This window comes from Panthera leo, chromosome B3 (assembly GCF_018350215.1).
Source record: "Panthera leo isolate Ple1 chromosome B3, P.leo_Ple1_pat1.1, whole genome shotgun sequence".
Lineage (NCBI taxonomy): Eukaryota > Metazoa > Chordata > Mammalia > Carnivora > Felidae > Panthera > Panthera leo.
This window is the reverse complement of record NC_056684.1, coordinates 145,873,448-145,998,008: the sequence shown is the minus strand read 5'-3', so window position 1 is coordinate 145,998,008 and position 124,561 is coordinate 145,873,448. Positions and strand designations below refer to the sequence as shown.

The window sequence follows — 124,561 nt, the reverse complement described above, 5'->3', positions numbered from 1 at the left end:
ATTTTCAGCAGCTTGTCCCCCGGGACCCCCCAGTCTGCTCTGAGGTTCTGCCCCAGAGTGGGCCTGCTGGGCCTTCGAGGGACCTTCCTTGCCCCGAGGCAAGAGAAGGGATCAGACACTGCACTTTCCCAGGACTTGGCTCCTGTCCACCCAGGACCCCCCAGACCAGGTGAGAGGGCAGCTCCTGTCCTCCTCTCCTGGAAGCAGAGGCGGCATGCAGAGAGGATGGGGGGCACACGTGGCCTTGAGCTCCCTCAGTCAGCCCTACCTCGACTGGAGTCGACAGTCTGGACAGATAGGGTGACCCTCCCTTCCCCCGAAGGCTGAGCCTTGTTCCAAGAATCTATGTCCGGGAGCCAAAGACCATGCAGAACCGCCTCAAATTCCAGCCTCTCAGGTCCGGCAGCCGGCCGAGCCCCTCCTCCCCACTGCCAGAGGGCAGCCAAGCCCTGGGAAAATGTGCTGTCCACACCTGGCTGCCCTGGTCCCCCGCCAGTCTTCACCTGGCCCAGCCCCCAGCAGCCCAGAGCCAGGGTCATCGGCCCTTGCTGATTTCTTGACACTCAGCCCCTGGAGCCACAGCTGGTGGTCAGTGAGCTGCTGCTTGGACCCAGGGATGGGAGGGAGTCAGTCCCCCCTCCGCCAGTCCTAAGAAATTCAGGGAGGCTGGCCTGGGCTGGGTGGGGTTCTCAGGGAGCCTCTAGCAGGGGAAGGGCTGCCTAGGGCTGATGCTGGGGGTCACTGACCCAGGGGGGAAGCTGGGCGGGGCCTGGAGGGAGAGGTGCTGGGCATCCAGGACATGGGAACCTAGGGTCTGGACCTCAGCGAAGTGGGGACAGAGGGAGGTGCAGGCAGAGCAGCCCCCCGCCCCTGGCCCCACCCCGGGATGCCTGCCTGGTGACAGCAGCCAGGGCCACACTGGCCCACGTAGGGGGTGGAAGGCATGCGACCTTGCAGGGGCCTAGCCTTCCCAAGCCGGGGAAGACTGGACTGGCAGGAGGTGGGGTGCAGCTGGGGAGGAGGATGGTGGAGGCCCCTGCGCCATGTGCAGCCCTGGGCTCTGGACGGGGAAGGAGGCTGTTAGATGGCATCTCAGGGCCGCCTCCCTGGCCGGCACCGAATGGAGGGCGGGGCGGCGGCGGTGGAGGTCAGGCAAGGGGAAGTGGAGAAGGCGGCACACCCCGGCACACAGGCCCATTGCCGCCTCTCCCGCATCTTGCGGGAGCGTCCGGGGCCGTGGACGACGGAGAAGGCACCTGACTTGCTGCGGGGGCTTCCTGGAGCCGGTGCCATCGAGAAGGCCGCGGCCGCGCGGGGGCACCGCTGTCACACCGTTGTCACAACGACGCGCCTAGCGACGCGCGCGGAGACCAGTGGTAGCGGCACCGCCCGGTTTCCATGGCAACCCCTTGGAAACAAACAAGGCGGCGAGTCCTGCTCCGCCCGCAGGAAATGGGACGCGCTTTCCCGGCCGGCCCCGGGAGCTGGGGGCCGCTGCGTCCCAAGGCGGGCCGCAGTCGACCTTCCCCGAGGCGGTCCCGGCACCCTCGCCCCCGCGCTGCCAGGCGGGCTTTCACCCACCCAGAGCCCCCTCCGCCCCGGGTTTGGGGAAACGGCGCGCCGCCCACCCCCTCTCCTCCCCACATAGTTTCCACTGGAGGCTCCCGAGGGAGGGCCCAAGTTGCGCCCTTAGCAGCTCCCCGCCCGGCAGAGGGCAGGAATTTCCCATCCGACACCGCAGCCAGGGCGAGCGTGTGCTGCTCAGAAAGTCTGGATTCTCCCCCAAAGGTCCCCCCAACCATGGAGCCACAGCCTGGGGCAGGTGGGGGCCTTCCGCCCAGTTTGCACCAGTGCCCCGGTGGTACTTGCTCTGCCCTGGGGGGGCGGGGGGGGGGGGACACTGGCTGCCCCTGGGGTGCCTGCTCCAGCGGCCCCTCCCCCCACCCCAGGCCACCTGCCCTGCACACTCTGGCTGCATTCCAGGGCTAGCCAGGTGAGAGGAGACACTGCTGCCCACAGTGCCATGGGACGGCCTGGCATCGCCGGACACCCGAGCCGGCCGATCCACCCCCAGGGACACGCATGGCCGCTCCAAGGACAATGGCTATGGCATGCACGCAGGCTCAGCTGTGTCTGAGCTGGTGGACTGGAGGGAGAGCCGGGGAGGGGCCCTGTGCCAAGGGTTGAGGCACAGAGAGCTGGTCCTGGGGTGCAGGGCACATGGGCCCAGATGCCCTGGCTTTGAGGAGGGCAAAGCTTCTGGGGCTGCGGTGCTAGGGGCAGGTCAGGGTAGATCGGCCTAGTTTCCGCCGGAGCCTGGAGTGGAACAGAAGGTGCGCCCTCTGCTGGGCTGTCCAGAAGCGGCGGAAAAAGGAAGACCGGAGGGAGGGCTCCTGACAGGTTCAAAGGGCAGAGACTGGGCTGCCTGGGGAGGCCAGGAGTGACTCCACTCTCACTGCAAACCCGGACACAGGGACACTGGCTGGGAAGGAGCACCCAAACAGGGGGACTCAAGCCCTCAAGCCTGGCCTTCAGACTGCCCCCGTTCTGTCCCTTGGCCCCCACTGATGCTGACCACACCCCTTCCCCATCCAAGCCACCGCACTTCCAGGCTGGGTCCTGAAGGCCCACCTTGCCTCTGCCTACTCCCCAGCTCCTGCACTCCTAGAGAGGACCGTCCTCCCATCACCTGCCCCCTTTCCCCCATGTGCCATGCCCTTGGCTCTCTGTCCCAAGGCAGACCCCGCCCTGATGGATGGAGGCATCTCCTGGCTCTAGTGCCCACTGCTGACATTTCTGGGGACCAGGACCCCAAACCCAGGATGCTTCCCATGCTCCCACCTCCGCCTGCTCTGGTCCCTGTCTCAGCCGCCTTTTCCACCTCGGTGCTGGCACCACGGTCCACAATGGAGCTGCCTGCCTCCCCACCCGCCCCTACCAGCCTTGGGACTAGGACCCCACTCCCACCAGAAGCCAGCCCGCGGGTGTGGGGACCGTCTGTGGATGGGACAAGGGGTTACAGTCCCAACGTACATCCATCCCCCAACAGAGGCACGGCAGGGTCCCCCAATCCTCAAACCTTTATTGACGGCAATCTCAGCAGTTACATGTGAGCCGCGTGAGGGTGTCAGGCAAGCACTGCAAGGCGGTGGGGGCGATGGGCAGAGGGCTCCTGGCAGGGACGCCCTGGGTCCGCCCTGGGAACACCGTGAAGAGCGTGGCAGCGTCACCGGCGAGGGGAGCAGAAATAACACTGTGAGGCAGGCCTGGGGCAGTAGGAGGGGGAGAGCGGGACGCCCACCTCAGACAGACCCACGGAGGGCCAGGAGACACGCGGGGCCGTGTGGGACCACGGGCAGGGGAGAGAAACGGGGATAGGCAGGCGGGCCTCCTCCCGCACAACACCCGGGCCCTGGACGTGCAGGGGGAGGACCGGACGGGTGGCCGCTCTCCCCCATAGGGCCAAGCAGTAGGCTCTGGAGCAGGGCCGGCAGAGGAGAAGGCCCCGGCTCCTTGGACGGGCTGCGTCCCTAGGGCTGAGCTTTGCCCTCTGGGTCTCTGTCATAGATGTAGCTGCCCACGGCTCCGGTATTCACTCCTGCAGAAAAGGGCACAAAGGCGGTAGGGAGGAGTGGGGAGGAGGGCACCAGAATCCCAGCCCTCCTGGCGGCTCTCACCTTTCGGTCCAAAGAGTATTCCGTAGCAGGGCTTGTGGCAGTAGGGCTGGCCATCATGCTGGGTGCAGAACAGGGACAGAGCTGAGATTTCTGGGCTCCTCTCCCCACACCCCCACCTGGCTTCCTCGTTGTCCACACACCCCGCCCTCCCTTACAGCCTTCAAGGACCCCAAAGCCATGCCAGGTTCCACTCACCTGATGGATGGGGGGGACGGCAGTGCACCCGTAGGCCTCCACTCTGGCCACCGGGGGATAGCACCCACCGCTGGCTCACCCCCAACCCCACCCCCAGGCCACCCCGGGGGGCGTCACCTCCATGTGCCGCCCACCTCCGCAAACACGCCCCCCCACCTCCGCAGGCCCGCCCCCCACCACCGCAGGCTCGCCCCCTCTTCTCCGCAGGCCCGCCCCCCCTCCGCAAACCCGTCCCCTCTCCTCCGCAGGCCCGCCCCCCTCCTCCGCAAACCCGCCCCCCCACCTCCGCAGGCCCGCCCCCCACCACCTCAGGCTCGCCCCCTCTTCTCCGCAAACCCGCCCCCCCTCCGCAAACCCGCCCCCCTCCTCCGCAAACCCGCCCCCCCCACCTCCGCAGGCCCGCCCCCCACCACCTCAGGCTCGCCCCCTCTTCTCCGCAGGCCCGCCCCCCCTCCGCAAACCCGCCCCCTCTCCTCCGCAGGCCCGCCCCCCTCCTCCGCAAACCCGCCCCCCCACCTCCGCAGGCCCGCCCCCCACCACCTCAGGCTCGCCCCCTCTTCTCCGCAAACCCGCCCCCCCTCCGCAAACCCGCCCCCTCTCCTCCGCAGGCCCGCCCCCCTCCTCCGCAAACCCGCCCCCCCATCTCCGCAGGCCCGCCCCCCACCACCGCAGGCTCGCCCCCTCTTCTCCGCAGGCCCGCCCCCCCTCCGCAAACCTGCCCCCCCACCTCCGCAGGCCCGCCCCCCACCACCGCAGGCTCGCCCCCTCTTCTCCGCAGGCCCGCCCCCCTCCTCCGCAAACCCGCCCCCCCACCTCCGCAGGCCCGCCCCCCACCACCGCAGGCTCGCCCCCTCTTCTCCGCAGGCCCGCCCCCCCTCCGCAAACCCGCCCCCTCTCCTCCGCAGGCCCGCCCCCCACCACCCCAGGCTCGCCCCCTCACCTCCGCGTGCCCGCCTGGAGTTAGCGTCTTCCCACAGCGCTCACAGCGCAGGCACGGGCGGTGCCAGTCCTTGCCCAGAGAGGTCACCTTCTCGGCTGGGAGGGGAGACAGACGGTGATGCTGAGGGGCCCTCCTCGGGCACCCCCCAGAGGCTGCTGCCAGCGCTCTCACTCACCAAAGTAGACCCTCTTGTTGCAGCGAGGACACACGTTGGGCTCCCCCGTGAACGTGGTGACACTGGAGGCTGAGGGAAGGAGGAGTCAGGGCAGGGCACGGCCTGGCCGCTGGGACACCCCTCCACCCGGACACGGAGCCCGGCCCACCTTTGCTGGGCCCCCTGGGGGGGCCGCCGGCCTTGCGCTCCTCAGCCCGGACCACGGGCACCTCGATGGGGCCGGTGACCTGGGGGCCCTCGGCGGAGGGTTTCTCGTAGATGTAGGAGCCGGCCCCTCCGATATTCACCCCTGCGGAGTGGCAGACACTGTAGGGTGAGCGGCCTCGCCCACCCCCAGCCCCCACACCCCACTGCACTTCTCTCCACAGCCCACTCTGGGGGGTCGGGACCCCCCCCCCCCCTCCCAGAGGGTGCCAGCCGGCTGGGGCAGACTTCTGGGAGGGGCGTGGGGGACGCTAGAATCACCAGGACGGAAGAGACTGTCGGGGGAGGGTCCAGAATGGGCAAGGGGAGAAGGGGGCCAGGGGACCCCGGGGCTGCTGGTGTCTTCCGGGCCCAAGTCTGTGCCGGGTCCAGGAGGCACACCGGACGCCCCTTCCGGGGCCAGAACGGTTCCCAGGCTGGGGGCGGGGACCCAAGCTCACCTTTGGGTCCGAACAGCGTGGCATAGCAGGGCTTGTGGCAGAACGGCCTCCCGTCATGCTAGGCAGAGGGGTGTGGCGTGAGGGCTGGCACCCGCCCAGGGCCCAGGCTTGCCTCCCACCCCCGCCCTGCCCCGGGAAAGGGGGCTCACCTCAGCGTGGCCCCCGGGGGTCAGTGTCTTGCTGCAGCGCTCACACTTGAGACAGAACTTGTGCCAGTCCTTGCCCAGAGAGCTCACCTTCTCAGCTGGGGGCAGGACAGGAGGTCAGGGCCAGCGCCCAGGGACCTGGCGTGGGCAGACTCCTCAGCCCTCCCTCCAGCCCCACAAGGAACCTCCAAGCCCCCACCACACGCCGGAACCACCTCCTGCCCCTCAGAGCCCCTGCTGGGTCTCTCTCGGTCACCCTCACACCCCTGTGAACCCTCTCAACGACGCACCTGCCCCTCCCTCAAACACTGGCCTCACACTCATACACCTTTCCATCCCTCACAGACTCCTGAACGCTCCCAATTGGGCCCTGAAGGGGTGGGCAGAGCCCCCTGCGGAGGGGACAGCCCCAGCCTCCGGACCCTCCACGGCTGTGGACCCTCCATGGCTGTGCCGTGCCCCCTGCACCCCATGGGACAGAATGCCTACCTGTCTATATTTGGTTTCCCCATGATAAGGCACTGCCTCCAGCTGCTGCTTCCACACTCAAGGTCAGAGACCAGCTGCTAAGGGCCCAGTCACCCCCACCCCACCCCCTGCCCACTGGGCCACCTCCTAAAGGCCGGAAGTGTGGGGGGCCTCCCCAGGAGAGCGCGGCAGGAAAAGGGTGGTGGAGGAGAGGGCAGGAAGAAAGGCTGGAGCCAAGCCGGAATTCCGAAGGGAAGGGAAGGGAAGGGGTCTGAGCAGAAGCATGGGGGGGAGGCGGGGGCGGAGGTCAGGCGGACTGGGCCCCTGCCACACTGGCCAAGCCCCAGGACCAGCGGATCTTTTGGCCCCCTCGCAGCGAGGTTGCTGTGCAGGCCAGGCCTCCCCCAGGGCCCTGGCAGAGTGGAGAGAGAGGGCCCGGCCGGGTCACTCCCCACACCCAGAGGCCCATGGGTGCTGCTGCTGGTGGCCCAGGTTTGGGGCCCTGGGTGCTGGCTCCCCATAGCCCTGGCAGGACCTGCTGGACCGCCACCCACACCCACCTCTTCCTGGAGGCAGCTGGGGCTTTGATCCCTACGGCCACTCTACCCGAGGATGCTGGGACAGGCTGGCCAGCCACCCCTCCCGTGTCCATGCTGGGGCAGTCGGGTGCCACGCCAGCCCGGCACCCTCTCCCAGTCCTCCCGCTGGCCAGCAGCGGCCGTGGCAGCTGCACTCAGGGCTGCCAAAGCCACGCCGCACGGGCCAGCACTAGCATATGGCTATGCGGGGGCAGGGGAATGACCCTCAGACCCCACTGGGCGGGGAGATGGCCACATACTGCCAACCCCGTTGGGAAGACAGAATTGATCGGGTCTCTTGGCATGGAAGGGACCGGGCTCCCCACGGGCGGCACCATTGTTAAAGACACAAAGGCAAAGCATTCTGAGGCCACTCTGGGGTGTCCTGGCCCAGGTTTCGCTCTGCTCAAGGGTGTGGGCTGCTGGGGCAGGGGTGGGGTGGGGTGCCTGACTGGGGGATGGGCAGGATCCCAGGCCAAAGGCCCCCCTCCTTCCACCAGCGCCTCCCGCCCAGGACAGAAGCCAGGCGGGTCTGAGCAGCCTTTGTTTTCTGCTGGGAGCCAGTGACCGCCCAGGCAGGCAGGCAGAGACGCTTCCGCGGCTGTCCACAGAACTGTCTGCCCCAGCCCTGGAGAGCCCTGAGCTGGCCTGGTCGGGGCCAAGTAGTGGGCAGCGGGCCTGGCAGGAGGACCCCAGGGCTGTCCCCCACCGTGAGCCTTACGGGGATGAGCCCCCCCTCTGGGATGGGGATGGAGGACTGGGCCAGCTACTGGGGAGTCGGCCGGAAGCCCCTGGGCTCCCAGCCAGGCCAGAAGCACTCCAGGCCAAATCCGGTCCCTCCCCTCTGGGAAGAGCAAACAACCATCCACCTCCCTCAGCAGGGAAGCCAAGTGGCTTCCTTCACCTTGGCCTGTCCACATTCCAGACCCCGACCACTGTCCCCACAATGACCAGGGAAGGGCCCCCTGTCTGTGGCTCCAGGAGGGTGTTAGTGGAAGGATCCGGGGGCAGGGACTTTGCCACCCTGGCAAAGTCGGGACAGGATCAGCCAAGAGAAGAGAGAGTGGCTGAGTAAGCCAGACAGGCGGGTGTGATCGCCAGAGAGTGGGTGAGCGCCAGGGGCTGCCGCATACCCTGGGGGGCCATCCTGGCAGAGACCCGCCACACCCTCCCGTCTAGGGCTCTTCTGACCTTGAGGAGGCAGGGGCACTTGGCCACCTGGGCTCCAGTGTCCTCTCATGCTTGCGGGGACCCGTTTGTCATCCCACCTCACCCGCAGCAAAGTCCTGAGGGAACTCGCGCCAAGGGAGGGAGCACGTTGGGACACGCAGGAGTTGGGAGGCCGAGGTCGCCCCCGCGTGGACCGAGTCCAGACAGAGCCCATATCTGACCCGGGCCCGCTGTGGTCAGAGGTCGAGGTGGAGGTTGGGGGGTGGTCACTGCTGGGGGCCAGCCACGTGTCCACGGGAAGGGCCGTGAAAGGCAGGAGCGCACGGGAGGCTCCCAGAGCGTGCGCCCCGCCGACCCCGACCCCGCCCCACTCGGCGCCCGCGAACCCCGAACGTCCCCCCACAGCCCGGCCTCATCCTGGGAGGCTCACGCACTCCCGCGGGGCCCACCGGCCGCTGCGGGGTTCGGGCGTGGCTGCCCCCACCTCGTCCAGCTCCACCCTCCGGCCGCACCCGCGTGGGCAGCGCGCCTAGCCGGCCTCGGGGCCGCGCATCCCGGGGCCGCGCAGCCCGAGGCGGGGCGCGCAGCCCGGGGCTGACCGCGAAGTGCGGCGGGCGCTGGTCCGGCCCAGCACTCACCGAAGTACACCGTCTTGTCGCACTTGGGACACTTGGAGGCCATGGTCCGTGCGCCCGTCGGCCCTCAGCCCGCGCCCTCTCCGCGCCGCCGCCACCGCGCCGCCGCCCCGCCCCGCCCGCCGGCTGCCCGCGCACCCATTGGCTCCGCGGCCGGGGCGGGGCCTCGGGAGCCCGCTCCCCGGGTCGGCGGGGGGCGCCGCGGGGGCGGGGGCGCACCTGCCGGGGCCGCGAGGGCGGCCAGACCCGCCCGGCGGCGCCCCGACGCCGGTGCCTCGCTCGTGTCCATGGCAACGCCGGGGCAGGGGCGGGGCGGGCGGGGGTCCGTAGCCCCCTCGGCTCGGGGGCATTCCTGGCTGTTTAGGGCCTCGGCCCGGAAGGCCGGCCCCCGGACACGCAGACGGACGGCGGCCCTCGGCGCCGGGTGCTCCCCCCGTCCCGCCCCCGGAGGACCCCACCCACCCCGCCGCGCGCCCCCCGCCCCGAGTCCCTTTGTTGCTCGGTTTCTATAGCGATGGCCGCGCGGCGGGATCGGAGCCGGCTCCCCCGCGGGGCGCGGCCACCTGGCCGGGCCCTGGTCCTGCCCCGCCGCCCGCCCCCGCCTGACACCGTCGACGGTGCTGAAGCTCAGTGGGTGGAAGGCAGGGCGCCCGACGCTTCCAAAAACAGCGGGAGAGAAACTGCTGGAAGCGAAAGAGGGGGAGGGCGCCGGGCAGCAGGGGACCTGGGCGTGCTGCCGGCTTGGGAGGCACTCTCCCCATGCTCTCCACCCAGGGGCAGTAGAAATGGGAGAGAAGAGGGGTGACCCCCCCCCCCCCCCCCCCCGCCCCGGCGTGCTCTCCGTGCAGGTGTCCAGCGGGCTGGCACTGCCATCCGCCTGCGCCCCCACCACCGCTGCAGGATGCCTCCCGCATCCCTCCTCTGGGGCCACTAGCTCCGTGCCCAGGGGCCTCTGACCTCCAGCCTCCTGGCCCCAAACCCGGCGAGCTAGGGATCCCCTGAAGGTCCCCCTCCCAACAGGGGCCTGCCTGATCCCTCCCAACCCTCCCTGCCCCCATCGTGGAGTCTGAAAAACCGGGTCCTACCCGTCCGGGTCCTACCCGTCCCGTGGGGCCCAGGAGGACCCCCTGGTCTCCTCCCTTGGGGCTCTACCTCCCAATAAGCCCTTCCCTGGGCCTCCAGCCTGGCAAATGGACAGAACCCCAAGCCCAAATGACCCCGTCCAGTCTGGGCAGCTCCCTCCAGGCCCCTGGGCCCCCCACCGTGTATCTTGGAGGTTCTGTGCTGGACACCAAGGTCTGCCTCCCCACCCCCACCCCCTTTCCTCTGCCGGATGCACCCGCCGGGCCCCTGGTGCCAGGCATATTTGCACACTAGAGGAGTGAGCAAGCCAGTGTCCCATGGCCCTTAGAACCAGGCCCTCCAGAACCTGGACTTTCATGGCAGTCCTGCCTTGGCCAGCTCCTGCACCCCACTCCCACCCCGCCATGCCCTGCACTCACACTCTATCCACTGCTGTTACCGTGAGGACAGCAGCCTAGAAACATGTGGTCCCAAGCCTGACTGACCAGCCTGACCAGCCCCCTTCCCGTCTGCACCCTGACTCTGGCCTCTTGCCAGGCAAGGCAGGCAAGGGGGGTGGGGAGGCCTCCTCGGTCCTCCTCCTGATAGGGTGGCCCGCGATGGGGCTCCCCACAGGTCAGGCATTCACCGCCCCCTGCTTGCTGAGGCTCAGCATCAGGTATCAGGTGTCTTCTGTAAGGAGGCTGTGTGGGAGGGGCCCAGGGCCCAGCCCTGCCTGGAGAGTGAGGAGGCATAGCAAAGGAAACTATGTTGGAACTGGCCAGACACCCCAGGGACCGAGGGGGGTGGGGGGCAGGTTGGGGGACAGGTGCCCCGCACCCAACTACAGTCCTGGGCCCGACTGGAGGCTCCCTGATGTGACGGGGTTATTCTGGATGGATGGACACTGAACAGCAGTGTCCACCTCTGAGACCACAGAAGGCTACAGATGGGGGCAGGGACCGGGCAGTGGGATGGATGAGGACAGCGGGTGTCCAGGAAAGCAGCTAGCCAGCCAGGCGTGAGCGCAGGTCCCTCCCCCGGGGCCACAGTGGCACGGCGTCCTGGCGACGTTGGCAAATAGCACCCGGGGGACATCTTGGCTCTGCTGTGGGGACCCCGGGGCTGGGCTCGGTGGTAGGTGGCAGGAAGCCCGGGAAGGACAGGGGGCTTGGAGGTGTGCAGGCCGGGGCCCCCATGGGGACGACTCCTGCTCGCCTGAAATGCCCCCCCCGCCCCCCGTCTGAGGAGGAGGGAAGGGGGCCTCAGGAAGCTCTCTGCCCCTTCCTCAGACCCCCAGGTTGGGAAGAGGCTCCCAGGAAGCTCAGTTTTGTCAGCTTGGCGCCCGCCAGAGATGCCACACCTCAGTCTCGGAGCGGGCAGGGCAGGGGCGCCAGGCCGCGGATTGAAGTGGCTGGGTGGGGCCACTTCTTCGACACCCCGGCCTGTCACCTTACGGGGCCCCATCACGGGCTCGAGGTGGGCAGCCAGGACTCCCTTATCTGTCTCCCGCGGGGGAGCACAAGCAGTTTCTATTTGAATTCCTGGCTGAGATGTGCACCCTGTCACAGCAGGGCTGGGAGAGCAGGAGGCGGGGCTCCGGGAGGAAGGAGGTGGGAGCCCCGCCCCGGGAGGGCCCAACTCACCCTTCTCCGGGCCAGCTGGGGTGGCAGAGAGGTGTCCCCCACCCCGCCCCAGACCCCTCTCCTCAGTGGTTAGACGGCTTGCACCTGTCTTGCTGGCCTGCAAAGGTGGGTGCCGAGGAATGGCCAGAGGTAGAATTTCTGAAAACAACGTACTTGCTGAAATCTGAGCAAATTCTCACTCTGGAAAACTCCACACCTGCTGGGGGCTGACCCTGCAGGTCTGGGCAGAAATCCTCAGACAGCTGGGGCAGGGCTCTGCCAGGAGAGGGCGGTGGGCTGGCCTGACCCAGCTGTGCTGGCTTGCCCTGCTGGGAGGGGAGCCATTCGGCCACGGGAGCCAGGCACCTGCCAGTCTGGGTCCAAGGCCAGGTCCAGGCCACTCCCTGCCTCAGCCAGACATGGTTGTGGCAGGGGGGGAGGTGGGGGGGGGGGTGTCTCAGCTCCTCCATGGGAAACAGGGGGTCACTGGGCCAGGCCCTGCAGGAGACAGGTGTGGGGGTAGAGGTGAGGGAAGGACAAAACCCCAGCCCAGCCTGGAGGCCAGGAAGGCCAAGGGTCACATGCTGCTCACTGGGGCTTTTTCTCAAGGGTCCTCCTGCCTATGGACGGTATCTCTGGCCTTGAGGTGCCCACCTGCCTGGCACACTGCCAGGCCACCCTTGACCCAACCCTGGTAAGTGAGCTCTGCCCTGGGGTGCTGGGGGGGGGAACAGGACAGCCCCAAGGCTCAAGGCAAGGAGAGGGACAGGAGACAAAAGACACGGGAAGGGCCAGTTGGTTTTTTCTTTTTATAACTTTTTTTTCTTTGTTTTTTTTTAATATGAAAATTACTTGAAAAGACCAGGGGCCAACCCCACCAGGCAGCTCGGCGGCCGCTGGCCATGCCGATCCTAACATTCCAGATGTAAGTTTACAGAGCTTAAGTTCATCTACAAAAAAAGTAATAAAAATAAAATTTAAAATGGCACCTTCAACAGAACACAACAAAACTTGCGGCCGCACGCGAGGCCCACAGGGTGGTGCGGGCTCCCGGGCGGCTCCTCAGCTCCGCTCCGGCCAAAAAGTAAACACAAAGCTAAAAACGACTCCCGGGCTTTCTGGGAGTAAGTGAAAGGGCACTTGCCCCCGAGGTGCCCAGAGGAGCAGTTTCTCTGCAGGGGAGGGGGCGGGAGGGGAGCACTACCAAAACCGGGCAGGGGTGGGCGGGCGGGGGCGCGGGCTGTGGTCGGAGTGGCCTCGCCGGGCAGCGGGACACCTAGTCCTCGATGACGATGGGCTCGTCATTGACGGGGGCCGGTGGGGGCGGCCGCAGGGGCAGGGCCTGGCTCTGGCGCAGGGCGATGGGCTTGTAGGGCCTACGGGCGGCACGCTTGGTCTCCGAGGACGATAGCAGCTTGCGGATCTTCCTGTGAACGCAGCGACGCCAGCAGGTGACCAGGGAGCGGAGGCCCCCTGCCCCCCTAGCCTCCAGGGAGGCCCCCCTGGATGCCCCACTCCGCCACCCTCGGGGAGGCAACCCGGCCCCCTCCCAGCCTCAGGGAGGCCCCCTGGACCCCCCCACGCCGCCAGCCTCGGGGAGGCCCCCACCTGGTTTCCTCGGTGGCCATGTAGAACACATCGTCAGGAGCATCGATCCAGTTCATCCTCCGCCGCTTGACAGGGGGCAGGGAGCCCCCCCGGATCAGGCGCACTTTGGTGGGGTAGGACTTCCCATTGAGCAGGAGGTTCCGGCTTGGTCCCTGTGGCAAGGGGAGGCCTGAGGACGACGCCCTGGGGGCCTCCACGCTGCACCGCGAAACCCCCCAGGCAGCAGTCCCAGCAGGAGGCATGTAGGCCTGGCCCTCTGGGCAGGCAGGGGACCCACTGAGGGCCAGGGGCACCCTGGAGCCGGCCCCCTCCCGGTCCCGCTGAGCCTCCCTGATGCTCCTGACACAGGGCCCGACAGGGCCACCCAGGCCTCCCGGCCACCAGCCCAGGGAGCCGTGCGCGGACACACGTTGTGCTTGCGCACTGGGGCGGGGGGTCCTGCCAGGGCGGGGACGGGGGCGGGGGCGGGGGCAGGGGCAGGGGCAGGGGTCCCGCTGGGGCCCGGCCTTGCTCTTACCATGTGCCTGGTCTGCCCGTGGTTCGCCAGACCTGACAACGGGGAGAAGAGAACGTGAGCCCCCTCAGCCAAAGGGCGGGAAACCTGGGGCCACGTCCTCCCGTGGTCCCAGCCTAGCCCAAGCAGCCCCCACACGATCCCACAGCTCTTGGGGGCTCTGAGGGCCACCTCTGGCCCAGCCAGTGAGGGCGGCACTGGCTTGGGCTCTAGGCGGAAGGCCAGGAGTCTCGGTTCTGACGGCACAGTCCCTGACACGCGGGCTGCCTGCCCTGGATGGGGCCAAGACGGTGGGAGCCTGGTTTACACGGCAGCCGGGCAACGCCTAGCACAGCGATAAACACAGCGGCACCGGGACCCCCTCTCCAAGGCGGCCTCTCCTCGGGCCCCACTGGGCTTCTTCCCCAGGGGCTCCAAGCATCCCTCGCCGACCCTGGGGCTGGCTGCCCTGGAGGAGCAGATGGGAGCTTCTAGCAGTGGCCAGGACACAGGCGCTTCCACCCCACGGGCTGAGGGTCTGGGGCTGCAGGCCTCGGCCCGTGACTTGGAGAAGTCACCGTCTTAGGTCACGGTCCCCCAGACCCCTGCCACGGGCACGCGAGGCTCCCGACTTGCGAATGCATGCCGGTGAAGACCTGGGCAGAGAAGCCGGGTGAGCCCAGGCCTGCCGCTGTCTCCCCTGCTCCGCCTGCGCCAGCGAGCGTGCACACGGACGTGAGCGTGCCCGTGCGTGAGCGAGTCCTGCCAGAGGCCCCCCCAGAACCAGCTCTTCCCAGATACGCTTCTTGGCCGAGGTCCATTTCCCGAGCGGCTGCCCGGCCCGCCCCCCTGCAAGCCCCCTCCTCGCTGGGGGAGCCCTAGGCAGGGCAGAGGGAGGGGCTCCGGCACGTGGCCTGCAGCCCGAGACCCAGCACTACTTACCCAGGTAAGTGCCTATCAGAGCGACGGGTGCGGAGGAAAGAGAACACACGGTTAGCGTTAGTTAGACAATGAGCGTGGGCGCTGCCGGGGGCCGCGGGCGGTGGGTGCAGAGCGCGTGCGCCTGGTGGGCTGGGTTAGTGAGTTAAGGCCCCAAGGGCACCCGAGTCCAGGCCCTGGCCCGGAGCTCAGCTCACGCCTGCCCGACAGTCTGGCAATGCCCCTGGGCCTAGGCTGCCCGGCGGTGCCTCAGGTGGCCAGCCTGTGGTCTCCCGGGCAGGGGGCACCCCCGACCACACCGCCACACGCTAAGACTGAGGGAGACACAGAAGCACACCGATTTGGATAAACCGGTAGAAGTAATTAACTTTATCCACCCTGCTCGTGAAGCGCTTTTTAAAAAGGGAGCCCCAGAGACGCCCGCTGACTTCTGTGGAATGAGCTCATTCACGGGGTATCTAGCAGAGAGCAAGCCGGCCAGCCCCCACTGCGGAGACGGGCACGGGGTGGGGGCCGGCCGCCGAGAGAAGGGTGGGCGGGCCAGGAGTGACGGCAGGGGCACCGGGGACCCAGGGCAGAACACAGGGAGTGCAAGGGCAGGAGCTGGCACCAGAGCCACCGGCTGACCCCACAGGACGCGCCTGCCGGGGCTCCTGACGCGGCCGAGAGGCAAGGACAAGGCCGGGCTGGATGGGCGCCGCCTGCTGCCACCCACAGGTCCCCATGCCTGGCCCAGCACCGTGGCCGGCACCCCGAGAAGCAGCTCGTCGGTCCTGAGCCTGTGCAAGGGCTCCGGGCATGACCACGCTTGCCGGCCCACAGTGTGGAGCGCCCACGCCGAGACCCCAATCCTCCCGAGATCGCCCCTCCTGGCCCCCCTCTGCCTCCCTCCCACACGGATCCTGCTGAGGGCCAACCCTCCAGGGCCCAGCGGCCCCTCCCTGCCACCGTGGCCACCCCTCTCCTAGCACCTTCTTTGGGAGCAGCCGAAGAGACCGTGGGTGCCCCCTGCCCAGCTAAGGGAGCAAAGCAAGGCCCCGAGTCACTGGGGGAGCGACCACAGACGGGCCCGGACAACCCAGAGTCCTGCTCCCCCAGGCACTGCCAACCTGGGTGCTTGTGGTGGCAGGGTCTCAAATCACCTGCCCCTCCCGCCCCGCACCCCCCCCCCCCCCCCCCCCACCGACCTCAGTCCCCTTCCCCTGGGTGTCCCACCCCACTCGGGAGAGGGTGTCGCTGCCTCGGCTCTGGGACCCCTTCCCTTGGGGGCACCTCCCTGTGCCGTGCGGACCACGTGCAGCCCACGGCTCGGTCCTATCTGCCCCACTGGGGAGGCCAGGGTCCCAAAGCCCCCCACACCCCCCCACCCCCAACGGGCAGGGCGCACAAGAGGGTCGTAGGCACAGCACGGGCAGCCACGCGAGCTGAGGCTGACGGCATGCGGGCGGTCACAGCGCGATGGCAGACAGTACAGGCAGGCGGCGGGGGCGCCAGGGCCACACGAGAGGACAGTCCACTGACCGGGCACCGGGCCGGGAGGGAGGGGACGGCCCACCAGCCAGAGGCCCCGGGGCGGGAGGCGGCGTCTGGGCGAGTCGGGGGGAGCACGGGGAGCGGGGTGCGGCCCAGCCCACGTGGACTGCCCCGCGGGCGTGCCCTGAGCCGCCCGCCGTGCACCATGCACGCGAGAGCACAGCAGCCGCGCCGCGGCCGCCCCGGGCCTTACCCCTACTGGGCATCAAGAGGCGCTTCTTCATGTTGCCTGCCAGCGCCCGGCGACGGGAGAGAGAGGGAGAGAGAACACGGTCAGCACGCAGGGGTGCGGCGGGGGCGGGGCCGGGCACCCCAGGGCCGGCAGGCCGCGCCGGCCGCCCCGCCGGGGACTCACCGTCCACCCCGTTGTGCTGCTCGTAGCTCCTCTTGCCCAAGATGGTGGGGGAGCCGTTGTTGATGACGGGGGCCGACTTGGCAGGGGTCAGGCCGCTGAGCACGCCGGACACGCTCTTCACGGGGTCGGGCTTGGGGGGGCGGGGGTGGGTCTCTGTCGGGAGCAACACGGGAGGGGCCCGGTCTGCGGGCAGCGAACGCACACGGCGGCACCCCTGGCCCATCCCGGCGGAGGACGACCACAGGGCCCACCGGGGAGACACCGCCCATCCCGCACCCCTGGGCGTCCCGCAAGCAGGGCTGGGCCCCGCGGGTCACTGGGTAACTGCCAGCAGCTCGCAGGCTCCAGACACAGGCCCGTAAACAAGCAGGCCCATCAGAGGCGTCCAGGTCCAGGCCACCGGAGCTGATGGCAGAGGGCTGGCCGCTGGCCAGACGCTGAATTAACAGCCAGGGTTGGCCCAGCCAAGGACACGCCCCACTGAGGGCTGGCCACGGCAGGCTCAGGCTCATACCTGCCAAGGCCTCCCAGCCCTTCGTGGCTTTCAGGGGGGCTGAGGCCCAGCCCCAAGACCCAGACCCTAGACATCCGATGACGCCAAATGCACTCGTGTCTACACGGAACACGCTTAGCTCACGGTTCTGGAATGTCCTTCCCAGAAGGTCAGACACCTCCGTGCTGGGAGGGACTGACTCGTGACCCCGCCCCGAGCCCAGAGAGGGGGCTGGCTCTGTTCCCTCCTGCCCAAGCTCGCCGGCTGAGCCCCCAGGACAAGCCGCCTACGGCTGGCAGAGTGGTGGGCAAAGCTGAGGCAAAGGGCACTGGCCAAGGCGTTGAGGGTCCCCAGGCCACCAGAGCCCGCGCTGGGAGCTGCTGGCCAGGTGCTTCGGTTCAGCTCACCCCGCAGTGGGCCTTCCCTCAGGGACGGGCGGTGGAGAACCCCGGTGGGTGTCTGCAGGGGGCGCCTGTCCTGGGTGTGTCCAACCCAAACCCAGGACCCCTAGGCCCCTACAGGCTGCAGCAACCCACAGGCAGCTCAGGGGCCTGGGCAGCGGTCGGGGGCTGTGGGAAGGCATGCCCCCTCCCCCACAGGCGGCCGCTGGCTGGCCTCGCTGGCCGTGCAGGGCTGGGGTAGGCTTACCTAGGTACCGGAGCACAGCTTCCAGAGGCTTCCGCACGGCCTGCTTCAGCACCAGTGGGCTCTGGGAGGCTTCGGGCAGCCGGGCTGTGCCTGTGTGTGGGGGCCCGGCATACGTGAGAGGGGCCCGGGGCCAGAGCTCCCAATGGGGCACCCCCAGAGCACCGGCACGCCCCTCCCGCGGGGACAGGGCACAGGGCACAGGGCACAGGGCTCGGGACGGAGAGGGAGGGCGCCACTCACACTCAGCCTTGATGGCCGCGCTGTTGATGGGCATGTAGGGGTGTCGGGCCGCGTGCCACGGGCGCAGGATCTCTCGGCACAGGCGCCGGGCGATGCGTGTGAGCTTGGTGGTGTGCAGGTAGAAGGCCTGTCTCGTCTTCATGGCGAACTTGGGGCTCCCGCTGCTCCGCGCTGGGATGCCATGGGGGCTCTGCGGAAGGGGGCGCGCCGCCCCGACACAGCGCCATGACCGCGGGCCAGGCGCACGGCCACGCGTGGGGGCGGGGAGGGGCGCCCACTTACCATGTTACTGCGGTTTGGTCCTGGCCTCTCTCCATCTAACCGGGTTGGCATTTTCAAGCCACCATATTTCTTCCAATATGTCCAGCAAGAGGCGCAGAGGCGACACTGCATGTTAGGGGGACCCCAAGAATACCACTGGTAAGACTGGGCGGCTACGAACAACAAAGTTGGAAATAGACGGGTCCTTAAGCAGAACCAGTGACGGCAGAGAGCATTCCACAGTGTCGCCCGCCCCCCGCCGAGCCGCCCCACCGACCCAAGACGAGGGCTTCCCCGGGCAGGGAGTGACCCCCGCCCCCCGCCCTGGCCAGGACCCCAGGACGGTGCAGGGCGCCCAGCGCTGGGGGTGGGCCCCGATGCCAGGCGGCGGGCACTTACTGTAACAGCTCTCGCAGGCTCGGCCGGCCCCAGGGCTCTGGCCTGGCGCCCCGGCCCCATTCACCACGCCTGCCTTGACGTTATTGACGCTGATCTGGTTCGGGTTTGGCTTGTTACTTAGGGTAAGGGAGAGAGGGAGGACGTCATGGGAGTGCCACGCCGCCTGTGTGCAGCTCCCCGGAAACTGAGGCTGTCAGGCACTGGCGGCCCCCGTCCACGCCCAGGGCAGGCGGTCTCTTGGCCACCAGAGCTGTGCTCAGCTCCGAGTGGAGCCCCAGGCCGGGTGGGCTCGAGTCCTGGAGCCCGTGCTTCCTGAGAGCCACTCCACACCCGCCCCAGCGGCCGAAGGGATGACAGGGGCCTGCCCGGTCCGCAGCCCCAAGGGTGGTGAGGACACGTGGACACGTGGACAGGTGGAGGGCTCACTCACTAGTTGGGAATATACACTTGCTTTAACTTGCTCTCCGCCTCCGCTGCTTTCAAGCGTTTCTGGAAACAGGAGCCACGTGTGAGGGGATGCGGGCGGGGGAGGGCGGCCCACCGGCCCCGTGTCCCCCGCGTCCCCACGGGCACCCACCTGCTGCACGTATCTGTCGGTGGTCTTCCACATGTAGTAGTACTCGATGATGCTGGTGAGCGACTTCCATGGCAGCTGCACGAGAGGGCGGGGCGTGAGGCCGCAGAGGGCCCCTCCCTCCCCGGCCAGGGCCCCTCCCTCCCCCCCACCCCCCACCCCCCACCCCCCCGCCCCCGAGTCCCTTTCCCCTGCACACGCGGCCTAGCGGCGCCCCTCCCAAGGACTCCAAGTTCCCGAAGCGTCAGCAACACAACTCCCGAGTTCTGTTCACGCCGCTGCTTCCGGCACCAGCTTTGAACCCCAGGGGCTCCTGTCGGGCCAGCCCTTCCTGCTCTGCCTACGGAAACAGCGTCCTCTGAGCGCAGAGGAAGCGCGTCCGTGGCAGGGATTTAGCTACGAAACCCGTCTGTGCTGCGTCCACTCCACCTGTCACGGAGGTGGCAGCGTGGTCTCTAAGTTGGGGCCCCCGTCCTGTGGCCGCCACGTGAGCCTGGCTGGGCGTCATCTGCGGCCCCGTCTTCGAGCGGCTGCTATTTCCTGAGAGGGCCTTGCTCCCTGTATCTGGGACTCTGAGTCACTCCTGTCAGACTCTGGGCGCGTCAGGACGGCGGCTCTCCCTTCCGCTGGGCCCCTCCACCTTTGGCGGGTCCCGTCTGCCCTCCGGAGGCTTCCCAGAAGCCAGCCCACCTGTGACGCTACATCAGATACTGGCCTGCCTGTGTGTCCCAGCCCCACCTGGAGGTCCTGCCGGCGACCCACTGGGTTCGCTGGGGTGGAGGCTGATCTCCTTTTAGACGAGTGTGTGTTTTCACAGGTCATAAGGGCTGGGAGGGGTCCCCGAGGGCACGGGCCCTGCTCGGACAGTCATTCCCAGGAGGGACACCCTCCAGGGACACAATACAAAGCCGCCTAAAGACAAGCTCAGCTGCTTAACAGCAGCCATCAACTCACACAAGCACAGAGGTCAGTGCCGGGAGCCCGGGGTGACGCCCAGCGTGATGCCCAGCGCCGCTGACCTTGCACCTGGCAGCAGGTGCAGCTCTCGGCCCCGCCTTCCGGGAGCCGCAAACACACGGTGGGGCTGACACACGGTGGCGGCCCTGGGGAGTGGGGCCCCGAGCCCACCATGTGGCACTCACGAAGTCTTGCTGAATGTCCGTGAAGTCCTTCCCGTACTTCTCCAGGGCCTCCTCGAAAAGGCTGGCCTCCGAGGCGGACCATTCTTCCATCTCGTCCCTGCAGAGCACGGGCCCGCCCTGTGGCACCAGCGCCGAGATGGCCTTGGCAACGTCGTACACGCTCTTGTGCAGCGTGTCCATGGCGTGGAACTGTAGCAGGACACGCGGAGGTCACCCGGGTCATGTCCCAGCTGCCGCGAGGACCCGCAGACGCCCCAGGCAGGGCCGGCCGGCCGGCCCACCCACCCGGGAAGAGATGAGGACGGTCGCAGGAGGCAGCGGGGGCACAGGAGAGACGGAGGGGGGCTCGCTCCCACGCCTAGCCTGGTGGGCTCTCCGGGAGGGCACGGGATGGATGGACTACCCCAGCCTCACGGAGCCACCGGCCGGGAGCCCGGACACAGCTGGCCCCGGCAACAACCAGACGGGGTCCCGTGCAGACGCCCCGGCTTGCGGCCCCCTCACCAAGGTGATGTCCCGGGAGGCGGCCGCGGCGCTCATGTGCAGGCTGGGCTGTCGGACGGAGCTGCTGCAGTCCAGAGCCCTCGCGAAGGTGCCCACAGAGCTGGGGGGGGGGGGGGGGGGGCGGGAGACACTGACCACCGGAGCCCGACGTACAGAGGGCGCCCTGGCCAAACCCGGAGCACACCAAGATAAGGGGACACGGCTGGCTAGGAGGCCCCGGGTACCAGGGACAGAGCCTGCCGCCGGCCACCACCGCCTGGGGTTCCACCTCCCCAGCTCACTGCAGGGCCCTCCCTCCACAGTGAAGGCGCAGGGTCCAGAGGAGATGCATGGGAGCCTTCCGGGCGCCGTGTGCCCAGGGGGCACCTGTGTCCTCACAGGGCCTCCCCTCCCGCTGGCCCAGCCCCAGGGCTCCCCCAGGGGGTCTGCTGGAGCAAAGGCTGCTTCTTGGAGCACTGCCTCCCTTGTGGCTCTAAGGCCCGGGTCTTAAGGGCCACGTCCTCCCTTCTCAGCTACCTCCCCCCGCCCCGTCTCCAGGACAAGAGCCCACAGCCCATCCAGACACAAGCCTAGCAACTCTATCCAGTCCTTCGGTCCCGGGGACCAGCCCTGTCCGCGCCTGGCCTGCAAGGCCCCGAGGTAAGCAGGCAGGTGCACGGGGGCCAGCCCCTCAAAGCCAGAGCTGCCCCCAGGACCCTCAGGGCCCCCGCAGCAGCCCAGGCGGCCCCTAAGAGCAGCAGGGACGAGAAAGGCTGCCCGGACCTATCTGGAACTGGGGAAGGGGGTGTCTCCACAAAGGGCCCAGCCAGCAGGGGCAGGGGAGCCGTTCAGCCCCTGTGCCTGGGGTCCAGGCAGAACCCCGACTGCCCCTGAGGCCCACTCACCGGGCCACCACCAGGAACTGGTCGATCTGCTTGTCTATGAGGGGGTTGTGGGCCTCCCACACCTTGGTCTCCAGTCGGGACTGGTCTCGGCCATCCTCCTCACCTAGGAGAAACGCGTAATAGGCTGCCAGCAGGACCCTAAGAAGAGCCCGTGGCTTGCAGCCTTTTGGAGCCAAGGGTCCTGGGGGATCAGCCTCCCGGCTGCAGGGCCACACACACCCGTGCCTCCGCTGGGACTCGGGAGGGCTCACTGAGCCCGGGGTGCAAGGCTGCAGCACACGTTCACACTGCTGTCGGCCCAAACTTCCAGGTCTGCTCAGCACACAATGGGTTTTCACCTCTGCGAACACAGAGCATCCCAGCCCGGCTCTGGAGGAGGCTGAGGAGGCGCCTGGGGGCCGGGGGAGCGCCTGTGGCCCGAAGCAACCAGGTGTGGGGACAAGGCAGAGGAGGCTCGCTTTGGGTCTAATCAAGCTCCTGATCCCGAGACGCCACGGGGCCACACGGTCCACTCAATGGCCAGGTCGGGGGACTCTGACGTGGCCTCGTCCAGTGCTGGCGTCTGCCACCCAAGGGCCCCTCACAGTACCCAAAAGGCTGCATTTCAGTTTATCCTCCATCTATGTGACCCCCTGCCCCCCTGGCCGCTCCCAACACTGCAGACTCCAGGGTCGGGGCGTCTCTGGGGGGCCGCGTCCTGTGCAGACGCGAGGGCAGAGCTCCTGAACCCCGCTGGCACAGCCGCTTCGCGGGAAGTACACTCACGGAGAACAGAGCGGAAGCTGTGGGAGACGCCCGGGAACAGCTGGCGTCCCCACGTGGCCAGCCCTTGTGGGTGAACACCTCACAGCCATTCCCGTCCGGCTCCCTGGCCGAGGCCACGTCCGCAACCGGCTCAGGCCCTCAGGCTGCACACGTGCAGGAGACGCACTCGCTCCCCTTGACTGTGGCGGCAATGGGCTCCCTACCACGCGCAGGAGCCCTCGCGGGCACATCCCACGAAGTCGGTGCCCAGGGCGCCCACCGGGGAGCCTGGGTGAACAGGTGGCTGGGGCCCGCGGGCTGCCGTGAGGCACAGGCGGAGCACGGCTGGGATGTTCCTGGCGTTGTAGGCAGTGCCCTTCCTAGGGGGACTCCCCTTGAGATACCCCGCCCCCCAATATCTGGGGTCCCACGCTTCCTGGCCTCCACGGTTTGAGGGCCACGAGCTGCAACCGGCACCTGCTGGGTGCCACGGCGCACCCGCGTCAGACTTTAAACGTGTTAGGGGAGAGCGTGTGCCTTCATTCACTCTGTGCCCGCCTTGCCGCAGCACCCAGGAGCTGGGGGGCGGGGGCCCCGTGCCGCTCAACCCAGGCCCGGCACCGCCGGGGCAGCCCTCACGGCCTTCTCGGGCCTGCGGGTCAGGGGCCGAGGTCGTCTCCTGCCCGGCACCCGGGTCACGGCCCAGGAAACTGAGGCTGGCTGACGTTCGAGCCGCCCGCTCGGGGTCCTTCTCCAGTTACCCCCAGACGCGTCGCCCTCAGCTGGGCCGGGGAGGCGGGACCCGGCAACGGCCGCGGTCAGGCTGGCAGACAGGGGCTGCCACGGGGACACCGTCACGTGGCAAGCAGCGGAACAGTACGGGGGGGCGGGAGGTGGGGAGCGTGCGGCTCCGGGCAGCCCCCAGAAGCGGCCAAGGACCAGAGGGCGGGACATAGGGCGGAGGGCACCCGTGCGCTTCCTGGCGTAGGTCCCCGGCCGCGCGCCGCCTCACCTCCGACTGGACGCACCACCAGCCAAGGGGGAGCCAGCGCGCGAGCGCGCGTGTGTGAGTGTGTATGCACGGATGTGTGTGCACGCGTCCGCACGTGTCTGTGAGCACGCGTGTGCATGCGCGTCGTACGTCACGTGGGCATGTACGTGGGGGTGGGGCGCGTATGCGCATAAAAGAAAAGAACACACGCCAGGCGAGACCAGACGTTTTTAAAAAACTAAATCGGCCTCAGAGAAATAACCCGTTACGTCTGCAGAGCGAGGTCCTGAGAGAGCAGCAGAGAGGGAAGGAGGAGAGAAAGGGGCCCCAGGACCCCAGACCCACTGGCCCAACACACAGCTCGCTGCATACAGAGCACACACCGGTCCCGAGGAGCTCACTGAGGGCCGGGAGACCCAAGACCTCGCCTCGAGTGGGTGGGGGGGGGGGGGTGGGACACAGGACCGAGGCCGGGCTGGCGCCACAGGAGGAGCTCAAGTGAGGAAGACCCCCAAGGAGATCATCACGGCCTACGGGCCCTGGGGTTAGCTGTCAGTCCGGTAGGGGCACCTGCAAGGAGGGGTGGGGCCGGGGAGGCCCACGGGGTGGTTCCCCAGTGGATGGCGGCCACGGGCGGCCCATTAGACTCAAGGGGCGCAGAGTACGCAGGGCTGCGTGGGCTCCACGCCCGTGAGCCCCGGCCACCAGCACCCTAGCCGCCCACAGCTGCTCCTCAGCCGCTAGCCAGACCTCCTGCCGAGACAGGACGCACAGCCCCTCTGGTCGCTGCGGGGCGCACGGAGTCCCGGAGGGCGCTGCCCACCGGCAGAGGCAAGGTGAGCCAATTCATCCAAGTTTTTTGGAAACAAAGCTCCAAGAGCCGCGCAAAGGAAACGCAGCTGGTGCGCGGACGCCCTGCTGGCGGCCCAGAGCCCTACCTTCCTTCAGCAGGTCAGTGATGTCCGCCTGGTACCGGTTCCCCACGCGGATCTCTCCCTTATCTGCCAGCAGGGTCTTCTGCTGGGGGTCGTAGACTAGAGAATAGAAGAAGAAATCCTGAAAAACAGCACACAAGACCGCGTCAGCAGGGCGCCAGAGAGGCCTCACCCGGAGCCCGCCGCCGCCGCGGGGCCGTGAGGAAGCAGGAACACAAAACCCCACGCCGCACAGGCTGGCAGGCCGTGGCCAGGGAGCGTCCGGCCCAGTTCACGTGCAGCCGTCACCGTGGATGCACCACGGGGCCACAGAAGGTTCTGGACTCCGTGCCCAGGGCCGTGCTTCTCAGGAACCGCGCCAAGCCGCTTTGCTCATTTCCAGCGAGTTCAGAGGCCTGACCGGCCCACCCTCGGGGCTCGCCCTGCGGTATTCCGGTGACCCTCTGCTGCCCTAGGCCCCCAACTCTGTTGGGCCCCCTGTAGCCACCCTGCCTGCTCTACTTCCCTGACGCCTGAGGGGCTGTGTGCAGACAGGGCTCGTTTCTGCCACGGCTCAGCGGCCAGTCCTCACGCTTTTGAGGACAACGTGCTCCCCAAGCAGGCGAGGGGACACCAGCAAAGGGCCAGGCCCCCGCCCCGGGGACACACGCGGGCCACAGCCCACAGCAGATCATCCTGTGAGACTGACACCACGGCTCCCTCCGGACGGCTCTCACCCGCCACCGGCTCCTGGCTCACTCAGCAGGACCGACCTGGGGCTTGTCCCCTGGCTGGTGGCTCCCTGCCCGCTCGGCAGGATTGACCTGGGGACTTGTCCCCCCCGGTGGCTTCCCTGACTCCCGGCGAGGAGCCTGAGAGCGGCCGCATCACCGTCCTCACGTCTGCACCCCGTCCCCCAGCCACCGCAGACCTCAGCTCCCCAACGAGCCGGGCTCTGCATGGTGGGAAGGGACCGGGGCTGAGAACGAGCGGGTCGCCTCGGGCCAGCCCCCTCACCTGCCCCAGGATCTCCTTGCCCGGCCACCTGCCCCAACCTGTCCTTCTCATAGCGTCCCAGCCCCTTCAGACCCCTTCTCCACGTCCTCAGTGCCGGCTCTGCCCAGGCCATGCAGCTCCCCAGGGACAAACCCGTTGTCTGGGAACATTTTCACCTGTCACAACTTGGGGGTGGCATCAGTGGGGACCATCCCACAAGCGCATGAGGTCCCCATGCGTGTCTGTGGGACCAGGAGGCGGTCCCATGGCCCCAACTCCTGGCAACACTGACGATGCTGATATTACAGACTCGGGAACCCTTCCGTGGCCTGGCCGCCTTGGCTCTGGCTCGGCCCAGGGACGGTGTGAGCGGGTGGCCTGCAGGGGCACACACCCCCGGCTGAGCCCCCGCGGGGTGGCTGCGGCCTGGCAGGGGGCGGGGCGGCCAGCCTCACCTCCCGCTCCAGGTAGGACTTGAGCGACTCTGTCTCGTTGAGCAGGGTGACGCTGCATTTCCCTCTGCAAGAGAAGGGCAGGCGTCAGAGGGGCAGGGTGGACCCCGGGCACCCGCCGGGCCGCTGGGTACCTGATGTGAGTGGCCGGCAGCGACTCCAGCTGCCGCGAGAGGAACAGCTCGCGGTGCCGCAGCTGGTGCTTGAGCTTCTCAGGCAGGTCTGCCGTTTCGGGGTTCTCCACCTCCTCCTCCGTCTCCCCTGAGGGGGCGAGGGTTTCCCATGAGCTCGCCGCCCCAGGGCCCCCAGCCTGGCACCCGCCCAGCCGGCTCGTGAGGACCCTCCCGCACAGGCAGCTCTCACCTTCCTCGCCGCTGTCGGCCCCCGGTCCGGTTCTATAGCAGACTGACAGAGCTACGTGGCAGACAGACAGACAGACAGACAGACAGACGGTACCCAGACGGCAGGTTAGCAACAGAGCACTGCTGGCCCACCCGGCCACCCATGGCCCGGGGCAGCCCCAGGTCAGGTCGGCAGTGCACCTGCTGTTCCCAGAGTGCTGACCCAGGCGCCCTCAGCCACCCCTCCGGAGCTGGCACATTGGTGCCCACAGGAAGCACACAGTACCAGGGATCAGGGGACCTTGGAGACACGGTGGAAGTCTGGGGCAGTGCGGGGGACGAGGGGGCCAGGGCAGGGACACGCAGAGGTTGGCCATCCCACAGGGGCTGCTGCACTTGGGCAACATCTGGGAACCCCATTCTCCATCCTGGCCCCTCCCTCCGCCCCCGCCCCCCACCCGCCACAGCCCTCTGCTGCCCCCCTGTGGTGACTGCAGGGAGTCCCCAGCCCCCCCCCCCCCCCCCCAGTCCCCGCCCGGCTCAGACAGAGGCCCCAGGCTAGGGACACCAGGGGAGGTGGTCCTGTGTTTGCTCCAGGCGTGTGGGCCACCAGAGTCCGAGTGTCCACCACTGGCTTTGTCTTCCCCTGCCTGCCCTGCCCACTCCTACAGTCCCACAGGCACAATGCACCCCCAGCCGGGGGACATTGCCATTGTCCAGACACCCGCCAACCAGCCCACCTTATGCTCACGGCAGTCCTGTGATGGCACCGTGGGCCCAGGCAGCATGGCTAGGAACAGGGCCAGAGACCATCATCCTGGGACCCTCCCCACAGTGGCTGGGAGACCCCCACCCATCATGGCCACCATCAGCAGTGGCAAGGAGGGGCCCCAGGAGTGGCCACGGCTAGGGCCACATCAGCACCTGAGGAGACGGGGAGAGAGCGAGCTTCCCACAGCCCCTGTGCTCCAAGCCTTCCTTCGCGCCTGGTGGACCCCTGGGTGTGGGTGGCACTGGGGCACTTGGTCTCGAGGAACCCAGGGGGTCAAGGTGGGGGAAGGCAGCCTGTGGTGCAGAAAACCCTGCTCTGGGATCCAGTGCGTCCTGGTCCCGGGCCGCGTCGGGGGCCGGCCCTCCCAGGCACAGGCAGGCCCTGCACTCCCACCGCACCCCTGGGGCTGACACACACCCCGTGAGCCCCTGCAGCCTACTCTATCACCTGTGCCTGCCGTTCTCCCAGGGCAACAGGGTGCTGCTGTCTCAGGACAGCCCTGTGCGTGCGGGCGTGTGCGTGTGTGTGAGCGCGTGTGCACGCGCAAGTCTCAGGGCAGGGGGCCGCGGCCACGTCCGCTATGGGCTCAGGAGGTCGTTGTGGTTCCCCACAAGGGGCAAGGGCTGAACAAAAGGTGGCTGGGAGACCTCAGGAAGGGCTTCACTGCTGCGGGGATGCCCACGTGGCCTGGGACACCTGGCCCGTGCTGGGGGCTGGACGCCCTGGCAGTGGTGGGCAGGGCTTCTGTCTCAGGCACCCAGACCCAGAAGAGACCCTAGCGGCTGACTGGCCATGTGGGCCAGGGGCCTGCCTGACCAAGCAGCGGGCCCCCTGGGTGTCTCCCTTTCACCAGAAGGGTCCCCGGGAAACCCCAGAGTATCCTCACACCCTCCCCTCGATGCTGGGCTGGGGCCTGGGCAGAAGGGTGGATCAGCCTCACCCTGGCCACAGCGAGCTCACGGAGGGATGCACGAGCAGAGACAGCCCCATGCAACACGGTTCCCGGGAACACCACTGCAAGACAGAGCGGCCGGCACAAAGCACGGGGCTTCCCAGAAAGTACCAGCAGGGCCCTGCCCTGACAAGGCCGTGCCACCGGCCTCACTGGGCCCCGTCACACGTGACATGCACCCCGGGACAGCGCTCTGGGGAGCCGCGGAGGCCACTGCCCTCCCAGCAGCTCCAACATGGTGGTCCTGGCAACAGCGCCCCCCAGGTGCTTCCTAGAGCCCTCTTGGCCACCAGCTGACCTCTGGGGGGCCTGGCAGCAGGAGAGCCCGGCCCCGAGGCCACGGTGTGCCACCACGTACCGAGGGGGTGAGGACTGCGGTCGCTCTGGGCGAGGCAGCGGACACGGGGGAAGAGATCCTCGAGCATCAACAGCGCAAGTCAACAGTAACTGCACCCAACCTGGGCCACAGACACCGGGGTCTGGCCAGCCCACCCCTCAAAGTCCCTCCCACCCTGTGGCATGGAACAGAGACCACCCTTGCCGATGTCTGTAGGGCCAGCAACCTAACAGACCCGTCCTCCGGACGGTGGGCCCGAGACCCCCGGCTCCCTGCCCCGACACCCACGGCCAGGAGGGCAGGGGTGGCGGGTGCAGGCTTTGGGGCTGAAGATCGAGAATGTATGCTTCCCGGGGGCGCTCCATCGTCCACAATTAGACACAGAGCCACCTGTGTCACAAGAAGGCCACCGGTTATAGGACATGCACCGAAGCCTGGACCCGTGGCCTCCCCGTGACCACAGACGTCCCCTCGGTGGACATCTCCTGGGAGGCCAGGCGAGGCGAGGCCAGCACAGAACAGGCTGCACTGATCCTGGCAAGGGTGCGGCCCCCCATGCCAGACCTCACTGCTTCTCTCCTCGCCCCTGAAGCCTTGGGAGACCCAGTCCTGGAGCACCCTCTGACCCCTCCAGGACCCACGGAGGAGCCCGACCTGGCCTGGGCGTCCTGCCTCTCACAGCACCGTGCTGGGGACACAGGCAGAGGGGGGTCCCTGGCCTGACTGCTGCCCTGACCTGGAGCCTGACGAGAAGTCGTGACTCCCCCGTGTCTGGACCTCCACCCAGAGGAGCCAGGGTTGATCGGCGGCGGGGGGGGGGGGGGGGGGGGGGGGGGGGCACAGGGGAGGCCTTCACCCATGCAGGAACGATACCCGGTAAACTCCCTAAGAACGGTTCCTGTCCCCTGGCTGGATGGCCCTGTAGGCAAGCACCTGGGAGCCAGGGTCAGTCACAGTCACAACCACTGGTGTGCCCCCCCATCCCAGGAGGGAGAGTCTGGGACCCCTCCCCTTGCTGCCTGGTGGGAGGGGCCGTGCAGGACCCGGGGCTGGAGGTGCACACGGGCAGCCGCACCCCCACGTACGTGGGAGCAGATGCAGGCCGGGCCCCAGTGGATGCCTGTTTTCAATCAGGAGCCTTGGCCACCGATGGGGAGGGAGACCTCAGGGCTCCTGCCAGGCTGCTGGGAGCCCCCCCAACATCAGTGACTCCAAGACTCAGGCTTGAACTACAAATAGAGAGACTCTGGTTCTAAAAGCACTTTCCAGACACCAGTGTAAACCTCCTGGCCAAGTGGAAAGGAGTGAGGCGTAGCGGGACCAGCAGAGTCCTCGCCCCCGCCCCCTGCAGCCTCCTCCCACCTGGCCTCCCTGAAACATCCCAGGACGGCTCGATCATATCAGGAAAAGTCCTGCAGCAAGCACACAGCAGGCCCACCTTTCAGAGAAGGGGACCCCGGGGGACGAGCACAGAGACCCATGCGCCCAGAGCCCAGGTTACAGCTACAGGACAGGTGGCCTCACCAGCCCAGGACCCCACGAGCCGACCCAGGGAGGGGCGGGGGAGGTGGGGGCCAGCCCAGGGGGAAGCAGGAGGGGAAGGTGGGGGCTGGGCCCAGGGGGAGGGGGCGGGGAAGGTGGGCCCCCGCGCCCTGCAGGAAAGGCCCAGACTCACTGGCGTGCTTGTCGGCCAGGGCGATGAGGGTGCTGGAGATGTCCCGCCTCCGGTAGAAGCACACCACCTTGGCCTCCACGTTCCCGTTGGCGGTCTGGAACAGCAAGGCAGGGTCTGAGGACCACCCCCCTCCCCCCCCCACCCCCACCAACTGACAGCCCCCAGCAGGGCCGACTCTCACATGGGACCCTGAGTGTGACCAGGAACAGACCCATCACAGGAGGGGCCGTGCCCGGGAAGATACGGGGCAGTGACACCTCCAGCCGGCCGGGGATGGGATGCACAGACCTAAGCCCAGCCTGTGCCCCTCCCCTCCAGGTCTGTCTCCCCCCCCCATCCCCCTCCCTGTGCCCCTCCCCTCCAGGTCTGTCTCCCCCCCCCAACCCTTCCCTGTGCCCCTCCCCTCCAGGTCTGTCTCCCCCCCATCCCCCTCCCTGTGCCCCTCCCCTCCAGACCTGTCTCCCCTGCCAATCCCCTCCCTGTGCCCCTCCCCTCCAGGTCTGTCTCCCCGCCCCCCATCCACCTCCCTGTACCCCTCCCCTCCAGGTCTGTCACCCCTCCCCTCCAGGTCTGTCTCCCCCCACCCCCCTCCCTGTGCCCCTCCCCTCCAGGTCTGTCTCCCCCCCCCCCATCCCCCTCCCTGTGCCCCTCCCCTCCAGGTCTGTCTCCCCCCCCCAACCCTTCCCTGTGCCCCTCCCCTCCAGGTCTGTCTCCCCCCCATCCCCCTCCCTGTGCCCCTCCCCTCCAGACCTGTCTCCCCTGCCAATCCCCTCCCTGTGCCCCTCCCCTCCAGGTCTGTCTCCCCGCCCCCCATCCACCTCCCTGTACCCCTCCCCTCCAGGTCTGTCACCCCTCCCCTCCAGGTCTGTCTCCCCCCCACCCCCCTCCCTGTGCCCCTCCCCTCCAGACCTGTCTCCCCGCCCCCCATCCACCTCCCTGTACCCCTCCCCTCCAGGTCTGTCACCCCTCCCCTCCAGGTCTGTCTCCCCCCCACCCCCCTCCCTGTGCCCCTCCCCTCCAGACCTGTCTCCCCTGCCAATCCCCTCCCTGTACCCCTCCCCTCCAGGTCTGTCTCCCCCCCCCCCATCCCCCTCCCTGTGCCCCTCCCCTCCAGGTCTGTCTCCCCCCCATCCCCCTCCCTGTGCCCCTCCCCTCCAGACCTGTCTCCCCTGCCAATCCCCTCCCTGTGCCCCTTCCCTCCAAGTCTGTCTTCCCTCTCTCCCCACTGTGCTGTCTCCAGGACACAGGTGGACCCCAGCCCACCAGCTGGGGCTCACTTCTGCTGGTCTCCGTGTCCCTCCCCCAGGCCTTGCTCGCTCAGGGCCAGCAACTGGTGGACATTCGGCCAAAGGCGGCTGTGCCTCGGCTCCTGGAACACCCTGCCTTTCCAGCACCCCTCTGGGTGTGACCAAGGCCAGCTGACCACTGACCCCGGTGCCAGGGAGCAGCCCCCAAGGGGCTGGGAGCAGCCGATGCGTGCCCTGGGGACGATGCCGCCATCCCAGGGCTCAGAGACGCCTTCAAGGGCTTTCAGAGACTTTGACCAACACGGGAAGAGAGCAAGACGCTGAGGGAGTCTCCTGGGTTAGGGTTACGAACAGACCCTTCCTCAACTAACGGGAGCTTCCAGAACCTTCAATGACACCAGGCTCATGACCACCACTCCCACCTTCCCAGGGTGCAGCGTTCTAGCGTTTACATCCTTAAACGAAGTCGTCTCTAGGTCGAGTGTGGACCGTCCGGCTCATTCCACGGAGCCAACAGCCTCTTAGGAAGTCTGGCGATGTGTCACACACTGAGCCCCGGGCACTCCCCGAGGCTAGCAGACCACCCTCCGCCTAGAAGAACCGACCACCTTCCAGGAAAGCAGGGTAGCCGCGGCGAACGCTCCCTGGAGCCCGCGGACGCCCCGGTGTCCAGTGCGCGCCGCATGCCCCACGGCAGTCACGCCCTCGTAAACGGCTTCGGTGCTGGGAGACGCTTAAAGCTGCCTCGGCCACGGGGCCCACGTGGAACAGTGTCTCCTAGAAATGGTTCCCAGGATGGCCTGCTGGGCTCCAGGTGAGGAGACGCTTCACGGGGACCGCCCCCCAGGACCGTCGTCAGGGCCGCGGCAGCGTCAAGGGCGAAGTCTGACACGATAGCCACTGGACCTGTGAGCTCGGGAGCGGCGCCCCCTCATCCGTGGGGCCGGAGGGCGGCCTGCTGTCTTCAGGGCCCAGGTCCACCACGGAGCTCGCCCGGCAGGGTCTGTGGGGCGCAGCCCTCGGCCCCCACTCGTGGTGGCCCGGCCCAGGCCCGACCCTGGAGACCCAGCACGTGCACCCCTCTCCCCCACACGCCCAGGAGGATGGCTGGCAGCTGGGGGGCAGGGGCTCTCCGCGTGGGTCCCAGGCCCTCCCCCTTGGGGTCCGTGACCCCTCTTCGTCCACCTTCTGTGCTGTGCTGGGCCTGACGTTTCCACACACCCTCACAAAGCCAGACACCGATCTTCCAAAATTTGGCTTCTAATTCCAGGACGGCCTCCCCGCCAGGACCCCAGGACCCCCCCCCCCACCCCTCCCCGGTTCCCACACCCCAGATGCCAGGCCCCGCCCCTTTTCTTTCAAGCCCACGGTTTCCTTCAGCCCCTCAGGCCCCTTCGGGACCTAACTTCCCGTGGAGACAAAGCCAGTGCAAGAGAGACTCAGGCAGGGTTCCGAGAAGAAAATGTGACAATTACTTTGAAGGTTTACAAAAGCCCAGAGTCCTGGGAGGGGTGGGGACCTCTGTCACCCGCCACCTCACAACACAGGCTAGGCTTCATAGGAGGAGGTGTAATATCCAAGAAGAGGTCCCCGAAGAGCAGACCCCTGAACCGGTATGACCACTGCTGTGGCTTTTTTGACAGGTTTTAAAAGAAGACTCATTTTAGAATCATTTCCAACTTACAGAGAAGTTGGGGGGGGGGGGGGAGTGCGCTGCCCCTGCCCCCCCCCCCCCACCCTCCTGCTGGTTCACCCACTCTTGTCTGCAGGTGCCAGTGCTGCCTGGGCCCCAACCTGCTGTCCCACCTCTCAGGCAGGGCCTGGGCTCACCCTCAACTCATCACCTAACCCTGGGCTCTGGCTTTACTGCCAACAGCTCCAGGTTTTACCTTCCACCTTTCTGTGGACAGGGATGTCACCCCCCCCCCCCCACCCCCCAGTACAGACAGGGCTTTTACTAAAATTCAAGGCCTTCCTTGAACACCTGGCTCCCCTGGGCCGTTCCCCCGTGACCACGCCCAAGGGACACGCATGGGGGACACTGCTCTGGGGTCCAGGGCTCGGGGCGGGGGAGCCAGTGGCCAGGGTGGGACCACCTGCAGACTGACCCCCTTGCAGCCCCCGCTGGGACCCACTCGCCTGGCCCCACTCTGAGTGGCTCCAGAATCCACTTCAGTCAGGCCTGAGTCCCGCGTTCCGTGGGGCGGCAGGGGGAGGCTAATGGGGGCTGAAGATGTGCCCACCAGCGTCCGAGCCTGCAGGCCACCGCGTCCTTTTACATGTGATCCCAGGCAAGTCTCTTCGCCACCCTCCCACCTTGACCTGACCTGTCCTCCCACCCCATCGGGGCCCCTGTCCTTTTACGTGTGACCCCAGAAAGGTCTCTCTGCCCCCACCCGGACCTGACCTGTAAGGGGGTCCACAGGCACACAGACCCAGGGGTCCGACCAGGCTCAGAGCTGACAAACGTCGGCAACCGCCCCTGCTCTTGTCGGTGCCTCCCGGTCACACAACGGGCTCCCCGTGTCGCAGCCCAAGCGAGGGGCAGGGACTGCGCCAGCCCGGTCAGCGAGGCCACCTGCGGCCATCTGTAGTCACCTGCCCCGGGCTGCAAAACCCACTGTCAGTGGCAACTCCAGCTGGCAGCCTGGGGAGGGGGGGGGGGGGGGACCCCGCCTCCCCCAGCCACGCGCTTTCGCGCGACTGCCCCTTAAGCAACCTCTCTCTGTTGCTTCCTTGTGACCCAAGTCAGCACCAGCTGACACGTGTGGCTGGGTGACCGGCTAAGGATGCCGCCCGCCCCTCCTCCTGGGGCCCCTGACGCTGGGGCCGCTATGAGCAGGTTCCTGCCAATGAGGCGCCCGCGGGGCACAGGGCCTGGCAGCACAGTGGCCTCAACACGTCCTGGTCGCCCGCCCCCGCCCTGAGACCTGCGGACCTGGCCTCAGGGCACAGGCTCCCCCCCCCCCCCCCCCCCCCCCCCCCCGCGGTGCTGCCGCTGCTGGAGGCTCTTGGGGGCACAGGTGGACCCGGCCTCAGGGCACAGGCTCCCCCCCCCCCCCCCCCCCCCCGCGGTGCTGCCGCTGCTGGAGGCTCTTGGGGGCACAGGTGGACCCGGCCTCAGGGCACAGGCTCCCCCCCCCCCCCGCCGCCCCACGGTGCTGCCGCTGCTGGAGGCTCTTGGGGGCACAGGTGCCGCTAAGTCCGGCCTTCTCACCCCTCCCCGCCTCCTGCCGAGCATCCCAAGCCACACTGCCACCAAGCCTGAGGAAAGCAGCTTCAGGGAGGGCCTCGAAGAGCACAGCAAGGTCTTCCATGGCCAGTAAGCAACCGCCGCAGCCCTGCCCCCCCCAGGAACCAGGGGGGGAAGGGCCCACAGGGCCAGGGAGTGCACTGACCCGATGCCCCTGCGCCGTGGCCACAGCGGACACACGGGAGGCGTGGGCCCAGCGCCCGGCCCCAGTCATGGCCTCACCCCACGCCCGCCCAGCCTGGGAGGGCCTGCCAGAGGCTCCAGGGACATGGATGGAGGGGAGGACGGTGCACGTGAGCAGGAAGGAGGCAACGTCTGGGCAGGGCCCACAGGGGACCGTGGCTGCCCAGGCAGCTTCCTTCCTTCTACAGCGGGGCCTCCGGAACCTCCAGGCCAGACACCGCTGGGACGCTCCTGTCCCGTTTGAGCCCCTGCTAGGCACACCCGTCACAAGGCCACGGGGGCGCCACCGCCCGACTCTCCAAGGATAGGAACCGGTTCCAGGCAAGTGAGCCTTGGTACAAAGCTACCAGAGGGTCTGTGGCCAGCCCCAGAGCCCCCCGCCAGCAGGACCCCCAGCATGCACGCACACACACGCACGCTCACACTACCTTGTTGAGTTCCTCGATTCTGCGGATCAGGTACGGGTTGCTGGAAGAGTTCTCGAAATAGACGTAGTCTGCAAACAGGAAGAGAGAGTGTCACCCACAGCACTGAGCCCTGGGGAGCAGAGAACAGGAGGACACAAAGAATACGGGGTCCACACCATCCCAGTGGGGAGAGGAAGTAACCAGAGACATGTCAGCGGGTGCTGGGCACGGGCTCAAGACGAGGTGGGAGGCGGCCGCCCCAGACAGGAGCCCACCCCCAACCCCCATCCCTGGGGCCCTACACCAGCCGCCCACTGGGAGCTCTATCCTCCCAGGAGGGGCTGGGGGTACCACACCGCAGCTCCGCCCTGGGGACGGCTTCCCAGGGGCCACTGCTGCCTGAAAGGTGGGCCCTGAGTCACACAGGCTGGGCGGGCAGGACAGCCAAACACTGCCACCACGAGCCCCAGAGACCATGGCGGCATGCTGGGCGGGGGGCCACCACGGCCCTGCATCTCCTCCCCCTGCCCCGATGAGCCCCTGGCAGTGAGCGGAGGCCAGGGCCTGGGGTGAGGATGGCGTCAGGTGCCAGAGGAACAAGGCCCAGACGAGCTACCACCGCCCGGCGGGCCCCCCAAAATGCCAGGTCAGCACGGGCTTCCCTCAGGCTCCATCTCGGGGAGACCTGCCCTGGGAGGCTCACACGGAAAGCCCAGGATGGCCACGAGACCACCGAGTTGCCAGCGGGGCCCCCTGGCTGACGCCTAGGCCAGCTGGGGGAGGTTCGGCGCCGGGGACGCCTCCGCCTGCCCCTCGGTGCCCACAGGGCAGGCCTGCGGGGGACGGCTGGTCGGGAGGCTCGCCCGAGCCGGAATCCGGTTAAGGCCCGGACACGGCCCAATGCCCCCACTGAGCACAGATTCTGCGGAAGGACCTGGCCCGGCCCGGCCCACCCGGGCTGCCTGGGACCCCGAGGAGGGGCCCGAACAAGCACGTGTCGCCTGCGGGGCTCACCGGTACAGCCGGAGGACACGGCTGCATCAGACGCGGCCGTGCCCTCACCAGAGCCCCACGGGACCAAGAGGCAAAGACACCAACAACCCACAGGGGCATGCTCATGGGTTAGGGGAAAACAGGGGTCAAGGAGGGGCCGTGGACGGGCGCGAGGTCCGCTTTGAGGGAGACGGGAAGTCTCTGAATGCGGAGCGTGGCGCCGCTGCTCAGCTCGCAAAAGAGGAAACTTCAGGGAACTGCACGCTCAGAACGGGTGGATCCTACCAGGTGCAACTTACATCTCGGAAACGCACTGTTTACACAACGGTCTCACGTTGATCTTCTAAGCTTCTGTTCTAAGAAACTAAAGAACGAATTAAACCAAAAACGTCACTCACGTGCACTCCAGCCCGGAGACAACCCAGCCGCTCACGACTCCAGCGGCCGACCCCTCCAAGGGCGCCTCCCAGGGTGGCGGGCAGGGGGCCCGGGGAGCAGGAGCCACAGAGCCCCACACGCTCCCCGGAATTCACAGAACCGCGCACTCGAGGAGCGCGCGTGGCTGCGCGTCGGCTACGCTGCGGGTGACGGGAAACCGAGCGACGCGAGACCGCGGATAACGAGCCAAACGCAGGACAAGTGAAAACAAGCGCGAGAGAGGAAGCCAAGGAAGGACGCGGCTTCACCGCAACACCGGTAAGCGGGCACACCCAGGGTGGGCTGACCAAGGAGCCAGAGACCCGAGCTAGGGACGCCGGGGCGGGGGCGAGGGCGAAGGGGTGCGACGGGCACTGGGCACGGCTTCGCGCCAGGAACGGAGCCCGGGGAAGACTGGGCAATGCTTCACAGACACGAAGCCCCGAGCTCTCCGCGGAGAAGCCGGTACCCTGACGTCTGCTAAAGGAACTGGGCTCATAGGTAAAACACCTTCCAAAGTCAACCAAGAAAGTAAAAAGAGACGGCAGACAGACAGACGGCCCTCCAGGCCCAGACGGCGTCACCGGGGAACCCGCCAGACGCAGGAGCGGGATCTGACGCCAGCTCGTCCAGAGAGCAGACGCGGAGGGACGTGGAGGGAACGGTCCCCACCGGCCCTCGCGGCCACGACGCCAGCACCGTGGCCACGGAGCGCGGGACAACAAAGAGGCTCAAGGAAGAGGCAGCACACCCAGGCCAGGCGTACACGGAGGGGACGATGCGTCGCAGCCACCGGGATCCCCCTGAAAACACCGAAGCCCGCGGCAGCCGGGCAGGGAAGGAAGGCTGTGCGGCTGTCTCAGTGGATGCAGGACAGACACGTGCTCCCGACGAAAACTCTCTCAGGAAACCGGAAATCAGAGGAAGCGTCGTCAACCCGATAAAAGGCGCACGTGGAAAATCTAGAGCTGACGTCACACCCGACAATGAAGAACCACGCCTTCCCCCCAAAATCAGGAGTGACGTGAGCACATCGGCTCTCCCTGCCGTGCACACTCCGTCGCCAAAGTCCGCGAGGAAGAGAAGTACAGACACCGGGAAGGGCCCTCCGTCTGCAGAAGACACGCCGTCCACACGGAAATTCCCGGAGTCCACACAAAAGCCATTGAAACGAATGAGGGTTTAGCCAGCTCCCAGAACAGAAAACAGCACGTGGACGGTACTATTTACAATAGGCCCGAGGAGCATTAAAAACCTAAGTATCCATTTGAGAAAAGACCTACGGATCTTCAAACGTCGAAAGCCCTGCGCACGGATCTGGCAACTACAAAACACTGGGGAGGAAAACGAGCGAAGAAAGGGGTCACAGGTTAGAATGCAGGCGCGGTCAAGGGCCAGGTGGCAAAGACCTGAGGCCTGCAGGGCAGGACGCTGCACCAGGAGTATTTTGTAGATACGAACGCAACACTCCCACACACCTTTATCGATGAAATTAAAATGAAACAGTAATAACCAGACACAGTCTTTTATGACTCTTTTAGAAAGTTTTTAATGTTTATTTTATTTATTTTTGACAGAGAGAGACAGAGGCAGCATGAGTGGGGGAGGGGCAGAGAGAGAGGGAGACAGAATCCGAAGCAGGCTCCGGGCTCCGAGCCATCAGCACCGAGCCCGACGCGGGGCTCGAACCTATAAACCATGGGATCATGACCCGAGCCGAAGTCGGACGCTCAGGTCCTGAGCCGCCCAGGCACCCCTCAAACGCCATCTTTCGGAACAACACAAGCCTACTACTGAGAAGAACTGAACTGTTTTGGGACCTTTTGCTTCCCCGCGGTCCAGAGTCAGCGTCGAGCACCATCCAGACTGACAGCGATGCCCGTCAAGTGCTGACGTGTGGCGCGGCGGGTGTGGCCAAGCACGGTATCTACGGGCAAGCATACGCTCTCCTGGGCACACTCACCGCTTGGAAAGCCTACGCCAAGCTCCATCAGGTTTTTCTCCTTGACGTTCTCCTTTCAGCAGACAGGAAGGCCTGGACTGTCCACACCCTGCATGTCCGCAGGTCCCAAAGGAGAGTATGGCCCCTAACCTGCTCCTGGGGGGTAACCCCAAGCCCTTGGGAGTCCCACGCCTGGTGAGCCACGGCTCACTGGGGATGTGCGGCCACATGCACACGAGGTCGGGCGAGCACGCTTCAGGCACATGGTCACGGGTGGTGGCCAGAGAACCAAGCACTGTCCATGGATCACTGGGAGAGGCCGGCTGAAAGCCTGACGTGCTCGTTACTTCCGCTGACTTTGGTGCGAACGCTTCTGTTGTAACCAACCGTAAGGAGGGGTATGAAGGCCTCAAGGAGCCCTCGGGCCCACAGTGGCGCAGCAGGAGACCCTCCACAGCAGGGGACGCGGGAGCTGCTGGCAGTCAGGCCTTGGAAACACAGAAAGTCCCTCGGGGCGTGAATGGGGTCCGGAAGCACTGTCGGAGCCCTAGATGAGGTCCCTGTACATGGGATCGGGGCGGAGATCTGCCTCTCGTCGTAGCCAGGACGCTGAGGAAACTACCCAGAGAGGCCGGAGCTTCAGACGTAAGTTGTCACCAAAATGGCTTTACCAGCAGAAGTTCGCACACGTGCAATTTTACATAATTTTCAGATGACCTCACAAAAGACCCCGACCACGTATGCGGCAAGAACTAGTTTCCAAAGGCACACGGTGAAAACGGTGGTTCAGAGCAGTCCTTCGCATCCCCCCAAACTTCAGTTTCGGCCCTGAATTTAACACGTCACAATAAGGAGCACCTGGGTGGCTCAGTCAGTTAAGCATCTGACTTCAGCTCAGGTCATGATCTCACGGTTCGTGGGTTCGAGCTGACAGCTCAGAGCCTGGAGGCTGCTTCGGATTCTGTGTCTCCCTCTCTAGCTGCCCCTCCCCCTCTCACACTCTGTCTCTCTCAAAAATAAACGTTAAAAAAAAATATTGTTTTTAAAGAAATTAAAATTTAACAACCAGGGGGCGCCTGGGTGACTCAGTTGGTTAAGCATCTGTTTCTCGGTTTTGGCTCAGGTCATGATCTCAACAGTTCGCAGGTTCAAGCCCCGCATCAGGCTCTGTGCTGACAGCACGAAGCCTGCTTGGGATTCTGTCTTCCTCTATCTCTGCCTCAAAATAAACGAATAAACGTTAAAAAAAAAAAAAAAAAATTTAACTGTGGCTGCACCATGGAGCTGCCTGACGGGGCAAGGAAGACACCAGCTTATACTTCGGACGGACAAGAATTCTGTGAACCGGGCTGCCCAGAGGTGTCCGACCGGCCGTCGGCTCAGGTCATGATCTTGGGGTCCGAGGTCAAGTCCCGCGTCGGTCGGGCTCATAGCGAGGAAACTGTTTCAGAACTGTCTCTCTCTCTGCCCCCACCACCCCTGCTCTCGCACACTCTCAAAATAAATAAAAATTAAAAAAGATAATAATTCACAGAAGCGATGGTGTGTAAGTCCATGAGGTCAGAGGAAGGTCACGCTGATGCATGGGTTCGATGAGGCAGGAGGGACTCACACTTGTCACCAAGCACAGCTTGGAGCCCCGTCCGCATAGTCACGTCACGTGCGAGACACGGGTCCCAGCCAGGGTTCCCGAGAGAAACGCACTGGGGGGAGGGGGGCATGCGCGGACCAGGTGGGAGGAGGCACCGGGGTCCCGAGGTCACGCAGCCCCGATGGTCCCGTGGGGAGCTGGCTGCGAGGAGCTCCTTTGGAGACCCTGCGCTTCTGCTGACAACTGTCCGCGCTGAGCTGTGGGGACGCGATGCACACGTGCTGCCTGCCCCCCGACCCCCGGTTCCCGCGAGGGGACGGTGCGGCACGGAGACTCACCCCGACCCCAGGCCGCGGGTGACCCCGGCCCCTGCCACTCAGCCCGCCGGCGTGGCTCAAAAGCAGCCAGAGGCTACCCGCAAACGAGCCAGCCAGGCAGCGTCCCGAGTGACACCGCAGTGTGGACCCTCTCGGAACCCACCTACGACAGCCCGACACCACCCGACCCGCACTCCGCTGCTGCTTTTCTGTGGGGAAAATCTACGGGAGAGCCGACTTATCCCGACAGGCTCGGCAGCCGGGGAGCGGGACGAGCCCGAGAGCCCACAGTCCTGGCCCCGAGGCTGCCCACGTGGACCAGTGGCAGGAACCGTGGACACGTGGCAAACCGATGTGATGACAGAGCCAGCACGTCCGGTGAGAACGGAAGATCATTTTTTTAATGTTTATTTTTAAGAGAATGAGTGCGAGAGGGCAGAGAGAGAGAATCCCACAGCACAGAGCCCCATGCGGGGCTCGAACCCACGAACCGTGAGATCATGACCTGAGCCGAAGTCGGACGCTCAACCGACTGAGCCGCCCAGGCTCCGACACTCACAACGTCAACAAACGATAATGGACGCTCATGAATGTGCCAAAAAAAAAAGTGAGAACCCCAACCCTGGCCTCACACAAAATTTAACCTAAAATGGATCACAAACTCAAAAGTAAAACCCAAAACTATGAAACTTCTATGAGAAAACAGGGCGAGAGTCTTTGTGAGCCTGGGCCAGGCAGGTTTTGTGGAGGCACCAAATACACACATTATAACAGAGAAAACCCGTAAGACGCGCCCCTGAAAGCCAGAGCGTGAAAGCAGCTCCCACAATTCAACAGCAAGAAAAACAAGCACCCCGATTTTTAAACCGGGGCAAAGGCCCGCGCACACACCCGCCCGGAGAGCAGAAGCTCAAGGCCGCTCCGTGGCGGAGGCCGCCAGCCCAGGCCCGGCGCGCCCTGGGGGAGCCGAGGCGCAGCGGTGCCGGCGGGACGCGAGACGGCCCGGCCGTCCCGCCACGCGGCATCTGTGTGTCACCAAGCGAAATCCGCGCTCCCGGTCCAAACACACAGCCCCACTCCTGGGCGCTTTCATCCGGAAGGCAGGACACACGCAGAACTCAGCACGGGAGTCCACACTCATCATCGCCCAAAACTGAGCACGGCCCCGCCAGGGTCTGCGTGCCTCCAAAATTCACGCGGAAGCCCTCACCCCCCCCCCCGGGAGATGGTGCCGAGAGGTGGGCCTTCGGGGGTGCCTAGGTCACGAGCGGGTCCCCTCAGCCAGGCAAGCGACCTCGCCAGACACCAGACCTGCTGGCGCCTTGCCCTTGGACGCCCAGTCTCCGGGCCGTGAAAAATAAGTGTGTCCGTCACGGGCGGCCCCACCTGTGTCACAGCCGGAGCGGACGAAGACAGGCCCGACTGTCCACCGGCCGCTGGCACGGGCAGGAACGCCGGCCACGGCTCACTCAGGGAGGGGAGCCAGGCTCAAAACGCCGCATACGGTGCGGCTCCACTTCCGGGACTTGCCGCACAACGCAGACGAGCAGGAATGGATCAGGCCGCGGCCGTCGCGAGCTGGGGGGAGCAAGGGCTCAGAAAACAGACGAGGAGGAAGTTCGTGGGGCCGTGGAAACGTTCTCAAGGGCGGAGGTGGGCACACGCCTGCCATCTGCCAGAGTCAGAGACTGTCCCCGAGAAAGCACTTACTACGTACAAGCCCGACCTCAACAAGCCCGACTTGAGAGAGAGTGAGCAGGGGAGGAGCCGAAAGAGAGGAGAGAGAGAGAGAATCCCAAGCAGGCTCTGAGCTGTCAGCCCAGAGCCTGATGCAGGGCTGGGCCCCACGAACTGTGAGGTCATGACCTGAGCTGAAATCAAGAGTCATGAGCCACCAGGCGCCCCTACCAACCTGACTCTAAGTGTTAGGGTCCCACGCACAGGGCACGCCCCTCTGTGACTGCGGTCTACGGTGTCTGCTAATACCCAGCGGCTTCTAAGGGACACAGGGTCAGGGGCTGCCAGCCTGATCAACACAGGACCTGGTTCTGTGTCTGCTTCCGTTTAGCGTCCGCCGCGGATTCACTCACTGAGCTCAGGGCCAGCGGCTCTGTAACCAGCACCGAAGGAGCTTTCCTGACGCAGGCGTGCTCCCCGCGAGGGACCTCGCAGCCTCCCTGCACGTACAAACACCAGACCGGATGGCACTCGAAACGATACAACAAAAATGTATGAAACCACGGCACCAGACAGGCCAGAAGGACCCCGGTTTACAGGGCACAAGGCGTCACCTCCTTCGATCCCAGCTGGGGACCTGCTCGTCGGGCACTCACTTCTCACAGCTCTGCACGGCTGCCACAAGGACCGATCTGGGCCACAGACCAACGTGGGGAGTAGGCAGAGGCAGTGGTACGGGATCAGCAGGGATAGTGGGGACGGTGCCCGCTGAGGGCAGACCAGAGCAGCAGAGGGTGGTCCTGACAATGAGACCAGCCCACGGGGACGGGGGCCATGGGCAGCCGGGGGGGGGGGGGCAAAAGGAGGTCCCACAAGAACACGGACACCCAGCTGTGCCCGGCACATCACCGGAAGGCCCCGCCGCCCGCCCTCCACGCCCTGATTGTCAGAATCCCTCCAGAAGTGGCTCCCACCAGGTCTGTAGGGGCCGGGGACCCCTCCCCCAGGCCCGGGCTCCCCCTCTGCCCCTCCACACTGGGGACACCTGCAAGCCCAGCATTTTACTTTTTCCAAACGTGGGGATGAATCAGGAGAAACCAGCAGTAGCCAGCCAGGCACAGAGGCCTCGAGCCCCGGCCGCCACGTGGAACCTGACTCGCGTCTCTGTGTGACTCTCTCCCAAATAGTGCACAGGAGTCCCAGGACTCCCGCCTGCTAACCCTACGGGCCCTGCAAGCTGACGGCCTGGCCACCTTCACGCAGGCATCCCTCTCCCGTCCCTTCCCTGGAAGGACAGCCAGCAGCACGTCACCGTCCCCGTGGCAGTCTGGGGACCAGAGCCTGCCTGGAGGGGGCGGTACCGATGACACAGGGGCAGCAGCTGATGTCCACTTCGTGCAGGTGGCCAGATGGCGGAGGGCTCCCAGGCACCGGGCCTGAGTGGGCAGGGTCCCCCATGTTCCTCTGGACACATCACCATCCAGATCCCCCTCTGCCACCCCCTCCCTCTTCTTTGAAGATCCTGCTGGTTCTGCTGCCTCAAATGAAAGGTGAGTGGGAGTCGCGCAGAGGGTGGCTCACCACGGCCACGTCACAGGCGGCCTCCTGGGAAGTCCGGCCCTGCAGAGGGCGGGGGTCCCTGCCAGGAGGTGCTGCTGTCTGCATCCTGACCTGGAGGTTCAGCCAGGTAGACCCTGTGGCTCGGGGCTGGGACAGGGCCAGGCGGGTGGGTTACAAGCCCTCTAAGACTTTGGACTGGACCCTCCGCTCCTCGGAAGCCGTTAAGCAGTTTTAAGCAGCGAGACAGCTTAGAAGGATCATCTCCTAAGGCAGGTCACAGACCACAGACCTGGGGGCCAGCCTGGGGGCCGCAGTGTGTGTGGGGCAGGCAGGCGGTGCCCATGGGCGCCTGAATTGGCAGCGGGGACTAGAGGGACCCTGGGATGTCCTCAGAGCCCAGCCCAGACCCTCGGCCCCCCCAAAGACAGCACCCCTGGTCCACCCGTGCACAGAGCCCTCGGGAGCCCTGAGAAAGCTGCATTCCGAGTCTGATTTGGGCCAGCTTGGCCCTGGCTGGTCGGTGGGGGGACTGAGAGGACACAAGGGTCCCAGGGAAGCTGGGGCCCCAGGCAGCAGAGCCGGCAGGCTGGGCAGAGGGAACAGGGGCAGCCCTCCCCTCGGACAGGGGGCCACAGGGCGCCCACTGTGCCTGGCGTGACCAGCCCCACATCCACACCTCCAGACCACAGCGCCCGCCCTGAGCTGGCGGCCCGTCCCTCGGGCCCTGGGCATGAGGGATTCCGTTCCGTGGACCGTTTACTCCAACATCCTTCATCAACAGCTTCTTTTGTATTAAGCCACAGCTTCGTGGCCAAATTCTTCTCTCAAGAGACCCGGGAGGCCAAAGCAGTGCTGGCTGCCGCGGAGGGCCCACCCGAGGGGCAAGACCGGGGGCGGCGGACACGCAGGGGCCATGAGCGCTTCCCCGCCGCCTCTGCAAGTTTGGGATGCTCAGGTGTACGGACTCCCCACCTGGCCAGAACCTTAAAGCGCAGGGACAACGGCAGAGGCACGGCTGACGGGAAGACAGGGTTCCGAGGGGCACAGAGCCCAGAGCACGGCCCCAAGGGAACACTGCCAAGCGGCCAGGAGCGCCAGCACATCCCGGCACCTTTTGAAAGTACGTTTTTAAAAGCCAACTACTACCCAAAAGAATGGGTGCTAGCTTCTTGCAATGAAAGAAAGGAAAGGAGGGGGAACCCCAAGGAAAAGCTTCTATTCTGTCAATCAAAAAGAAATGCCCCAAAGGCTAACCATGTTGTCAGGTGGCTCACGTCCCAACTTAGGCTCTTCATGTCTCAAACCTCACTCGACACCTTTGCCTTAAGTTGCAGAGAGAAGAATCGCCCTGAGGTGCCCTCGGCCCACGGCCCGTTCCAGAAGCCTGCTGAGGCCTGGGAAGACAGACCCCGGAAGAGCAGAGGTCATGGACCCTGACCCTGCCACCCACGGCCAGGCCCCGCCTTGCCACACTCGTAGCCGCCAACAGAAGGCCTCTGTCGACAGCCAGGTCACTTCCCTGGGAAGAGCCAGGCCCTGTCCCCTCCCCGGCTGACCCACTCCACCCAGCTGGTCAGCTGGCACAAAGCCGCCACCCGGCCTTCGCCCCGCCCAGACCTCCTGGCAGGGCCTCGGAGCAGCCTGCCAGGTAAAACGCAGGACACCCAGATAAGTCTGCATTTCTGCTGAGGATTTTCTAGCATCTATGTGTCCTCTGCAATATTTGGGACACGGTTCTAGTCAGAAACTGCTTATGTGACATTCAAATCTAGCTGGTGTCCTACTCTCTCCTTGCTGGATCCGGCATCTCAGGAAAAGGCTCTGTTCCCAGGGTCCTGAGTGGAGATAACAAGGGGCGGGGGGTGTCCCCTTCTCAGAATGTCCCTGTGGCACCCCCCACCACACCAGCGCCACCCAGACAGGGCCATCGGCTTGGGGCCAGAGGGCTACGTCTTCCAGACGCCCCCTCCCTAAGCAAGCGGTGCTGAAGGACAGGACACCAACCTGCCAACAACCCCCCCTCCCCCCGTGACCACCAGCTCTGCCAGGACCCAGGCGGCAGCGACCCCGAGACCCCGTCCACAAACCACGAGCAAACGCCACTTCTGCGGGAACCCACAGGGGGTTGCGAGTGGGAGCGTGTGGTCACACCTGCGGAGCACAGAGATCCTTGTCCGCTGGGGGAAACGGAGGCACGGGAAGGTCTGAGCGGTGGCCAGGCCCCCACCAAGTTCGGAGCCAGACAGGCCTAAAAGCCAAGCAGCCCCGCCCACACACCAAGGGTCCCAGGGGCCTGTGGCCTGGTAGGGGCTCTGCTAAAGCCCCCTACCCCAGAAGGCCTGAGCTGAAGGCACAGCAGCTGTCAGTCGAGGGCCTCCAGCCCTGCAGAGGGGAGACGATGCCCAGGGGCCCCCGGCCCACCACCCCACCTTGCCCCTCTCTCGTCTGCATCCAGGGGCCAGTGCCTCTGTTCCTGTGATCATGTCTTCATTTATTCAACGGCCCTTGTGGCCCAGACAGCACGTGGGAACCAGGTGTCAGCCAGGACCTACCTACGGGGCCTTGTCACTAGTCAGTGGGAGCCATGGGGGCCTTGAGCCAGGAAGGGGGGTTCTGCACTGCAGGAAGGTGGTGCCTGGAGGGTACGTACGGGGGGGGGGGGGCAGGATGGAGAGACTTCTCTACAACACAGGGAGGAGCCCTGAGCCGCAGCCACGGGGGCGGAGGGGGCCAGCTGAGGGAGGGGCCAGGGGCTCCTGGGATGGAGGAGGGCCAGTCAGCCCCCGGGGACCAGGCACCTGTCAAGGTGCCTAGCTGGCAGTGTGATGAAGAAGAACCTCTGGGGTGACACTCCAGCCTTGCCCTCAAGGTGGGAGATGAACAGCCCCTCTGTTCCAGGCCCCTGCACCCCTGCCTGCTGCCCACACACCCTGCTGCTAATAGGATGTAGGCTCCCATTCCCAGGACTGCCTCTGAGCTGGGGGGGGGGGGGGGGGGGGGCGGCGGGGTACTGATGGCCAGGCAGGTGCCATGCTGACCCACTGCACAGATGAGGGCAAGCCCAAGGTCGTCACAAGGCTGGCCCGGCTGGAGGGAGACAGGAGACCCAGGCCCCAGGGGGGCCGGCCAGTCAGTGAGGAGGGGAGACTGGGCCAGAGCCCACCCAGAGGGTTCTCGATCCTGACATACTCCACCAAAGGAGGGCGACCAAACATCTGGAGGTCTCGGGAAGGGTGGGCGCCAAAGGAATGCGGGGGCAGGAAGGGCACCCCGCCTCCCTGTGGAAGTGCCAAAGGAGGACAAGCCCAGAACCCCAAGGAACAAAGTGGGGCCCAACGTTGGGGGCTTCCTAGGACCCAAACCAAGGGAGGAAGTGGGGGAAGCCTCCCCCAGGGCCCCAGCCAACTCAGCACCACCCCCATCCCCACCCAGAGCTCCTTGCCTGTCCCCAACCCTTGCAAAGCACCTCTTTGCTGGACTGGGGCAACAGGAGGCGGTGAAAAGTTTTGGGGTGCATCAGAAGTGTGCTCAGGGTGAGCGCAGCCTGCTGAGGGCCCCACAGAGGGAATCCTGCTGGGGGAAGCCCCCAAGCACAGAGCAGGCCCTCCTGGGCTCCCAGGAAGGAATGTGGCCCCGGAATGGGGCTCCCCACCCCTGCACTGGAGCCAACCAACCCCCAAGGCCCTCCACACCGCAAAGGCCCGGAAACTTGGTCCGGTGGGGGGGGGGGGGGGGCAGCCTGAACCTCCCAAGACCATGTGCTCCGGCTCAGGGGGAGGGGGGCTCAAGCCAGCCCCAGCCGCAGGCTCTCAGGCCCACCAGGCCCAAAGGATGCTCAGCGCTGCCCAGCGTCTCCGGTGCCCGGGGCCCAACAGACCAGCCGCTGGGCCCCCAACAGGTGGGCAGAGCCCCCGCCTCCCTGCAGCCCGCTGGGCCACCACCACCCACTGGCCCCCGTCGGGGCCGGGCCAGGGGCCATTTCGGGTTGCGGACTGGGGCGAGCGGGGCCAGGGCAGAGGTGGCGGCGGAGGAGCAGGCCGCTCAGAAAAGATGGAGTGGGAAGGGGAAGGCGGCGAGGGCGGGGGTGCCGCGGGGAGCGGGGGGGGGGGGGGGGGGCCGCTGGGGTGGGAGGAAGGATGGTCTGCGCTGGGGCGGGCCTGCGGTGGGGGAGGGGTGCAGGGGTGGAGGGAGGGGACCAGAAGTGGGCCGCGGGGGGGCCGTGCGGCCGGCGCGGCGGGCGGAGCGGGTGGGGGAGGGGATGGAGGAAAATGGGGGAAGGGGAGGGACGAGACGGGGGCCCGGGCAGGGGTGACGGGGGCCCGGGGTGGGGGGGGCGGGGGGGGGAAGGTGGTGCTGGCGCGGGCCCGGGGCGGCGGTGTGGGGCCGGAGGCCCGGGGGGCCCGGGGCAGGCCCGGGGGGCCGGGGGGGGGGGGGGCGGCCGGCGGGGGCCGGGGGCCGGGTCCGGGCCCGAAGCGCATAAAGGCGGGCGGCGGGCGGCGGGCGGCGGCGGCGGCCTTACCTCCGACCCTGTACATGTTGGCGGCCATGTCCGGGCCGGCGGCGGCGGAGGGCCGGGCGCGCGGGGGCGCGGGGCGCGGGGCCTGGAGGCGGAGGCGCGGGGCGCGGGGCGCGGGCGCGGGCGGGGGGCGGGCGGTTTAAAGGGGCCGCCGCCGCCGCCGCCGCCGAGGCCGCCGAGGCCGCGCAGGGACCGAGGGCCGCGGCGCGGGCGGGAGAGGAAGAGGAGGAGCGGCCGCGGGCAGGGGAGGGGCCTCGGGCGCCGCCGCCCACCGCGCGGCCGTTACCCGGCCGGCCCTCCCCGCGCCGCCGCGCGCCCCCCGCCCCGGGCGCGTCCTTCCGGCAGCCCCCGGCGCGCCGGCCAGGGTGAGCCCTCCCCGCGCGCCCCCTGCTCGGTGGGTCCTCCCACGACCCGCCCGCCACCCCCCCCCCCCCCCCCCCCCCCCCCCCGCCCCGGGGCTTCCCTGTGCCTGGGTCTTCCTGGCATCCCCAGCGCCCGTTACCCGGGTGGGTCCTGCCCCTGCACCCAACCTGCTCCCCCCGCCCCAGGTGGGTCCTCCCCGTGCCTCCACACCCGGGCCCTGCCAGCATCCCTGGCGCCCCTTCCCGCAATGGCCATCACAGCCTCCACGCTGGTCCAGAGCCCCTCCCAGGGCCTCCATCCCCCTCTCTCCCACTCTCCCCTCCCTGGAGAAGGTGGCTCTCCCAAGTCCCCCCGCCCCGCCCCCCCACCTGCCCTGAATCCCAGCCGCCCAGCCTCAGCCACATGGCCCTGCTGCTGCACACCTCCCTTCCGGGCCTGGCTCTCTCCACCCACCCCAGGGGGGTCTTTATCTCTGCCCTCACTGCCCAGCCCCCATGGCCACGCTTGGACACTGGTGGTGCCCCCATCCACATGGGCAAGTTCCCCAGCTGGTGCGGCCTCCCTGAACTGTGGCCTCATGAAAAGGCCAAGCCCAGTCTGCCGCCCATGAGGTTGGGGAGGTGGGCCCTGAGGCTGGAAGGACCGCCTCTGTGTGGAACAAGGTACCTGCTTCTCTTTCTCAGCCCCCCTCAGGACCCTAACTGGGCACGTGTGTGCTTGTCACTTAAGGTCCAAGGATTGTGGAGGATGCAAGGCTGGTGGGCCCAGCCTGAAAGAGCATGAGGGGGAGGGGGTGGCATCCCAGGGGGAGAGAAGCAGGTGTCCCAGCCGAAGTTTGGAGCCAGGAGCGACATCACTCTTGAGGGGCAAGGAAAAGGAAGTATCTGGTCTCCGGCTTGGTGGTCTGAGCAACATTGTGTGTTCCTGCCCTTTACGCAGCAGGGGCAGGTCTGTGGCTAGAGGGGGTGCAGTTTAGTTGAGGGACCCCCCCCCCAGGCTAAGCACAGGTCTCCCCAGCAGTGGGAGCGGCAGGGACAGAGCCATATAGGAACCCACCCCATAGGGTCCCTGCAGGGGACTAGGAAGGTGGGCAGGAGCCCAGAGCCAGGTGGGGTTCCAAGGAGGGTAGTGCAGCCCAGGGCTCCAGAAGAGGAAATGCCCACTCACTCTCTGAGGAAGTTAGCCAGGAGGGCAGCCGAGGGGCAGGGGGTTTATGGTAGCTGGAGGAGGGGGGAAGGAGGAGTTCAGGTGCAGGACTCAGGGCAAACACGCTGAGGTGGTTTCCCCAAACGTGACCGGGGAGGTGGTCGTGGAGTGGCGTCCCTCCCCCACCATAGGCCCCCTTCCCGACGCCCTAGCCTGAACCTCCTCATCTGGACGGCGAAGCCGCGTCGTGAAATCTTCCAATACGGAACAAATTGGCCAAAAAGTCGCAACTACCAAAAAGTGCCCAGCTGGCCACTGGGGGTGGAGAGAGCCCAAAACGTCCATCGTTGTCTTGTAAAGTGCCTGCCTCTGCCTCGGTCCCAGACACAGGAAGGGCTTCATCCTGAGCACCGAGGCCCTGCCCCAGCTGGGAAGGCGGACGCTGACCTCCCTGCAAGGGGACAAGGGTGGGGAGGTGCTGCTGGGGATGGGCGGGCAGGGCCCTCGCGTGGGAGGCAGGGCCACCAGAGGCCAGCATCTCAGGGAAGCCTTCGGGATCCTGAGCTTCCCCACAAAAGGTAAGGATACGCCCCTCACAGAGCGGAGTGGCATTTAAGAAGACCTCAGGAGACACCACCGAGCCCCTGCCAGCTTCCACGCGGCTTTCTCCTCTTTCCAGACTAACATCCGGCGCCCTGCCCTAAACCAGCCCTGAGGCGGTCGACAGATCCCGGGTAAATTGCAGAAATTCAATGTCAATTGCAGAAATTCTATGAATTCATCCATTAGTTAGCAGTGCAAACAGACATTCACAGGGATGTTCTGTGCGGCTAAGTCCACACATCCGACAACAGAGAAACTGGAAGAGGGAGGGAGGAGGCGAGGGGCCAGCGCAAACCCCGTAGAGAACGCTCCTGAAGCAGAAGACGACTCCCCAGGAGTGCCACCAGTCACGAACGAACATGAGAGGAACGTGCGATCGCTAATCAGAAGCCCAAGTAGTGGATGACAAAACAGCAGCCTGGAAGCAAGATTAACGCTGAGGAAACTCGCTTCCTCACAATCACAGCATTCTGGAATGAGTGTGAAACAGCACGGGGCACGACGTCAGATTACCGATGGGGCAAAGGCTGGAGACCATCTGCGGGCAAGACAAAGCAACGGAAACAAGAATTTATTTGTTCGACGGTTACTTGTGGAACGTCTGCTTGGTGCCACAGTTTAGATGGGCGGGGGGGCAGGGGCAGGGGGTAAGGAGACACGATCTCTGCCCTCGGGCAGCACACAGCCCAGTGGGGAGGAAGGCAGGGATGATAATACACGATGAGGTCACATGTCCTGAAGAGGGTGGGGGGACAATTGTTGAGAGAGGTCAGGACGTCGGGAAGGAGGGACCCTCAGTCCTGTGCAGGTGCGGCACCCCTCAGGGCCCACGGGGCGTGGGCTTCGCCACTGGAGGGCTCGGAGTGACCTTTCTTCGGGGGACCCCTGGCGGCGGCACCCGGTGGGGGCTGAGAAGATGCAGAGGCTCCAGTGGCAGAGGGCTCGGAGGGGGCGCAGAGATCGGTGTCCCGGAGTGACAAGGGGCCTGCAGGCCGTGCTCAGCAGGATCCGCACTGAGGCCTACCGCGCCTGAACCCGGCCGTCAGGGGTCAGTAGAACTGTTTATCGGGAAGCACAGATCGCAGACACAGCAGACACGGACAGAAAGCCAGGTTGACCCTCACTTCTGCAGTGACACTCAGAGCGGGAAGACCCAGCCCTGAGGGAAAGACGGTGTCACCCAAGACAGGAAGGGTCCCCGGCCAGCTCTGGTGTGGGTCTAAGGGCCTCAGGAAAACCTCTGTAAACCTAGAAGAATCCAAGAAATAAGGGTCTTCAGACACATAAACCCGGACCTTAAATGCAGTCAATGAGGACAGAACCCAAACAAAGCCCGAGTGGCCGCGTGGGGGTGGTGAGCTCAGGCCGGTGTAGACCTGAGACCCCCGCCAGCCCCCAGTGGGGGCAGGGCCCGCTCCGCAGCCCTGGAAGTCAGACATCAGCCAGCGCTGTCTGAGGGGAGCCCGCTGCCAAAGCCACGTGACGCTAGCTCTTGATTTTTGCAATTTCTAAAAATAAACTTAGGAGAAGCTTTTAAACTTGGGGTGAAGACGCATCTAATTCAGCAATCATGTTTTCCCTTTAATTTTTTTTTTGATCTTCAAGGGGGAGCTCTCTACTTTATTCCCACGTGCCCTCTGCCCTCTGCCTAGGCCTCTAGAAACCCCCGGGTGACCTTCACCTGACATCAATGGCCTTATCTTGATGAAATTGTGGGGGAGATTTTAAAACTTCATCCTCAGGTTGTTCAACAGTGAACACACGTGCTCTTGCAAGGCCAACGAAGTCCTTTTTCTCAGCAGGGGCCCTGGGAGGGGCCCTGGGAGGACACGAACAACACGTCCCAGGCACACAGCAGTTCTGGGGCGCTGCAAGCTCCCCCCTTCCCACCTGGCACGTCCACAGCAGCCTCTGCTCTCTGTCCCAAGCTGGCCTGCCTCGTGAGGACAGACAGGTGCTAGGACACCACGCGGTCAGCACGGGCAAGCCTGCGTGTGGGACACTGTCCCCCCCTGCCGCCAGAGCACCCCAATGCCCTCAGCCCAGGGATGTCTCCAAAGGTCTTCCCTAACTCAGAGGTGTTCCCTGATGGGCCACCACCTGGGGGTTCCCCGTGAGTCCTGGGAGGGACGCGTTGTCGCTACTGGAGCCAGAAGAGACACCCGCCTGGCTGAAAGGAAGGGAAGGAGCCGGTAAGAGTGAACATACGGTGGGGAGCACTGCGGTGTCCCTCAGGGGGGCCCGGGGGATGCCCTCAGCAGACGGATGCCGCCCCAGGACTCTCCCTCCCCGCTCATCCTACTGCCGTGCACCATCTGCTGGATAGACCCCGCCCCCCACCCCGCCTCCCAGGGACTCTCGGCCGGGCACTGTGGACACCTGGGGCCCCGTCATTCTTGGTTGCAGGGGGGTTCTGTGCTCTGCGGGATTGAAACAGCACTCCGGTTCTGCCCACTCGATGCCAGGGCCGCCTGTGGAAAGCAGAGCGCCCCCCAAAAGATGTCCGCGTCCTCACCCTGAACCAGCGCGCGTGCCTGTCCGCGTCCTCGCCTTGAACCTGCATATGCCAGGTTCCACGGAGCGGGGTGGTGGAGGGGGGGCTGGGACTGCCAAGCCAGGACTTCAGAGTAGCCGCAGGACCAGGGGCCCGACATCAGCACGGGGGCCTGAAGTTGGAAGACGTAGAAGCCCCCGAGAAGACGTGCGGCAGGGACAGAGGGACGCTACGCCGCTGGCTTTGAAGGTGGAGGAAAGGGCCACAGGCCAAGGGTTGCAGGCAGCTTCTAGAAGCTGCAAAAGGCCAGACAGATTCTCTCCAAGACCTCCGGAAGGGAAGGCAGCCCTGCCCGCACCCAGGCTGAGGTCTGCTTTGGCCTCTGCAGACCTCACAGTCCCTGCGTCTGCTTGAGGACGTGAAGTCTGTGGCCGTCTGTCAGGGCGGCCGTAGGAACCAACGGTCCCGGTGACAGCAAAACCGTCTGCAGGTGGTGAGTGACCCCTGTCCTGGGCCCCGCTCTCCTGGGGAAGGTCCCCACCTGCCCCGCCGCCCAGCCTCTCTGCTCCGCCGCTGTGGCGGGGAGTGTGGGGTGCCTGGCTCCCAGCTGGGGAGACCTCATGCAGGGGAGAGGCCCTGACACCACCTGGAAGGCAAAGGGCTGGCTCTTCCAGCATCCTGGACCCACCACCCGCTGACTGCAGCCTTGAGAGGCTCCCGGCAAGACCAGAACTGGTAGCTCAGCCCAGTGAACCACTGGATGTCTAGTGACAACACGGGAGTCCTTTAAAGTCACTGGGCGACAAAGAACAGCAAAGTACGCGTCACTACGTCCTAGCCGTTGACACTTCAGCTCCCACTCTGGACCGTGAGCACTGGTGGGGGTGGGGGTCTTCCTGCCCAGCATGGAGCCTGGCGCCTGACGCCCACCCCCCACTATGTCATCGGAGGTCCCTAGGGAGGAGGGGGAGGGGATCGCGATGTCCCCCAGGCCCTGCCTCCACCTCACCCCAGGGTCCTGTGGGGCAGCAGCATCTGGGCAGGACGGAGCCCAGGCCTGGGGTTCTTCACCTCATCTTGTCCACAGTTCCCTCCCCCCAGCTGCCCCCACACGGAAGCCAGGTCAGCCCGAGAGTCCATCACCAAATCCAGGGGATGGTGCCCGCCGCCCACTGTTGTCTGTCCAGTGCCCCCGAGGGCTGGGAGTCTGCGGTCACCTCCCTCCTTCCTGCCCTCTCCAGCTTGATCTCTCCAAATGTGGTTCTGCCTCGTCACCCCCGGCTCAGGACTCCCCACCCCCCCCCCCCCAACCTCCAGAAGCAGACACCATGGACCACAGTGGGTCCAGGGCCAGCTCTTCATGGTTACCCCGGGCCCTCTGCCCACCAAGCACTGTATGGAGGTGGGGAGGCACCACCTCCTCCAGGAAGCCTCCCTCTGTGTTCCGCACCCTGTCCGTGTTCTGCTCCCCCAGGGTTATGTGTGCCCCTTTGGGCCTTCCGGGGGAACAGGGCCCAACATAAGACCTGGTGTCCCCAAACTGGGTGGCATCAGTACCCAGCAGTTCATGACATTCAATGCCCCCCTCCTGGAGGACAGGGCTGGGCAGAGGACTTGGTCATGACCAGGCTCTGTACGTGGGGCCTGTGAGGGCAACATGCCCCACTCCGCGTCCCAACCCCCCTCGCCCTGGAGCCACTCGCAGCTGCTTGACCCCAGGAAGGTGTGGGGGGCTATCCTGGAAGGCCCCACTCTGCCCTGTCCCCCAGGCCCCTCCCGGTGGCCTCCTGGAGGCTGGGCTGGGGCAAGGCACCCCTCCCACAGATGGCCTCCAAGGCCTCGGGCAGCCAGAGGGTCCAGGAGGACCTGTTCTCCCATCTGAAGACTCATGAGCCCCTGGTGGGGTGTGAAGAGAGCTCAGCCGCCGCCACCCCCCTCCCCGTGCCCCCCAGGAAAGGCGCTGAAAGACAGACACTGGGCTGAGACACCGGGCTCTTAGGAGGGCGGTGACCTCGAGACCTGCGCCTCCAAAGTCACGGTCTGCCAGAAGGGCGCGCTCGGGGCCAGGAAGGCTTGGAAGGCGTTGGCGGCCTCGGAGGGCCTCGGAGGGTGGGGGAGGAGCACGTCCTTGTCCACGTCCTCGGACACCAGCTGGGCCACGAGCCGCGAGAGGTCCTGAGGGCAACCGCGGGGTCAGGGGGCGGGGCGAGCCGGGGAGAGGAGTCGCTGGGCAGGGGCTGTCTCGCGCCACGCGCCGCCCGCCCCCTGCAGTCCCCTCCCCACCGCCGCCCCGCGCCTCCCGCCCCCTCCCGTCCCCCCGCCCCGCCGCCGCCGCCCCCCGCCCCGCACACCCTGGAGTGGGAGGGGGGCCCGGCGGTCCCCGGCCTCTCCCGGCCGCCCTGCACGGCCAGTCGCCGGCGCTCGTCGATGCTGACGCTCCAGCGGTGGCTCTGGCGCCCGCTCTCCGCCGGCTGGCACACCTGCGGGGACACGGAGGCGGTGGGCGCGGGCCACACCTGCGGGCCGCCGACCCTCTGCCCCTCACCTCGCGCGCCCGAGGTGCAGTCTGCTCGCTCCTCCCCGGGCTCGGGCTCAGCCTCCGGGTGTCCCGCGCTGCGGCCTCAGGCCCCGTGGCCCAAGGCGGCTCTGCGCCTGGGGCCCCGGCCCCACCACCTGCCTGCTTCCCTGCTCGAGGGTAGGCCCCTGGACCGCGAAGTCCGCACAGCCAAGGCCCCAGCCCTCCCCACTGGTGCCTGGAGGTGGGAGGCGGGGGGGGGGGGGGGGGGGGGGGGCCTCCCCAGCTGGCCCGTAGGAGCCTCAGGACAGATGGGACCCACAGGTGGGCTGCTGCGTCTCAAGTCCCTCTGGAGTGATCATAAGGAGAGACTGGGGGACAGGAAAGAGTCCCCGCCCCCCCCCCCCCTTGTTCTGGAAGAGGAAGATGGAGTGTGGGAAAGAACCACTCAGACAGCAAGCGTAGCTCAGCGCAAATGTGGCGTGGCTCAGACAGGTGGTGCTGCCCCTCCCTCCCTGTGGCCACAGCACTTTGGCGGTTCCTGCTAGGGTCTGCTGCCCCAGGATGGGGGTGGGGGGGCAGGTCCGCAGCAGAGCACCTGCTCTGAGGATGCCTGTGTGCTCCAGGGCGCCCCTTGGGTCCCCGCCACCGGCTGTGAGCGCAGCGCCCCAGGGGGACCCGTGACACTGGGAGGCAAGCAGAGGACACACAGGTACTGCTGACCTCAGACCCCCGAGTGGAGAGCGAGGGTTCGCGCTGTGGATCAAGGAAATCGTTACAGAGCGTCGTTATGGCAAATGTGACTGATAATCAGGACTGGCAAGACGCCAAAAACCCGGCACCTGGGGGCTCAGTCGGTTAAGCGTCCAACTCTTGGTTTGGGCTCAGGTCACGATCTCACAGTTCGTGGGATGGAGTCCCAAGTCGGGCTCTGTGCTGACAGTGGGGAGTCTGCTTGGGATTCTCTCTCTCCCTCCCTGCCCCTTCTCTGCACACACGTGCATGTGTGCACGCTCTCTTTCTCTCTCAAAATAAATAAACGTAAAAGAAAAAAAGATTAAAAAAACAAAAACGAAGAGATCATAACTAGGTAACAAATCACGAGGAAACTGGATCATCTGTGTAGGCCAACATCCAGTGAATCAAAGGTCCGGGAGGAGACTGCCACAAGAATGGGTGCACGCACGCACTTCCAGAGTCGAGAGGAACGGGGCTCCAGGCTGGAAGGGCTCACACAGGACGAGAGGAGACAGACCTGCACCAGGGGTAGAGCTGTGCCATCAGAACGGTGGCAGTGGAGGAAGAGCTCAGAAAGTCGCAGAGACTGAAAGGCAGGGCACATACAAAGGACCTGAGGTCCGCACCGTCTAGGGCATTGGGCAGCAACACTAGAGTTTAGAGGCAATACGACAATGCCTCACAAATCCTGAAAGGAGGATTTCCCACTGAGAAATGCCATGCAAGTGTGGAGGCAGAATAAAGACAGTTTAACAACTTTATAGTCGAGGACTCAAACGTCTTCTGGACCCTTCTGGGCAGCTGTTAGATGAGGCAGTCCACCGAAACAGGGGAGCAAACCAGTGAGTGGGGAGTCTGAGGGCCCAGGAACAGGGGTCCTGCAGAGGAGGGGCTGGCGGGGCACCCCAGACGAGCAGCCTCCCCTGGGAACAGAGCTGGCCTCCGGACTTCCCCCAAGCGCGGCCTGTGGGACTCTGGAGCGGCCACGGGCAGTTGTCCACGTGCCTGGGGCTCTGAGGAGGAGTGAGCTTCATTAGCACAGGCACAGCAGCTTCTGGATGTGGCTGGGGTCCCCAAGGAGAGTGTGCATAGTGAGGACAGGATCCCCAATCCTGGAATCACAATTCAGGGAGGCCAATTCTCAGGTCATGGGTAGCACTGGGAGGGACAGAGGGAGACAGCACTACGCAGCCACCCTGAGGGGCCCCGCCTGATGTGTCAGGGTATTTGTGGGAAGTATCCAGCGCTGGGGGAATTTCGGGAAAGGATTAATAACCTGTGTGTAGCAGATGAGGGGGGTGTGTGCCACGATTAACTCCAGGGAGAAACAAAGAACTGTGTGTGTGTGTGTGTGTGTGTGTGTGTGTGTGTGTGTGTACCTGCTGGTCATGGTGCTCTGTGCTCAGTGGATGTGCTACGTGGGCGAAGCCCACATAGTTACTGGACAGCAAACACTGCAAGCGGGTTTAGGGAAAAAGCCTGAAACCATATAGTGGGGGCAGGTGGGGTCGGTGCCGTACCCTCAGTCTCTGGGAGGCAACAGAATCAGAAAGTGAGGAAGCGAGAAGCAGCAGTGCCCGCACGCTCGTTAAAGCTGTGGGAGCAGCCACGAGAGCTGGAAGAGTGGGTGCAGGGCAGTGCCACTTGCGACCCCAAGAGCTGGGGCAGGGCTCTTGTTCCAAATTACGTGTGCGTGTGCGTTAATAAAAGTAGCACAAAATCTTAAAAATAAAGACTTCAGTAATTAAGATGAGCGATCTAATAGTCACGGAACACGCGCACATGACTTTGACCCACAGAGAGCCACGCACGCTCTCACCCAACAAGTGGAGCACCGCACACATCAGCCTGGTTTCAGGCCACCGGCAAAGCAGATGCGCCAGCACGGGACTCGTTAGGGTCACAGTAGGCGAGCGCAAAGCCACACAACGCAATGAACGATTAATGGCAGAGGCATATTGGCGTGGGCTTTCCAAAACACCCTTCTCATCCACCCGAGTGAAAAGGAAACTCCGTACTATATGCCGACTCACTTAGAAACGAGCAAGGATCCAGGGTGCACTCCTGTCCTGTGAAGATGAAGTTTTAAATGCTGGAAAGTTAGAAAAAAGCCACAGACCAGATTGCAAAGCAGGAAATTCAAGAAGCTAGGAAAAGAACAACAAAAGAAATTCACTGCAAGTTAAAGGCAGAAGGAGCAAAGATTAACGAATAAGTCCACAGGGGACAATTATCACCAGTCGGCTTTCTGAAAACCCAGCAGGACAGAACGACTGGAGTCCCCCCGGCCCCAGGCACGGTCCCCGTCACGTCGGCCCATCTCCTCCTGCCACGAACTGTAAGTCCACGTACTTCAGACGCTCTCCCACCCAGTTCTGGACACAGCTCTCCTGCTGCTGTGAAGCGCCTCTCCGTGGACTCTGGTTGGGAATGGCATACGTGCCACAGGCATTCCTTCCAGACGTCTTAGAATGTGTGTCTTTGAAGCCTTGAAAAAGTGCAGTCAGATTTGTCAGGATTTCCCCTCGTGGGTCTGTGCGTGGCCCCAGGGAGGAATTTCCCACTGAGAGATTTTTTTTTTTAATTTTTAATGTTTATTTACTTTTGAGACAGAGAGAGAGAGAGAGAAAGTGAGCGAGCTGGGGAGGGGCAGAGAAAGAGGGAACACAGAATCCAAAGCAGGCTCCAGGCTCTGAGCTGTCAGCACAGAGCCCGACGTGGGGCTCGAACTCACGTGATCCTTAAGATCACGACCTGAGCTAAAGTCAGATACCCAACCGACTGAGCCACCCAGGGGCCCCTCCGTGAGATTCTGACAATGCTCTCACACACCCTCCTGGCACATCCGTGGTTTGGTCCTGACACTTGGTGTGCGTTTGAGGACACGTGAGGAGTCTACCTTACGATCTCCTCAATGGGCAGCCAGTTACCCCGACACCATTCGTGGGAAAGTCCGTTTCCTCACTGTTCTGCAATCCGTGCGAAGCACAGATCAAATCCCCGGACTTACACAGGGGCCCGTTTCCAGACTATTGGCACCGGATCGTGGACCACTCGCGCGGTCTGTCTGTCCCCACGCCGTACAATTTTAATTGCTGGAGCTTAGAGCAGACAAGCGGTGCCTGCTCTTCTGTTTCAAAATTCGTGTCTGGTTTCTTTTCCAAGTAAATTTGCAAAAAAACACCTTTATTTTTTCAAATAGTATCTTTACTATGCAGTGATGTATGCACATTTCTGAACCCTGAATAAAGGAAGCCACGCTGCACACACACGGCACCACTTGCTTTCTTCACTCACGAGCACGTCTGCCGGGTCACCCTGCTGCCACGTGGAGAGGCACCCACCCGCTCTAACTCCAGGCCGAAAGGCAGTTTGGCACCGAAGCAGGCCGCGAACAGATGGGAGACTGTGCGTGGGAGGTCCCCATCCCACTTGGCTGGAACGTTCCCACGTTTCTCTCCATGCACATTCATGCGCACATCGAGGGACCGGGTTGTTTTTAATCCATCTGACGATGGCTGCCTTGTGAGCGGGGCGTCTGGTCTCCGTGCGTCCATCGACCGGACCGACGTCGGCGATTACACCTGCTGCGGGACCTCGTGCTTTGTCTTGTCCCTCCCTCGGTGTACTCGCCTCCCACACGCAAACTCACCGAACCTTAAGTTAACGGGTGGCCCCTCGGGGGGACACCGGAGGGCCTTTCAAATACACAGCGCCACTTGCAGACGCCGTCCTGACACTCGCGCCATCACAGGCGCACATCCGCCCACCCCGAGTCTCTTGCTTCTGGGCACCCCCTCCCGTCTGAGATCACCTTCCTGCTCTGTGAGCTCTGTCCTTCACAACCGGGGTGAGGTCCTGCTGGGGCAGATTTGTTTTCTCTTATTTTGCCTACCCTTTTATTTATTTATTTTCCCCTCTTCTTAAAAGACTACTTTTGCCGGGCGCGAAATTCCAGATTGACGGTTACGTGCTCTGCCGAGTCAAGCTTCTATATTGTTAATGCCAGGCTGTCACTCCCTTCCAGACTCTGTCTCCTCTCTGATCGTTCCTGACATCCTACCTTTGCCCCTGGTGCCCTGCCGCCGCACTATGGCGGTTCTCGGTATAGACCCCCTCATTTCTCCTGCTCTTGGTTTGCTGGGCACGTGACTACGTTAGACCGCCCGTGTTAGCCAGCCTCCACGGTGGCATCCAGAGATCTGTGCCCCTGGTGCTCAGGCCCTGTGTCCTCCCTGCCACGTTACGTAGTGGTGACCTTGTATCCAATAGGAAGTTGTAGACACGATGGAGTGTGAGTCCAAGGCAGTCCTAAGACACTGAAGCTTCCTCCTTGTTCTCTCCTGAACCTTCCACTCCGGGGGAAGCCAGCCTCGGGACACGAGGACTCGAGCAGCCCCAGGAAGAGGGCACATGGTGAGGAGCTGAGACCTCCTGCCCACGGCCAGCACCGACTCACCAGCCATGCGAATGAGCCCCTGTGGAAGTGGATTCTCCAGGCTTATTCAACTTTCAGATGACTACGGCTCTGACGTCTTGCCTGTAACCAGAGCCAAAGCCACCCAGCTAAGCAGTTCCCGAGTCCCTGACCTATAGAAACCGGGACAAACATGTTTATTGTTGTTTTAAGCTGCTAAGTCTTAGGGACACTTGTTACACAGCAACAGGTAACTAAAACATGAATGGAAACATAGGTACATTTAGGGTAAAATTTTCAAGATTCATGGAAAGTTGTTTTTTTTTTTTTAATAGTATTGCACTGAATTAGTTACTTTGGGGGAACGTGGCAGGTTCAAAACATTAACTCTTCCCATCAAATAAGGTGGTAAAGCTTCCCGTTAGGTATCCTCTGTGCTACTCAGTCTCGTGCCACAGTATTCATCCCAAGAACAGACTCGTTCTCAGGGACTTTGCAGTTTCTGTTGTTAAAGGGAATGCATCCTTTTTCCCACTTACATTTTCTGGTTGGTTATCTTTAGTATGTGGAAAAACCATTAAGTTTTCGACGGAGATCATGTATCCAAGCTTCCTCTTTTACTAGTGGCCTTTTTTCTTAAGGGGCTTGCACGGATTTCCTAGACAGACAATGGATTAGCTGCAAAGAGTGACCGTTTCATCTTTTCTTTTCGGGTATTTATGGCTTTCATTTGCCTGACTTCCACACAGGCCGGGTTCCCGGTGTGTCCATCGTCATGGTGATGCCCTGCGTTCCTGCCTGCTGCCCGCGCCTGTGAGAAACACTTCTGGTGAAGACCACCCAGGGCTCTTGATAGCCGTGCTTTATCGGGTTACAGACCTGTCCACCTCTCCTTACCTTACTAAGAATCAGCAGCTTTTCCCCGCGTACTCATTACACTTCAATTTTACAAAATTGTTTTTAATTGTCATATTTGTTTTGTTTTAAAGAAAACGTACCGGAATTTATTTTTCAGTATCTACTGAAGTAATCACACGGTCTTCCTTCTCGCTTAACGTAGACCATTTTACCAAATGGGTTTCTAAATTCCTTTGTCCTTGGGGTACGGTATTTTTTGTACATACACAACTGTATTTACTCAACACGTAGTCATCTTGCACCTACTCTGCCGCCCCCCTCCCCCCACACCATCCGAGGCACTGGGCGCAGGGCTGCGAGGACACAAAGTCCCTGGTCTCCTGGAGGGTGGAAGCCTGGGAGGCACCATGGTCACGAAGTTGGTCTTTCCGACGCTGCTGGGTTTCCCTGCCCCGCATTCAGGAGCTCTCCACCTGCGCCACAGTCAGATGGGCCCATCGCTCCCGCCCGCCCTAGTCCCAGCCCCGCTCTCCCGCGGCGCTGGCGTCAGGGCGCAGCCTGCTCTGTACGCACAAGTGGCTTCTACGCTTTCAACCTCACCGCCGGGGAGAGCTCATTTCCTAATCGCTGGGGACTGCCCACCCTTACGCTCTTCATTTAGGGCATTTCTGGGACAACTTTAGAACTCTCTTTGCCGTCTTCAGGTTTTTAAGAGTCAATTCGGGTGACGCAAATTCAGATGATCAGCTTTCACCTTTGCTTAATAACGCTGTGAGGTTTCACCGCTAACTGCCCTTCCCCTTTCCGCCGCCGCCCTCACTCCCTTTCAGCTGCATGCGGGTCTTTCTGGAAGGCTCCTCGGCTTCTCCCCTCCTCTCCCGCTTCCCACCTCTCTCTCTGATTTTCCAGGCGATTTCCTCAATTTCATATTCCAACCCTTCTGCCGAACATTTCAATTCTGTTGTTTATTTATTAAGAGCTCTGTATGATTTGCTGAAAGCGTATTTTTAAAAAAACAGAACCCTTGGGGTGCCTGGGTGGCTCAGTCGGTTAAGTGTCCGGCTTCAGCTCAGGTCACGATCTCGCGGTCCGCGGGTTCGAGCCCCGCGTCGGGCTCTGGGCTGATGGCTCGGAGCCTGGAGCCTGCTTCCGATTCTGTGTCTCCCTCTCTCTCTGCCCCTCCCCCGTTCATGCTCTGTCTCTCTCTGTCTCAAAAATAAATAAACGTTAAAAAAAATTAAAAAAAAATAAAAAAACAGAACCCTTTCCAAGTTATACGGAAGGGACTGTCTCTCTTCCAGATCCCAGGGTTTCACTTGAACACTTTGGAAGCTTTCTGCTCCCCGAACCGCCTGGCCCTCGTGCCTCGGGAGTCCTCGCCAGCTGTTGCTTGCAGCTCGGCATAAGGGGCACGGCCTGTCGGGCACGGCGTCAGCAGAGAGGTGACTGTGACATCTGTCAGCTCTTGGTCACCTGCTGCCTCCCACTTTCCTCCTGGGCTGCTCCCGCCGCCCTGGGGCTCCGACCCAGGGGCGTCTCCTTCTCAAGCACCACTCTTGCCCTGTGTCAGGGCTTCGGGAGGGATGAGGGCGCTGTTACTTGTTGACTCCCTGAAGTCCGACGGGAGGAAAAGGCAATTCTCTGCTGTGTGCAGCGTGTCAGAGTTGGACGCTTGACCGACGAGCCCGACACCCCAACCTTTCCCTTTCTTTCTGGCCTCTGGAGCTCCCGTCTCTGCAAGAAGCCCTCTGTTCTGACAACTGGGTTTCCGAGCAGGTTGCTGATGTCTGGCCTCCGTCCCTCGGGCCTCGCCCCTGGTGCCCCTGCCAGCTGCTGGGAGTCAGGGCAGGAAGGGCCCGGGGACAGCTCCTGTTATCTCCTGATCTCAGTGTCCAGTGCAGACTGGCCCCAGCCCCGCAGGGGCAGCTGGTGGGGCTCCGAGATCCAGGCAGCCTCGCTCCGTCTCTCTCCAGACCTTCCAGAACTTCCATCAGGCTCACGCTGCTCTCGAGCTCCCGCCCGCCTGCTGGTTACTTGCACGTTGCTCACCAGCACTTCCTTCCGGGGCCTTGAGCAGCTGCCTGCGCTCCCCTTTCTTCCTAACTGTCTACGTTTTCTTCTTCTGTGTGGTAAATGACACACAAACATCATTTACGGCACACGGTGCAGCGTCGTGAAGCACATCCCGCCCGCCAGCACCGTCCGTCGCCACTCACTCCCCACCCCCATCCCGTTTTCTGTCTCCGGGAGTCTGACCACTCTAGGGACCTCAAATCCGCTGCATGTGGATCATGCGGTGTCTGTGCTCCCGTGTCTGAAGCATAACGTCTTGCTGGTTCGTCCACATGGTAACATCTGGCTGGGTAACATTCCGTGGTAGTATACCTCGCATGCACCCGTGGGCGGACACCCAGGCTGCTTCCGCCTCGTGGCAAGTGTGAATCACGCCGCCGCGAACACGGGTGTGCTAGAGTCCCTGCTTCTCGGTTCTTTTGGATTCGTGCCCAGAGGGGGGGCTTGCTGGATTCCAGGGTAGTTCCATGCCTCGTCTCGTGAGGGACTCCACACCGCTTCCACGGTGGCCGTGCCACTCCACACTCCCACCAGCATGCACAGGGCTCCGATCTCCCCACGATCTCGCCAGTACTCCTTTCTTTTCTTCTGGCGGTAGCCATCCTCGCGGGCGTGACGAGCTGTGTGCTGTGGTTTTCCTTTCCACTGCCGGCCCAGGGCTGATGATGTTGAGCGCTTTTTACATCTTTCTTGACCATCGGTATAACTTTGGAGAAATGTCCAGGCCCTCTGCCCATTTTTGCTTCAGGTTGTTGCTCCGTTTAGAGTTTCAGCAGTTCATTATGCATTCTGGACGTTCTAGACATTCATCCTTTAACAGATGTGTGCTTTGCAAATGTTCTCCCATTCCACAGGTTGACTTTTCCGTGTCCTCTGATGACCAAAAGGTTTTAATTTTGATGAAGCCTAATTTAGCTATTTTTACTTTTGTTGCTGGAGCTGCTGGCATCCAAGAAATCACTGCCAAGTCCACATGAAGCTTTCCCGTCTTCTCCTAGGAGTTTTGCGGTTGTAGGTGTGTGACCCACTTTGAGTTAACTTTTGCATGTGGTGTTAGGCGACAGTCTGGGTTCATTCTTCCACTTGTGTAAACCCAGCGTTCCTGGTGCCGAGCAAGGACACGACCGCCCCCACCCATTCTCACCGAGAGTCATGGCTCATCCATCAGCCATCTCTGCCTTTGTTCCTGGTGTGCATTTTACCCCCCCCTCAGCTTTGTCGGTTTTCCACATGTGGTCACGTGTAACCGTTGTTTCTTTCACGGCTCCGGGACTTTGAGGCTAGGTTAGAAAGGCCGTCCTACGCCCCTGGTGTTGGATGAGGCGTGGCTACAACTGTCTGTCTTCTGGAGAGCTACGCCACTGCCAAGCGTGATTCACCATAAAGCCCATCTTCCCCACCGATTTGAGACACCATCTTAACCCTACACTAAGTGTCTGTGGGCATTTGAGTCAATTTCCAGACTTTCTACTTGGTTCTGATAACCATGCATCACACGCCAGGACCCCACTGCTTTGATAACCAACACTTTGCAATATGATTTCACGTCTGCTAGGGCTGAACCTACTCTTGCTTATTTTTCCATTTGACCAGTTTGACGTACCGAAAAAGAGCAGGCAAAAATTTAGCATTATTTCAGTTTATCCATTTTGGTAATCTCTACACCCAACACAGGGCTCGAACTCACAACCCCAAGATGAAAACTTGCACGCTCCACTGACTGAGCCAGCCAGCACCCCAAACATTTAGCACGCTTATCGCTGATGACGCTGAAGTGTGAAATGTCTAAGGAAGCCTCTCAGCGCTGGTGTCTCCCTGCTGTCAGTTTCTCGGTGATGCTTTGGGGCGCTTTAAAGCTTCTCTCAAACAGGTTCGCCTGTTTCCTGTTCAGCGTATTCCTTTTCCACTCGTTCATCTCCTACAGCCTGTCGATAAGCACGCGGGCTCGGCACACAGCTGTGTGTGTCCTCTCCGCTTGCCTGGGCCCCAGTCCGTTCTCCCGCACCGAACAGGCACAACCACACGTCGCCCCTGGTGCTGGTGTCACCTCGGACGCGTTCACGTCCCTCTCGTTTGGCTGCAGGACTAATTCTTCCAAGATGGCACAGGTCACCGTGAGGATGGTGACACAGCTATTGCTGGGGCTCTTCTGGGTCCTTTTTCCCCTAGCTGTCCTGCCCTTCTGCGGGATAGAGGTTTTCTTCAAATGTCTGGTACCCTTAGCCATTACTTCTATTTCACAGGGCACATGTGGACTAGGGCTCGGGGGCTGGGGCAGCGACCTGTTTCTGCTGCCTCCCATCTCACAGCCTGGAGCGGACCCTCTTTCTCTGCCCAAGCTGTGATCCGCCACCACAAGGTGACTCCTGTCGGCCAGCCCTCCCATCCTGTTCTGTTCGGTGGTCGTTTCAGCGAGATTGTTGGGAAGCAGGCGTGCGTCAGCCGGCCCAGCCCTCGGGGAGAGGCTGGGTGGCGGCAGACCCTCCATCAGGGGAAGTCTCGTTAGACCTCGGTCCCAACTTGAGGTCAATGACCTCTTGTGGGCATGTCATTACCATGTGGGGCAACAGGGACCGTGCTGACCCCTGCGGATGAAGGCGGTCCTGTGGGGCTCGGGAGGGGATGACACAGGGATGAGAGGAGTGCTGAGGCTGACTGACGTCTGCCAGGTGGGAGGCTCCCTGGGAGGCTGGCATGGGAAGGTCTGGAGGAAGAGCACTCCACACTGGGGGGAACAAAGAGAAGGGACACCCGGCAAGACATCGACACAGAGCAGCCCCTCAAGACCACAGTGGGCAGCTGACGTTGCCCGGGGGCTGAAGCAGAGGAGGGCAGCGGCAGGACAACGTGGGAGGCAGTGCCCCCAAACCAGAAAACTGGAGGTCTGCAGAGGCGGATCTGTGCCCTCTTCTGGCCTCTGCCCAACTCCCTCTCCCCTGGCCACCTCCCGCCGGACGGTTCTTTCCCGCTCCCCTGCTGCCCCCTCGGCCCCCGCCCGCCCACCTCTCTGAACCTCACACTCGAGCGGTGGCCTCTGCCCAAGAGCTGCCAGTGTGCCCCTAAGTCCCCACTGCCTATTCGGGACGCAGGCTCCCGAGTCACGCCCTCCTGGTGACAGTGACACGTCTGTGTGTTTCAGCCCCGGACAGCCCGTCCCGAGAGTCAGCCCCACACAGGGGGGTCTGCCTGCCTGCCCCCCAGGACCCTCACAGGCACTCGGGTGGGGGCCACGGCGGCAGCTCCGGGAGCCCGCTTCCCTTCTCCCGCCAACTCTTCATGTAAACCTTCGACCGCAGCAAGTGCGCATGCACACAGACCCAAGTGCACAGCCTGACAGGCTCCCGCTCACCACACCGCCGAGCCAGTCACACCTGGGAAGCACCCTGCTGAGTCCGACCCTGGCGCTCAGGCAGCCACACAGAACCTCCGGGGGTCTGGCTCCTCTGCTCCTGAAGCACCCCCTGGGGCTGGGGCGGCAGCGCCCTGGCCCCCGTCATGGCTCCTGGAACCTGGCGGGCAGCTGCTCACCTGCTCGGCATGAGGTCGGGGACAGACAGATGCCTCCAGTTTGGGGCCATCACAGGCAGAGGTTCCAGCGACATTTTGGTTACGGTTTGGGGACAAACCCCGCTGACCGCCTGCCTGCCTGGTCACAGGGTGGCTGTCGGGGGGCCGCCCTCTCGGCCCAGGGTGCGATGCTGGGGCGGACTGAGGCAGGCCCCTCCGACAGGCCAGCAGAAACAAACAGTATGGTGGCCGCCCAGCGGACACCGTGTGCCTCCCATCAGGTGCGATTCGGCCCTCCGTGAGGCTTGAGGAGCCCCTTCTACCGCACGCTGCGACCAACCCACCTGCAAAGCCAGTTCTGGGGTCCCGCTTACCCAGTCCTGAGTCTGCAGTACCTGTTGCCCTCCGCTCTGGGCGCCGGGCTGGCCCCAAGCCGTGGTCGCACTCACAGGGGGAGGGGGCTGCCCGAACTCTTGGGGCAGCGGCAGCCCCGACTTCTTCCCCAGCGAGGCATTAGCCAAATGCTTCCGGCTGTCCATGTCCAGCCCCTCGGCCAGCTTGTCTGCACCTCCCGGGCTCCCTGGGCCCCCAAGCAGATGGAGGAAGCGTCAGGCTCTGCTGGGCTCACCTTCCCACCACCAGCCAGACAGTGCTGGGCAGGCCTCAGGCTAGTGGGTGACCTGGGTCCCTCAGCTCCTCCTGCCATTTCCACCCCCCCCCCCCCCCCACATGCTACTGGCTGGAGCAACTACAGTGCCCTGCCTGTCCCCTCTCCCGGCACCCGGGTTTCCCACCTTGGCTCCAGCCCAGTGGGGGGGTGGGGTATGTGCCCCCAGCCGACAGCCGACCTCTGGGGACCTACAGAGAAGGCCAGGAACGACCGCAGAACGAAGGGCCCCACAGCTCTCCCGGCCTCCTTCCTCCCACCCGCTGTGACCTCACCTTGACTCCGCCCGGACCACACCCCAAGGCTGGCCCTCTCCCCTCCAGGGGCTCTGCGGGCACCACGGAGTGGGCTGAGGGGGGGGATCAGGGCAGGGGTCAGCAGGGCACAGCGTAGAAGGTCGGGAGGGGGGACCATTAGGGAGGCAGCAATCACTGGTGGAGGAGCAGGGTACGTGGGGGGGGGGGGGGGGGGCGCGAGGTGGGGGAGGGGCTGGGTACGCTGGGTGTAGGGGGCGGGGAAGGGTGGGGTGCGCTGGGGGTAGGGGACAGAGAGGGGCAGGGTACGTGGGGGTAGCGAGGTGGGGGAGGGGCTGGGTACGCTGGGTGTAGGGGGCGGGGAAGGGTGGGGTACGCTGGGGGTAGGGAGGCGGGGAGGGGTGCGTACTCTGGGGGTTTGGGGTGGGGCACGCGGTGAGGTACGCAAGGAGTGACGGAGGCGGAGAGGTGGGGCTCGCTGCGGGAGCAGAGGCGGGCAGACGTCGGGTACACCAAGAGCTTGGGATGGGGTGCGCTGCGGGGCGGGGGGCGGAGGGCGGAGGGCGGGCCCTCGCGCGTGGGGGCCGTCAAAGAATAGGGGTGGAGCCCACAGTCGTTCGGGGAGCCCCCGAGGGGGCGGAGCCGAGCCCGGCGGAAGTTCTGCTGCGGCTGGCTCCGCCCTGTCGCTTCTGCTTCCGCTTCCGCCCCGGGCCGCGCCTGCGCCCTGGTCCCGGCGGTCCGCCGCGGGGCGGGCGGTTCTCTTCTCTCCCCGGCTTGTCTGGAGTGTGACCTGGCGCCGCTCGGACGTGGGGGGGGGGGGGGGGGGGGGGGGGCGTGGTCTCGCAGATGCTGCCCTCCTCCGCCCTTGGGGCGTGTCCGAGGCGCCGCTCGGAGCTCGGGGCTCCTCGGCCGGAGCCCTCCCCGGGCCCCGGCCGTTCGGGCCACAGGCTCTGTCCCCTCCTGGGTCCCAGGCGGCGCCCCCACCTCCCTGGCGGCCCTCGGGACGGGGCCTGGGGCGCGCGGGCGGCCCGGGAGGAATCACACAGCAGGCGTGGGAAGGCCTGGGGTTGCTCCCCAGGTTTATTAGTGTTTTGCATCAGCACCTTAAAATAGTCCACGTGGTCACATACGTGACAGATTAGAATCTATTCCCCAAAAAGGTTATTTACATTAATCCTGCGTTTCATTTAAAAAGAAAAAAAAAAAACAAACCCTAGCAACACGTACATCCTAGAGACTAAATAATGCACGACGATGGATGGGGGTCTGCAGAAACGTAGAGGGGCACCCCTTGGCCTACAGGTTGGGACCCGGCGGTGGCAACCAAGGCCAGGCAGGTGACATGTGGGGACGCGGTCTCCCTCAACCCATGGGGGGCGGGTCTGGGGAAGGCGGTGAGGGACAAGCTCAGGTCAGGCGGCTGGCCCACAGAAGCAGGTGGCCCTGTCTCCTAAGGAGGAATCTGCCCCAGGGCACAGGCCAGACCCCGGAGAGTGGCCAGGTCTTCCCGTCTGGGAGTGAGCACAGTGCCAACCGGGGACCCTCCCCGAGCTGCAGCCATGACGACACTGACTCAGGATGCTGGCCCGCAAGCCCTGAGGAGATGGCCCCCCAGGGCTGCTGATGTGGGAGGAGAGAGGAAGCAGTGGGCCAGGCTGGAGGGTGGTGGCTGGCCCCCACCTGGCCTTGCCCGGTGGTGACTGGAGGCTGCTCCTGCCCAGGACCCGCATGCCTCGCACCCCACACCGCCCTCCGTGTGCTTGCAGCTGCGCTGACTCGGTCACAGATGGCTTTGGCTTCTGTGTCATCTTCCTTTGAGGGGCAAAGTGCTTTCACGTGGGTCCTCAGAACAGCTCCATTGAGGTAGGCAGGGCGCATGTGACCAATAGGAAAACCGAGGCACAGGTCTCTGAGAGAGTCACGGTGGCTGGGGCTGTCTGTGTGACCTCCTGGGCCCTGGGGACAGTGTGGCGGGTGAGCCCCATAGCACTTAGGCACAGGACAGACGGCAACCGGGCTCTGTAGGCCCAGCGGCATAGGGTGGGGGCGCTGCGTGCCCTCCCGTGTGCACGAGGACGCAGCTGCGGAAGGGGATGGGGAGGCACATTTGGGGGGGAGGGTCCCACGACGGGGTGGATGTGACTGCTCTCTCCGGTCCCTTCCTCCAAAGCAAGCTTTGGGGCTAGAAGCTATGTCAGGAGCCTCACCTGTACCTCCTTCCTGCAGAGTTTGACCTCTGGAAAGGAGCCTTAGGGAACCCAAGGCCCTGAGGCCCAGTGGTGGGAGCAAGACCAGCGAGGCTCACGGTCGCAGGGCCCGCTTCTGAGGATGGCTGCTGGCAGACATGTGGCACGGGCACAGGCTGCCTGAGGCGCTGGGCTCAGTGGCCAGCCTCCAACCCTGGTCCTTCTGAGCCAGGGGTCAGCCTGGTCCCCAGTGCTGTCAGAGGAAGAGTTCGGGCCATCCTGGGGAAGGTCCTCGGCCCGCAGGCAACCCTGAGGCGGGGCCACACACAAGGTCAGGCCCTGTCCTGTTCCCCAGCTAGCCCAGGGACCCCTTCCTGCCTTGGGGGAGGAAGGAAGCCGGTAGGTCACAGGTAAGGAGAGTGGGCCACCTCACTCCCCCAGGGTCATACCTGCCTGTGCCACGGGCACTGTTTTCCGAGCACAGCCTGCATGGCGCCGTGGGTGGGCTACCGCAGGGTCCCGGAGCCACAGCTGCCAACGGATGGGAACTGGTGGGCTCTTCCTGTGGACACTGGGCTGGACTCTGGCTGCAGGTCAGGGTGTCCCTTTCCTGCCGCATGGGAAGGCAGGGGGCAAGGCTACCACCCAGGGTGGGACTCAGACCCAGACCCTCACTCTAGGGGGCTTGGCGCAGAGAAGCCGGGGCTCCCTGCCTCTTCGGGGTACTCCCAGCGGTACCTACGGCTCCAGTGGGCTTGGCGCCTGTGCTCAGGCTGTGCTACCTGAGCTCTTGCTGGCCACAGAAGTGCGCGTGGGCCCAGACACCCCTCAGCCGGCAGGTGGGCCCAGGGGGCTGGGCGGGAGGAGGCGGCTGAGTGGGCTGGGGCCAACTTCGGGGCCACTGTGCTTGCCGAGTTTGGGGCAGGGGCAACCAGCAGAAGCGTAGTGACAGCTCGAGAACAGCCAGAGGGAGAGTGGCGGGGGGGGGCGAGGCGGGTGCTCTGGACTGGGGGCTAGGACACTCGACAGCGACAGCTCCGCCCCAGCCCCCGGGGGCCGCTGGGACGTCAGAAGAGCAATGTCCCTTTGGCAGCTACCTTGTAACGTGTATTTAAAAGCATTAAAAATATCTGCTACTAGAAAACCCCCACTGCCCGCGAGGCTGGAGTTTATTGGGAACCACAAGTGGGCGGTGCTGGGGCGTCTCCCGCCTGGTGGGCGGCTGGGCCCAGGCCTGGGCTGTCTGGCCTCCAGCCTCTGGCCACCCAGCTCCGTGTCTGGGCCCGTAGGCAGCCCGTGGATCTGCGCGCTGCCCGCCTGACCCCAGCTCCCTGAGGAAGCAGTCCTGGCTTTCAGGAAGGACAGGACGCGAAGGTGAGGACCCTTCTCGCTGGGGGGGGGGGCTCGGGAGGTCCTGAGGCCAAAACACACCTTTCGTGATTCTCAGAGCTCAGCGCTGTCCGCCTGACCTCCCACCCCGCCGGCACATCTGGTTATCGAGCAGGGCAGTTACCAGGCCCCGGTGGGGAGCCTCCCCGTGAGTTTCCAGGTTGAGAGCACATTCATACTTAAGACTGTTTCTCTTTGTGTTTTTAAGTGTCTCCGTAGTAAACTGAAATGTTAACAGAAAAGCAGCTGGGCCCTCCTGGCGCGCGCCGTCCAGGGCTCCGGGGTGGGGCTAGCAGGCGGACTTGGAGTGTCCGAAGATGCAGATAGGGAAGTGCTTGACGTGGGAGGACCACTGGGCCGCCAGCTGGAAGAACTTGACGTCATTCCACTCCACACCGTCGATGAGGACTGTGGGGACAGGACCGCCTGACCCATCTGCCCAGCACGCCCCAGGACAGGGCTGGGGGAGGCTGGGGGAGCCCGGGGGAGCCCCCCCCCCGGGGAGCCCCCCCCCCCCCCCCAGCCTCCAGCGGTGCCCAGCTTCTCCCTGACCGCGAGGACCTGCTCTTCCACAGCCCCTCCGCCCTGGCTGGGGTCTGCAAAACGGATTAAAACGCCGTGCTCTAAAAGCAGAAAAGCAACAGAGGAAGGCAGGGCAGTTCTGGACCACAGTGGTCGTCAGACTGGAGCTCCTGGAGAGAAAACCGTTCCGGGCTCCATATGCTGAATTAATTAGCTGCAGAGTATCTTCTATAAAAAGTCTGAGATACACAAATCAATCTCTTAAGAGAACAGAAAGGACTGAGAAATTATTTCTGAGAACAGAATTTAAAAAGCTCTTCTCCGCACACAAGTGCTTTATCCAAACGTGTGATACGCATTTCATGGCAAAACGAAAGCGTTTCCAGAGGTGAGTTTTCAAGAACACTTCAGCCTTCCCTGGTTCGCTTTCATACTTTAGACGGGACCGATGGGACCTTGGGTCAAGGACCTGACTCCCCGCGGGTTCCCCTCTGAAGGAAGGACACGTGGACAGGTGACCTCTCACGAGTCCTGAGAGCCTCCTGCCGCCCCGCCCCCTCGCCAAGCACTCACCCCTCAGCATGTTCTGCTGGTGCTTGGCCGTGCAGATCAGGCGGCTGATACCCTCGATGCACTGGCTCTTGGACTCCACATCCTTGTCCTTGGTTTTCTTGGGCAGAAACATCACTAGGAGGGAAAGGGCTGCAGGGCTCAGCCACGGCCCTCGGAGCCCGGCCTCCCCGAGCCACCCACATTCCACAGTGGCCACGGCCACCAGCCCTCCCACCCGCCCAGGTAGCCTCTGGCTGTGGCTGTGGTTGGCGCGGCCCCCAGACCCGTGGTGACCTCGGGACCTGCAGGGCTGCCCCTCCGACTACCCCGACGGTCAGCCTGCCACCCCCACCTCACCCTTCTTGTTCTTCTCCTTGGTGACCACGGTCATGGACATGGCAGGCGTGGCCACAGCCTCGCCGCTGCCGGGCAGCCTGCTGACCTGGAGAGACCGGAAGGTGCACTTGAGCGTGTTTTTGGTGGCCGGCAGGTCCTTCTTCTCCACCTCTCTCTTCCTGTCTGCGGGCGGGGCTGCTGTCCAGTAATCCACCTGCAGCCCCATCAGCTCGGCGCCGACGCCCTGGCTGCGAAAGCAGAGGGGGCCTCACTCCTCTGTCCTGGCTCGGCGGCCGGCACGGGCGAGGAGGTGCCAGCTGGCGTCCGTGCCGCTCAATGCGGGGGGGACGACCCGCAGTGGGCGCCCAGCAGAGCGGAGCCCCGGTCCTGGAGCCCACTGTGGTCCATTCCCTGGGCTCTTGGGAGAGCCCAGTCTGGGCCTTGCGGGCGGGCACAGCGGCCGTGCTGAGGTCACCCAGGGGCGCCTGGGTCCGCCACCCATCTGCCCTCTCAAGCCACCCCTTTGAGTCTAGAGGGCCAAGGTCAACCAGCCTCAGCTGAGGTGTGCCCCCGCCCCCCAGCCGCGGGAGCTGGCAGCAGCCCTGTGACCCTGTGACCCACGTGGGTGTGAGGACATCCTCAGACCCCTCAAGTTTTGTTTGGGTGAGTTCTACTCAAGAGAGAGCCCAGGGAGGCCGGGAGAGCTGCTGAACACCCCACGCTCTAGTCCCTACAGGGACCCACATCCAGCCACATCTTCCCCGACCCCCCCTGCCCCGTGCATGCGGAGCACCCCCCACTCACTTACTCGGTGTGGTTCCGGTCCCTGGCGCCACGAGGGCTGGGGGGGACATACCAGGCCAGGGCCTGCGCTGCCCCTACCTCACGGGGCACCCGATCCCAAGCAAGCCCGTGTCTTCCCAGAGGCTGTTCTGAGCCCACCCTCTGGCCAGACCCTCAGGCTTCCTGGCATCCCGGAGGTGCGGCCAGCGGCCGGGAGCGATTGTCCGCATTCTCTGGCCATCGGGGGTGCTCTCAGATCGGGTGGGGCGGGGCACCTGTGTGGCACGGCCACGTTTACCTGGGGGAGGACAGGCCCCCGCTCACTGACGGGGAGGAAGGCGGGGTAGGTGAGGCCTCCTTGGCCGCGGGAGACGTGGACGGCGGGGTGGACGAGAGCACGCTGGAGCCCGAGGGGGCTGCGTCATCCGAGTCACCTTTGGGAAGAAGTTGGGCAGCCTTGAGTGCCCCTGTGTCTCTGCCCCCAGGGCAGCCCCAGGGGCCGGGGAGGGCCCGTGCGGGGAGGTGGGAGACCCCGAGCTGGAGAGGAGCCGCCGGGCCTCCCACGGTGGGGCGTCCCTCCCCTTCCTGGCCCCGAGGGCAGGGAGCGTGGGGTCACCTGATGTGGCTGAGGACGGTTCCACGATTCCAACCTTCACCACCTAAAAGGCAACGGGACGCTGGCTGGCAGCAGTACCAGATCGTCGGCCAGCCCGACTGTCAGTGCCAGGGCTCCAGACGCAGGCCCAGTGCCGTCCTCCCTCCGCCGCCCAGCCACTGCGTCCTGCCCCACCCTCTCTGGGAGCTCCTGGGGTGCGGCAGTGACCCAGTTCTTCCTGTCCGCGGCACAGGACCCTCCCACGGGCACGGGTGTGCTGGGGAGACTCCACAGAGCTGCGGTACCCCTCTGTGGCCATCCCGCCACCCGGGGGTAGGGGGCACAGGCTCCACACTCCGGCCCTCAGCAAACTGTGTGCATGTGTGGCCAGCCTGGCCCAGAGGTTGGTGAGACCCGGGCACTGGTATGCGGAACCCCTGCCCAGCGAGGGGCAGAGGCGGCCCTGGGGCCTGCCCCGGGCGCCCGGTCAGACAGATGCCATTCCAGACGGCCGTGCGGGCCAACCAGCGCGGGAGTCAGGAGTCACGTTAAGCGGGGACTCGTGCCTCGGTTACACAACGGTGTTTTAAGTGTCCACAGGGGGGGCCTGCCCGTCACTACAGAAGGTTCCCCAAGACCGGCTGGACTCCTTCCCTCCCAGGAGGGTCGGCAGTGGCCCTGACGCCTGGCCAGGGTAAAACCACGGCCTGCTGGCCTGCTGCGCCTGGGCCCTGTCTGCCCCTGGCTCTCGCAGCAGGTGCCTGGGCCAGGGGCCCCACGGGGAGGTAAGAGGCCGTGAAGCGTGGCATGGCCCGGCCGGCGCGTAGGAAGTGAACTTCCCGATTCACACACACCGCAATCCCCACTGAGCAGCCTGGCGTGGAGGCAGGCCCCGTCCCACAGCTCCTGAGGGACAGAAGCATCCTTCTGCCCCTCCCGGGGCACCCACCCACAGCCGAGTCTGACACAGGCCTCGTGCCCAGTCAGTGCCGAGAATTGGCCCCTCCTCGCCTCTAGGTGAGCTGTCTGCGTGCACAGGTCAGAGAGCTCACGGCCCAGCCCTGCTCCACACAGGAAGAAAACAAGCTTTAAGAGGGCTGGGGGGCAGATTTTAAGGAATCCTCTGCTCAAATTGGTGAAGAAGGTTCTGGAACTTAAAGGTAGTGCAAGCATCCCAGCAGAGAAGTACTCACCCCTACAAAGGGGATGAACTTTTGTGAAGATTCCTCGTCAGGGCTAAGAACACAAGAAACACACAGTTACTCCTCTCTCGGTGTGGCTGGCAGTGCCCGCACCACACCCACACCTGTCCCTGCAGCGGCCCGACCTCCGACCCCAGGGTCATCTCTCTGCACCTAAGGTCAAGAGGCCAGCAGGGAGCTCCATGGGAGCCCAGCTTCCTGGGGGAATCTGTTGTCCATCCCAGGTGCCTGGTGCCCCGAGGGCCTGCATTCCGGCTGGGCCCCCAGACAGAGGTTTCCCACGTGTGTCCCGGGACACCCCCCCCCCCGCCGCCCTGGACACTGGTCTTCCTCCAACACTGGGGGTGACCATAGCCGGGGTGTCTAGGTTTTCTGCAGATAGTCCGGGTAAAGTCCAGGGCAACTAGAGAGAGGAGACTGGGGCAGCGGCGGGTCCCAGGCCTCTGGCCTGCACACACCGTGCTCTGACAGAGCGACACCCCAAGAGCAGCCAGAAGGGGAGACTGAGGCTTCAGGGCCATGCTGTGGTCGGAGGCTAGCCAGCACTGGTGGCAGAGGAGGTGCCACACGGCTTCCCTGAGATCGCTGGTCACAGCCCATCCTCGGTGAAGGCAGCCATGTCCCAGGGCCCTCGGGGAGAGGAGGGCAGAAGCCAAGGGGATGTGGACCCCCTTCTGTCTTCCGTGGCCCAGGCGGGCACCCGTCCTGCCGCCCATTTCTGTACCGGGCATTTGGATGACAGGCCTCCACCTCGGGGCCTGGGCTGCAGCCTGAGTTGCTCTCCTCGGGGAGGGCTTGGCCACCAGGTGCACTTGGCCTCTAAGAGCGTCTCCTGGCCTGGGGAAGACCCACAGGGCAGGCCCAGTCCCGGGCCTCCTGTCCCTCCTGCGGCCTCCTTGCCTCTCCGGGCCATCCTCCCAGCTCTGCTTCAGTCTCACATCCCCAAATCTCAGAGCTCACCCTGAGAAAGCTGTGCCCAAGGTGCTGGCCAGAAGGGGTCCCCGGGCACAGGGCCATTCAGGAGAAGTCCCTGCAGATGGCAGGCTCTCCAGCCCGCCCATGTGGGGACAGAAGCCCGTGCCTGGCCAGCACTCTCCACTAGACGTGCACCGGGGCCAGCACGGAATGCACGCACGGCGCCCAAGGCGGTCCCGGCAGGAGCCGCTGCCCCCTCCCTGCGGCCTGGCACCCGCGTGAGGGGACAGCAGCCGGCAGGCCCCTGGGCACCACCTGGACACGGGGGCCTCCGCCCCAGCATCGCCCATCACGCCTCTGAAGAAGGCCCGGCAGACGTCTCTGGACAAAAGAACCTACAGATTCGGGCCGTCCCACTGAAATGACCAAATCCCCAGCCTTTCTGACCTAAGGGGAATAGAGTTTATCCGTTTCAGAGAACAGCAATTCGAACCCTGTGCCCGGCCGGCTTTCGCATGCGAGAGGGCGCAAGACAGGGTCCTCAGGGGGTCCCCAGCCCGGTGTGGGGGAGGCTCCGCCCCACAGGGCCCCAGGACCCTCCCCACGAGCAGCACGCAGGGAAGGCAGACAGAGGCCTGCAGGGGCGGACAGGAAGCACGGCCACACAGGGATGTTGCTGGACTCTGAGAAGCCAAGCTGAGCCGCTGGGCCATGCAGACAACACTCAGCACTTGACAGGCGCCCAGCGCGACAGGGGTGACACCGGCTTGCCTAAACTCGGGACACAGACGAACACGCGTGTGCCTCTGTGGTGAGGGCCCCTGGGTCTGGCTCACGAGACCACAAAACGTGCCTCAACAGGACACTGGGGGCACAGAGCTGAGGGGTGCTGAGGACACGGGGCGCTGGGCGTTCCCTACCCCGGTGCCCTGAGGGAGCCTCCCGGGCCACACGCAGCCTTTGTGGTCTGACCATAGGCCACGGACTGGGTGCTGTGTAGACCGTCCGTGCAGGTGTTCTCACAAGGGGCAAGTGGAGACAGGCCCCGAGGGCCATGCCCACCGCGCACCTGCTGCTGGTCTCCTGACCCATCTGTTCTCTGTCACCATCTGCTGACCCCCTGGTCCTGGGCTCTGAGGGTGGCCAACACACTGGGCCTTCACGGGGCTCCACCCAGGGTGTCTGGAGCCCCCACCCCAGGTGCCGGTGTCACCACTGTGACGCACAGGTGGGGGCAGAAGGCACGGGACGAGGGCCAGGGTTCCCTAAAGCCCTGGCTTGAGGCTCAGAGGAGCCAGCGTGGGAGAGACGAGACGCTGTGGCCAGGCAGCGAAGCAGGCTGCGGGCTTCTGCGGCGGTCGGCGGGCACGCCGCGGCTGGCCTTTCTTTAGTCACAAAGGCTTGTTTAGCAGGACAACGTGGGGGCTCAGACCCCTCCTCCTGGTCTGTCTCGGGGTTCAGCAGGAGCACTGCCTAGAGCCCGGTGACCCTGCCCTGGCTGGGCTTTCCCAGGAGAGAAAGAACCCAGGACCCGGGGTGGGAACAGGGTCCCAGGGGAGGGACCTGGCAGGCAGGCCGCCAGGACAGGAAAGGGGGCCCCAAATGAAATGGCAGCTCTAGGCAGGTCCCGGTGTTTGGCTCCCAACGTGCAGGTTTTCAGAGGGTGGAGCCACCTGGGGGTGGGGGGGAAGCCCTTCATTGCACATAGGGGGTCTTAGTGGTCTGGCCACCCGTCCAGTTCAGCCACAAGAGTCGGCTGGGAAACCCTCTGTGCTGTCCGCAGCCCCGGGGCCCAGGCCAGGGCGAGGCTCCGAGTGCGTGCCACCCCAGGGCAGGCCCCCCACCCTTCTGCCTGGACACCCCGCCTGCAGGATCAGCATTCATGCTGTCCTTGCGGGGGGTGGGGGGAGCCCGTGAGCCAGGTTCACAAATACACTGAGCCGATAAGGAGGCCCGCATGCGGCCGATGTGGCATCAGTGGACAGTGTCTCGTGGTGGTACCCCATGCACCTGCTTCTAATTTGAGAGGTGGGGCCAGCGTGGCTTCAGAAACACAGACGCTCACTGAGGGGCTAAACGTGGCCACGTCTTCAGCTCAGACTCTGGACTGAAACGGACAGAGGAAAGCCTGTCCAGCCCCATGTCTTGGTTCCTTCAACCGGGTGGGGGCCCGAGAGCAAAGTCCTGACCGGGGTGGGGGCGGCCACCTGCCTGCTGCCCAGCTGGGGGGCCCTGCCTGGCAAGGCGCCGCCCCTCCCCGGCCCACAGAGAGGTGGCTGGAGGGTAAGTGACGCACCCCACCTGCTCACGCTGCTAAACAGCCCTAAAGACCAGCCTGGGGACAGGGGACGGGGTGCAGACCCAGGGACAGCGGTACCTGAGGGTAAAGTCAAAATGAAAGTTCTTTTTCCTTTTCAGAAAGCCACCAAGAGAGAAAACACAGACACGTTACTGTGCTGAGGAACAGGACGTGCCTGCAGGTGCAGCTTGGGGACGGCACGGCCCTCGCTCAGGAAGAGCCGGAGCTGTGGGCGGACCCCTCGGGAGGGCCGTCCCGCGCCCCTCGGACACCGGCAGAGACGCTGCGGTCTGCGGGGCCCGCCCTGCAGCCCACCTCCCCACCTCCCGGGCCCTGGCCCTCGCCCACTTGGGCCTGGCAGCCAGACCTCTGCCCGCCCTCAGCCCCAGCGCCCGCTGCTGCCCGGCGTCCTGCCCCGGGGCAGGGCGAGAACTGTCTGCCGGCCGGGAAGCCGGGCAGTCGAAGGAGCCTGTGCCTGTGTTCCGGCAAGCAGGTCGCTGCTAGGGCTGGGCGGCGTGACCGCCGCCTCTGACCCTTCACGGTGAGAAATTCCAACATACGAAATGGAAAACACCAGACTGCCTTCTTCTGACCGATACGGAGGAGGGCCTGGGGCTGCCGGGCCCACCCGAGACCTCCCCCAAGCCCAGCCGGGTTTGTCCCTGAAGGCCACCCCGAGGAGCCCCGGGCGTGCTGCCCGGGGGGCCGAGAGCCGCAGCCACGGCGGCCCGTGTCTGCGGCGTGGAGCCGGGTGCACCGGTACCCACCCTCCGCCTCCAGCCCCGGCCACGGCCTGCCCGGCCCGGGGCCCAACGAGGTACCTCTTCTGCTTGTAGGTCAGCATGGCCTCCGCGATGGGCAACTGGTGGGCGCAGTTGGCACCCGCGATGTACTGCGTGATCCTCGACACGATGTCCGGCGTGTCCTGCGCTGCAGGAGGAAGCCGGGCAGGGTCCGTGGGGTGCCGCGCCTCTCCCCCCACTCCACCTGTCTGCCCCGGGCCCGGCCCAGGAGCAGTGGCCATGCTGAGGGCGCCAGAGGGGGCCCTCTGCCCTCCCCGCTCAAGGGGTCCCGGGCAAGGGCAGCAAGGCCGCTCCAGGTCCCCAGGAGCCCCCGCCCCGGGCCCCGATGGACAGAGGAGGGCACCCAGCTGCTTCTCACAGAGGCGCGGCGGGGGCGGGGAAGCCTCGCGGCCTCACCCGCCAGCTCACCCTCACCCCGGGCCTCACCGGCGCTCTGGGCCTCCAGCTTGTTGAACAGGTCTTTCCAGGCCAGGTCCTGGAAGAAGTTGTTGTAGCGGTAGTCCACGGAGCCCAGGTACCTGGCCACGGGGTGGGAGCCTGCGAGCCACGGGGTGGGGGGGGGGGGGAGGTCAGGCCACGGAGTCTGCGGCCTCCACCCGGACAGACGTGCTGTGCGGCCCCACCAGAGCCCTCCCCATGGGCCGGGGGGCGTCCTGCAGACCACAAGCGGGGCTCGGGCGCCAGTGAGTCTCCCCCCAGGATCCAGCACTTTCCGACGCGCTGACGTTTACGGATTTGGTCATAAAACGAAATCGCGTAAGCAAAAACGAAGAGCGCGGTCGCCCAGGGTTTGATGACGTAAAAGGCCTCGTGACCACCCCCACCCTATCTGTGACGACAGCATCGCGTGAGGCGCGTGCGGGGCCGGCACGACAGGGGCGCGTGTGGCACATCGCCCCCCACGGCGTCCGCGAGCCCCCCACCCAGCGGGACGATGAGGACCCACCCCGCCCGCGAGCCCCTCACCCAGCGGGATGATGAGGAAGCGCATGTAGCCCAGCCAGTCGGGCGTCTTGTGGGACAGCTGCTCCACGAAGAGCCGCAGCACGGCGCTGAGGTAATGCTGCGCGCCCGCCACGGCGATCTTCACGGGGGTCGGGGGCTGGGAGTTGCAGTTGCAGCTGAGGCCCCGAGGGCAGGACACGGAGGGGACAGAGGCCTCAGGGCGCCGTCCCCGCTGCCAGGACCACCCCGCTGCGCCCGAGGGGTGTCCCCAGGGCCCCGGGCACACACCGCTCAGGACGAAGGGAGCACCGTGCCCCCTGCGCCCCGGGGGGGGGGGGGCCGACACCCAGGACCCCCAGACAGCAGGAGCACCGTGCCCCCTGGGCGGGGGGGGGGCCTGCTGGCCACACCCAGGAGGCCCCCGATGGTGGGTCTCTGCCAGGAGCCCCCCTGCACCGCAGGAACTCCCACCAGCGCCCAGATCTGGAAAGAGGACGGGACCGTGGGGAGCCTGTGGGCGGGCACATCTGGAACCCGCCCGCAGCCCCCAGGGCAGAGCCACAGGCAAGGCTGGGGCGCAGGGACCCCGACAGACACCCGGCTGCCACACGTGTGGCAGCTGGACTCACTATCTCTGTATCCGAGAGACGATGGTGCTGAAGGCCGCCTGCACGTCAGCCGCGGAGCACGTGCACACCACGGGGAGCGCGTGTCTCTGCAGGACTTCCGACAGGAACTGGGAGCGAGGGGCGGGCGGAGCCTCAGAGCTCCACCCACACTCGCTGTCAGCTCCACCCCTCGCAAGGACTGGGGACATGCTCTCCGCCCCCGCAGGGAGGACACCCCCGCCCCCCCGCTCCCCCCCCCCCCCCCCAGAAAGGACAGCGCCCCTCCCCACCTGCCCCTGCCAGTCGGAGGTGTTGACGAGAATGATGTTTTCAGGTAGCTGGTCGTCAGAAATGAGGATGTGGTTTAGCTGGTCGTACACGGTCTTCCTGGGGATCTGCAGACACAGGCCCGTCCACACTAGGTGGGAAGGGCGCCGCGTCCCGTCGCCCGCCCAGCTGACCCCTGCCCCAGCGGCCCCCCGGGAAGGGGGAGGAAGGACAGCCCGGTCCCGTTCCTGCTCAGGAACCTGGCTCTGCTCTGGACAGAGGTCACTGGGCTGTAGACACCGCGGGTCGGTCAGATCCCGCCCTCGAGCTGCCCGGCCCGGGGGGGTCGGAGGTGTCCGTGGCCTCTCCTGGAGACGCACCTGCAGCTGGCTCCTCGTGTCCGGGCAGCGCTCGTTGTCCAGGCTGTTGGCCCGCTCGTTCTGTGGCCGGGCCGGCTGCCGCTCCTTCAGGGATGTGCTGCGGCCCCGGCGGCCAGCCTGCTTCACCTCGGACCTGTGGGGGACCAGGACAGGCTGGGGCAGGCCCACGCGCTCACTGCCCAGGGAAGGGGGCTCTCAGCGGTGGGACTGTGGTGGATTCACGTGGGGCGGGTGGCGGGCGAGGGGCTCATCTGTGGGGTGAGTGTGGAGGCCACGAGCACACACGCACGTGCTTTAAACCCGGCATGAGGCCCGATTAAACGTGTGCAAGCAGAGAAGGGGTGGGGGCACCACAGCAGCCCCGCTGTCCCTCCGGGGCCTGGCCGCCCCGCAGAGGGACGTCCTGGGGTGGGAACGGGGGTTCTGGCCGTGGTGCAGGCACAAGGCCGACCGCGGCTGGGAGTTCGGCTAGGTGCCCAAGGTGAGGAAGGGCACATCACAGGGAGGGGCACAGAGACGACCCCCAGACTGACCAAGATGGTGGGGGGGGGCAGGTGAGACAGCCTGTGAGAGTGTCTTCCCATGCAAAGCTGCAACTCAGACCCCCACTTCGATGGCTCTGAGAGGCAGGGTCCAGGCCCCCCCCCCCCCCGGGGCTCCAGTGTTGGACCTGGAGCCACTATCTGGGGGCTCCTGAGCTTGATGGCACTGGGCACCCCCTCCCCCACCGGCATCTGGTGTCACACAGGTCCACGAGGTACAGGTGGCAGAAAACGTGAGACGGCCACAGGAACCACACCTCAGCCCCAGCAGGACTGCTGGCTGCAGACAGGGTGCAAGGGGTCCACTGTGGACCCCCGGGTGGGCCGAGATCTCTGTGCTTCTAAGTGACTCTCATCTGGTCAGACGGGGCCCTGCCCACCACACCGGCCCACGTGGGCAATGCCCGGCCAACGGCCTCCCCAGGGCATGCTGTCACCTGGTGGAGGGGATGACGAGGGACTCCGTCTTGGTGATCCGCCCGCTGGGCGGCAGCTTCTCGGTGAACATGTCCAGGGCGGAGGTCTCCACCTCCGGGCTGTCCTCCGGCTGTGCAGGCTGCTCCCCAGGGGCGGGGGTGCTCTGATGTGCAGAGAAGGAGGCTCGTTGGGAATGCGCACCCTGTGGGGGCCTCCCGAGGGCCGGCCTCACACTCGGCAAGTCCCTGGTTTGGGTGGAGGTGTCTGGGCCTTTTTTGGGTTCGCAACTTTCTGCACATGGTATGGACACGCTGGCCTGGGGAGCCGAGCTGACCCCCACATCCAACCAGAGGGCTCCTGGTCTCAGCTGCTGGGGAGACCAGCACCAAACCTCCTCCAAATCTCCCTAAAACCTGCCCTCTGGTCCCAGACATCTTCCTTGAGAACCTCCATGAGAGAACAGGGGCCAGAACCCAGCGTTCACAGTGTCTATGCTGACAGCAAAGCAGGGGGACACCCACTGTCCCCAGTGATCTGGGGGGTCCTGACCGTCCCCTGAGGGTAGAGGTGAATCCAGGGGGCCCTGATTGTCACCCAGGATCGAAGCAAATCAGGGGAACCCTGACTGATCCTCTGCCTGGGGATAAATCCAGGAGAGTCCTGAAAGTCCCCTGAGATGGGGGTGAATCCAGGGGATCCCTGAGCATCCCCCAGGGTGGGGTGAATCCAGGGGAGCCCCGACCATCCCCCAGGGTGGGGGTGAATCCAGGGGAGCCCCGACCATCCCCCAGGGTGGGGGTGAATCCAGGGGAGCCCCGACCATCTCCCAGGGTGGGGGTGAATCCAGGGGAGCCCTGACCATCCCCCACGGTGGGGGTGAATCCAGGGGAGCCCCAACCATCTCCCAGGGTGGGGGTGAATCCAGGGATCCCCGACCATCTCCCAGGGTGGGGGTGAATCCAGGGGAGCCCTGACCATCCCCCAGGGTGGGGGTGAATCCAGGGGGCCCTGACCATCCCCCAGGGTGGGGGTGAATCCAGGGATCCCTGACCATCTCCCAGGGTGGGGGTGAATCCAAGGGGCCCTGACCACACCCTGGGGTGTAAGGTAAGGACCTGAGTGTCGAGCCCTGCCCCGCGGGCTCAGACCCCTAGAGACAGTGTGTTGGTGGACTCTGTGCTTGCACAAACGAACGTGCTCTGGGCCTGCTCACATGGGTCACCGTGTCAGAGACGCTGTCACTCGGCTGCTTGACTCCCAGGGCCCGGGTCTTCTCGGGCACATCAGCCTGTGTGGACCAGATGGGAATCAGGGCATATTTAATGGTGGGCACGGAGGCTGGCTCACCTCTGGCCAGGGGGATCCGGGATTGGGGGGCAGCCTGGGAAGACTGGCCAGGGCTTCCTTAGACTGAAGGCTCAGGTCACCCCGTGACAGTCACCTGGCATCAGGCAGGGAGATTCCAGCCACACGCAGACCCAGGAGCACGGTTAGCTCTGGGCTGGTCTGACACTGGCGTGTAAGCAACACCCTGAGGGATCAGAGACGGGAAACCCTGGAAGGCCCACCCGCGGTCTGTGCTCCCATCAAGGGTGGGCACTGCCACGTCCAGCCTGCTCACCGGACTCGGGGGCTCCTTGTGGCTCCGGACGCTGTGGACGCTCCCGATTTCCGTCTGCGAGCTGGAGTGTGACAGCCCTTCGAAGTAGGGCCTGGGCGTGGGGACGGAGACAGGTCACCCTCCAGGACCCTCCCCAGGCTGAAGGCTCAGCCACTGTGCCCTGGGGTCTGGCGGCCACACAGGGCTGGGATGGGGCAAGGGAACCACAGCCCAGGAGAGGTTGCCCTGCGGCCCACGTCAGCTCCTCCACTGGCTCTGACACCCACAGCCCAGGACCTCGCCCCCGAGCCCCGCCCCCTCCTGGCCCGACACCCACAGCCCAGGACCTCGCCCCCGAGCCCCGCCCCCTCCTGGCCCGACACCCACAGCCCAGGACCTCACCCCCGAGCCCCGCCCTCTCCTGGCCTGACACCCACAGCCCAGGACCTCATCCCTGGTCCTGCCCTGCCCCCTCCTGGCCTGCACCCAGGCTGCACCCAGCAGTTCTGTTGGAGGGCCAGCAGGCCAGCCAGGGGACCTCAGGCTCCTCGGCCAGCTGGCAGGAACACAGGCTCAACAGTGCAATGACGGTGGGGTCAGCAGGATCTAGCAACCCCAGGCAGACCAGGCCAAGTACCTTGTCCCCAGCAGACAGCTGGGGAGAGGGTGGGGGGACTCATAGATTCGAAGAGACTTAGAAGCCTTTCAAGCTGATACGGTGGACAGGGGGCACATGGTCTGATGCCAAAGCCACCAAGGAGAGAGAAATGTGGGGGTGAGGGCAGAAACAGTGCCCGAGACGTCCACGCAGACTCCCAGAACTGTGAGCACCAGCTGCCAGTGACCTAGAGGTGGCCTGGGTCAGCCAGCGGCCGACAGGAGCAGGGCCTGTCCCAGCGGACGGGGGCAAAGCCCAAGGGGCCTCGGGAGGTGGGTGGGCAGCAGGCAAGAAGCCGGGCCCCTGGAGCCACAGTGAAGGCCAGAGGCGGGCACCTGAACCAGAGCCCGCAGATGCCACAGGTGCACCGACAGTAGGACAACCAGAGGCTCAGCAGCTGCACAGAAAGCCCACCCTCCCCCCATGTGCGCGTCTCCCTCCAACCGACTTCCACCACCATGTGAAAAACAAAAAACCAGGAGGCCACGGGGGCTCTGGACTGCCACGTGGCCCCCTCTTGGCAGCCTGCCCGGACCCCACAGTGATGCCCCCAAGACGGGCCACATGCACTCCTGCCCTCCCCTGCCCCAGCCAGGCAGATGCCCTGCTCCTTGGGGACATGCCCACTCCCCTCCCCTGCGCACAGGAAAGCCCTGCGGTCCCAGCAGCCCGTCTCCCCATTGCACAGAAGGGCCTCTCCTGTGATGGTCGCCTCAGCCCGGCTGGGACCTCAGGAAGACCCCTGAGCACCCTCCACACGCAGAGCCCCTGCCCCTCCATCCCTGACCCTGCAAGGCCTCCAAACTGGTCTCTGTCTTCATGCTCCCAAGCGCATTCCAGAGAGATCCCTCCAGAACACAGGCTCCCCGTCCCACCCCGCCACAGCCTGCGTCCCCTGCCACATGTGGGGGGCCACGGGGTGCTCACCTGGGGTTCCACAGAGATCCCTCCAGAATACAGCCTCCCCATCCACCCCCCCCGCCACAGCCTGCGCCCCCTGCCACACCTGGGGGCCACGGGGTGCTCACCTGAGCTTTGGTTTGGGGGTGCTGAGGACACTGTCATCGTCCTCCAGGTCAGGGCCGCTGTCACTGGGGTTCTCCATGTCCAGCGTGTCATACAGAAGGTCCAGGTCCTCCTCCGCCTCGGGGACACGCTCTGCAGGGTCCTGCTCTGAGTCCAGGACCTACGATGACGTCAGACGTGTGAGCGCACGCACGAGGGGTGGGTGGGGGTCCCCTCGGCAGGACAGGCGGGAAAAGGACGCAGAGCCGCCGAGCACCCTTTGTCCAGCAGGTGCCAGAAGCCCAGCTGTGCCGGACGCTGGGGTGACCCCTGGGGCCTCCAGTCACGGGGTGCCGGCACGGCTGGGCCACTCCTCCCCCTGTGACTCAAGCTTCCACACAGAAGTGCGCAGCTGGCACAGGCCAGCACCACAGCCACACGGGAGATGTTCCCTCCCCAGGGCCTCCCTGGCCTCTCACTGTCCCCTCTCCTCCTCCTCAGGCACCCACTGAACCGACTTCTGTCCCGTGCGTCCGTCCTCTTCCGGAACGTCAAGGAGGTGGAGCCACACGGAGAGCGGCCCTCTGCGGCCCTCTCACGTGGCGCGGTAAGACCTGTCTGCGCTGTGTCTGCCCGCAGCGAGGCCTCGCCACCGCCCGCGCCGTCCGCGGTCTAGCCACCGCCAGGGGGTGGACGTTCTGGGGTTTGCCGCTGTAGACGAAGCTTCTGTGACCGTTGAGTCTGCGTGGACGCGCCCGGGTCTCTCGTAGGTAAACGCCAAGAATGCCATCGCTGGTGGAATCGCCTGGAGGAAGGTCTGCTGCACACCCCCGCCAGCGTCTCCTGCTCCGCTCGAAGCCGCAGCTGCCGGCGGGCGTCGCGTGGGGGTCGGTGAGGTTCTCGCTTGCGCCTCCAGGACGCCTCGTGACGCCGGGCACCTTCTCGTGGGTCTGCTGGCTGTTTATGTATCTTCTTCGGAGAAAACGTCTCGTCAGGCCCTCTGACCAACTGTTACGCTGGACGATTAATTTCTTACCCGTGTCGTCTTCGTATTTGGGGTTGTACGTTTTCCATCTTCTGGGTACTGGTCTCTTATGGGATCTACGATTTGTAAAGCCCTTCCATCTTATGGCCACCATTTCATCTTCTGGAAGGTTGTTCGGAGCACATGACTTTTATGTTTTGATGGGGTCTGACCCCTGGTTTTCTCTTTGGCTCCCGTGCTTCTGTGTCCTACCGCCAAGACCACTCCTCTGTTTTCTCCTAAGACTGCCACAGTGTAAGTTCTTATACTTAGGTCTTCGGTCCATTTTGAGTTGGTGTTTGTACGTGGTGTGAGGTAAGGGTCCAACTTCACCCTTCAGCACTTGGAAATCTAGCGGTACCATCGCTATTTGCCAAAAAGCCTATTCCCCCCTATCGGGTGGTCTTGGCATCCTTGCCAGAAATCAATTGACCACAAATAGAAGGATTCAGGGCGCCCGGGGGGCTCGGTCGGTTAAGCGTCCGACTTCGCCTCAGGTCACGATCTCCTGGTCTGTGAGTTCGAGCCCCGCGTCGGGCTCCGTGCTGACGGCTCGGAGCCCGGAGCCTGCTTCGGATTCTGTGTCTCCCTCTCTCTCTCTGCCCCTCCCCCACTCACGCTCTGTCCTTCTCTCGCTCAAAAATAAATAAATGTTAAAAAAATTTAAATGGATTCACTTCCGGTCTCGCTGATCGTACGGTCTTGATTCCATACCTCTTCCCGAGTTTTGAAATGAGAAAGCATCGTTCCTTCAATTTCGTTCTTTTTAACGATCGCTTATTCTGTTTGTTCCGGGTCCCTTGCGTTTCCATGTAAGTTTTAGGACTCGCTGGTCTACCAACAGGCAGCTGGGGATTTGACGGGGACCCTCCCGAATCTGTGGAGCGATCTGGAGAACCCGATTCCAGTGCCTGCGTCGGAGAGCAGCTGACCTCCCGGAGCTTCACATGTGTGGACGGGTGGCCATCGCCCTCAGTTCTGTCACAACCACGTGTGCCAGTGACACCTGGGACACTTACCTGCCACCTCTCCCGGGTAGATCCAGAACCTGTGGACTAGCTTTCCTCTGCCCACACGGAAGGTAAAACCAAAGCATTTTTCTTCTGGTTATAAAAGTGAGCAAACCCATCACCACGCACTTGGGGCGGCAAACAGCTAAGAGAGGGAGCTCCAGCGCCACGGCACGTCCGCGGTGGGGGGCGGGTGTGTGGCGATGGGGCCCACAGAAGCTAGTCTCTGCTCAACTCCGCAAACCTGAAGCTGCTCTAAACATAGTCGGCTTAGAACCAACAGGAAACACAGAACTCATGGTCACAGCCCGAATGACGTCCAGCCTCCCTCCTGGTCTGTTCCCTGGGTTGTGATTCGAGAGACACGCAGGCGGCCGCTGCTCGACCCCCGAGGTATCACGGGAGCCCAGGGGGCCACAGGACGGTCAGAGGCAGAGCCAGGATGTGGCCCGGGTGCCCCCAGAGCCCTCGCCTCATCAGGACACCCCGCCGTGGGCCTGGGGGGCAGGCAGGATCTCACTCACCTCATCTGACACTTTAAACCTTCGCAGCAAGGCCACGACCTTCTGCTTGAAGTTTTGTTGCTGCAAGGCAAGCGGGACAGAATCAGAACCGAAGGGGGTGGGTTCCCCGCGAAGGACACAGCGGGCTGCCAGGGGCAGCCGGCAGGAGAGAGGTGCCTGGCGCACAGTCTGTACGGGCTCCCGCGAGCGCGGCTCTCGCCCGCCAACAGCACTGACCCTTCGCAGGCATTAAGAACCACGGCCGCACCGGACTTAGGAACAGACCCAGGAGGGGCGCGGGGAGGGCGTGTGCCGTCCCTGTGGCTCTTCCCTCGGCCTCCTGTGGCTGGCCCCTTGCCACGGCACCGCCTCCCTCCTGTAGGACCCGGGGGTGGGCACGGGCTGGGCAGGGGGGGCGGCGAGGGCTCAGCAGAGACCCCAAGCTCCCTGTGCGCCCAGCGCTGCGCTGGGCCTCAGAGTAAAGCTCCGGCCACGACTGAGGCAGCCACCCTCAAGGGGAGCCACGCTCCCCTGCACGGACACCCAGTGTAAACAGAGGCTCACACAGGTGCTGCCGTGCCCCCAGCCGGGGCCTCCAGAGGAGGTGGGGAGGTGTCTGGGCTTGTGCCCCGTGGCCTTTTACCCGCTGTCCACCCACCGTGCTGGGGGGCCTCAGCCCACGCGCAGCAGCGGCTTGGCTCTGGGAGCTCTCCCCGGGGTGGGCGTCCCGTGACGGGCCTCCACCTCCGTCTGGAGCTCCCCCCACCCGCCTACAGGCCTGCCCAGGCCCCAGGGCCTCTGTGCCGGGCGGACCCAGAGGCTGAACAGAAACAAGGGACTGGCCTCACTCGGGGAAGGGGACAGCCTCCCAGCTCTGTTCCTCTGCTCTTGGAGTGGCCTGAGCAGGACGGGGGTAGCCCTGCCTCCTCCCCTGCCCCCAGGGCCAGGAGCCACTGGCCCCCCGGGGTGAGCTCCAGGACCCCCTGCCAGGGAATAAAGAACAATGGGCGGCTCCTGGAGTCGTGGCCTGGGCCTCAGGGGAAGCCAGCAGAGCCCGATCAGGGGGACCCGGACGGCGCCTCACCTCCCGACCCCCCACCCAGGGCCCCCCAACCCCGACCCCCCCCCCACCCTGCCCCAGTGTTAGTAAAACCAGTTTCCACCGACCCTGGTCATGGACGCCGTTCTTACTATCGATCGCCGCTGCTTCTTGGGCTTGCCCACATCGAAGTCCTCCTCGTCCAAGTCCTGGGGAGACACGGAGCCCCGGGCTGGGAGGACTGCCCTCCCCCCCCGCCCCCGCTTCCCCTCCCAGTGCCTCCCGCACGCGGGCCCCTCAGGAGGGTCCAGGGCTGTCTGCCGGGGGCTGTGCGGCTGCGGGGAGCCCCGAGGCCACATCTCCCAGGTGGCCGCACGTCCCGCACACCAGGCCCCAGGTTACCTGCCCTTGCACAGCATCGTCACTGGCCTCCTGCTCAGAGGAGAAGCTCTCATACTCCTCCTCAGAGTAGTTATCTACGGAACGAGCAAATGGAACAGGGAGTGCCTTGAGATTCCGACCGGTGTCCCGGCAATGAGGCAGCAGCCAGAGGACCGGGCCCTGGGCACCCGCAGCCCCCACGGGCACTTCCAGGTGGGGGCAGGGCCGCACCTCCCGGCTCCCACAGCGGCCCCCGTGGGCCTCAGACACTTCAGCCTGGATCTCGTGCCTGACTGGCTCCCCCATGTGCTCTCCCACACCTCAGGGGAACAGTGGCCCCATCGTGACGGTGGCAACAGCCACGCCAGGATCTGTGCCAGACTCCAGAAGGCATCGTGATCAACCCTGTGACCTCCTGCTGAGCTTGCAGCTGTGGGGCGCAGGGACGGGACATGTGGCACGGGGTGCGGGGCGCGGGGATGGGACGCGCGGGACACGGGGTGCGGGGCGCGGGGATGGGACGCGGGACACGGGGTATATAGGGCGCGGGGATGGGACCCCCAGCCTAGGTTCCCAGAGCAGGCACGATGTTGCCGTGAGGGTGCAGTCCAGAGGGAAACCCACAAACCCTCTCAGCCCCCCGCCCCGCCTTCTCAAACCCGGCAGGACAGGAAGGCAGACACACCTGTGGACTTGGCCTTGGGCCCAGCCTGCATGGCACTGTCCTCGTGGTCAATGGGCTGGCTGGACAGGGAGAAGATCCAGATCTCGGCCACCTTCACGGAGGCCTCCTTGACGCTGCTGCAGAGGCTCAGGACCTGGCCGCCCTCGGAAGGGTGCTGCATCACCTGGGGGTAGGGCAGGGCTGGGCGCTAGAAAGCGCACCGGGCAGCGCCACCTTCCGGGTGCACGTGAGCAACGGCACGCGGCAGGCAAGAGACACAGCCGTGGGGCAGCCTGACAAGGGGAGGCACGGGACACGGGTGTGGGGGCCGCGGGAGGCCACTGGCCAAGAACGGGGGCGGGGGGGGGTGGGGCGGATCGGCACTAGGCTCTGCCACTGGGGACTGGAGGCTGTCAGAGAGGGGAGGGGCTTGGCCGCAGCGAATAGCGTGTGAGGCTGTGGCTGTGGGCCACCAACCCCGGAGACCCAAGTCCAGGGGCCTGTGTCTGTGGGGGACCAAGGAGGACCGGCCAGCAGCGTGGGCCGGGGGTCTCGTGCGGCAAAGCCAACGCCCGCGAGGCTGGCCCACCTGGCCGGTGAGTCCTTAGAGCCATTCCGGTCGGGAGAAATTTCCATTAGACCAGGGAGAGGGGCACCGCCTCCGCGCACCCCGTGCGCCAGCCCGGGTGAAAGCCTGCGCCCCACACCCGTCCCTCAACCCAGTACCGCCACTGTCCGAGCCCCGCATGGGGGTCCCGGGCCAGATGAGAAGGGCCGAGGGGCACGGGGTCAGGCTGGTCAACCCACTCACACGTGGCGCCCTGCCCTGCCCTGCCCCAGGCGGGCACCAGCACAGCTCTGTGTGGGCACCAAAGTGGCCTGGACAGCCCGGACCGCCACCCTATGACGGTGGAGGCCCCACGGCACAAGAGACACCAGGGCCCGCCCCACAGCTCCCAGAGGCCCGGGCTCCTGAGCCCCACACCTGCCACACCTGGGACGCCAGGTCCCCCAGGACAAGGTGGCGTCGGGCAGTCGGGTTCCATTCTGACCAACAGTGCTTGTTTCCAAGGGAGCTTCCTGAGGTTCAGGTCACCCCCTGACCCAGAGCATGCGCGTGCCACCCTCCCGGGCAGTGCCGGCAGAAGGGAGCGGGGCTGTCCCGGGAGGGAGCAGCTGGGGTGGGGGCCCCCGCAGGGACGCTCTTTCCGGGAGGCCGCAGGACGGACCCACGCCGGGCCGGGATCTACCCTCGGCCAGAGAGCAGCCGTCACAGCAGAGCCCAGCCACACAGGCCGTCGGGTCGGGGCGCCCGGGGGGGGGGGGGCAGCCGGCTGAGCGGGGACGCGCTCACCTCGGCCATGTTGATGGAGCCCGCCGCCAGCGTCTTGTAGCCCAAGATGGTCCGGTTTTTGTACCGCTTTCTCCGCTGCAGCATGATCTGGAGCTTGTTGCCTTCTCTTTTCAAGAAATGAGGGTACTGCAGAGAAGGGAAGTCACGGCTGCCCTATGTGCCAGCCGCCACTCCTCGCTGGGCCACCGTGGGCCTCAGTCCGGGACACGCTAAGAGCCGCCGCTGGCAGGTGTGAGCGGACTGCCAGGGTCTCTGGGCAATCAGTGGGGCGGTGGCCACCCAGCACAGCTGCCCACGACGCAGACTGCAGAGGGCGTGGGCCCGTGAGTGGTGCTGGTCCAGGCTGCCGTGCAGAGCACGCCAGGGGCTGCCACAACAACAGGGCTCACGTGCGAGGAGCACAGGCCACACCCCTGCACGCGGCTGTCCAGACCGCAGAGCCGTGCACTTACGAGGGTGAACAGCTCTCTGATAAAACTGGCCCCCGAAAAAACTCAACACATAACCCAGAAGGTCCCGTGGTGGCGTCAGAATTAGGGTCACGTGCACAGCCAGGCAGGCCCGGGGGGGCCGGCGGGAGGCAGGGGCCAGCGGGGTTGTCGCCGGCCTCACTCAACCACAGCCCTCTGCGACACACTCACCAGGAGAGAAGGTTTTCAACGGGACGTGAGCTGACGCCCACACGGTATTCATCTTTAAAGCGAGTGTGTTAACAGGACAGCAGCACCCCCTTAAAACAACCCCCCAGAGAGAGAGGAAGGCAGAAGAGCAGCTGTGCAGGCCGGCCCTCGGTGGGGGGGGAGGCGCCAGGGCAGGGGTTCTGGTTCTCGCTGGGGGGGCCCGTGCCGCGGTCGCACCAAACCCAGCATACTTCACGGGGGTCTGAACTTGCAGCACTGAGGGTCCATATGTTCCCCCCACCTCTTCTAAACACTGGAACAAAATAGTCTTTTTAAAAAGGTTTTCTTTCTTCATCTAAGGGATCTCTACACCCAGCGTGGGGCTCGAACGCACAACCTCCACCGACTGATCCAGCCGGGGGCCCCCCAAACGGCCTTTTGAGGGTGAGTCTAGGCCTCACTACGTTCTCTTCACGGCAGGAACAGGAGGGAAAGCTCGATCTGACAAAGCACACGCTCTTCTAAGGCTCTGGCTGAGCCCGAGGGGAGGACAGGCCCACCTGCAGGGAGAAGGTCAGCGCCAGGTCGGTCTCCACTTGTCCACTGGGGGGCAGCACGATCTCGTGGGACCGCAGGATCCGTTTGGAGCCCTGGGACACAACAGGACAGCTTCTCACTCACAAGAGGAAACTGGCTAAGGACGTCACGTCGGCTCCCCGAAAACACTCGGGATGAAAAGCCACAGGTCGGAGGGGGGACGGCACAAGCTCACGGGATTCCCAAAGGCACCGTTGGGGAGACTTCTCAAGAGTCTTAAAAATGTCCACGTCCTTGACCCTCCAAGTCCTCCTGTAGCTGACCAAGGATGGTCCCTGCCACACCTCATGTGACTACCAAAATGCCGCAGCGGGGTCAGGGGGTAAATGGACGGCACCCGTTCAGGTGTGTGAGACGCCAAGCATTTCTGAGGGGTGACTGCCTCCCCAGAAAGCAAAATGTGGTACAAGGTGTAATAATTAACACACGGCAGCGCCGTCACTGGGACCAGATGAGAAGTCTAGAAACACAACTGAAAATACATACATAGATGCACAAAACACAAACTCAGTGTATGATGAGCTCTCAGGTCACTAGGAAAAACTAATCACTAAATACCCGTGGTAAGAAAATAACAAGTCATTTGTACAAAACATACAGGTCTTTATCTCAAGTCCTCTACCAAAATAAACCCCAAAGGCATTAAAGATGTTTCTCACAGTACTGTTTTAAAAGTGACTGTCCTAGGGGCGCCTGGTGGCTCAGCTGGTTAAGCGAGCAACTTCGGCTCAAGTCGTGATCTCACGGTTTGTGAGTTCAAGCCCCATGTCGGGCTCTGTGCCAACAGCTTGGAGCCTGGAGCCTGCTTCGGATTCTGTGCCTCCCCTGCTCTCTCTCTCTCTCTCTCTCTCTCTCAAATAAACATTAAAAAAATTGTTTTCTTTAATTTTTTTAACAGTTCATTTATTTTTAAATGTTTATTTATGTTTGAGAGAGAAACAGAGACAGAGCATGAGTAGGGGAAGAGCAGAGAGAGAGGGAGACACAGAATCTAAAGCAGGCTCCAGGCTCTGAAATGTCAGCGCAGAGCCTGACATGGGGCTCTAACCCCCGAACCGGGAGACCATGACCTGAGCTGAAGTCAGATGCCCAACTGACTGAGCCACCCAGGGGCCCCCCTCCCCCGCCAAAATTTTTTTAAACAGCTGTCCCAACATGGACAGACCGGGAGGCTGAATGCTGATTGCAGGAAGCCACGGGACGGACATGGTGTGGCCCCACGTCTGCGGGGCACCAAGGGCAGGTGGGTTCAGAGCCACAAAAGAGAACTGCGGCTACGGGGGGAAGGGGCTCCTGTGGCGTCTGACCAAGACGAGGGTGCAGAGAAGCAGCTGAGGGCAGCAGCGGGAGTGGGTCCAGGACAAAAACAACAGACGTGTGAGTTGATGGGAGTGATGGAGAGGGAGGGGTCCCGGGCACAGCTGCGGGTCCGGGTGGACGGCCTGTGGACCACATGGCATTGGCTGCTCCCAGCCCACACGGAGCTATGGAGCACGCGGACCAGCACCCCCGTCGCCTGAGCTCGCGGGGTCCGTGAATGTGGGCTCTAGCAGCCCGGGACGGGGGTGCAGCAGGCACTCTGTCCCGTGGGGCGTCGGACGGTCTGGGGCCCTAACAGGACAGGCACAGCTGAGGGGGCCGCTCGAAGGAGGAGCCGGCACACGCAGCTGCCTGTGAGCACGGCCACTGGGGGAGGGAGGTGCCTACAGGGCGGACCCCATCCGTAGGGGGGACGCGCCTGCAAAGGGCCACGGGAGGCACCATATGAGCAGCAGGGGGCTGAGAGCCCTCCTGACTCGGGAGTGGACGGGGAACTGGCATCCCTGAAGGGGTCAAGGAAGCACACACGGCACCTCCTGCAGGGCGGCTGGCGGCTGGGTGAAGGCAGTGCTGAGGGCCGCTGCCCCCCAGGGTGGGGGCCCGGGTCAGGTCCTCCTGGAAGAGTGATTTGTTTCAAGGCAAGATCCCACGAGGATCAGAGGGACAGAGAGGGGCCTGAGGATGACCAGCCCCGGGTCAGAGGTTGGCAGAGAAGGGCCGGCGGGCACTGGGCGCACATGCGAGGGTGTGGGCGGCACAATTCTGTTCCGGGAAGGCCCTTGTGCAAGTCACCTGCACACACACACTCGCGTCCCTCCACACTCCCCAGCCGCCAGCCCTTCACGCGGACAGGACTGCACCCTGGTTGTGTGGGGTCCAACCGTGCCAGAGCGCCAGGACCCTCCTCCAGGTCAAGCACCCAGGGCAGAGAGCTGGCCGTGTGGCCATGCCCCCATCTCCAGGACGGCACAGGCACCCTGGGTGGACTGCCCTCACCTGCATCTTGACGGCAATCACCACCGAGACCAGCTCCTTCTCCAGCTCTGTGAACACCACCAGCTTCTTCAAGGTCAGGCTGCACAACCTGCAGGGGCCAAAGGGCTGCTCAGCAGGGCCAGCGCCCTCCCACAGCCCCTGGAGCCCTAGGAAGGCCCGCCCTGGGCAGCTCCAGCCCCAGATGTGGCCCTCGCATCTCCCCAGGGACCTCAGCTAGGCCCAGGGCCACCGTCAAGGCTCCCTGCAGGTGGTAGGTGCCACTGGGCATCCCCTTGCTCCGGAGGGTCGCAGGGAGCGGGTCTCCTGCTTGTGGGGGCGCTTGATGCACGTCTGGGGGCAGGGCAGCCCGGGAAGGGTGCGCAGACCAGGGAAGCCCCCCCAGGTACCGGCTGCCCACCTGCAGTCCCAGCTTCCAGCCTCCGCAGGCCCCGCCCACCCGGCCCCGCCCCCTTGTCTCGACCCCCCCCCCCCCCCCCCCCCCCCCCCCGCCCTTGCCCCAGGCCTCCTGCCGGCCTGGGCCCTGAGCTTCCGGAACCCTCCCTTTCCCCACTCACCCTCCCACCCCCAGAGCAGGGGACTGGGAAGAGGGGGGGGGGGGGCGAGGGCGGGGCCCGGGTGGCCTGGGGGCACGCCCGCACTGTGCCCCGCCGTCAGTGGGGTCCCTTTCTTCTGCTGTTGCTGCGGCGTGTGCCTCGCCCACCTGACATTACAGGACCCCGTCCACGCAGCCTTTCCTCCCGGGAGGCATTGGGGCCTGCCCAGAACAACCCCACCAGGGGGTCCAGGCAGGGGAGCGGGGCTGCGGGGAGGGGCGCGGGCACGGGCGGGGGTGGGGGGGGTGGGCATCACGGAACTCAGCCGGGACCTCTCTCCACGGCTCCCTGAAACCCCGGCCCGGTTTCCCGCCCGGAGGCCAGTGGGCTGCTGACGCGACAGCACCACACCCAGGAGCGCCACCAGCCAGGGCTGCCGCAGCCGGCCACACAGCTCAGGGAGCCGGGCCGAGTCCCAGACACCTGTGCCGGAACCCCACGGGCCCTATTTGGGAAAGGCACTCTGTCCGTGCCCAGCTGAGTCGTCACTCAGTCCCCGAAGCGTGCGTCTAACCCCAAGAGGCAGGACAGGTGCGGCCGTGGCCAGGACGAGGGGTGCGGCCATCTGCTGACTTCGGAGACTCTTCCTGCTCACATTTCTACATCTGGACAGCAGGCAGCGACCGTGCGAGGCAGGCGGGTTCAGGTCTGGATATAGGCCTGCGTGTGGTCAACGGTGTGGCCTTGGAAAGTTCCGTGGGCTCCCTGAGCACTTGCCAACCACCCACGGGGCAGAGATAGCCACCATGGTCCTGGGCATGGAGCTGAGACCCCACTGCCATTGTGGGCATGAAATGAAGAAGGACCCTGCTGTTGTGTGTTTCATTAGATTCTGTATTTTTCTAGCTGACATCCTTTAATTACGGGCCAACTCCTGGCCAGAACCGCTTCCATCTCCCCTGAATCCACAGCCCATACTCTGAATCCCTCCTTAACCAACCCTCAACACCAACCTAATGTCCCTCTGCCCTAAGCACCCAGGGCCAGCCCCCAGGACCTGCTGCCTCCTGTTTCCAGGGGCTGGTGAAGGACAGTAAACTCTCCTCTCAACGGCAGTCACGTCTCTGATAAGCTAGGACCGGCACACGCCACCCATTCCCATCCCGGGCCGAACGCCAGCCTGTCACAACGCGGCACTCAGGGCCACGTGGCGGACGATGGTGACGGCACCGCACTCCACTGAGCCCACAGGGGCCAGGAGACAGACGTGAGGGCCTCCCCCGGCAGCGAGGCAGGTGACTCGGCAGCAGGAGGGCTCCAGGCTGCGACGGCCCCGGACACGCGTGCGCCCTGGGGAAGCCCAGCCTGCTCTGCCCGGCAGGCAGCTCTGAGTCTGCAGGAAACAGACTGCCAAGACGTCGCGTACAACTGGCATTGCTTCATCTTTAAAGAACAGGAGTCACGTAAAGTGTGTTCTCTGACCAACACAGACTCCGCTAGAAATCAACAGTAAAGGGGCACCTGGCCACCTTGGTCGGTGGAGCACGAGACTCTTGATCTCAAGGTGGTGAGTTCGAGCCCCACGTTGGCCGTGGAGTCTACTTAAAACCAAAACAGAAAACCCAAACAGACAAAAAGAAATCAACAGTAGACAGGTGGCTGGAAACGCCAACCACTGGGGACAGCAGGCAGCGCTCGGACCCAGGAGGAAAGCTCAGAGGAGACCAGAAGTACCTTGTGGGGTCGTGAGTGAGATGGGAGCGGAGACCCCTGGGAGGCAGCTACAGCCACTCCTGTGCTCGCTCACACTGGGCAGTGAGAAAGGCCTCAAGTGCCCAGGCTGGGCTCCACCTCAAGATCTTGGGAAAGATCTTGGGAACCCAGAGCGAGCGGGCAAGGAAGTAAGGAGACAAAAGCAGTAACAAGAAATCGAAGATAGAAAAACAATACGGATATAAAATATAGAGTAAAGGATAAAACAAAACGAAAACTGGTTCTTTGGGAAGAGCAATGGAACTGATAAAACCCCTAGCCTGACAAAGAAAAAAGAGGACAGAACCACCAATACCAGAAACGAAAGAAGGTCACAGGGTGTCAGGGACAAGGACCCCGGTAGACAGCGGGAAGTCTGGGGGCTTGCACACGACATAACGATACGTAACAGTGTGCGACGCGACCCCGAACCTACAAACTGCCGTGGACCATGAACAGATCATCCCAACAGCCTAATCCATTAGACAAACTGAAGAGCAAAACACCTCCTGAAAAAGAAAACTCCAGGTGGATTTAACCAGACACCAAAAGATGAAACAACACCAATTGCATGTAGTATCTTCATTTTTGATATTCAATCAGCAATTGCTTCAATCAGCAATTACCCTGATACCAACACCAGACAAAAACATACAAAAAAAGAAACCTATAAACCAGTATTCCTTTATGAACACAGACGTAAAGATCTTCAACAAAATATTAGCACACTGAACTCATCATGTATGGAAAGAAATGAGTATAACATGTCACGACTACCTGGGTCTGTTCCAGGAAGACAAGGCTTATCAACATTTATAACCAATCAGTGTAATTAACCCCATCAACGGGCTAAATAAGAAAAACCATAAAATCTCAACCGATTTTTAAAAATTGACAAAATTCAATCCCATTTGTGATCAAAACTCTTGGCGAACTGGGGGCAGACGGGAACATGCTGAGTGGCCAATGTCGTGCTGGCGGCAGGACGGGCCAGCACCTGAGACCGAGAGGCAGGCCTCCCCCTCACCGGGGGTAGGCTGTCCCCTGCAGCACAGCACAGAGCTGAAGGCCTGCCTATGCAATAAGGCAAGAAAAGGAAAAACACAGCTCTTGTTTGCGTAACACAATAGTTTATGCAGAATAGCCCAAGGAATGTGGGAAAATGTGGAAGCCCCCAAACTAATGAGCTCACTAGCAAGATCATATGATACAAGTTCAAAAGATAAATAGTCCCATTTCTACATATTGGCAATGAACAACTGAAAGTCAGTTTCCTAAAACTGCCATTTGTAGGAACTCCAAAAACAAAAAGAAAATACCCGAACGTAACAAGACCAGTGTGGGACGTGCCAGCTAATGAAAGGGGCCAGCCGAGGGTTCAGCAGGTGGACCTGAGCCACCGCATGGGGCATCAGTGTTCCCCAGACTAGACCTGCAGGCTTAGCACCCGTGAAATCCCAGCACCGCTCTTTGGTAGCTACCAGTAAGCTGGCTTTTAAGTTCACGCACAATGGCAAAGGAACTAGGGTAATCAAAAGGACTCTAGGGGCTCCTGGGTGGCTCAGTCGGTTGGGTATCCAACTTCGGCTCGGGTCATGATCTTGAGGTTCTTGACTTTGAGCCCTGGGTCCGGCTCTGTGCTGGCAGCTCAGAACCTGGAGCCTGCTTCGGATTCTGTGTCTCCCTCTCCCTCCCTCCCTCCCTCTCTCTCTCTCTTTCTCAAAAATAAACAAACATTAAAAAAAAAAAGGACTCTGAAGAGGAGAACCGAGGAAGGCGAGGGCTGTCCGGATCCGCAGGGACCTGCACGCTGCTCGCAGGGCAGAGGCAGGGAGGTACAGGACAGACACAGGAAGTCCACTGTGCTAGACTTCACCAAAATTTTGTGAAAAATGGAAAGGGGCTAGGACTGGCAGAAAATACTTGCACACTGCGTATCTGACCAAGGGTTTAATCCACAATATATAAAGCACCCTCAAAACTCAACAGCAGGAACATAAAGAATCCAATTAAAAAACAGGCAAAAGATTTGCAGATGCTTCACCAAAAAAGACATACAGACAGCAAAGCAGCACATGAAAAGATGTAAATGAAAACCAACAAGGTCCCTGCCCCACCCCTACTGCAGGGGTGGTTCTGGGTGGACTGTCCAGTGTCCTGAGCCTGGTTGAGGGGGTAACATGGACCTCAAAGCTGGGGACAAACACGGCGGCAGGCTGAACTTTACTGTAAGTTGTGAACAGTAAGTTTTCAAAAATTAAAAGATGCCACAAGACCCAAGGGAGGCCTTATCTGGGTCCTGCTGCGAAGAAACAAATTATCTGAAATGCCCACACAGCCCCTCTTTGGGTCTCGAGCTCCTCAGGGCTTTTCACGACGCCTGTTTCTAGACAACTGGTTAGACTGGGCAGGGGCTGGGATGGGCCCAGCATCTGCTTTCCACAGCTGGGACGGACACGACTGTGTCTGGGGGAGTGGCACCCCACTCTGACGTGTCCTTGTCACAGGGACCCCTAGAGAGGCCACGAACAGAGCCTCGGACTTTCTGTGGGAAGGGAAGGGTGTCTCTTCTCGAAGCCTCTGCAGGCGACTCGTGGCCGTGCAGAGGGTCCGTCTACACTGCCGCTGACCGGCTTGCCTCCAGAGTTACGCCTTCCGGATGGGCAGGACAATCACAAGCCATTTGGATTTCCCTCTTTTTTCTTTCTTTCTTTTTTTTTTAAATTCTAAGATACGTTTGAGCTGATGCGACGTGCAAACAACATGAGAAGCATCCAAGGAGTCATTTGCATACAGACACTGAGCCAGATGGAAGAAACATCACTTGTTTTTCTACAAGATGGGTTCGGAGAGAAAGGCCTGAGGGCTGGGTTATAGATTATAGCCAAGGACGAGAGTCATTGCATAACACCAGGCCCGCAAGGAAATCATGAGCAAATCCGCTGAAAACACCCCACCAACGATGATTCATCACTAAGCTGGGGCTGTTACTGTGTCAGACGCCCTGCAACGTAGCAGCCTCAGCAGTAACAGAAAAGGAGGCCGCGCTGTCAGTACGCCCACCGTGCCCCCAACGGGCGAAAACCCGGCATCCCATCCGAGGGACACCGGCCCCCTGCCTGCCCTCTCCTCCCTCTGGGATGGCGTCTGCTCGGGACTGGAAAGCCCACTGCACAGCCAACCCCGGAGGAGCGCGGTCTGGCTTTCTGAGACACAGAAGCGTGGGGCTTCCAGAAGCACCGCGGTGACATCACTAACACCCACCCATCCCACGCCGGAAATCAATAACCCCTCTGCGTTGACTTCAGATCTTTTTAAAGAGATCGGGGCCAGAACCACAGACACCCGCCGTGTGCCCGCCGTGTGCCTCCCCGCCCCGCCCTCCTTCCCCTTTGCGGGAGCCACCATGGGGGGGGGGTCTCCTTCCAGGAGTCGGCCAGCCGTCCCCCAACCGCCCCCCCCCACCCTTCCCCCCCAGAGGCCACAGTCCTGCCTGGCGGGCAGCCGGGTGAGGCCCCTGAACGGCCAGGTGGTGGAACCTGAGCAGGGGTGACGTGTGGCTCCCCCCTTGCTCGTTCCTTCTCCAGGCCGCGGTGTCTGGGCCCAGGCAGCCACCCTGACCCAGACATGGACGAGACGTGCCGTCCGTCCCTGGACCACAAACACCTGCGGGGCTACCCCAGGTGGGGGGTGGGGGTGGGGAGGCTCAGTTTCTGGTTCCCCGATGGTGCCAGACTGCCAGGCACACTGTTGTCACCACACACACACACACACACACACGCGCGGCAGGGCATGGTTTCTGAGGCGGCACGGCGCACGTCACACAGCCTACGTGTCTGTGACGTGTCCTCTCCACCCCACACCTGGTTTCTCTCGGACTGCGGCAGCGCTGGACCACCTGATAAACGCGCGCTCCCGTACCACGCGAGCACGTGGCCTGTCCACCCTCTCCGGGTGCCTGCAGATACACAACACGCTCTGGTCCACACGTGCTCCGAGGGGCAGCCACATGCAGGGGGCTGCGTGGTCCGGGCTCTGCCCAGAGCTCCCAGGTTACGGGACTAATGTGCATCCTACTGGCCCAGGGGCGTGCTGACCCGCACACACACTCGGGGGCCCGGGACGGCCACCAGGACCCAGGCGGCTTCCGGAGGCGGGAAGTCCAAGACCAGGACGCCGGCAGGACCGCACCTGGGACAAGGGTCCGTCCCAGGCCTCTGTCCTCGGCTCGCGGGCGGTGGCCCTCACACCCCCTCCCTTTGCACACGTGTCCGTGGCTGTGCTGCGCTAGGACCCGCCTAACGGCCTCGTGTTTCCCAAACGTCCTGACGAACGGTCTCACCGTCTCAACTTACCACCTCTGCAAGGCTGCGACCACACTCGCCCCCGAGGTGCTTCCGGAGTTAGGGATTCGACGTGTGGTTCGAGGGGGAGGCAGTGGGGCTCGGGACGCTCACCAACACCCCGAGGCAGCAGTCTTTCCGTCTGGGTCTGTGTTTCCCCCTTGCGCTTGCTGCCGGGAGGTGCCCGGGGCCACGAGCACGGCCTGCAGCCCGTCCGTGCCCTCCGCCCGTCCCTCTCGCGCGGTGTCTTCTCACCGCCCAGGACTCATCTACTCTGGAGGCATTCGCGGCAGATACCATCTCCTGGCCGCAGGCGGTCACGCGAAGGTGTTTCCCGCGTGCTTACGTAATGAACGCGTCTCACGGTTTAGGCCTCGGGGCGCACTCTCGTGCGCTGTTCTTTGAGCCCGGCCCCCTCCTCCCGACCGCTCCTCCTGCTTTGACGCCCAGGGCATTCGGGCGCCCCGGGCCGTGCTGTGTGTGCAGAGACGGTCATTTACGGGTGTCCGGCGGTCCCCTAGTTCAAGGGCTCGTCCTGTCCTCACGGACGCCCGGGCCCTCTCCGAAGCCCGCCGTGGTCCCAAGGGTGATTCTGCGCTCATCCGTCTGTACTTGCGCCAAACTGACGGTATTAATTAGTACAGCCTATTTAAACAAACACCCGTCTGCTGCGGAAGGAAGGTACGCCGCCAACGCGGACACCCTTGACTCTTGCCTCAAGCCACCGGTCTGTTCCACGTAAACTGTAGGCTTAGCTCGCAGGGGTCTTTCCCTGCCTGGGTCCTCGTGTGCCTGACTTCTGTCTGGGCAGCGGAGTCTGTGCACCCCTCGCCCAGGTGCTTCCTGTCCTGGGGCGAGTGCCACGTGCCTTCGAGGCCCGCGTCCACTTGATTCCTAGACAGACACCCCTTGTTCTCGTGACTAAAGCTGCTTTTATTTTCCAGCTGTTACTGCAGGCATTTCGACACGGACCCTGGACGCTGCTCTTGGACCAATCAACATTACAGAACTCCTGTTTTCAGGGTCCTACTGCCCTTATAAAGCGGATGCCTTTCCAGTCTCCGCAGCACTTTGTAGGAGACAGGACTTATCTCTTAAAGAGTTGGTGAAATTCACCAATAAAACCGTACGACGCTGTTTAGGGAACAGGAGGTTTTAACGCAACTTGACTAAATTGTAGTGTAATTCACGTTTTCTCTTTCACCAAGTCAGTTTTTCATTCATGATCTCACCAACTGCCCTCTCAGGTTTCGTATTAATCGGCGTTGTCTGCCGCGCTCTTGACGTTTCCCTGCCAGCTCCTCCCCACCACGTCTGTATGTGCGTTCTCCGACTCTTCCCCCCTTTTGCCAAAGGCTGGCCACGTTCTCGGCCCTTCCCCGCAGTGGGCCTCCGGCTCCGTTAAGTCACCGTTGTTTCTATCTCATGACGCTGGCTCTTTGCGACCTCCATTTTTCTGTCTGTCTTAGACTCACGCTGTTCTCCACATGCCCGTGACGGACGCTCACTAGGTCCCCAACATCTGCACTCCGAATGGGGGTGTCCGTGCTCAGGAGCGACGCTGGCGTGGGGGCAGCAACACGGGGTTCTGGACTCCACCATCCCATGCGCACCACCTCCGCGAGGGGTCGGGCAGGGCGGCCACTGTTTCCTGCGACCCCACCACGGACGTGCCGCTGGGGCCCACCAGCCACCCCCGGCCCCCTCCCCGGCTCCAGCCCGGCCCTGGGGCCTCCCTCGTGCAAGTGGACCTCCCGGGGATCTCCTTGGTTTGTTCAAGCGTGGGTGTGCGCCCAACGACGGTTTCCTCCTCTCTCTCCAAGGCAGCTGGCCTGGCCCCGGGTAAGGTCATCCTAGGTGTGTGTGTGTGGGGGGCGGTTAACGTGAGACGCCTGTGCTCCTGGCAAGGGGGAGTCCGTGTCTCTGCGTACGAGGCCCTGAACACACACTTCGCTCCCCAGGGTCTCTGGTTCCCGCCGTGAGGGAAGAGCCCACCCACAGGGCAGCCGGCCACGGCAGTCGGCAGAGGCTCCCCTGACCCAGGACAACTGGACGCCCGGGCCGGGCTGTAATCGGGCTGGAGCAGGCGCCAGGCCCCCTGCCCCCGGGCCTCTGTCTCTGCACCAGGTCCGGGCGCTACGGCTTCCGAGTGTTCTATGGTCAGTGGTCTTCGTGGGGGGTCAGGGGGTCAACAGGACGGAGCCCCTGGAAGGAGGGCAGGCCTCCCGGCTGCCGCAGGGAGCCCCCCACGCCCAGGCCACGAACAGAAGGGCCGGCTCGGGCGCCGGGCGGAGGATGGACACCTGGGTCGTGAGGGCCAGCGTCTGGAAGAGGAAGGTACCGGCAGGTGAGAGGGGACAGCAGTTGGGGGCAAGGGTGGAAGCGAGATGGTTGCACAGGAGAGGGGACTCGGGGGGGGTGGGCCACGACCACTCGAGGTGACCTGTACTGGCAAGGGCACAGGACCTGGAGGGCGGGGACCGAGTGCGGGATCGAGGTGAGTGTGAACTGAGCCATGGGACCCTGGGACAGAAGGCTGGCAGGGAGGCCAGGGCGGGGAGCAGAGCACCCTGTGAAAGGGAGAGTGGGGTGCAGGCGCCTCCCCCTGGGCCTCTCAACATGGCCCCACAGGCCAGAACACGCATGGCGGGGGGGGGCCAGGGTCAGGCGCTCTGCCCTGGGGTCAGGGAAGGTGCCCTGGGGAGGGCAGGTGACAGGGGCCACCAACACCGTTCCCTCAGGGCGGTGACACGAGGTGGGGGACAAGATCCCGAGGCCCCCTGGTTTAAGTGAGTTGCAGAATAAGTGAAATTACAGAAACTTCACAGAAACCTGATTTTGCAGAAATTTTATACACGCGAGGCCTGCAAGGCCTTTCCACCTCCACCGGAGCGTCTTGTGGTGGCTGGGAGGACGCCCACCCGCCCCTCCCCCAGTCCTGACCTTTGGGACCCACGCGCTGGCCCCACCGCTCCCCATTACTGGGCCAGCACCTGCGCCCCCGCCCCCCAGGACCTCAATTCCAAGCTGTAGGAAAAGCCCCGAGGTGGGGAGACAGAGCTGGGAGCAGCACAGGGAAGAGGGACCCCCCCCACACACATCCTCACGTGTGACACAAACCAGAGACGGGAGCCCGTGCAGATGCAGTGGCCTAGGAGGTGTGTGTGCCACTAACCAAATTACTCGCGAGGAGCTGCGTGGGGACAGTTCTCCAAAGGTGGGGTCTGAGTGGGGCACCATGGGGGTCCCTCGGGCTCCAGGAGGTCAAGGGACAGAGGAAGGTCAGTCCCCACCTGTGGGGGGGTCTGGTTGGCCTGGGGCTTTGGAGACCACACCTCAGTCTGCAGGCAGACCTGTCACGTGTCTCGTGGGCTCCCCTCTGGGTCTCCAGCTGAGTCCAGCCGGACACTGAGGGTCAGAGCTGGTCGACACCACGGTTTCAAGTCCCGACCCCTCCCTCGGTGAGTGTTAATCGCTACAGCATTATTTTGGGGGACAGTTTGGCAATGTCCAGTTCCCTTTATTGAAGTAAAACATACGTAACATAAAATTTACCACTTTTAATTGTGCTGTTGGGAGGCATTAAGCACGTTCACACTGTCACACGTCCATCACCACCGTCCGTCTCTAGAACTTTCCATCGTCCCCAACCTGAAACTCTGTTCCCGTTCAACGCTCACCACCACCCCCCTCTGTCCTGCTCTGTGTCCGTATGGACCCGACCCCTCTAGGGACCTCGCGGGAGTGGAATCTGTGTCCTCTAGGACTGGCTTGTCCCTCAGTGCGGTGTCCTCGCAGCTCACCCACGTGCGAGCAGGGCCAGAATCTCCTCCGTCTCTAAGGCTTGTTTATTCACTCACCCCGTGATGGACACGGGCCGCTTCCGTGGCCCAGCTACCGCGCATCATGCTGTTTCCAGTTCCTTCGGGACACCCAGCCGGGAGCGCGGCTGCTGGGGGCTGTGTGCTCAGCACCTCCCCTGTGACCCCCAGGCTACACCAATTACGTTCCCCCAACAGGGCACGGCGTTCTGGTTTTTAACGTTCGGTCAACAACTTTCGCCAGCAGGGTTCTCCCACAAACAGGGCTCCACAGCGCCACGTGTCCCCCAGGCCCGTCCAGAGAGTGGGCACGCCCATGTGCCGCACTCGCTCACTCACTCGCTCACTCACCCGCTCACTCACTGGCTGCAGGCTCTGAGCAGACAGTGCGTGGAGAACACACTGACCCCTCAGAGCGGAGGGGCCGACACGTCAGGGGCCGCGTCCCCACCTGGGCCCTGCCCGCAGCTCGGCGCCTGCATGGCCGGGGGAGGGGCCCAGATGACGGATCCTGCCGGGAGGAGCGCCAAGACCCCCGTCTTCTCCACAGGCTGTGCCTGCTCCTGGGGTACCGGGGCTCCTGCGAGGGGCCTCCAGTTTCTTTTTTGTCTGTTTCCACCTATTTCAGCTCCAGTCTCCAGTTCTTCTCAGCTTCGTCTGGCCCCTCGTGCTGAGCCTTCTGCGTCTGCCATTGAGTTCCGGCAGCCACGGCGGAATGTTCTGGAATGTTCTTTCACCAGACCCTCCCATCCCCATTTCACAGATGCAGGCGTGTGCCACTGTTGAGTTCTGCCCCCCCGCCCACCCACTCTCCCTTGCTCTGCTGGGCCTGGAGGCCGGTGGCTGCTAGAATCTAGAGCAGGGACCAGGAGGCCACCAGGCTCCAGCCTCTGCCCTGGGCGTCTGTGCCTCGGCTCCACCCTCCCGCTACCGGTTGACCCGGTGGCCCTGGTTCTCCTCCCAGGGCTCCTCCTGAGGCTCCAGCCCTCCTTGGCTCTGCCGGGCCTCAGGAGGGGGCACACCAGCACCTGTGCCCACTCTGGTCTTCTGTACCCTTCCCGCTAAGATGGCAAGTTCCCAAAATGAAGCCTCTCTCCAGTGTGTGGCCTGTGTCCTCCAGACCACCCAGGGGTGAAGCCCAGGCCTCCTGCCCCTGCCTCTCTCCATCTCTTGGATGCCCTCCGTTCTGTCCTCCTCTGCATCTGCCCCGTGGCTCCGTGCGGTCCTGCTGGTGCCCGCTGGTATGGAGATGCCTCGCTGCCAGAGCCTGGTGCCTGTCCCCGTCCGGCCTCTGGGCAGGCCCGACGGGCAGCGTCGACCGAGACTTCCTGCACTGCCGGCCCAGGATCCGAGCCGGCCCGCGCTCAGCCGCCTTGTGACCCCCGCCACCCCATCCCCCGCCCCGGGCGGCGACCAGGGCCCTGCCACCGTGTCACTGCCTCTTCTCCCCTCACCGAGGGCCCTCGGGGCTGGGAAACGTTCGCTTCCCACCGTCTGGACTGGCCCCAGGAACCAGAACAGCACCCCGCGCACACAGGCAGGTCCTCGCCCAGGAAGACGAGAGCCAGGGACACCAAGCCGCGTGGAGGAAGGCGCAAGACCCCAACTCTTCCTGAGATGGGAAATGCGGACGCCAGCACAGAGAGGTCAGAGATGGACCACAGATGCGGGAAGACAGCTGCTAGCAGACAAAGGGCCAAAGTCCCGGGAACAAAGCCTCTCACAGAAGCACAACAAAGAGACAAACAATCCACAGAACGGGGGCGATGGCCACGAAGAGGCGACCCACAGAAGTGCAGACCCACGACCCCAGTGACCTCAGGCTCCAGAACCTTCCAGGGCTCTGCTCACCCCTTGCTGCCCGGAGCCCCGAGGGCACAGCAGTTCATACTTCTCACCCCCCACCGCGAGGGACACCTCCCGTGTGCACCTCGGATTTGTGAAATGAGTCAGGGCAGAAGACCCTCAGCCCCCAGCGAGTGGCCCCCAGGAGTGGCGGACTGTCCCCGGGGACGTCCACACGCCCGCCCGTCTGCCACACGCCGCAGCCCACCGCCCGCCACCGCTCCTGAGCCGTGAGCCTGGCTCCCCCACCCCCACTGGCAGCCGGGGTCCGGGCAGACCACGCGTCACACGGGCTCACCTGCTGCTGGTCTCGAATCTACGACCACCCGAGCCCCATGTCTTAGAATCACTCTCAGAATCACCGTTTTAAAGTGTTCGAGTCGGTGGCACTTAGTACACGCAGAGCGTTGAGCAGCCGCCGCCTCCAATTCCAGAACATTCTCGTCAGCCTGCAGAGAAAGCCCTGCCCCTCGGCCGTCACCCCCATGGCCTCCCCCAGCCCCTGGCGGCCAGCAGTCTGCTCTCCCCTGTGGGTCCCCCTGCTGGGACGGTTCACAGAAAGGGAACCGCTCGACAGGCGGCCGCAGCGCCTGGTTCTCCACCGAGAGCCTTTTCCAGACTCGTCCGTGCTACATCCACGTTCCTCCGCGGGCAGGATAACCCTCTCTGCACGTCTTGTTCGCGCATCATCCACCGATGGACGCGCGGGTCATCCACGCCTTCTGGCAACTGTGAGTAGTGCTGTGAACATTCAGAGGAGTCCCCCCTTATCCGAGGGGGGCGCGCTCTGAGACCCCCTGAATCCTCGGGCAGTCCTGACCCCCACAAGCACATGCTTCTCCTCTCCACACACAGCCGGGATAAGGGTGAACTTACAAACCAGGCACAGGAAGGGGTCAACAACCATGGCCGGCCGTAACGGGACAATCCCAGCGATACGCCGCAAGGGAGGCCGCGTGACCGTGGTGTCCTGCGGCCCGGGATGACGGGGGACATGAGATGCCAGGGACGAGGTGACTGAGGTGAGTGGCGCTGGCTTGTGACCAAGCGTGAGGCAGCACTGCCCTCCAAGCACCGTCGGGGGGACCACCACCCTGCCCCAGGTGGCGGCTGACGCCCGTGACGGACTGCCGGGCGGGCTTCGGCTGGAGTCCCTGCCCCTCTCAGGAAAGACCGGTTTGCTGGGCCATGTGGTAACTCTGCTGAACCTTCTGAGGGCCTGCACACTGCTCCAGGGCAGCCGAGCAGGGACCCCGCCAGGCCCGGCCCTCTGGATGGCACCCGGCGCCTGCAGGGACGAGACCACTTTACGGGTTTCTGCAAAACAAGCAGCACCGGGGCTGGCCCTCTGAGCAGAGGCCGACTTCTACTGTTCTCCTCCAGGCACCGAGGGAACGGTTGAAACCGCGGCCACGCGTGGGGCGCACCTCCGGGGTCCCAGACGCGCTGACTCGGCGTTTGGCAGGAGGGAAAACCAAGGGGCCCTTTGTCTTCAGGAGCTGACCCGCCTGTGCGGTCGCGTGTCTGCCCTGGTGGGAGCGGGGGCTCTGTGCTGGCAGCTGGCCGGGGGCGCCCACGCTCTGCCCACCTCTCGGGGAGCAGCCAGCCCAGGAGCGGGGCCGGGGCAGACGCGGAAGGCCAGCCTGCCCCACGCAGGCCCCAAAAGTGCCGCAAGTCTACGCAGCCGGACCACGGCCTAGTCTCGGGGCAAGGCTGGGGCACGTGGAGGCCTGGAGCCTCGTGTTTGGCCCAACGTGCTTCCTGTAGAAACGTGCCAGCAACGGCGAGCCGTGGCCAGCTTACAAGAGCAAGCTCCGCCAAGGGCTAAGGGCTCCTGTTCCACCCACGTCCTGAGCATAGGTCACCTGCCCCTGGCAGCCCAGGGTGGCCGCTCTCTCTCACTGGCCCGGCTCAGCTTTCTCTGCTGTCCGAGCCTTATCTGGACACGGCTGCTTCCTGCTAATCCGGAGGCAAGGTCAGAGGTGCCGTCTCAGCGTCTCTGCTGGCTGGCATGTGGGGCCAGAGTGGCCTTTGTCACCGAAGCTGGGAAGCCCTGCAAGGGGGACGGAGGAGGAGCGGCTGGGTCACCGTGAGCCCACCTTCGGGCCCCGGCCCAGCCAGCCTGCCCACGGGGGGGCCAGGGCGCAGGAGGAAGGGGCGAAGGAGCCGGTCCCCGAGCGAGGTGTTGCCGTCAGAGGCCAGCGTGGCCACCCGCAGGGAGGAGCCGGGCACTCGCAGAGAGCACTGCGTGTCCGTCAGGCAGAGCTTCAAGGGGGCCTGGGACCCCGAAACTCCAGCCAGCCAGCAATGCAACCATGTTACACAAGGGCATTGGCTGTCGGCCAATGCCTGCTCTGGGACCAGCCACGGGGAGGTCTCCTGGGCCAGTGTCCTCCACCTGGGTGACCCAAATGCCCCAGAGGTCACCCTCGGCCCCTCATCCTCCAGCCCAGCAGCCTCAGGCATGAGGGGAACCCCACATGGTCTCCGGCAGGCGAGGCCCTGCCCAGCGCTCTCCCTCCCGCCTGCTGAGGCCTTTACTTTTGCAGAGGCGGCCCCGGCCAGCGCCTGGGAAGAGAAGGACGCCATCCGGTAACAGGGGTGGGGACGGCAGGCTGGGGAGCCCCCAGGGCACCTCGGTCGAACCCTGTGTCCCTCCAGAGTGGCCTGCAGGCTGGACTGCAGGGACACAAGGATGGTCCTGGGTGGCCCTGCTCCAGGCAGGTGATGCTCGGCCAGCTGCCGGCCCTAGGGTCTGCCCAGACAGGGTCAAGCGCCAGCCTTTCTCTGGCCAAAATCCACCCGCTTCCCGCCCCTCCCTGACAAGGGCAGGGAGGGGGGTGAGCACACTCGGTGGTGAGCCTGGAAGGGGGCGGCCTCGCCTTCCAGCTCCTCTGGCTCCCCCAGGGGCTCACCCCCCCAGCCAGGCTTGCCCCAGGCACGTCCCCAGGCTAACCCAGAAAGCAGCCGGAACCTTCTCTCTGGGGACAAGAAGTGCCCCACGTTGGACAGTACCGCCCTGAGCGATGGGTGTCCACGAAGGCCAAGGGGAGCGGGACCCACGCTGACGGCGGGGCGCTGTGCCACAGGCTGTCCCCCCCACGGGCGGGCTCAGTGCAGCGGCAGAACCAGCCCTGCTGGGCATGGAGTGCTTCCAGCTCGTCTAATGACCACAGTGCGCCCGGGGCAGCCCGACCTCCCAGAGGTGACGGGTGGCGTGGGACCCCGAGGGGCAGCGGGTGGGTGGGAGTCATGAGGCGAAGGAGCTTCTGTGGTCCCGGCACCTCTGACGCCTTACACCAGGGGTGGCCCAGCAGAGCCCCAGGCCGAGTGGGCGCTCCCCCCTGGAGCCCCTGCCAGCACACAGCACAGAGCCCCGGCACCGCACCCCCCACGCCGGGCTCGGCTGGGCCCCAGGTCGAGGCAGATAAGGAGCCGCGAGGCCGCCCGCAGGAGGCCTGTGTCGGGGAGCGGGAGAGTGCACGGCTGCGGGCGTCCCCCCAAAACCCCGGGGGGCAGTGCGTGCCACACGCTAAATTGTTTCCCCCCAAATTCGTGCTGAAACGGCCCCCCACCTCTGGCATCATGGCGGTAGGAGGTGGGAACTGGGCGGTGAGGCCCGGGCGGGATGGACCCCAGGCTGCCGGACTAGGACCCCCACAGGCACTGCTCCATTTGTGCCGTGAGGCGTCCCTAGGGAAGCCTCCACCAAGGAAGCCCAGGTGCCCCAGGACTGCTCCCCTCCCCACCGAGAGGGCAGCAGGGGTCCGTCCCGCAGGAGCGTGCTGCATCTGCGACGGCCGCGTCAGGGGCCGGGTGGCAGGGCGGTAACGTGCAGGCTGGCCCGATCCGGGACAAGGAGAGGGACAGCGGTGACGCTGACCGCGGATTCGCGCCGTGCGCACCAAACCACAGGAAGCCCTTCCAAGCAACCAGAGAGAACTCCCTCCCCACGAGGAACCTCCAGCAGGCTTCTCCCCAACTTCTCAAAATCGCCGCAGAGGCCAGAAGACAGAAGCGTCCGAGGGCCCCGGGAGGGCGGGGCAGAGGCGAGGCCGTCCCCTGTGGCTGTCTCTCAGGGGCCAGGGTGGCGGGGAGGGGGCGGCTTTCCCTTCAAAGGCAGCGCAAGCCAGTAACAGACAAATGGACAGAAAACTTTCCTGGAGACGCTAATAAAGGAAGGCAAATCAGTCTCGATCGGTTTCCTCGGAGAAAAATGGCCAAAAACGCAAAGAGAAGGAAGCACGACAAACGCGTGTGACAGGTGCCGCAGACGTACAGACCTGGAGTCAGAAGTGGGTTTGTGCGAGAGAGCGGCCCTCCCGGGCGGGGCGGGGGCTGCCGCGGACACAGCTGGCCAGGCGGTGCTGAGGACACAGTGGGATTCGAGCAGAGGACAGAAATGACAAGGGGCCCGTCACCAGGAAGCCGAGCCGAGGCCAGCTCCAGCCACGCCAGACCACCTGCGCAGGGCGGCAGGCGGCGCAGCCCCGGCGGTGACCTGGGAAGTGGGCCAGGGTCCACGGGTGGGGGGGGGGGGGGGGACGCGTCGCCAGAGGCCTACGAGCAGGCAGCGCGGCTCCGGCCGGAAAAGGACACGAGACGAAGTCTCCAGGAAGCCCCGTCCACCCCTCTCACAAACCTGTCTTGGGCTTCTCGCACATCCAGCCCACCTGGGCTGTGCCCCCCCCCCCCCCCCCCCCCGGGAGCCACCAGGCTGCCAGCAACACACAGACCACGCGCTGCCTCCGCCGGCACCAGGACCCCCTCCCTCACCCCGTGCCAGCCCCCAGCCCAGCAGCCCCTCCTCCCCACTGGTTCCGCCCGCGAACACCCACTTGGTCAGCAGCTGTGCACCTGAGACGCCGGCCACGGCCACGGACTACCCACCCAGGTCCACGGCAAGGCCATGCGGGCTCTGGCGCTCCGGGGTCTGCGCCCCACTCTGGGCCCCCGTCTCACCACCCCCTGCTCTGCCACGTCTGAGAATCAGGTGATCGATCCAGGAGAAGCCACACCCCTCACCCCCTTCCTCCCAATGACTCCAAGCCCCCCCCCCCCCCCAGCGGCCACCACCCCCCTCCTCTCCCAGATGGCGCCCACCCCTCCCATTGTCTCCTGGCCGCACCCCAGCAGGCTCGGCCCCAGCCAGAGACACTCCTGGATGGTCCCAACAGGGGGTCTGTGCTCACACGTTTCCCAGTAGCAGCCTCCTTGGTCTCTGGCACCCAGGGAGGTTCTCGCCCTTCCAGACAGTGCCGGGCCCCTCTTCTCAGCCACACCCTGAGGGACCGCCTCAGATTCGCCGGGGCCCCCGTCACCCGAGGGGCAGGGTCACACCGAGGTCAGGCCAACGGTCAGGCGGACTGGCCTGCAGGCTCGGCCACTTCCCACCGCCCTCTGCGGGCACAGCACTGACCGCTCGGGGCCCCCAGCTCCCCGCGCCAAGCCAGGATCGTGCCCACAGCCCACTGGGTGGCCGGGATGAAAAAGCCAAGGTGCCATCACATGGGATCAGGTGCGCTGGCTCAGGGGGGCCCTGCCTCACAGCCCTTCCTCTCTGGAGGGGCTGCGAGACCCCGAAAGGGAAAGGGCAAGGTGGGGTGCCACGTGGAGCCGGCGTGAGGCGGGTGCAGGTGCCGGTGGGCGCTCGCCCCTCCTCTGCACCCGCCCTGAGTTCCAGCTGCAGATGTCCGCTGCCCGGCAGGCTGGGGACGGGCGCCACGGGCGCGCCTGTCGGCTCTGCGGACGAAGCAGCCTGCTGTGTGCTGTGGACCCGCTGGGCACCGGGAGCCCCGGGTCTGGGGACAGCGCTGGGCCCCACCACATCCCCCGCCATTCCCGTTTCGAGCGGCCCCCTGGCTGCTTACACCACAGCAACGCCCCCCACCCCCCGCCCCGCCCAGAGGACACTGAGGACCCCAGCCCCGGAAACTCCTGGAGCTCCTGAAGGCCACCACACCCCCACCCCGTGTCCTCTCCACAAGCATCAGCCAGCCCGGTGCCCAGGACGGTGCTGGAGGCCGGGGGGCCACAGGGAGGGGACAGCAGGCTGGGCCTGGTTCCAGGGGCTTCTCATCCAGGCAGGAAAGGCAACAGCTGCTGGGGAGCAAATCTCAAATGACGCCCAGAATGCCAAGCTGGGCGTCTGTAGCGGGCGGGAGGGAGCAGGGGGTTGGGACAGGGCCGCGTGGGGGCCCAGGGCCTCTACACTACAGCGCACGGCCAGTGAGGACGAGGACCCCCGCCCTGGCTTCACCGTGCCCACGGCTCGGGGCCTGGCTCGTGCCCACCTGAGCACCACGGCTCAGGGCTCTGTCAGCCGGGGGATGGGCCTGAAGGTCACCGCCGAGTCCCCTGCTGTGGGACTCTGGGTCGAGGAGCTGGCCTGCCTTTCTCGTTGGGTCGCAGGCCGCGCTCTTGGGAGAAGGGACCTCATCCTCCCCTCCTCTTGAGGGAACCAGAAAACCCCCAAGGAGCAAATTCACCAGGAGCTCTCTCCTAAACCAATCCAATCAGACACGTTTTCTGTTTGTTCCCAACACGAAGATCATTGCCCAGCGAGCTCCCTGTGAGCAGACAGGCGCTGGGGCGCGACCACGAAGGTCCTCGGGGTGGTATTTTCTCACCCACCGGACCGGCCTCCTCCGCCTGAAGACCCCGCCCGGGGCTCCTATTTCAGGGACGGCACGTGCGGACACCCCAGCTTTCAAGTGACCGTGAGGCCAGGCCAGCAGTTTCCTGCGTCCCCCCCCCCGCGGCGGCTGGTGACGCAGCTGTCCCCTCCCTGGTGGGCCTCTGCCGTGGTGGCACAGAATGGAATGTCCTCCTGTCCACGGGAGCAGCCTGCCCCGGGCAGGGTGGTCACCACCTATTCTTGAGGAAGTGATTCTCCAAGAGGCAAAGCAGGAAAGAGGAAGGCAGCTGTGGTCGACTCTGCTGGTTCAGACGAAGGCAGAGGCAGGGCCTCACCGCTGGGCAGAGGGCTCGGCGTCCACACCGGCTTCTCCCGGAGAACCCTCACCACGGCCCTCACGCCTGGCCTGCCGCTGCACGCGGCTTTTATCTGCCGAGATCGATGCCACCAGCGATCCTCAGGGGGCTCAGCTGTCGACAGTTCTGCTCCAGACCCAGACCACGAATAAACACACAACCGGAACCTTCCATGACCTGCCAGGTGGCCTTCCAGAACCCACGGATGGGTCCGGCCCATGCCTCCCGGCACATGCGGGCAAGTCGGAGGCGAAGGTGGCAGACGCCCCGCCCAGACCCCAAGGCCTCAGCCTCCTGCCTCCTCACCGGGGCCCCCAGCAGGGCCCCTCCCTCAGCTGCAGTGCTCACAATGCTGAACTCAGACCAGGAAGGCAGCCTCCACCGTCACAGCGCAGCCTGGTGGGGAGCCAGGACCCGGTGCCCCTTGTGTGCAAACAGCCCGTCACCCCCCGCGACGCCCCTTCTGTCCCAGGGAGCCCCGTCGTCTTCCCTTCCTCCCAAGGGCTCGCCCTGACCAGGCCCTGTCCGCCCTCCCAGCCACCCGCTCAGCCCCCCATCCTCACTCCTCTCTCAGGGGCCCCACACCCACAAATGAGTTCATCGTCCTGCCCCCGGACGCTCCATCGGACAAGTGCTATGTTTGTAAACACAGTCCCCGCTCGTGCATTTCCTGGCAGAACCAGCCAGAGAAGAGGGTGTGCCGACCCGTCCCTACTAACCTCCAGTTACGCTCGGCCGGCTGAAGCCTAAGCTAGGATCCAGCCAGAGCCTGCACGCTCCTGAAGGGCCCTCTGCGATGGCCTAGGACCCCCGGGGACCCCAGAGGACAGTCAGCTGGCCGCAGGCGAGGTCCCCAGAGCCGGCCCTCGGCAGGACACCTGCCTGAGGCACTTCTGGGGGCCCTGGAGACCCACAACGTCCCCTCCCGGGTGGGCAGGGATGCGTGCGTGAGCACGGAGGCACCGCCCAGCTGAGGGCAGAAGTGCGAGGCCGGGGCACCTGCGGAGCCGTGCTCCACGTGCCGCCCCTGCCACCCGGGAGGCCACGCCGTGCCACAGACGCTCACTCGAAACCAGGGAGGTCCCAACCTCCCAGGACACAATCGGGAGGTACGGTCACGGGTGCGAGATCTGCCACAGTCACGCGGCAACACGAGACTCAAATTACGTGACGGATCCTAGCAAATACGTTAGAAGAAATAAAAACTATCTGGAGAGGGGCGCCTGGGTGGCTTGGTCGGTTAAGCGTCCGACTTCAGCTCAGGTCATGATCTCTCGGTCCGTGAGTTCGAGCCCCGCGTCGGGCTCTGTGCTGACAGCTCAGAGCCTGGAGCCTGCTTCCGATTCTGTGTCTCCCTCTCTCTCTGACCCTCCCCCATTCACTCTGTCTCCAAAATAAGTAAACGTTAAAAAAAAAAAAAAAAACTATCTGGAGAAAAAACTCAGGGAAAGAGGCAGGCGCCCCAGCTGTCCACAGTTTGAGGCTCTGACTCACAGAGGTCACCCCAGAGGTCACCTGAGGGCCTGCCTGGGGGCGCCAGCACCGTCCCAGTGGGGACGACATGTGCCCTACGAATTGAGCCGAGCAACCGGGGACAGGAAGGAGGTGGTTGCCACACGAGGATGGAGACTGTGCAGCCCACCCAGGGCAGAGCCGGGCTGGCACTTCGGTGAAGGGTACGACCACGTCTGAGCAGAGGGGGTGCCTCTGAGGGCCCGCCCGGTGGTGGAGGAGGGACGAGGGCCTGTGGGGGCGGGGGTGGGGGCAGAGACAGGGGCTAAACCCCCTGCCAGCAGGACTCCACCCACAGAGAGGGCAGAGGGTGACGCTGTGGACAGACACTGCGCCGTTCACCTCAGACCCCACGATGTGCGTGCAGGGGCGGGGCGCGGGGGTGCATGCTGGAAGGGTGGTGTTGCCACGTGGAAAGCAGACACGGAGCCAGCTGACAGCCGGCCGTGAGACACTCGAGGCACCTCCCTTGCTGCCAGGAGCACAAGCCAGCTGGGAGGAGAGGCTGGGCCAGTTCCTCCCGGGCCCCTCCCAGCCCACCTGCCGATGGGCAGCAGAGCCCCACGTGTGCCCACCGCCTGTCCCGGCCCCCGGCCCTCGTCTCCCACCATCGGGACAACAGCGCCCACAGGCTCTCGGCACCACGGCTGGGTGCTACCTGTGCCTGGCCAGGGGGCAGGTGCGCCAGTCGCTGGTGCCCCCGCCGCCACAGGGGACCCACCCTGGCTAGAGCAGCAAGAGACCCGGGGCCGCGGCCTTGACTCCCTGGGGCGCCAACCGCCAGGCAAGCGGCAGCTGGGCTTTGTACGCGTGCCTCCCTGCCTGTCAGGTGCACAGCTGCCCTTCCCCCAGAGGGAGACGGGGCCGGAGACACCGACAAACAGAGCGCTTCCACCGGACGGAAGTCCAGACGGTGCGGCTCGGGTACAGTCCCCCTGGACCGAGGCACCTCGAGGGCAGACAGGAGCCGGGCCTCTAAGTACGCGCCCACACCATCTCCAAGGCTGACTTTCCACTGCAAGGCTGCCTAGCAACCGCGGGAGCCGATGAGGCGCAGGTGCGGTCCGGCAGTTCCACGCGCTTGCCGCGCCCTGCCCGAGTCCAAACGCTGCCCCGCACCGCCAGCGGGGACGCGCGGATGTGCCAGTGCCCAGAGCACAGCAGCCTGGGGCCGGCCACGATGCTGGATGACACTGGGCTGTGCCCGCGGGGAGGGCACGCTCAACCCGTGGGCTCTGGGCGCACACGGTCCGCCCACCCTGCCTGCATCCCAGCACCCGTCTCTGTGACGGGTCACTCTGGCCGGGCCGCATGCTGCCTGGGCTCCCGACGGACCCTCGTGATCTGACCCATCACAGGGTCAAAAAAACACATCATTTTTCCCGATTGAACAGCCACTCTCTGGAGCGGTCCCCCTACCCCACGGACACCCGCCCTCACCCAGCCCTCCCACGCGGGACGGCCAGCATGTGGGGCAGGAGCGCGGAGAGCTGCTTCTGGAGCCCAGCCGAGGGGTCCCCACCCAAGCATCACATGAGACCACCCTGCCCCCCCCACCCCCCAGCAAAGCAGCTGTGAGCTCCCTTAAGGCAGCTGCTTCCTGCCACACAAAGGCCAATTCTGCACAGGAAGCAGACCACGGCCCAGGTGCACACTCACGGGTGGGCTGCAGCGAGAGGCACTGGATGCCCAAGTGCCCCCCACAGATGCCAGCCCACGGGCCACAGAGGGCCAGCCTTCTCGGTCTCCCCTCCGAGCCGACTTCATCCTTCGGACGCGGCAAGCACCGCGGCCCCCCCTCCGCCCGCGCACACATCCACCCCGCCCCAGCTGCCAGCCAAGTCCACGGCGCCCAGCCTGTGCCTCTCCCCCAGCACGCACCCGCACACTCGAAACAAAACCCACACTCGTGAGCAGAGCACCCCCGTTCAGCTCCGGGAGCTCCCCAAGCAGGCGCACCATGTCCACACCGAGCCCTGGGTGGAAGACGGCACAGTGCCCACCGGCTGCCCCGTGGGACGCGGGCAGAGGTAGAAGGAAGAGCTGAGAACCAGCCACCGTCACGGGGACACGCAAAACCTGCCCGGCAGTGGTCTCTGTGACCACCCGCCGGGATGGTCGCATCCGGACGGGGCTCCAGAGGCCCGCAGGGACGGCGCTGAAGAGAGGGCGGCTGGCACTTCCCAGAACTGGTCAAAACCACCGACCCACGAAGTTGGAGAACCCCAACCATGACCAGGCAGTATCAGAAGAAAGCCACACCTGGAGGCGACAGAGAGGCGATCGCGGAGGACAGACCTTCAAATGAGTCTCACCCGACCGACGGCCGACTTCTCAACAGCAAAACTGAGCACAAAGTCAGGAAGATACGCCCTCCACGTGCAGAGGGGAGATGCCACCTGCACGTCCACACCCACAGGACACCCTCCAGAAAAAAGGACAAACGTTCCCGATACACAGAAAAGCAGTTATCAACACCACCTCGCTAAAGAAAATCCTGAAGATGCCTTCTCAGACATAAAGAGGAGGAAAACTATTCCAGGTTCTGAAATAAAGGAAAGGAAGTGGTGAGTTTTGCGGTTAATCGAGTGCTAACAGAAGAGCGGAGTAGAGCGGAGAAGTGCCTCCCGGGCTCACGAGCACGGTGACGTACACCAAACAGGAGCGTGTCAGCATGAAAGGGTTGGGTCAGAATGACAGGTTGTAAGGTCCATCCTTGCGTCTGCCAGGAACAGAATAAAGGTAAATTACCTTGAAAATACAGCCAGTATGCAAACTGCAACGTACACAGTAATCACTAAGACACAGAAACAGTGGTAAATTTCAAACTAATATATGCTGGAGAAATAGAATGACAAAAAGCCCGTTCAAAATAAGGTAAGACCAAAGAGAAAAACAAACACAGAAAATAGAAAACTGATGAGCACAAAACGTAAACAGGTAGACGCGAACCGAAACGTCAGTAATTTAGGCAAAAGACCTAAATTATTCTAGTTAAAAAATAAAGATTCTCAGATTCTAGTTAAAAAATAAAGATTCTCAGAGTAAACAAAAACCAGATCCATGCCGAATAACCAAAGATACATCTCACGTGAAAGGACACACGAAAGTCTAAAGAAAAAAGGTGGAAAAAGAAGTAACACATAGTGCTTTCCAGAAGCTCAGAGAGCTTTCCTGTCACCAAAGTCCACGTTCAGACAGCCATATGTGCTCAAAGTTCAAAACCCCTGGAAGGTATCATAATCCAAACACGTATGTACCTAAGAGCTTAGTCTCAAAATGACACAAGTCCAAGAGAAACAGATCAATCCACCATCAGAAGATTTTAACACACTTCTCCGGTAGACAAAAAGGGGAAGAGATCTGAAGACGGCAGTGAACCAAGCCTGAAGGGCGCGGACAGACATCAAACGCCATCAACTGCCAGAAACGCATTCCTTTTCGGTACAAACAGAACATGTATGAAAACTGACCTCAAACTGAGCCATAAGGCAAGTCACAAAAAATATTATGGACCTGGTGTCATGCTGACCACTCTCTCTGACCACAACATAATTAGGTTAGAAAAGAACAGTCGGAAGAAGAGAGATGAACTGCATCATGGAAAACTAGGAAACAAACCCATATGTTTGCGTATCCAGAAACTTGGAAACTTGCAATTCCGACAGGTTACGGAGAGAATAGTGGAGACCACGAAGAATATTTTAAGTGGAACGACTCTGTGAGGCACAGCTGATTTCCAAAGTACAGACGCTTATGTGAAAGGAAACGAGGAGGAAAATGAGGAGCCACACATTTATCAGAAGAAACTACAACAAGAACAGCAATGTAAGCCTGAGAATCATAAATGGCAGAAAACAAAGAACCAGTATTCATTTCATCCACTGCTGAGCCCTCGGTGAGACAGAGACAAGTGTTCTTGTCCACCTGCACAGCAGCTAGTGTGACGAACTGAGGGGACAGCACTACAGACCCTGCGGGCGTTAGAAAATAAAAATAAGAGAATATTGTGAACGACTATATGCCAATAAACTCAAACATCTGGACAAAATGGACACATTCTCAGGAAAACATATTTTAAAACGCCAACTCAAAGGGGGGAAAGTGTCCTACAGCTATGGAAGCCACTGAATCTGGGCAGTGCCTATAAAGCAATCCCACGCTGAGGGTCCTTTCTGGCTGGCTTCCCACAAACATTCCGCGATGAAGCAGCCCCAGTCTTGCATACAGGACGCCACAAAGCAGCAAAAGGAGACACACTCTGAAGCGTGTTCTACAAAGTGTCTTGGCATCAGAATCTGGTGAGACTGCAGACCACACGCGCACACACACAGATCCTAAACAAAATCTTCGTCTAAACCCGCCAATGAGCGAGAAGGGTGACACTGCACGACCAGGCTGGAATTTTTCCAAGAACAGAAGGTTAGTTTAATACTAGAAAATCCATTTACATAACGTAATGTACCACAACAGCAAGTCAAGGAGAATCAGATGATGCTCTTAATTTAAAAAAAAACCTGTTTGGTTATATTCAACATCCAGGCACAATAATCCCAGAAAAGACCCTCAGGAGAAGCCATCACCCAGCTGTCGGAATGGCTAGAAGTCACAAGACGATGGAACACAAGACGGAACACAGGACGCGGCTAGTGGCAGCAGCAGACAGTGCCACCACTTCAGAAAACTGGCACACGCCACCCCCCCCCCCCGGTGGCCAGTTGTCACCAAGGACAAGTGACAGCCCTGCCCCAAACGGCCATGGCAGCTGTGAACCCAAGAGCCTCACCCTGGAAACAACCCACACGCCTGCCGACAGGACAGGTAGAAACAAGGCGCGGTTTCTTCCCACCGCGGGATACCGTGCGCACCCAGAGGAGGGACCGTGGACACGGACTCGGCGTGCGTGAGCCCAAGAGCCACGTGCTGCCTGATCCCGCCGCAGGGAGGCCCCAGAACAATGGAACTAGCCTGCAGGTGCGAGCGGCCGCTCCCGTCTTGCTGGGGTGTGGCCGACGGGCACACAGCCACCAGACGTCCCCTGCCAGCTGGACAACCTCCTCCCTCCACCATGTGAACCAAACTGCAATTCGGTCCCTGAAATGGGCCAAGGATGCGAACAAGGGGTTCACAGAGGTAAAGATCAGAGTGAACAGTAAGCAGGGGAAAGGATGACCAGCCCCCCAAAATTTAAAAACTAATCGATAACCTGAACAGGAAAGAAAAAATAAATGGGGCGCGCAAGGGTATGAAGTGACCCAGAATCTGCTGGGGCCCAGGGGTAGGGGAGGGGCCACCTGCGGAACCCCGGCCACGGCGCAGACAGGAGGCGACAGGGAAGGGCGCCACGCCACTGCTGATGGCCACCCGGGAAGAGTGCACCTGTGACGGCCTCCTCGGGGAAAGCCACCAACTCAGGGCTCCCTGGAGTTCCAGCTTCACACCTTGCACAGGCCCCGGGGAGAGCAGGGAGCTTCCGCCACGACCAGGAAGGGAAGGGCGAGAGACAGGAGCCAGGAAAGGCAGAGGTGCACACCTCGCAGACCGCCAAGGACCACGCATCACTGGGAGAAGACGGCCCTAACGCTTGTGGCTGGGGAAGGATGACCTTCCCCTCAAGAAACTGCCCCGGCTCAAGGGGGGACAAAATAAAAATAAGAAGGAGAAAGAAAAATTGGCAAAAGAAGTGGCCTGCAATTTTGCGGACGAGGAAGTGCAAACGGCATCAGTAATCAGAGAAATTCGAATTAAAACCACGAGACCGTTTCACACCCACCAGACTGGCAAAAATTAAAAGTCAGGCAAAGTGTTGGCAAGAATGTGGAGCACTGGGGACTCTCCTCCCCGCCGCTGGGGGCTGGAGTTGGCACAGCCACTGCGGGAAGCCTCCTGGTAGCAACACCGCGCACACACCCCCAAACCCTACTACGGGCACGTGCTTGCGGCAGGCCTGGCCGCCCCCTGGACACACACGTGCACAGGACGGGGACTCAACGCCGACGGCAGCACATCCGACATTGCCGAAAAGCTGGAAACGGGTGAAAGGTCCCCTGAAGAGCAGAGGCCCATGTTGTCATCTTGCAGGGGCAGCCACGGGTACGTTGTCACTCGGGAACTTAAAGACTGGGTGAGAGCAAGACACGCAAACGAACAGAGAAAGTATGACCCCTTTAGGTACGAAAAACAGTCCTGCGCAGAAGGTATGGGCAGGGGATGGGCACCGCCTCTCAGGGAGGGGCCACACTCACCAGGACAGGTGGGGGGCGTGTGCCATAACCCATGTTCCCTATGTTCAACCCATAAACTCTGCCTGCCTCTCCTGATGGCTGTCGTGCTCACCCCAAAGAACACCACCCGCCATCACCCCTCCCCTTCGGCCCAGGCTGCACACCCCACCCCCGTCCCCTGACGCTCACCAGAGCGGGCTTCCCAGACCATCTCCACAAGGTGTTGCAAGGACCCTAAATCCAGCTCCTACCCTCCTGGCCTCTCCTGCAACCTCCCCCCACCACCCTCCAGTTAAACTTCAGCGGTCTTTTGGGGAGCCCCAGGAAGCAGCTGGAGAGGTGCAGCAAACAGAGGCCACGCTCTGCACTCTGTCGGGGGGCACGTGGTGTAGCAAGGGGGCACTGACGGAAGGCAGCCAGCATGAGAGATCTAAGGGCTGGCGGCGGTGGTGACAGTGCCGAGGGACAGACACATCGGGGGAAGAGCTGCCCATATTGACCCCTGGCTGTGGGACTCGACCCTAGGGCAAATGCCAGGATGGGAAAGGGCGAGGAGATGCTCCTCAGCTTGGCTGCGAGGCTCAGAGACCTCCCAGAAGGAGAGGTGAGCAGGTGGGTCTGGAGTCACTGGCCCCCAACCCCGGCTAACACCGACCCTCAGGTCTCACAGGGTCACCGCGTCCTCCAGGAGGCCCCATGCAGATCTGGCAGGTATACAGAGGGCCCGTCCTTTCCACTTGGCACAGCCAGTGCCCTGAGCTCCCAGCTCTGCACCCCCAGGGAGCACACCCCACAGACTGGCATCCCCAACACCTCGCTCTGTGACACCTATAGAACGAGCTGTGTCCCCTTCAGCAATACACCACCCACTCCCCATGTCTGGATGGCAATCCTGAGGTCCTCACCACGAGGTCTCCCTAGGGAGTGCAGCCCTCCAGGCCTGACCCTAGTGTGAGTCTGCCTCTTCCCTCTGGCCTGAGAACTTCATCTTCAGGGACCACTGAGTCTGGAAGAAACCGAGAGAGCGCCAAGCTGGCAAGGAAAACAGGGAGGCTGCCAGTCTGCGTGGAGGTGACCTCGCTACAGCACTGGCCTGTGGGTAGACCTGGTCTAGCTGTTCCCACTGGGGTCCAGCCACTTCCCCACCGAGGCGGGGGGGTGCAGTCCTCTGCCATGGCAAAACTAACAGCCTGGTGCAAAGCGCCCAGCTCATGGACACGAAGGTGTCTCTAAACTAGGAAACACGGCGCACACAGGTAAAGGGCCAGCAGGACTGAGCAGGCAGCACCAGGCCCCCAAGACCACCAACAAAAAGCTGTGTGCTGGATGAAAGAGAAAAATCACGGTCCCAACTTCAGGTGTCCTCTGGACACTGTGCGCCCTGCGGGTCACTCCCAGGACACTCGGACTTGACAGTGTGGCTGCGCGCAAAAGGAAATCTGACAGCAGTGGAGAGAGGAGGCGCCCTGAGTCAACTCCAGCACCAGCACCGCATCAGTGGACAGGTGCAATGATGCCGCCTGGGAGCGAAACCAGGTGAGCCTCAGAAGACCGCGGGACCTGAGACACCCGCGCCACTCCCTCCCGGCGGTGCCAGGACCTCAGAGGCCCTCCACGCGTCAGAGATTGCTCCCATTGAATGCGCATGCCGGAGTGGAGCGCGCAAACGCGAGGCCCGGGGTGGGGGGCCCCGGGTGGACGGGCGGTTCGGGTGGAGACCCCGGGCACGAGGACCCGGGGGACGGCCCCGAGCACGAGGTCCCGGGTGGAGTCCCGGATGGACAGTCTCGGGTGGGGACGGCCCAGGGAGCAGGTCCCGAGTGGACGGTGCGAGGCGGACCGTCCCGGGTGGGGACGGCGCGGTGCGCAGGGCCCGGATGGACAGCCCCGGGCAGGCGGTCCCGGGAACAGGTCCCGGGTGTCCGGCAGGTGCGCGCGGGAACAAAGCGGCCGGGCGGCGGCGTACCTGGGCACGCAGCTGGGGCTGGAGCCGTCCACCTCCCAGGTGGCGAACAGGTTCATGGGCACGGGCGTGTTGAGCGCGGCGGGCGCGCCGGCCAGGCCCAAGCGGCCCCGCTCGGCCATGGCGCCGGCCCCGCCGCTCCCTCGGCGGCCTGGGCTGCGGCCGGGCCGCGGACGCGCGGCGGGCGGGCGGGCGGGCGGGCCGGGCGCGCGGAGGGCGGCGGCGCGGTCACATGGCTGCCGGCGGCGGGGACGGCCGGGCGGGCGGCGGACGGGCCCGCGGGCGGCAACCAGGCTGCGGCCGCCCCGCCCCGCGCCGCGCGCCCCGCCCCTCCCCGCGCCGCGCGCCCCCGCCGCGCGCCCCGCCCCCGCCCCGCCGCCGCCGCCGATTGGCTGAGCGGGCGCGCGCTCACCGCCTCGAGCCCAATCGAGGCCCGCGGAGCGCTGGCCGGAAGTGCGGGGACGCTCGCGCTCCCTGCCGCCGACTCGAGAGGCGTCCCCCGGCCCGCGACCCTCGGGAGCGCGCGCCCGCGCCCGCGCACAGGCCCCGCCCCGCCTGCCCCACCCCGCCCCGCCCCCAGGGAGCCTCCGGGTGGAACCCCACCCCCCACCCCGCACCCCGCACCCCGCACCGCCGTCGCCTCCACACACACACCCCGCCGGTCCGCCCGCCACACGCGCTCCCGCGTCCCCGGCCGCCAGCACCCGCCCAGTACCGCAGTCCCGCGCACTCGCGTGTCCGCGGCGCCCCCCAGGGGCACTCG

The 124,561-nt window shown here is 64.2% G+C and overlaps 4 protein-coding genes and 1 long non-coding RNA gene across 12 annotated transcripts; 1 reads left to right on the top strand and 4 right to left on the bottom strand.

Annotated features, from left to right (window-relative positions):
* Positions 1–3,065: 3,065 nt before the first annotated feature.
* On the bottom strand, positions 3,066–8,754 carry CRIP2 (cysteine rich protein 2). The gene is made up of 8 exons (XM_042944495.1): positions 8,632–8,754; positions 5,781–5,875; positions 5,632–5,689; positions 5,136–5,276; positions 4,988–5,056; positions 4,813–4,907; positions 3,678–3,735; positions 3,066–3,598 (listed from the first exon to the last, which is right to left on the bottom strand). The coding sequence occupies exons 1-8, from the start codon at positions 8,672–8,674 to the stop codon at positions 3,531–3,533; spliced, it is 627 nt and encodes a 208-aa protein (XP_042800429.1). The 5' UTR covers positions 8,675–8,754; the 3' UTR covers positions 3,066–3,530.
* Positions 8,755–10,983: 2,229 nt separating this feature from the next.
* On the top strand, positions 10,984–12,251 carry LOC122223206. Its single transcript, XR_006204121.1, has 3 exons — positions 10,984–11,169; positions 11,925–12,009; positions 12,176–12,251. It is a non-coding gene; the product is annotated as an uncharacterized LOC122223206 (long non-coding RNA).
* MTA1 (metastasis associated 1) lies at positions 12,140–47,754 on the bottom strand. 4 transcript variants are annotated; one of them, XM_042944491.1, is made up of 22 exons: positions 47,669–47,754; positions 34,674–34,741; positions 29,563–29,656; positions 25,849–25,899; positions 25,620–25,746; positions 25,489–25,552; positions 24,062–24,179; positions 21,389–21,491; positions 20,505–20,604; positions 20,001–20,189; positions 18,862–18,936; positions 18,715–18,773; positions 18,285–18,400; positions 17,907–18,058; positions 17,625–17,814; positions 17,385–17,474; positions 16,244–16,396; positions 16,082–16,117; positions 14,359–14,370; positions 13,441–13,472; positions 12,924–13,075; positions 12,140–12,742 (listed from the first exon to the last, which is right to left on the bottom strand). In XM_042944491.1, exons 1-22 carry the CDS (start codon positions 47,694–47,696, stop codon positions 12,592–12,594), a joined length of 2,160 nt encoding a protein of 719 aa, XP_042800425.1. In that variant the 5' UTR covers positions 47,697–47,754; the 3' UTR covers positions 12,140–12,591. The 4 variants fall into 4 exon arrangements, with proteins under 4 accessions (XP_042800425.1, XP_042800426.1, XP_042800427.1 ...); XM_042944492.1 differs by lacking the exon at positions 14,359–14,370; XM_042944493.1 differs by lacking the exons at positions 14,359–14,370; positions 16,082–16,117.
* Positions 47,755–50,277: 2,523 nt separating this feature from the next.
* Positions 50,278–69,030, bottom strand: TEX22 (testis expressed 22). The gene is made up of 7 exons (XM_042943230.1): positions 68,981–69,030; positions 67,710–68,024; positions 67,322–67,395; positions 66,754–66,959; positions 54,623–54,751; positions 54,283–54,446; positions 50,278–51,025 (listed from the first exon to the last, which is right to left on the bottom strand). Exons 1-7 carry the CDS (start codon positions 69,028–69,030, stop codon positions 50,827–50,829), a joined length of 1,137 nt encoding a protein of 378 aa, XP_042799164.1. The 3' UTR covers positions 50,278–50,826.
* On the bottom strand, positions 68,351–123,921 carry PACS2 (phosphofurin acidic cluster sorting protein 2). 5 transcript variants are annotated; one of them, XR_006204116.1, is made up of 25 exons: positions 123,802–123,921; positions 94,813–94,900; positions 92,460–92,549; positions 91,280–91,405; positions 89,947–90,109; positions 89,283–89,356; positions 89,009–89,089; positions 87,863–87,922; positions 85,328–85,485; positions 83,663–83,753; positions 83,255–83,329; positions 82,062–82,204; positions 81,083–81,215; positions 80,726–80,830; positions 80,457–80,563; positions 79,849–80,003; positions 79,309–79,419; positions 78,901–79,009; positions 74,857–74,899; positions 73,685–73,727; positions 73,367–73,502; positions 72,307–72,533; positions 71,971–72,084; positions 69,508–71,283; positions 68,351–69,256 (listed from the first exon to the last, which is right to left on the bottom strand). XR_006204116.1 is itself a non-coding variant. In XM_042944489.1 (24 exons), the coding sequence occupies exons 1-24, from the start codon at positions 123,918–123,920 to the stop codon at positions 71,165–71,167; spliced, it is 2,670 nt and encodes an 889-aa protein (XP_042800423.1). In that variant the 5' UTR covers position 123,921; the 3' UTR covers positions 68,351–71,164. The 5 variants fall into 5 exon arrangements, 2 of the variants coding, with proteins under 2 accessions (XP_042800423.1, XP_042800424.1); XR_006204117.1 differs by having other exon boundaries at positions 68,351–69,795; positions 69,936–71,283; XR_006204118.1 differs by having other exon boundaries at positions 69,936–71,283.
* Positions 123,922–124,561: the final 640 nt, after the last annotated feature.

Bases quoted from the DNA above. Each gene is read 5' to 3' on its own strand.
- PACS2 (XM_042944489.1), bottom strand. From the start codon at position 123,920: ATGGCCGAGCGGGGCCGCTTGGGCCTGGCCGGCGCGCCCGCCGCGCTC. The intron at 82,205-83,254 runs GTGAGCAGGCCC...TCTGCACATCAG, and splicing joins TCTCTGACACGGTGACCCAT to AGCACCCCCGCCCCTGGGGA. The intron at 72,085-72,306 runs GTGAGGTGGGGG...TTTCCCTCCTAG, and splicing joins CAAGGAGAAGAACAAGAAGG to TGATGTTTCTGCCCAAGAAA.
- CRIP2 (XM_042944495.1), bottom strand. From the start codon at position 8,674: ATGGCCTCCAAGTGTCCCAAGTGCGACAAGACGGTGTACTTCG. The intron at 5,057-5,135 runs GTGGGCCGGGCT...TCCTTCCCTCAG, and splicing joins CCCCAGGGGGCCCAGCAAAG to CCTCCAGTGTCACCACGTTC. The intron at 3,736-4,812 runs GTGAGGGGGCGA...TTCTGCACCCAG, and splicing joins CTCCAGGCGGGCACGCGGAG to CATGATGGCCAGCCCTACTG.
- TEX22 (XM_042943230.1), bottom strand. From the start codon at position 69,030: ATGCGGGTCCTGGGCAGGAGCAGCCTCCAGTCACCACCGGGCAAGGCC. The intron at 67,396-67,709 runs GTACGCACCCCT...CCCCCCCCTCAG, and splicing joins CCCCACCCCAAACCCCCAGA to CCCACTCCGTGGTGCCCGCA. The intron at 66,960-67,321 runs GTGAGGTCACAG...TTGGGGGCCCAG, and splicing joins GTGGTCCGGGCGGAGTCAAG to GGAGCCCGGGAGGTGCAGAC.
- MTA1 (XM_042944491.1), bottom strand. From the start codon at position 47,696: ATGGCCGCCAACATGTACAGGGTCGGAG. The intron at 18,937-20,000 runs GTGAGTGCCACA...CCTCTCGTGCAG, and splicing joins CGGACATTCAGCAAGACTTC to CTGCCATGGAAGTCGCTCAC. The intron at 13,076-13,440 runs GTAAGAGCAAGG...CCCTTGCCACAG, and splicing joins ACGGGCAGACCAGGCACATG to GGACCAAGCCGGAACCTCCT.